At 46.0% G+C, this 137,875-nt stretch overlaps 17 protein-coding genes, 1 long non-coding RNA gene, 1 other non-coding gene and 1 pseudogene across 21 annotated transcripts; 11 read left to right on the top strand and 9 right to left on the bottom strand.

The window, feature by feature from the left end:
- Positions 1-10,481: 10,481 nt before the first annotated feature.
- On the top strand, positions 10,482-12,452 carry LOC117841636 (protein G1-like4). The gene is made up of 3 exons (XM_034722087.2): positions 10,482-10,970; positions 11,091-11,194; positions 11,483-12,452. Exon 3 carries the CDS (start codon positions 11,491-11,493, stop codon positions 12,088-12,090), a length of 600 nt encoding a protein of 199 aa, XP_034577978.1. The 5' UTR covers positions 10,482-10,970; positions 11,091-11,194; positions 11,483-11,490; the 3' UTR covers positions 12,091-12,452.
- A 7,388-nt stretch (positions 12,453-19,840) lies between these two features.
- On the bottom strand, positions 19,841-23,458 carry LOC117845062 (NAC domain-containing protein 100). The gene is made up of 3 exons (XM_034725947.2): positions 22,777-23,458; positions 22,434-22,693; positions 19,841-20,523 (listed from the first exon to the last, which is right to left on the bottom strand). Exons 1-3 carry the CDS (start codon positions 22,943-22,945, stop codon positions 20,083-20,085), a joined length of 870 nt encoding a protein of 289 aa, XP_034581838.1. The 5' UTR covers positions 22,946-23,458; the 3' UTR covers positions 19,841-20,082.
- Positions 23,459-31,402: 7,944 nt separating this feature from the next.
- Positions 31,403-34,787, top strand: LOC117862639 (uncharacterized). The gene is made up of 6 exons (XM_034746143.2): positions 31,403-31,812; positions 32,644-32,821; positions 33,930-34,027; positions 34,122-34,218; positions 34,300-34,385; positions 34,466-34,787. The coding sequence occupies exons 1-6, from the start codon at positions 31,615-31,617 to the stop codon at positions 34,517-34,519; spliced, it is 711 nt and encodes a 236-aa protein (XP_034602034.1). The 5' UTR covers positions 31,403-31,614; the 3' UTR covers positions 34,520-34,787.
- A 658-nt stretch (positions 34,788-35,445) lies between these two features.
- On the bottom strand, positions 35,446-38,236 carry LOC117862646 (glycolipid transfer protein 1). The gene is made up of 7 exons (XM_034746150.2): positions 38,056-38,236; positions 37,572-37,697; positions 37,058-37,113; positions 36,680-36,810; positions 36,449-36,584; positions 35,839-35,970; positions 35,446-35,754 (listed from the first exon to the last, which is right to left on the bottom strand). The coding sequence occupies exons 2-7, from the start codon at positions 37,687-37,689 to the stop codon at positions 35,719-35,721; spliced, it is 609 nt and encodes a 202-aa protein (XP_034602041.1). The 5' UTR covers positions 37,690-37,697; positions 38,056-38,236; the 3' UTR covers positions 35,446-35,718.
- A 205-nt stretch (positions 38,237-38,441) lies between these two features.
- On the top strand, positions 38,442-40,045 carry LOC117862652 (large ribosomal subunit protein eL14z). The gene is made up of 5 exons (XM_034746157.2): positions 38,442-38,587; positions 38,683-38,784; positions 39,339-39,468; positions 39,589-39,701; positions 39,783-40,045. The coding sequence occupies exons 1-5, from the start codon at positions 38,585-38,587 to the stop codon at positions 39,837-39,839; spliced, it is 405 nt and encodes a 134-aa protein (XP_034602048.1). The 5' UTR covers positions 38,442-38,584; the 3' UTR covers positions 39,840-40,045.
- A 1,476-nt stretch (positions 40,046-41,521) lies between these two features.
- LOC117862623 (phosphatidylinositol N-acetylglucosaminyltransferase subunit C) lies at positions 41,522-43,699 on the top strand. Of its 2 annotated transcripts, none has more exons than XM_034746133.2 (2): positions 41,522-41,917; positions 42,448-43,699. In XM_034746133.2, exon 2 carries the CDS (start codon positions 42,575-42,577, stop codon positions 43,481-43,483), a length of 909 nt encoding a protein of 302 aa, XP_034602024.1. In that variant the 5' UTR covers positions 41,522-41,917; positions 42,448-42,574; the 3' UTR covers positions 43,484-43,699. The 2 variants fall into 2 exon arrangements, with proteins under 2 accessions (XP_034602024.1, XP_034602018.1); XM_034746127.2 differs by having other exon boundaries at positions 41,523-41,917; positions 42,451-43,699.
- A 944-nt stretch (positions 43,700-44,643) lies between these two features.
- LOC117862613 (casein kinase 1) lies at positions 44,644-50,556 on the bottom strand. Its single transcript, XM_034746117.2, has 14 exons — positions 50,010-50,556; positions 49,854-49,894; positions 48,851-48,920; positions 48,621-48,769; positions 48,381-48,476; positions 47,707-47,777; positions 47,073-47,134; positions 46,566-46,629; positions 46,401-46,485; positions 46,170-46,296; positions 46,028-46,092; positions 45,893-45,941; positions 45,662-45,798; positions 44,644-45,278 (listed from the first exon to the last, which is right to left on the bottom strand). Exons 1-14 carry the CDS (start codon positions 50,083-50,085, stop codon positions 44,985-44,987), a joined length of 1,386 nt encoding a protein of 461 aa, XP_034602008.1. The 5' UTR covers positions 50,086-50,556; the 3' UTR covers positions 44,644-44,984.
- An 8,881-nt stretch (positions 50,557-59,437) lies between these two features.
- On the top strand, positions 59,438-61,120 carry LOC117839969 (pentatricopeptide repeat-containing protein At2g18520, mitochondrial). The gene has a single exon (XM_034720417.2). It carries the CDS (start codon positions 59,472-59,474, stop codon positions 60,873-60,875), a length of 1,404 nt encoding a protein of 467 aa, XP_034576308.1. The 5' UTR covers positions 59,438-59,471; the 3' UTR covers positions 60,876-61,120.
- A 2,067-nt stretch (positions 61,121-63,187) lies between these two features.
- LOC117862586 (long-chain-alcohol oxidase FAO2) lies at positions 63,188-66,549 on the top strand. Its single transcript, XM_034746085.2, has 2 exons — positions 63,188-63,854; positions 64,638-66,549. The coding sequence occupies exons 1-2, from the start codon at positions 63,315-63,317 to the stop codon at positions 66,417-66,419; spliced, it is 2,322 nt and encodes a 773-aa protein (XP_034601976.1). The 5' UTR covers positions 63,188-63,314; the 3' UTR covers positions 66,420-66,549.
- Positions 66,550-68,042: 1,493 nt separating this feature from the next.
- LOC117862595 (succinate--CoA ligase [ADP-forming] subunit beta, mitochondrial) lies at positions 68,043-74,202 on the bottom strand. The gene is made up of 12 exons (XM_034746096.2): positions 73,971-74,202; positions 73,733-73,843; positions 73,058-73,169; positions 72,482-72,546; positions 71,499-71,576; positions 71,207-71,281; positions 70,921-71,073; positions 70,696-70,830; positions 70,402-70,566; positions 70,090-70,212; positions 68,461-68,532; positions 68,043-68,357 (listed from the first exon to the last, which is right to left on the bottom strand). The coding sequence occupies exons 1-12, from the start codon at positions 74,070-74,072 to the stop codon at positions 68,280-68,282; spliced, it is 1,269 nt and encodes a 422-aa protein (XP_034601987.1). The 5' UTR covers positions 74,073-74,202; the 3' UTR covers positions 68,043-68,279.
- Positions 74,203-78,648: 4,446 nt separating this feature from the next.
- Positions 78,649-80,035, bottom strand: LOC140221679 (protein ANTAGONIST OF LIKE HETEROCHROMATIN PROTEIN 1-like; annotated as a pseudogene).
- A 5,467-nt stretch (positions 80,036-85,502) lies between these two features.
- Positions 85,503-86,678, top strand: LOC117862539 (uncharacterized). The gene has a single exon (XM_034746034.2). It carries the CDS (start codon positions 85,801-85,803, stop codon positions 86,299-86,301), a length of 501 nt encoding a protein of 166 aa, XP_034601925.1. The 5' UTR covers positions 85,503-85,800; the 3' UTR covers positions 86,302-86,678.
- Positions 86,679-89,958: 3,280 nt separating this feature from the next.
- LOC117862530 (E3 ubiquitin-protein ligase PRT1) lies at positions 89,959-95,495 on the top strand. The gene is made up of 8 exons (XM_034746023.2): positions 89,959-90,189; positions 91,720-91,748; positions 91,836-92,015; positions 92,426-92,491; positions 92,618-92,791; positions 92,864-93,067; positions 93,969-94,057; positions 94,825-95,495. Exons 1-8 carry the CDS (start codon positions 90,077-90,079, stop codon positions 95,209-95,211), a joined length of 1,242 nt encoding a protein of 413 aa, XP_034601914.1. The 5' UTR covers positions 89,959-90,076; the 3' UTR covers positions 95,212-95,495.
- Positions 95,496-96,174: 679 nt separating this feature from the next.
- Positions 96,175-96,856, bottom strand: LOC117845363 (auxin-responsive protein SAUR29). Its single transcript, XM_034726388.2, has one exon. The coding sequence runs from the start codon at positions 96,781-96,783 to the stop codon at positions 96,367-96,369; it is 417 nt and encodes a 138-aa protein (XP_034582279.1). The 5' UTR covers positions 96,784-96,856; the 3' UTR covers positions 96,175-96,366.
- Positions 96,857-97,613: 757 nt separating this feature from the next.
- Positions 97,614-98,659, bottom strand: LOC117845370 (uncharacterized). The gene is made up of 2 exons (XR_011897247.1): positions 98,360-98,659; positions 97,614-98,157 (listed from the first exon to the last, which is right to left on the bottom strand). It is a non-coding gene; the product is annotated as an uncharacterized lncRNA (long non-coding RNA).
- A 3,289-nt stretch (positions 98,660-101,948) lies between these two features.
- On the top strand, positions 101,949-108,728 carry LOC117863027 (very-long-chain aldehyde decarbonylase GL1-4). The gene is made up of 10 exons (XM_034746600.2): positions 101,949-102,128; positions 103,010-103,236; positions 103,343-103,575; positions 106,366-106,585; positions 106,689-107,070; positions 107,146-107,253; positions 107,345-107,545; positions 107,647-107,745; positions 108,013-108,183; positions 108,309-108,728. The coding sequence occupies exons 1-10, from the start codon at positions 102,069-102,071 to the stop codon at positions 108,468-108,470; spliced, it is 1,863 nt and encodes a 620-aa protein (XP_034602491.1). The 5' UTR covers positions 101,949-102,068; the 3' UTR covers positions 108,471-108,728.
- A 575-nt stretch (positions 108,729-109,303) lies between these two features.
- On the top strand, positions 109,304-109,374 carry TRNAG-GCC (transfer RNA glycine (anticodon GCC)). Its single transcript has one exon. It is a non-coding gene; the product is annotated as a tRNA-Gly (tRNA).
- Positions 109,375-109,848: 474 nt separating this feature from the next.
- On the bottom strand, positions 109,849-118,217 carry LOC117843712 (probable inactive histone-lysine N-methyltransferase SUVR2). Of its 2 annotated transcripts, XM_034724392.2 has the most exons (9): positions 117,678-118,217; positions 115,075-115,288; positions 114,513-114,882; positions 112,533-113,602; positions 111,872-112,137; positions 111,410-111,476; positions 111,273-111,323; positions 110,961-111,057; positions 109,849-110,231 (listed from the first exon to the last, which is right to left on the bottom strand). In XM_034724392.2, the coding sequence occupies exons 2-9, from the start codon at positions 115,285-115,287 to the stop codon at positions 110,200-110,202; spliced, it is 2,166 nt and encodes a 721-aa protein (XP_034580283.1). In that variant the 5' UTR covers position 115,288; positions 117,678-118,217; the 3' UTR covers positions 109,849-110,199. The 2 variants fall into 2 exon arrangements, with proteins under 2 accessions (XP_034580283.1, XP_072150209.1); XM_072294108.1 differs by having other exon boundaries at positions 115,075-118,217.
- Positions 118,218-123,026: 4,809 nt separating this feature from the next.
- Positions 123,027-125,972, top strand: LOC117841364 (pentatricopeptide repeat-containing protein At1g33350). The gene is made up of 2 exons (XM_034721723.2): positions 123,027-124,892; positions 125,655-125,972. The coding sequence occupies exon 1, from the start codon at positions 123,074-123,076 to the stop codon at positions 124,664-124,666; it is 1,593 nt and encodes a 530-aa protein (XP_034577614.1). The 5' UTR covers positions 123,027-123,073; the 3' UTR covers positions 124,667-124,892; positions 125,655-125,972.
- Positions 125,973-128,376: 2,404 nt separating this feature from the next.
- Positions 128,377-130,117, bottom strand: LOC117841373 (ammonium transporter 1 member 2). Its single transcript, XM_034721724.2, has one exon. The coding sequence runs from the start codon at positions 130,023-130,025 to the stop codon at positions 128,550-128,552; it is 1,476 nt and encodes a 491-aa protein (XP_034577615.1). The 5' UTR covers positions 130,026-130,117; the 3' UTR covers positions 128,377-128,549.
- Between the last annotated feature and the right edge of the window lie 7,758 nt (positions 130,118-137,875).

Here is a 137,875-nt window from a genome sequence, read left to right as displayed (position 1 = left end):
GGCAATCAATCGACCACCAAAGAGTTACCTCAAACCCTGCCCCGTCCATCGTCCTTACAATTGTAACAGAAAGGTAGACATCCAACTCCTACAACTCGCGAGTGACAGGAAATCACTCGGCTTTTACCGTTTCCTGTTTAAGCAAAGCATCTACTCGGTCCAACAGCTAGTGTTCAGATCATGGGAGCTAGTTCATGCATCTAGGGTTCCAACCAACTCCTATACGTAAATGCACAAGCATGTTTAAGGAAGGCATGCGCAAGTTTGGTAAAACAACATAGGGTTTTCATGCAACCGGGGCTTGCCTTCGAGCAAGGAGGAAGAGAACTGCTCGACTTCTGGGGCGGCTTCGGCTTCAGAGGGCAGGAGCTCAGCTGCACCGTTGTCTTCGGGTGCCGGGCGCAGCTCGTAGAAGCCGTCGGCGAGGCGCAGCTCTACACGAATGCAATGCATTAGTTAGCATAGACGGTTATTTCAACGGCAACACTTGCAAGTCTGAGCCTAGAAACTTGCGACAAAAAGCAGGAGGGTGGGAAGGTTTAAGGGAGTTGCTGGAGATCAAGAGGTAAGGGTCGGAGGAAAGGAACTTATGATCTGACCCTTAAACTAGAGGGTTTGGTGTGCTAGGGGTCCTCAGACTCAACGCTGAAAGTTCCCCAAGTTTTACACATACCCCCTCGGTTTGAAGAAAGGGATACAGCCGAGTCCTCGGGCGAGGCGGAGAAGGGTCGGCGGAACAGACAGGGTCGGGCGAGACGGAACCGGGGTCGGGCGGATAAGAGGGGTCGGGCGAAGCGGACAGGGGTCGGACGAGGCGGACCAGGGGTCGGCAGCTTACCTTCTTCTTACAAGGAACGCTTGGAGTCGGGAAGAAGCAGACTTGGGCGGAGGGGCTAAGGCTTTGAACAACGGCTAGGTTCGGCAGTGCTCCGGCGGCGGCGGTGCTTCTTGTGGATCACAAGTAAGCTCTTACGCAGCACGAAGGAGCAAGCGGCTGGCTGGCTTGGGGAAAACGGAGTGGAGCGGAGATGAGAGTTCCTCAGGAACTTAGTGTGGTGGCGGTGGAAGCTCGAACAGGGAGCAAGAGAAATGGCAGAAAGGCAGCGATGGCGAAGGGAACTCCGGCGGGGCTCGCGCATTCCCTTTTATAGTGGCGCGGGAGTGAGAAGGGGAGCGACGCGAAGGCCGGGGAAGAAGCAATGGAGTGCTCTGCCTGGGCGGCGATTGAGCGACGAGGGCGGTGGAGCAGGACTTCGGGGATGACGCCAGCGGTCATTGGGCTCTAGCGTCAGGACGGCGCAGGAGCGGGTATACCGGTGGTTGAGATTTGGCGGAGGCGGGCGTCGTCGTGCGGTAGAGTTGATGGAAGTGACCGGGATAACGATGCTAGAATCAAGGGCGCATAGGTGAGAAGACAGGCGGCCGCGGGCGTGCGGGCGAGCGCGAAGCAACAGATTGTCGGGCGGCTTCTGACAGGGCGGGGAAAAGAGCTGATGCTGCCGTGGTCAGGGTTGGCGGAGGAGGAATCGTCGGGTAGCGAAGACCAGGCGTCGCGACTGTGTCGAAGTGACGGAAAAGATGGGCGACATCGGGCTCTGCGGCCGGGATCTGGCGGTGTGATGATGGGCGCGGGTGGTGAGGTGCTGCAGAAAGGTTGCAGAGGGGCTTCCGCTGCGATTGGGGAAGGGGGCGCGAGAATCCATTCGGTCGCGGGCCAGAGACGAGGCGTAGCGGCGGGCGTCGGAGAAGTTGAGCCACGCGGCGGGGGAACTCTGAAGCGGGCATGCAACTCGAGTGCGCTTGTCGCGGAAGATCTGGGGAAAAAGATCTCGTGGTCCACCGGTCAGACTGAAGGGAGGTGTTGGGGATGACTCAGAAAGATCTGGCGGTGAGTTGGGGTCGGCGGGGTCGGAACTGGAGGCCAGCGGAGAGGGGTCAGGTCTCAGGGGTCGGGACCGGTCTGGAGGTTGATCACTTAGGCTTGGAAAGCTAAGACAGGTGATCAAGGGCTCGGATTAGGATTAACTCGGAAGATTTGGGGTCGGTCGTCACAGTGGTGCTACAGTAACCATTTGCTAATGATAGATTAATTAGGCTTAATAGATTCATCTCACGAATTAGTATAGGGGTTCTGCAGTTAGTTTTATAATTAGCTCATGTTTAGTCCTCCTAATTACCGTCCGAACATCCGATGTGACCCCTCCTAAAGTTTAGTACCTTGTATCCAAACACCCCCTAAACTGAGGTCTTGTTTGGGAGGAGGGGCTAAAATTTAGTCTTGGCTAAACTTTAGCCCTCTCAAATGTTGGGGTTAAAGTTTAGCCCCTTGGGGTGTTTGGGTGAGGGGCTAAAGTTTAGCACTTATGTTGACAAAAGACCTATTTACCCATGTTGGAGGAGTGAGAGGGAGGAGAGAGAGAGGGGCAAGGGGAGGAATTTTGGATAAGGGGGACCACTTTTAGCCCCTTTAGTCCATTTTAGCACCTCTTGAGGGGCTAATGGATTATGGGGGGCTAAAATTTAGCCCCTCCATTTTAGACTAGGTGTTTGGGAGCACTAGTGGCTAAAAGTGACTAAAATAGGGGTGCTAAAATTTAGCACCCCTCTCCCAAACACCCCCTGCGTGTTCCAAAGCTCCAAGCACATATAAAAATATATATAATAATTTCTATGTAGATGTGTACTAATTTTTTCTATGTGTTGCTATCTCTACCGTAAAAGAATTTTGTACACTAGGTTCTAATCATATAAACTACACGTGGTAATTCTAGGAAAGGTAAACGTGGAATTGTAAGTGCAATAAGAAATGCGGAAGATAAATGAGGTAGAGAAGACAAACTCCCAACGTGGCGACACAACAATTTTTACCAAGGTATCAGAAAGTAAAGCTTTCCACTAGTCCTCGTTGTTGGAACCCCTCTCAAAGGGAATACCCACGTGAGGGCATAAACTTCCCGGTCAAGTAACTTCGTAGGATAGCCGACAAGCCTTCCCCATGCGCAAGTGGGTTTCCGCCTAGCCTCTCTCGGATGCTTCTTGCCGCCCTCACTTGGTAGAGCTTCGACAAAACGCTGAGGACCTCTCCTCCCTCTCACAAGCATCGACAGCCACTCCACAAACGCAGTTGGAGGGTCTCGCAAGACTTACAAGCCTCGAATTTACAACTCTTGGTGCGTGCAAGCACCGATACAAAAAAGGTGTGCAAACCTCGCCTAACTCTAGACTAAACCCTAAAGCAATGCGCTAATAGGCCTAAACTAGCACTAACCAAGACCTAAGCTTTATGCTAATTGCCTTAATCTTCTCTTTAGCACTTTGGTGGATAGAGCATATGTGTGTATGTGAGAACCAAGCCTATAGTTTATCCAAGCTCTAACACACTTCAAATAATTAGGCAATGGGGTATATATAGTCCAAACTCCAAGAACTAGCCATTACATAGCCGTTGTAACTTTCTGCGTATCACCGACTCGTTCGCTGCCCTTGTCACTGTAGCCACCGTATGAATCGGTAAGGCCTAATTATACTCCAAAACTTTCGGAGCCGATTTTGAGCCGATCTGAGCCGAGCCAACGATCACTGATTGATTCGGTGATGGTTACTGTTACCAGAGTATGAATCAGTGGTAACAATGCACACTCCGGCCCTGCCTGTGGTCACCGACTGAATCGGTGACGGTTACTGCTACCAGAGTATGAATCGGTGGTAACAGTGCACGAGCCTATCTTGACCTTGCCTATAGTCACCGACTGAATCGGTGATGGTTACTGTTACCAAAGTATGAATCGGTGGAATATGTCGGTGCACAAATCTTCACGTGTCTTTGTCCTGTCTTCATTACCATCATCTGTAAGCCTTAGAATAAGACTATCTCTTTATTTTTTTTCTATCATTTGGATCCCATAAAATTCTTCTAAGCCTTTCTTTCTCTTCTCATTTTGATGGTTTTGTAATTTATCATTAGGACCTATAAAATACCTACAAAGGTACATCTTGCAAACACATTAGTCCTAATAATTATATTATCATTAATCACTAAAATTACGTCATACATTAGTCCTAATAATTATGTTGTCATTAATCACTAAAATTATTATGACGTAGGGCCATTTTCCTTACAAGCCTCACATATAACAATGCAGGCATTGCGAGCTTCATACATTAGTCCTAATAATTATGTTGTCATTAATCACTAAAATTATTATGACGTAGGTCATTTTCCTTACAAGCCTCACATATAACAATGCAGGCATTGCGAGCTTCATTCCGAGGGGTTCATGCTCATCACTTCATTGGGGCAGTTATTCTGTAATCCCTGCGTAGGAACTTGGAGTAGCACCTTAGGTGTCATTTTACCTCTTCGTTAGTTTGTCCGAAAATTCTTTGGGATGACTTTTTTTTTTTGAGGGAGTAGCCTCGTGGTCCACTCCACTATCATAAAAAGGGTCAATAACAAAAAAAATTTAACGAAAGGTCAATACCAATTAGACACCACAAAATGTTATCAAAATGCACCTCGAATATACACATATTGCAAATGGTTTTAAAGCCAACACTAAACTCCGTGCTGAAAAATCCATCAGTGGTAATCTAATATTACACACGGGGCTTTCTTAAAAAAGCTATTTGTTATACATCACAGAAGGTTTCCATATAAAACTTGTTTGAGATGGATCTGTTAATATAGTCATTGCAGACGGTTTTCAAAACTTTATGTTGATAATTCATAACATATATTAGTTTGTCTTTCTTCTGCCAGTATTTAATTTCTCCTCGTTGGCACCTCCATAAGTGTTTCACTGTCCAAATTGGAGTATTACGCAAGAATACCATTATGCTATTTTTTGATGCAGCTCCGTCTATATCTGATAATATAAGACATGTCTCAATCATACGCACAAGACACGATTTTACCAACATCTTATCCAGTGATGCGGTATGAATCATCATTCCACCTTTCCAGAGATAATGTTCTTCTCTACCTATCATGGCTCCTTGCATGCCATCTTTTGCTCACCCTATCCAATCAGCTCAAGGCCCTTTCCTATCAAATTCAAGAACTTTCATCCAGAAACTCAAAATTAAAGCTATAAGTTGAACATGTAACAATTTCAATTCAAACCTTTCTGAGTGAAGAATTGAGTTTAAATCAAGAAACATGAATTTTCCACTACAAACAAAACTTATGAAGAATTGAGTTTCTCTTTGTTGTATAGCAAGATATATACATATTCCCTACCATTTCCCTTTTTAAGAAAACACAAATATATCATACATACAGGCCCTATTTCCCTTTTACAAATATTTGCACAGCTAAATCAATGGTCAAATTAGTCGTGTCCTCTGTCCTCTCTGCAACTTTTGGTGAAGAATCTTTTATTAGTGATGTCATGAACAGGAGTGGCACATGGGGTGGCCCAACAATAGTGCCCCTGCTCTCGGAACCAATAATGAAGTTTGTCTCGCCTGCTTAAGTAGCAAACTCCCAAATGATGGAACAAGTCTTTGACCAACTATCTTTTATACATAATTTTTTTTGACACAAAGTTAACAAAAGGAATATGCCTTAGGGGGTGTTGGATACCCGTGCTAAACTTTAGCACCTGTCACATCGGATGTTTGATACTAATTAGGAGTATTAAACATAGTGTAATTATAAAACTAATTGCACAGATGGAGTCTAATTCGCGAGACCAATCTATTAAACCTAATTAGTTCATGATTTAACAATATGGTGCTACAGTAACCATTTGCTAATGATGGATTAATTAGCCTTAATAGATTCGTCTCACGAATTAGACTCCATCTGTGCAGTTAGTTTTGTAATTAAACTATATTTTCGAACATCCAATATGACAGGTGCTAAAGTTTAGCACGGGATATCCAAACACCCCCTTATAAAAGAACAGAATAGTAGCAAGCTCAGAGCATCTAGGTTTCATGATGATAATTGATAATATCAAGAGCCAAGTCTAGTGAACTGAGATACAAACTATATTTCTACATTTGTTCCTGGATTCCTTGGGAGATATATGTGGAAATAAATGGATTTAATTTGTTTGCAGTCAATGAGAAGAGAGGTATGCGTGGGTACGAGCACCTGAGAAAATCATAAGGTTTGTGTGCCTGCGCCCTGCGGTCCGCAGGGAGCGCCCAATTCTTGGCTCTGGACCAGTACAAGGCAACAGTGTGGTACTGTGTCGGGGTTGTACGACGAAGGTCGCGATAACAGGGACCAAGCTACAAAAGGATAACAACAATGTTATGTTCACTTCAGCTTAGTCGGTTTATCAGCTATTAAATAGTATTTTTCTCTCACAACAAATTGTCCATTTCAGCTTTTCAGCCGGCTTATAAGTCTAGCCGAACAGGCCAGAGTGCAGCATTAGATGCGACCTCATCCTTATGGAAAATCGCCGAGGGCACCCTTCTATACAAGAAAATTTACACCATGTCAAGCCATAGAAGAAGACAATTCATACGTGCATACGTGTACGATCCAACAAATCTGAGAAAAAAAAAGACAATTCTGCTATTATTCGAGAGCCTAGAAATGAAATTTGTCACACAAAAGACAGCTACTGACCGCGTACATTGGGTGTGCTTCATTGAAAGCACATATCTTGGTAGTTGTTCAAGTTAAAAGGTTCCAATAATCTGTGTTATTGAACATGCTGTCTTTTCTGGAGAATTACCATCTTACATGCATTCAGTCATTTCTCCAAGCCCCTACACATCCTAAGATGCATATTGATCAGTATTTTTTTTGCGAGTCATATTGATCAGTATTTACTACAACTAGACGTTGTAGTGTATTTGGAATATTATATATCCAAATTTCAATTGTATATTTTCCTTTTTGAACTCTAGCTATTTGATTAGACCTATTTGGAATTCGGATTGGATACGTACAGAATGAGGTGTTGATTGTCGTGCATACAACATCCTTGTATGCACGACAATCAAATACTTTCCTTTATTGGACCACCTCTGAATGAGAAACTGGTGACAGATTCGTGTGTGTCATCCTTGTAACAAAGAAGAACTTTTGAAAGCTTCAATTCTATGCTTCTCGTATGCAGGTGGTTGTTTTTTTTAACAAAGCATGGAGAGGGTGTGTTTGGTGTACGGTTCCTTGGAGTGTTGGACAGTCTCCACTTGAGAAAGCAACGTCATGTGTGAGCCTTCTCCCCACACGCCCCCCACCATCCTCTCTCGCGAAAGCGCAGAGCCGCTGACGCACAAGGATGATCGACACGTACGCGTATCACCGGAAATGGTAGGGCCCGATAAGCTAGCTTGAATTGAGCCCTGTGATGTGTTGTCAATGGATTGCTCTCGCCCACATCAAGTCACTGGCTCACTGCCGGCCGCCCGGCCGCCGCTAGCTTCTCTTACTTCCCACGATGACACTATCTGCATAAGTGCATTAACCACGATGAGATGACGATCAAATGAAATGCCAGAGGCAATTAATGACACGGACCCCCACTACGACACGACAGGTTCAACCGAAGCCTGTCTCGTACACTTAAACCTAATTTCACTACTCGGATTAGCCGTGCTTCTTCAAACGAACGAAATTTCACTGTCAGATTGTACTTGTGCATGCATGAATACGAGAAGAGGGAAACAATTGTCTGAGTAACAGGTCAGCATGTTGTGGTCCATGTATTCTGTTTCTTCGCATTTCATCACTTCGTAGTTCATGGTGTACGGATCTGCCGCCCATGCATGCTAAGCCAAAAATAAACAAGAAAACAACAGGAGAGCATGCCAGGTTAGAGAAAATTAGGAATAACGATGATCGGTGATGTTGAAATTGCATCTGAAGAAAAGACAATAATGAGACTATCTGATTGATTGCTGTTTCAGTCTGATTTTTTATGAAGACTGCATGCATGCATTAGAGTCCTCATATCTTAAAAAAAAACTTCTGGTCCAGCAAAAAAAATGAGCAAGCAATTAATAAGTATCTTTCGTAGAATCTATTGGTACAAGTGCTTACAGTGAAGAGTACATGAGTGCACACCCCATGGCAGCACTGCAACGCATGTGAGAAAAGATAGAACAGGACGAGGATCAAACCACGGGGGGAAATTTGTGATCTAAAAAAGAACAAAAAAACAAGGTGCATAACCTTATGAGCAGAACATAAGGTTGGCGTTATTTCCAGTACATTTCAGAGATACAGTATTGCGCAGTCCAGTACCAAGTACAGAACATAGACTGATCAAGATAGAGCCCGCTGGTCGGTGCTCTTTTTACCACGGCATCCTCAGAGACGCAGAGTCCCAACTCTCAGCTCTGAAAAACCGGAATCTGCACCGTGACATGAAAATCCTCCAGCAACTTGTCCAAGCCACCAGCTTTTTACCATTGAAAAACTCCCGGTAGTTCATGGAATTACGACAAAACTTTTATAGTGAGAAGTTCGAGTTTTGTACTATTATATGTGTATGGTCCTGCTTTTAGGTCACAGATAGTACGTGCTGGAGACTTTTGTTTCATTGTTTCTCTCTCTTTTTCCTCCCATTTCGACATGAAATGCCAAATACACACTGAGACTCCTGTATTAAACATTGGATCCTATTCTTTTGAAGCATCATGCATCGCAGATGCAATCAGCAATTGAGCAGATGCGTGCACGTTGCTAGCTCGTACTGGTTGCTGCTACTTCCCAACAAGCAATAACAGTGACAGCACTCCCGGGTGGGGCCCCCTTGCCCACATGCTGATAGAAAAACGCATAGCTCCGGAAAGCAACTAAAAGGTAAAAAATAATTCAAAACGCAGGAAAAGGACGACTTCTCAAAGGAAAGAATTAGCAACTAAATCCACTGATCCACCCAATCGTTGTACCCTAAACTCTCACGAGGCGTCCTGTGTGTCAGCCAATGGCAGGGTTTATTTGCATCCACGTATCATAGTACCGAGAATGGAAAAATTGAGGAAACCCTTTTTTTTCACAGATGCATGGTAGGCCATGATCATGGTCCCTTGAGAATAGATGTCTTTAGATCAATGGTCAAATCAACTCGACAGTGATCCCTTAAGAATAGATGTCTTTAGATCAATGGTCAAATCAACTCGACAAGATAGTCCAGATAAAATAGTTCAAATAGTAATATTCTTTTTGTGGTTGTATATATAGATACTTCCTAAAAGTCAAAATCTGTCTAGTTCGAAAGTGACGATTTATTGAATACTTCTTTGGGGAAAATATTACAAAAACCATTTTGATTATCGCAAGAAATTTCCAAACCATGCTATTGGCACTAGAAATTTGTTTGGTCATAACTACACCTCACTTTCAATGCCTTTATATGAAGGTGGTGCTAAGTTTGGCATTTTCTTATTTTAAAGCCACCCCACCCCAAATTGATTGTGGGCCTTTTACGTACCATACTACTTTCTTTTCTGTCATTTGATTGGCAAGAGTAGAAGAACCTCTTCTAATGAGATTTATTGGTACACTCTTAATTTATAGTTCTCTCCTACATAATAGGAATCTATCTAAACAATTCAGATATAGTTTTCAAACAAAGCTGGCGGTAAGATTACACTTTTAATGTTTGCTGAGAAGTCAATAGACAAGGAATGGCATGACTAGAAAGTGAAAATTTTGCTCTAAAAACTATGATATAAACACTTTACGTTTACTTATGCTTGGCAAATATACTTTTCATGCATATTACAATATACAACTATTATTAATATAGGAATTTCAGTTACTATGCTAGCTACTTAAAATGGTGCAGCCAGCGGATTAATACATCTAGTTGCGTCAAATTCCAAGTCAAACATGATACTTGAATTCTCCCTATTTAGCTTTACCCTTCCTTTTAGTGAAATCTTTGCTGCTATTTTCACCTAGTTGCACTTGAGAAATTAAGTTAAAAACAACCACTAGGCATATCATGCATGATCATGATCCTTTGCTTGGCCTCGAATCATTCATGCTTTTGCAGAATTACTCAATAACTTAATGCGGTTTCTCTGATGTATACTCGTGCGGCAGTACCAAAAACTAGAAAGTACGCCAGAGGAATCTGCACAAGAGAGAGCAAGAAATTTTTTTCCAAATTTTCCTTTACCGAATGATGGCCTCTGTAGACACCCATGGCCATGGGTTTTTATTCCCAAGCACATTTCAGTAGGAGTATTTCACACCTGGGTACGCTCTCGGGCATAGTTTTTCCATTTGTCGTTTCTTAAGCGCAAGTAAGCAGCCGCATTCATTACGGGCTGATCCGAGGGGCTGCCTGCCCCTCGCGGGTGGGCCCGGGCCGTCGCCCTTCGTACGGACACCACCGGCCCCCACCTTCTTTACGCTTCCTCCATTGGATGCTGGACGACTCAGATATGTCCTGTGCGCGCGTCATGGAGCGCGTCCCCGCCTTTGGACACATCTCCGGCGAGACGCCGGCCGTCCACGGGGGAAAGGACACCGGCCCGCACCGCTGGGCCTATACACAAACGGAGGCGAGGGCGGGCGGGGCCTGAGAGGCCGGAGAGCTGCCGCCATTGCTGCCGCTCGCTTTCACCCACCCCCACCACCTCTACCACTCGGGGAATAGAGAGAGATCGGAGAAAAAGAAAAAAATATTTTTACCTTTAGTCATGTCACCTCTCGCCTCACCGTGTCCCTGTCCTCCCTTTCACCTAAAAGCCCTAACAGTGCCGCCTCTGCCGCGCCACTTTCTCTCTCCGGCTGTTGCTGTTCCTTCCCTCTGTTCCATCTCCCAGTGGCTCCGCAGATCTCCCCTTTTTAGGCCAAACAATCCATCCACCACCGCCCCCCGGCCCTCCTAAAAATAGTAGCCGGCGGCATGCAGATGCGATTCCCCGCACCTTCTTCTTCCCGCTCCTGATCGATGAAGCTCCTCAGATCAATGGGCCTATGAGACGGCGAGCAACGGCAGCAGTCAGCAACCAACCCCCACTGCTACCACTCCAGCTGAGCAAGGGTAAGCGGCGAACAAGAGCACATGTCACTTGCTAGTCCCAGTTCCTTTTTTTTAATCTTTTTCCTTCTATTCTCTTTGCTCTCACTGTATTCAACCATCCTCTGCGGATTCTCGAGTCAGCTTCAGCTCCAACTTAAGATCCTGCTGCTGGAATCTTCCCCACCGCTCCGACGCGGCCTCCGCCACGGTCGCCGCCGCCGCCGCAAGAAGCATCGCCACGAAAGGTGACTGCTGGCTGTCCAGGAAAATAGAATCCATTCACCACATGTGTAATTTGACTGACCGCATAAGCAAATACTGCCTGTGTAATTTCTTTTTTTCTGAAAAAAGAATGTTTCTTGTAACTATCCTTTTATGCATATACATCGAAGATGCATCGCTTTCACACACGCACATGGACAAGCAAAGAAGAGAGCAGAGCACCCCAGATAGATCCCCGAAAAAAGTGCATGTAATCATCGGCTCCACCACTCATTCATGTGTTTAATTCATACCTGATTCTTGGGTGCCAGATTAATTGATGGACCTGTCCCCGAACCCCGAGAGCCCGGGCGGCGGTGATGGCGGCGGCGCCGGCGGATCGAGCAGTGGGGCGTCCTCGTCGGCGGGCGGCAGCGCGCCGCAGACGCCGAGCCGGTACGAGGCGCAGAAGCGGCGGGACTGGAACACGTTCGGGCAGTACCTGCGGAACCACCGGCCGCCGCTGAGCCTGGCGCAGTGCAGCGGCGCGCACGTGCTGGAGTTCCTGCGCTACCTGGACCAGTTCGGCAAGACCAAGGTGCACACGGCGGCGTGCCCCTTCTTCGGGCACCCGAACCCGCCGGCGCCGTGCCCCTGCCCGCTACGCCAGGCGTGGGGCAGCCTGGACGCGCTGGTGGGCCGCCTCCGCGCCGCCTTCGAGGAGAACGGCGGCCGGCCCGAGTCCAACCCCTTCGCGGCGCGCGCCGTCCGCCTCTACCTCCGCGAGGTCCGCGAGCACCAGGCCCGCGCGCGCGGCGTCAGCTACGAGAAGAAGAAGCGCAAGAAGCCGCCGCACCCGCCGGCCGATCACGCCGGCGGCAGCGGAGGCCACCCGCCGCCCCCGCCCCCGCCCCCGCCGGCCGCCGGCGCGGCGTGCTGAGGACCACCACACCCCCACCAGGCTCCAGTACGACGACGTACGTACGCGCCCATTTGGTATGCCGGACTGAGCATATTTTATGTAGGTTTCGATCGATTTGCTTGTGCATGCATGCATGGTTTACTAGCTAGCTAGCATTTTGCTCGCGATGCTTGCTATTCGCCTTCCTCGATCAGGCTCCGCCGATCGTGCGCCCCCGCTACATTGTTATTTGGCTCCTGCTCCTCCCTCAATCAACTACTAGCTTCAATTATATTCCTAGCTACCGCTTAATTTTCGTGTCAAGCAGTTCAATCTGCTGTGGGTGGAAGGAAATCAATGGATCATCAATGAATTAATGCCTTTGGCTTGGGTTACTTTCAGTACTGCTCATTGCAGATGGAGACTGAGTTGATGCATACTTGCTCAGTGTACCAATTCATTGTACTCACGTACTCGCCCTCAATTCAAAAGTGCAGAGAGAGGACGAGAGAGCGTGGCGACCATCTCTCTCTTTTAGCTGCAGTGTTCATCGAGGATCTCGATGGCACGCCATGTGTGTGAGAGCATTATGCCAAGTCCCATCGAGGACGTACAGAACTTGACACCTCTCATCCCTGGGCTTTCTTTCTTGTTCTGATTCCTGAGCCGCTTCCTTTTTCTGGTGCGCGCGCCGCGCCGCTCCATCCCCGCCGTCCGGCCGGCCCGCCGCGCCAGCTACAGCTACACCTCACTGCTGCACTGCACCAGCGAGCAGTGCGCGCCGGGCATGGCCGGGACCCCGATCGAACGAGCTGGGTCGTTCGTACGGGTGCGGCGCACTGTAGCCGACGCACGGAACGGAGGCAAGGACACGGGCCAGCCCGCTGCTCTCTCCCCTCCCCGGCCGGCCGGCCGGCGTCCCATTGGCTCGGCGAATATCTTGCGTGACGGCTGAACAGGATGCCACTGTTGTTCTTCTCTAGCGCGCGCGTGGCACTGGTCGGCCTGCCGGCGGGGCTCGCCACGCCGCGCCGCGCGCGCCGGCCGGCTCCAGCTGCAGTGCCGCCACCCAGGAGGTCAAATAGACGAATAGTAGGAGTAGCATGTGTTCTGTGCGCCGGCCCTCCTTCCCCTCCGGCTTGTAGTGCTTAAATTCGTGTACAAGGATGCGGCCAAATAGGGAGATGTTCATCGGTTCACTGTAGTTAGCAGCTGCATATCTACAGCTCTCTCATGTCAAGCTGTACTGATGGGTGTATTGTCATTTCAACACCAGATTTCATTGGCTCCGATTCCTGATTTCATGCAAGAAACTAGTGCTGGTATACATTGTCTCTTTATGTTAATTAACATGGTAGAGAGGGCTGTCAGGCAACCACAACAAGTTGCAACATGATGAAATTTTATGAGTCAGTTGATTAAACATATTAATGGTGATAAGCATTGTGGATCCCATGTTATTATTTATTATACGGCTCGGTAATTGTCGGTCAGAAACAACTACTGAACTAAATAATTGATAACTAGTCATATATAAGGTTGTGAAGTCACCATATCTAGCTGATGTCTTCATTCCATATCAAAATTTAACATTATTCATTCCTATCCTTGTACTCTTAATTTTATGTGCTCGTTTAATTTGTTAGTAACCAAATAATATTATTTAGTTACTTAATTGCATATGCGTATGTTGTTTGATGTGATTCAACGTCTCTCTAGTTATCTTGCAATGTTTTGATGAATCAATATTAAGCCATATTAATAGGAAGTTCAGTAGAAACCAAATATTAAGTGCATATATTGTAACTTACTCCCTCTTTACATGCTTACTTTATAGGATTGTGTGGGCTTTTATACTTTATACATTCATCAAAGCCATATATTACAACCTCCAAACAAACATTTTTAATCTTATAGAATTTATTAAAACTAAAGTATGCAAGTAGGTGCATTTTAGGAAAATGTGGCCATCTCTCTTATTGAAATCCAATAGCACCAATAAAAATGCGAGCACCTTTCAACCACATTATTATAAAACAGCATAGGGTATATTTCAAACACTTTTTTATTAGTATTGGTTATTATTAGAAGCAAAGAGAGAAGATTTAGAAAACTATTTTCTATTATCGTTTGACATGATTTTTCAATAAATTTGCAACCATATGTTACCGAGGCCACATACAATCTGTAAACATCGGCATAAAAATGTATCATGTTGGATACTCTTAAGGCAATTATTAGTTCCCTCAAAATTCAATAGGAAATTTTGATATCTATTTGCTACAACTAATAACAAAATCAATTATGTGGTGGTACTAGCTCTCGCATGATCTGATAGTATTGAAATTTGGACAGACAAATATTATCAATCAAACATGATAACATTTCTTTGTTTAAGAGAAAAGTTAAGCTATATGTTGATTCTTATACATGTGTTGATTAACGTCACTCAAATCCACAATATATATGCAGGCTGAAACATTTTTCCTAAGTAAAAATATGTGTAACTTTGTAAGGATGTGATATATATGACTTTATTATATACTCTCTTCTTTTTTCTCTCTAACTGATGCTATATATTGCCTTTGACCTACAAGTTTACTTCTTATATATTTGTTTGGCTAAATAAAGAGAAGCAACGACAACTAATCTATTCATAAATTCACTCTAGGTATCGTAAAATATTGGTATGAAATAATATTTTAATGGATACCTTTGTTAACTGAACTATAATTGAAAAAAAATAAAGTTCCAACTCGTTAGAAAATGGATACCACTCTGGAGAGCAAAATCAGGTCTAGTTGATACATGCCAACACATTTGTAGTTGTGTAATAAGTAACTACTCAAAATTTATTCATACAAGTAAATATTGATTTGAAAGTATGATCCTTCAGTTGTATTGAAAGAAAATATTTAATAATTTTATTCATACAAACAACTGGGCTAAGTATATGTGATTAATTGGGAGATAATTATACTTGTTACTGGGTAGAAGGTACGGAAATACTTGTATTTTGAATCAATAAATACAGCCTTACCAAGCATATATACCAAAGTAGGTGGTACCTAGTTTAATGTATTTAACTGCCAAAAAATTGGTTGTATTTATGACAGCATAGTCTATTGCTTTTGTATTGTATAGATGAAATGTTGTACTGATGGTTAGACAGCATATCCAAAAGTAGCTATCATGTAAAATATGGTTAAAAACTCTCATTTAAAATATTGTCAAAAGCCGCAGTAATAGAAAATATATTCTATCAACTATGAAACTTAAGATTCCATCTGTTTGCACCAACTCACTCTTGGACCAAATTATATTTTTATTAAATCATAGGAGAAATTGATTAGCTTGTTGATATAATGAAGCACTAAGTTATTAATATCGGACAGTGTTTGTGTTATAGCATATATATGTAGCATAATTGATCTTGTCCCTGTCCAAATATGGCACTAAGATTATTAATAAGAATTCAGTTTGTTATGTGCAGACAAAAATTTAGTTTGTAAGATAGAAACATAGCTACCAATGTTTTTAAAAACCTACAGGATGCAAAACATCTCTTCTAATTGATTGCAAGGTAGCTTTACTTTATCTAAGAAATAATAATTTTTATTTAACATCAAACACGTATCCATGAACCTGTTATAATACACCGAGTCGATAAAGTTGTACATCATATACCCAGTGCAAGATATGGGTCTTTCCTGAGTGCTTTTTTGGTATTTGTGTGTGTGGTCCTCCCTGAGAGCTCTACCTTCTTGCTGATGTTTCTCGACATAGTGAAAGCCTGGAAATAGTTCATGTAGAACAAGGCTGTGCAAAAGATACGAATAAAACCCATGGGCTGTTGGAGATTACCGTACATTAAAATCCAATATTGTTTTAAGGGAGAAATGAGGTTAGGCTTGGGCATAATTATTCCAATATGTTGAAATAATTACGAGTCAACATGAACATGCAGGTGTTCAGTTCACATCAAATGGCGGTCCTTGTTTATGTGGGAATATGCAAGAGAATTGCCTGTGATTAAATGGAGCAATTTTTTTTTAAAAAAGGCAAAGTTTATCTGAATACATGCAACATTGCTACCCAACTCGGAGCACATGTATTATCATCGGGGTGATCAGGTGGGTGACATATATTTTAAGCTATATATACCTCTTTTTATAAACATATATTTATAATCTCGCTATATCATCAAATTTACTTGTGAAATTTCCTAGGTGAAAAGCGTATAGTTTTCACAGAAATATAAATCTTACAGAACTTAAGAACTGAAGCTAAACTTTTTTTTTTTGGGGGGGGTGGGGGGGGGGGGGTGTTCTAGTGCTTAGAAGCATGAGCAAGCTAGCGAATAACCTAGAACTGACCAAAATAGGTTTGGCTTAAGCCTGACGGGCCAAGCCCTGTCCAAACTGATCTATTGCAGAGCTAGTTTGGTAGCCCAAAAAAGGTCAGCACCAGCCCAGCCTAACATAATAAATTATTTTAATTACATGAAAAAAAATGAGGGCCAGGCTGCTTGGTGGGTCCAATTTTGCATGTCTCATGGAGTTGATGACGGCCTAGGCACATATTTTAGGCCCGAAAGGCAGGGTTTTGTTTTGGCCTTGGCTGCAAAATGCTTAGTGGAACTTGCTCACCGGGAATCTCTGATTCAACAAAGATACTCGTATTTTCTGCTAATTATTCTTTTTGTGATAGGCGACATGTACAGTGAGGCACTGGTGCTTTCATCAATCTCAAGATATGTCAGCCTTGTCTCTCAAAACGGATGCTTATATGGATAGGGTTAAGCAGGCTTCGTTTATAAAGCTGAATGTACATGAGTGTCTAGCTACTTCTATTTCAAAAAAAAATGTAAATGAAAAGTGATAATATCTGAAAGGAACCGCCCTTTTGTTTCATAATTGATGCTGCTAGTTAGTAATTGAGAGTATTGTTTGCTAGGGAAAGGGAAACGGTTCATCACCAATTGTGACCGTGTAGAATGTCTTGTTCTACGGATCGGATGTTTCCTCTGTTGTGTCATATTGCTCTATGCTAAGGCCAATGTGTGCTTAGACATGAGTACTCAAAGAGAATAAAGAAGATTGCCATGGCATTAAGCACATTTAAAAAAGTCAATCTCCACCATGCAATTTTGCAACCAAAAAAATCTCTACAATGCAAGGGACTTAGGTATGCTCAACTTCTTTGTAGCAAACCTTAATCATCTAGGGTAGACTTAAGCATTTTATATATATATCCTCCTTATAAGCACCAGGTGCATATGACCTGAAGGGGAAAAACCTAGTTTAGCTAAGCATCTCCTCTAAGTTCCTCTATTGTCGAACATGCTCTAGAGAGACACTAGGGGTAACATATAGCACCAAAATTTAGGATATTCCATTCTAGTAAAAAATAATAATCTATTTGATTTCTTTATGATGCGCATCAGTCTTATTTATTATTGTATTCTACTTTTCCATTTGTAAGTTGATTTTTTTTACATTGATCCATCCAAAGTAACCGTAGGTGGGAAAGATAAGAAGTACCTAAACACGATGCAGCAATTATTTCAAGATATCATATATATAGAGAGAGAGTTGTAAAACATAATAGTTGCGCAACTCACCTAAAACTAACCCACATTTTGTCACATATATATGAGATCCATGATAGCGAGTTTGCTACCTAGTTATGTTTTTTCTCTATTTTTAGCATTTTTAATTCAATATACTAATATAATAGCATGTGCGGAACCATTTTTTTAAAAAAAAAGCATCCACGGCCCTTCAATTATCCCAAGCTTATTGACATGATCAAATGAGTTACTTCTTGAAAATTCAGTTTCACTTCAAAATGTTAGACAAAAATGCTACAAGAAGTCAAAAGACTGGACAATGGGCAATGGCCAACTTCAAGCAAGATGGATCACCAGGATGCAAAAGGTCACGCTGTGGCGCCCGCTGTCTCTCGCTGCCGTCCGCTCCTCGGCGCTCATCGACTGAGCGCGTTTGACCATCTGCGTGCTTGACCCAGGGCGCGGGCCTGCGCCGGCGGCAGGGACTCGTGGGTCGCCGTCCTTCGTGTCGGCCCTCGGTGGCGTGGAACGAGCGCCTTCCCGAGGCCCCACGTGCAGCCAGCAGCGGGGTGTGTGGGCTCCGGCTCCTCGTACGGTACGGACCACGGTGTTGTGTGTGGCTTCCCCGGCGACGAGGGGCCGCGCGGCGCCGGCACCGGCACGTGTGGACATGCTGCCCGAGGGCCGAGGGCCAAACTGGCCCGCCCTTTTCGGCTTTTGCGGTGGATACTGGCTTGCAATATGGCCCGTGATTTGTTGTCTCGTGTGGGTAGTGAGTCGTCTCAACTGCGCGAGAGCGAGCGGCGGCAACCGGCAGCGGCAAGGCTGCAGCTGCAACTGCGACCTAGCCGTACGTAGCAGGCTCCATACATCAGCACTGCATGCGCGAGGGAGTGAGGCCCAAGAAATTTTGGGCTTTCTGCCTGCGTCGGCAGTGCCGTACTTGTTGGGCTTTCTTCCGGGAATCTGGGTCTTGCAGCTCGGTTAAGACGCATGCAGCCGAAATTACAGGGATCAGAGCACACTGCGCAACTACGTGATTTCCCTTAGCCCATTTACTGCACGTGATAAAGGACCATGCCAATATGGTTACTGGCTTCCAATTGAATGGATCTGGCATTGGACTGATGCTTTGTTGCTGTGTTTTTGTCCGTGATGTTCACAAGGATTTATTATTTTGAAACACGAACACAAGGATTTATTATTGACACAACATATTTCGCAATAGATGCACTCGGTTTTCTTTTGACAGATCTGCTGGATCAATCGTATTGGCATTTGTAATGTTTCTGAAAAAGATTGTGGTTTCCCCACATTTGGATGGATCTTTTTGGGATGATTATTTTGATTCATCATGCTTATAGATGATCTCCTCGACAAACAGGGCCTAGAAATTGTTTTACCTTTCGCCAGTATATATTTGAGTTTTGCTAAATATATTTTGTTTCTTTTGAATTTTGAATGAAATGGTATATAGGTAGACGTACTCTCATAGACACGCATATATAACATCGCACGCACGCACATAGTTACCTCTCAATGGCTACATGAGGAGAAAATTCATGTGTGTAACCGGGAAATAGAACGATCGTGTAAAAAGCCGGTGAAAGAAAAATGCGTGGTGTGTTGGACCAAAAACTGAATCAACTGAACCAATACGAACTCATTCCTTCTGCTCTTTTCTTTATCATTTTGCATAAAAATAATTAGAAAAATCCCCATGCCTATTTTTTAAAAAAGAAAACAGTGCATGTCGGCATGTGGTCTACCTCTAGGTACGAGAAGCATCACGATGGTCTTGGGCTCCCTAAGCCTCTACCATATGGTGATTGCAAAGTAAATTTTGACGTGCTTCCTCCTTTACAAACCATTAGTCATTTTAAATTTTCGAGAAAGTACACATAGTGTATATTTAGATGCATCTATAAAAGTTTAAACAACGATGATAATCTAAGATGAAGAGAGTATATAATGGTAAGATAACTACACTGATGTACTCTAACAAAATAAACAACTCATGATTGTTCCAGTCGCCAGTGTCACATTCTTGATGTGTTGCTGTTGGATATATTCGCGGGGGAGGGGGGGGGGGGGGGCTATGTTGTATTTGTTTGTCTCATGAGAAATAAGAAGTGAGAACTTGTGGAGATCATTCATTGACCATGATTCGTGATTGCAAGAACACGTGCCCCCCCCCCCCCTCCCAAACTGGTTGCATAATTTGACATGAGTGTGTGAGTATACATAATTAATGCACTAATTTACAAAAGGAAATCCAATTTTCCAATTAATTTACATTTGGTTCACATGTTCGCAATGAACCTTCTCAATCTCTCAGCATTTCCAAACCCAACTTAATCTATCTTCCAATCCCCATCTGTATATAAACAATTAATAAATTTAATTAACCCAGTAAATAATGTATTCGATCTCTCTCAAGTGGAGACGATGTTGCACAATCAGCTCCACGCTTGCGGAAACTCCATGCCGCCTCCAACTCCAAGGCTCGCCACGTCCTCAAAGCCGCCGCCCATGTCAAAGTAGCCAGCTGCAAACCCGTACTCATCGCCACCAGCTACGACTTCCCTCGCGCCAAACCCAAACCCGGGCAGCGCGCCGGCGCCGCCCGCGTCGTCTCGCTGGAAACCGTGGTGGTGGTCAGCGGCCGTGCCGCCGCCGCCGTAGTAATACTGTGGCAGCACGGCCACGGCCTCCTGCTGCGGCGCCAACGCCGTGTGTCCGTAGTAGCAGTAGCCGCCTGACGCGGAGTAGTGGTCCGACTCCGTCATGACGCGTGACGACGAGCCGGCGAAGGCGGGGGGCGACGACGAGGAGTCGCCGTCCTGGCCGTCGCCGTCGCCTCTCGTCTTCTGAAACACCCTGCACAGCACCCAGTCCTCCTGCACGTACACCACCGGAGCAAATCGCGCCATTGTTCAGACTTCAGAGTTTCAGACTTGGCACGAAGTGAGAAATAATGCTGACTTGCTGAGCACAAATAATTGGCCAAAACTTTGTTTGTACATGCAACGTACACCTCCTAGTAGTATTCGAAGTTCGAACCTATCCGCCAATCAATGCACGCTGGCCGTAGCAAGGACTACTAGCTAGGGTGATCGAGCTGCGTCTAGGCCACGAGGAGAAATGATCGGTGAAGAAGTGTGCGCGCCAATTATTGTGCAACGCGGCAGTGGATCTCGGCCAGTCAAATAATGGGTACACGTACATGGTCCAGTCCCTGCACGTACTAGGCATTCAGTGTCCTCGTGCGTATGCCTGCACCTGTGCATGATGACCAATTTTATCTGCACGTTTGTGCCGAGGTCTGAGGACAGTCCTTGCGCTGATGCTTTCGCAGTCGGCACACAAGGAGAAACGCTGCAATTATGCAGGCACGCTGCACGTACTAGGACCGGGACCGGACCACCGGTGCCTTCGTGTTCGTTTGGATGTCGTCCCTGGCCGGACCTCGGACCACCTTATCCTTGTGGTGCAGGCATGCGTATGATGGTTGCTAATTGTGACAGTACTTTTAGTGCAGCGAGTGGCAGTTGTAAACCAACTTGTAATACAGGAGAACCAAAGCTTTGGTTCACCTGCGGCAGGAGATAAATATTTAGAGTCTTTCATTTACGCGGCGTGTTGTAGTTTTTTTAGAGTCCTATTGGATTTTTTTTCTCCATAAGGATGTAAAGCGCGTACATTTTTTTTTTGTACTTGGCTCGTCGAGCCTTCCTCTTTTTCAATATAGCAGCCGCTCTCCTGTTGGCTTGTTCAAAAAAAAAAAGATTTGGTTCACTAGGCTTGAACTCGGGCCTTCTCTTGTGGAGGCTAAATTTCTAGCCCATTAAGACCATTGGGGTGGAGTTGTATAGAATTTGGCTTAACTAGGCTAGCAAGCTAAAGGAAATAAAACTAAGAGCAAGCACATTGCTACATATTATCAGTCTCATAGGTCGTCTCATGCAGTGCACGTAGGATTTTTGATGATGTGGAGGAGAGAGAGCGAGGTGAGAGAAAGATGTCGTTGTTTCGCGAAACAACCGCCTCATGAGCAAAATTGTAGGATTATTGGAGGATTACGAGACAACTCAACAACCATTATACGAGTTGTTGCCATGTAATTCATAATAGTTCCCTTTTCATATGCACAAATTAAGGAGTTATAAGACAACAACGTTAATGCCATGTAATTCATAATAGTTCCCTTTTCATATGCACAAATTATAAGTTACCAGACAACTTATAAGACAACCTATTATACGGTTATCTCAAGATTACGTGTTAATGCATGAGACCGCTATTGGATGACACCAATGTACTTGTCCTAAGATGGAGACAACTGCGGACGTTCCTTCACGTGTTAGTGTTTTGCATGCCATAATAATTAAGTCGATGACGCAACTCTTGAATGATTGTGAGTTATCAGAAAGAAGCTGATGTCACTGTCTCCCTTGTGTACTTCCAGCATCTAGTGAGACCGAGGCGTGCTTGTGTATTGGCCACCCAGCTGCCTAGTTGCAGTAGGTTCACCACCCGTGGTTCACGGGGCCGATCGGCTAGCGATATGATAAAATCATCAGACGGCTCGCTTGCTCAATTAGCCAATTGTTCTGGAGTAGTATTCTTTTTATAGATATAGGAACAAGATCATTAAGCTATGGAACTCAGTCTGCCGCTTATCCCAGACAAACATGCTCGAGATTTTTCAGAAGGATCATCGGCAGTCAGTATGCTAGCTGGACTACTACTGATGAGAAATTATGGTAGCAATGCACGTGTGTTACGTGTAGCGAGCAAGGTAACGTACCCTGGGTGGCGAGTGCGGGGTGTCGAGGCGGAACTCGTGCATGACCCAGCCCGACTTGACGCCGTTGGGGGCCCTGCCGCGGTAGAAGACGAGCGTCTTGCGCATGCCCACGACGGCGCCGCCGCTGCGGACCTCGCGGTCCTTGCCGGTGGCCTTCCAGTAGCCCGACCTGGTGGCGCGGTTGGTGCGCGACCCCGTCGCGTACTTGCGGTCGCGGAAGCTGAAGAAGTACCACTCTCTGGCCGTCAGCTTCGCCACCTCTGCAATTCAGATAGATGCAGATCAGCATGCTGGTTATAGATAGATGCAGGATAAGGGAGCAAGAAATGAAGAAGGGAGTGACCTGGGAGCTCCCATGGCTCGCGCGCGTGGAGGTCGACCTCGACGAGCGTCCCCTGCGCGATGCGCTCGTTGGCCACCTTCTTTAGGAGGTAGTGGCACACTAGCTCCTCGTCGCTCGGGTAGAACCGGAACCCCGGTGGCAGCGTCGACTCGATCTCCCTCAATGCCATCGTCGGTCCCAACGAACTGCTAGTTGGATATAACAGTAGTCTGGGCTGTATCTCTCTTGCTCAATTCGATTCTCTGGAGGTTCTAGCTACTAACTATGGCTGGAGTTCATTGCCAGATCGACCTCCGCTTTATATAGGGAGAGGCCGAGGCGACGAGGCCCGGCGGAAGCCGAAGCATCGAAGCCACGTCGCTGAACTCGTTGACACGTCGCGTGTGCCATGTACGTTACCAACTGTATTATCTAGCTGATGATCGAAGCTAGAGCTGCGTCCCTATCTGCTGAGGCGACAACGGCTGAAACGAACCGATCCGGCTAGCGCTAGCCCTAGCTAAGCCAGGTGGGAAGATTCCAACATCCTGCCATGCCCGGGCCCCGCGGCCGCGAGAGACTAAAGAGGGATCGATCGGAGCACCGTGTACTACTGTACTGCCACTGCTCCTTGATCTGGCTACCAACGACGACCGAGCGAGCGACACACCGTACCCAGCCATCACCCCTATCACCCACCCCGGCAAGTTACCTGCCCGTGCCCGCGTCCATCCGATCGATGACCCGATCCGATCCATCCCAACTTCGGGACCATGATCATGAGTTTGCTCTCGCCGCGAAGTGCCGGCAGCAAAGAGCAAAGAGATCGAGTGGTCCGGCGCGACACGCGAGAGCCAGGCCGATCGACATGTAAAAGGCATCGGGTTTTCAGCTCGCATTGGTGTGCGGTCGTTTTACGTGCGTGTGCGCGTGCGACTGCGTGCATGCTTCCGGGAGGAGGCAAACCGGGCTGCGAATCAATGGTGCGGGGAAAAACATGGGATCGGCATCAGCTTGATTGAGCTCTCTCGCTAATTAGCTAGGTACACTAGCTAGCAGCTATAGCTAGGTCTCGCGTACGCGGCGATCGTGACGCGAGAGGCCGTACCCGCCGATGGAGACGTGCAACTAGAGCTACTAGCTCGATCTATCGCCCTATAGCTTAATTCGTGTTCGTTCGTTCGTGTGTGTACGTGAGCGTCGAGAGGGGGCGTTTCGGGGTTTAATTCAGGCTTCAGCGATCAACGTCATGCAGGAATTAATAGTACCGTGATGGCCCAAGGAATTGAAAACGAGTCATATGGCGTCGGCTGATGCGTGCGCCGGTGTGTTTGATGCTACTACTACGACGCGGCTTAGCTAACATGTGGTTCTGAGAGGTTTTAAGTACCGTGCACTCATCTATATTACCCTCACTAGCTAGGTTATATGCAAATAGCGAAGGCTCCTTCTCGGCTTGTGGAAAAGAAACGCATAAGCTAGGTATTAATTAGTTTCACGGTAAGGCCAAATCCCAATATATTTTTTTATTTCCAATAATGGGACACGATAAGCAAGGGAGTAGTAATAAAATGGTGATTGAAACTATACTCTGTCCAAATGTATTATCCGATTCTGGGGTATGTGTTTCAAGAGTGATTTTCAAGAATTGAAAAGAGTGCATAGTTTGTTCCATCTGCTTTGTTCTCTTTGTTTTCTTCATTGAATCTTTGCCATATCATCATCCATGCTTATGTGGCAGGACATGAAACACCAACTGAGTGGCCTAAACTGCGGGTGCAAGAAATTCCCACATTTCAAATAAGGCCTTGTTAATTAAAGATGCAAAACTATTAATTCTACTGATGTTTTTTCAGCGTGTGTGTATATGCACATTTTTTTTTCTTTTGGCCAAGCAGGAACTAAATTTCATTATGTGTAGGCAAGATTAGCATTTGTATGCACATATTCTATGATTTGTGTATCAACATTTAACTCAGTTGGCTACTATTCTCCCTGATCACAAATGTAAATTATTTTTAGATGTGTTGTTCAAACTTTTGCATTTTACTACAAATATTTATATTGGTGACGGCATAAAGGAACGTTGACCATCTACTTGCCGACGGTCCACCATCGGTAATGTAGTTGGCCACTGGTATACCGACCATCCTTCAGCAAAAAAGGGAAATCCCCGACCAAGAGTGGTCGACGGGAGATTGCCAATGGTATATGGTCCGCTATTTGACGATGATACAAGTATGCCCATCACTCCATCAGTTAAAAAATCATTGTCTATTCTTAGGATCCTAGTAGTACAATTTTACTATTACTAATCGGAAGCTCCTTTTGAAGCCTCCAGGTGAAGCCACCTAGGATTCCTAGGTGGACACTCTAGAAAAAAAGAGAAATTCTTAAAAAAAGCAAAACATCCGACCATCAATCGATAGATTCAAATCATCATAGCCATTGGATCTATTATGTTTTCTAAAAAATTACCCACATTTGCCATTATGAAAATAGCATAAAGTAACCCCCTAAATTTATATATAAATTACCCACCCCTGCCATTATATAAAATAAACTAAAGTTACCCCCTAATATTCATCAAAATTACCCACTTATACTATTATAAATAATATTTAAAATAACCTCCTAATTTGCAACCGAATTGCCCACCACTATTACTTAAAAACTTAAAGTAACCTGTTAAATTTGCATCTATATTACCCACACATGCCATTATTAAAAATAACATGATAACCCTACGTTTGAATCAAATTACCTTAATTAAAAATATATAGCAATATAGGATTCTAAATCGTCTCGATCTTGCACTATTGGTATATGATATAATAATTAAGGTCTATACGCATGACGTGTGTCACCATTTATAAAGATACAGAGGAAGTGATGAGAATACAGATTTCTATGTTAAAATTGTATCACAAACTTAGAGTTCATTAAACAAATTCAAGCGCATACCTGTGATGCAAAGTGAAAAGTTAAAGATTATAAATGTGGATGAAAATATTATAGAGTAATTACTAACTAAAATCTATCACAATTGGATGAAGATAATAAGTATATATCTATATAAGTATTGTGTTCGAATATTTAACAAACGAGAGGTAGATTATGGTAATATTTTTTAGCAATGTAGTCTCATTTTTTTCCATTGGAGACTCCGCATTAGTTCCCACGAGACAAGCTAGAAAAAAGAGACAAATTCTCATAAAAATAAAAAATATCAAACACCAATCCTGTAAACTCTAATAATCATAGCCACTCATTTATTATATTCTCTAAAAAGTTACCCACCACTATCATTGTGAAAATATTCAAAAATGAGCTCTAAACCTATATCTAAATTACCGAGCTCAGCTATTATAAAAAATAATCTAAAGTAACCCCATAATCTTCATACAATTTACTAATAGATATCATTATAAAGCATAACTTAAAATGTCATTCTAAAATTTTATCTATATTACCCACGTATGTTGTTATTAAAAATAACTTAAATTAAACATCTAAATCTTAATCTAATTATCTTCATGTGCATCATACAGAAATGTCAAAAAGTATACTAATATATGATTCTAAATTACCTTTATGTCATTATTAATATAGAAATTTTAAGTTAAAGTATATACACATGATGAATGTCACCATTTAGACCATTTATACATGTATGTGAGGAATCGATGAAAAATATTGATTTGTATGCTAAACATAATGTATGTATGGAGGATTGGAGGTGCGATACAAAATAGAAAAAGTATGAATATGGATGAAAAAGTGCATAGAGTAATTATTAATTAAAAATTAATCACAATTGGATAAAGATACATACATATTTATATAAGTATTATGTTGACGTATTGAAAAAATAAGAAAGTAGTAGGTAATCAATTTTGATTACTAGCTAGGAGTTTAATTTCTAAATAATTTTTAAATACAATAGCTTCTAAAAACATTAGCCTGTGCGGGAGCACGGGTTGATGGACTAGTATGGATTTAATTTTGGACTGGTAGGACCTATCAACTTTCTAGTGATGCATAATTGGGATTGTGGATACAGTGTGGTATATATGACCCGGTTCTTGAAGGCATGAAAAGTAGTACAGCCCCCTGCTGCTATCCACCTGTAGGGATCAATGATGTATCGATGTAGGTCAACTTCCTCATTAGAATGAGCAGAAAGAAAACCATATGGATAAGCTCAATTATAGTGATTTGTCTACGACAAGAAATCCTGAATCAGGAATCTGGACATGCATATAATGTTCAATCATGGAGTTTTCCATAATTACGAGTGCATATGTATGCTGAGTACATTTGAATTTCACACTGAATATTTGGACGGTCACACAGTCACGCATGCTTCTCTTCGTAGTTATGCGTGAGCCTCAAGATAAGTATTCCATGCATCCAGTCACAAATAATAAGTACCTCTAATTTTCGTTAATGTATTTACAAAACATATATAAATGGTGATGCTGCTTTTCGAGGCACTATCCCTTCTAAATATCCAAACTTATAACTAACACATAAAAAGTTATTTACAATCAAAGTTAAAATTAATGCTGACTACACAACGCTCTACTAAAAAGGACAGATTATTTAGCAGTTCATTTTTTTTTGGCGCACACGCAATGCGTGTACGCTTTGAAGATCTTCTAGAATCGATTTACGTATATAGCTATAGAAATTGTATACCGGTAGTATTTATTAGTTAGGAGAACCTATCTAATCATACATTCTCATTTCTCGATCGACATTGTGACACGTACATATGACACTACTCCTAACAACCAACCATTCCTCGAGCATGCATATGCTCCCATCAATTTCCTTAAACACAACATATTCCTCCGTTGATTAGCTCCCTACATGAACCCTAAATTACGCCACCGTGATAGCCGCTCATGCATAGCCCATGGACCCCGTCGCCACCCCCTGGCCGGTTCTCGGGGCGCTCTTGTTGCCTGACAGTCATGCGTCGACAACGATCGATCAGGTCCACCGCCGCGATCCCTGCAGCGCAACAAGTGTGGCACACAGCACAGGTGACGCGCTGCCAATGCAGCCACGCACAAGTCTCGTCTCACGTCACAGTGCTCTCGACCGTCACAGGGCGCAGGCAGCTGCAGTGCCCCCCCGGCCGGCCGATAGCGGCCTCCCATCTCGCCAAATATTCTCCTCATTGTGTAATGCCAATCGACCACACCTACTTCCACATCACGATACGCTCTATCTGCTCTCTCTCCTGGAAATGGCCAGGGCATCTGCCTGGGCTCGAGTGCCCGTGGCTTGCGCCCTGTTTGGCTCCTCGGCCACTGTTTCTGGATCTGGACGAGTGGACACGCCCGGCGTTGTTTCTTTTCCTTCTTGATGAAAGTTGAAAACTCGGCTTGAATTTGCACCAGTACCTGATGTTTCTTCTCGATCATAATATCATATGCCATATGCCATATGCCATAGTGGTGTAACAAGGGAACAATACGCCGTATGTTTCGGTTGTTCAGGAGCACGATCAAAGCACCTGAATCATAAGCTTGGGCCAAACAGCATTAACTATATGTTCTGGCAGCTCACTCTCACTGAAAAGGAGCAGACTGGCTACAAAAGCATATCGAATCTGCAAACAAAAAAGCACCTGCTGACTGTGGTAGGGCTACGTACCAATCGGCGACGATGCGCGACACATGGACTCGGAATTGTTGTTGCCGGTTGCTGCAGCTAGTTGCATGCTTGCGAATCGTCTCGTCTAATCATGGCACGTAACTGAGGGTGTGTTTGGTTGGTTGTATCATTTGATTCATGTATGAAATGATTTAAAATAATAATGATCCTTTTGTTTGGTTGGGTGAATTGGATCAACTCATCCAGGATGAGGCCATCCCACTTAATACATTATTCTACTAATTAGAGTGAACCATATGATACAAGTAAATTGGTTGAACCATCCCATCCAGGATCATCCATGCATGCATCATATGGTGCATGCAACCAAACACACCCTGAATCTCTCACGGCGAATTAACCGGTTAATTAGCTAGCCATTTCTTATCGAATCGAGGAAGTTCTCCGCCAGCCATAGCCATGCGTGCCGTGCGCGCTCCTTCTAGCAACGGGACGCGCGCGTGACCCAGCCGGGGGCCAGGTCACCGATCGATGCCATCTCAGCCAGCTGATGAAGCAACGCGCTTTGTCAGCCGTCGCCGAGGAGGATGGTGAGCGGCGCGAGCAGCTAGCACGCGTACATGTCGTGATCGGTTAGGAGTTAGGACAGAGAGGTCGCTATGCTGAGATCGTCATCAGATGCAATGCGTGCGTGCGTGATGCATGTGGATGCGGACGAGAAGAAGGGCTGCACATACATTAAAATTTTACTCGCGCTAAGATCCGAGCCGGTTTGCGCGACAAATTAAAGTAGGCGATCCTGTGACAGGGCAGCACGGATTCGCGTCTTGCGTCTAGCTATACTAGCTACTAGCCAGCGTCGTGCCAAACAAGGCCGGTCCACTGCCACGGTTGCTCTCTTCTAATCTGTAACTAATTTTGTATAACAACGTACGTTGGTGTAGACTCAGGTATGCGAATCTCCGAGTATGAAGTGAACTTTTTTGTCCCCACATGCTCTCAAGGGCAAGTGCATGTATCTTTGGAACGAAAGTGCACTTGTTTTTGGACGGGCATGTACTTCGCTGCGATCGACCAAGTTGCGCGATCGATTATATTGGCATCATGTACCATATATGCATCGCAGGGGGATCATATTCACGGGTCGCAGGATCTTCTGTGGTGCTGGTGCCCGGGAATTTGATTTCTTCCCACAACTTGCATGATCCTAGCAATAATCTTTGCTGAAAGCACGTCCACATGCAGAGCATACTACTGATACACATACCTGCCACTGATCAACTATGATCGAACAGTCAGCTTGTGACACCAGTGCTGCCCCCATATGTCTTGGCAGATCTATGCAACCCATGCATGGCCCAGCTTTGGGTGCGCGTAACTTTTGGAGAACAAGGACCTGGAGTGAAAGCGGAAGCTTGGACAGTTGCTAATCTAGATGCATGCATCTTTGTTTCATAAATCCTAACGACAAAAGTTAAGCGTGGGGAGCTAGAAACACGCATAATGTATACTTGTATGTTAACTTTGTCTCTTTCAATAAACATTATTGGTCTCAACTTCAAGCTTCAAACCTAGGCGATGCGTTCATCATGTGAGCTGCAAATAATGCATGCTCCGGCCCCCGCCTATCACGAGTCGCTACACGAGCTACACATACACTGATAAACAAAAAAGGTAGGCCCCCGCCTATCACGAGTCGCTACACGAGCTACACATACACTGATAAACAAAAAAAGGTTTTATACTAGAACTCTGGAGATCATCCGTGGGACGATTTGAGCGAACCGCACAACATAGTGCGAGTTTCTATTGGTGTAGCAGAGAAAATACAAGACTTACAACTTAGGAGGTCATAGTCAGGAAAAAGAAAAGAAAATTAAGGGTGTGTTTGGTAGAGCTCCAGAAGCTGGTTCTCTGCTGAATCCGAAAAGAGCTCTGCCAAACAATTTTTCAGATAGAAGTGATTCTCTGCTGATTCCGTAAAGTGATTCTCTGAAATGAACTAAGAGACTGAGAGCTGAAAAAAGTTCTCCTAATTCTGTGAAGTGATTCTCCATCCTGATTTTAAGAGTTTATGCTAGATAATCAAAGAGAATCACCTTTTTTTTAAGAAAAAAGAGAATCACCTTCAGTCATAGAATCACTTCTCCGAGAGAATTAGCTACCATAGAGAATAAGAATAAGATGGAGCTCTACCAAACAAACTCTAAAGCTCAACCGGTTGGATAGGAACATCAACACGACTTCAGCACTCCATTTTGACGCAACATACAGCCGGTTGTATTGGAACATCAACATAACAGCAGCACTCAACTCAACAGAAAACATCTGACCGATTAATTGGGGCATCAGCACGGCTGTATTGTCGGATCAATTCATGCTAACGTGAGCAGCTTGCCAAATTGTTCGATCGCTCGATTGCGATTTGGCGGCCAGCTGGCACACCTTCGAGGTTTTCTGATGCCGGGGTTGGATGACGGCCGGGTTGATTTGCGCACGGGTGGCTAGGATGGATTGCCTTGGACACGACGCGGCGAGCCTAGACTGCCAGGTGCCGACGGCCATCCGTGCCGTGATGGGTAACCGGGGGAAGTCGAGGCTGCTGCTAGCCCTGATGGCCGATCCGATGAGCCAACACGCCTGGATTTGCACGGATCTAGCGTTCTTTGGCGTGGATCTCTGGCACACCTTGGAGAGTTCGAGGCTTGCAGGAGATTGATAATGACGTAACCGATTTGCCACATGCTCCGTGCTTCCGTTCTACGCGGATGCTCCTCGAACGAAAGCGGGCGATGGCGCGGCAGGAGGACGCCGAAACGCACGGAGGAGGAGAAACGCCGAAAACGCGGCGAACGGGCCGGCCAGCTACAGACTGCGGCCCGCCACGGCCTGCCGCCTCCAGAGTTAGGCCCGGCGGCGGTGGACTTCGCACCAAACCACGTCTCCTTAGGGCCACAAGCCCACATCCCCTTCGTCCACAACGCACCAGACGCTTCCAGAGCGTTCCACACCCTTCCTTCCGGTCCTCACGTTACTTCTTCCCGAGACTCCACACGAACACGAATCCACGATCACACACACAACCAGAAGACGCACAGGCAGGAGGCAGCCGAATCGGCGAATCCCTCGACCTCACGCCACCTTCCAGGCTTTCCAGCCCAGCGCTCCGGCGATCCGGCCTCTCCCGGCGCGACTCCGCCCCTCTCGACCGCCGCCCCCCCGGCGATCGTGATGTCGACGCAGTCCATTTCGCCGGCCTCCGCGTCCGCGCAGTTCACCTACCATGCCGCGGCGGCGGCCGCGGCCACGACCCCGTCCTACTTCCCCGTGCCCTTCCACCTCCAGAACCCGCAGTACGCCGCGTGGCATGCGGCCACCGCTGCGGCGCCTGCGTACAACGCCGTCTACCCCATGCCCCAGGTCCAGCAGGTAATGCAGGAATCCCGCCGCCTTTCCGCTGTTGGCTAGCCTCGGTCGGGGATGGTCGGCATCCTCGTCTATGATTTGTCATTTGTTTACTGTCCTGGTGCAGTGATGCTACGCTTGTAGAGCTTAAGATTGGTTGGAGACTTAGATTGTTTGATTCAGTAAATGATCCGATGACTGATGCTCATGCGACCCTGAAGGCATTTTTGTTGTCTTATGCTGTTGGCTGTGAATGATTTTGACTAGATGTTGCAGGATTAGTCTTAACACAAACATTTCTCTCAAGTTCATTGCAGACATTACACGAGAATTTATCTTCTGTCTTGCAAGATCTAATTGCAAAAGTTTGATAAGATTCTATTTGCGTGTATCGTGCTGCTGATAGTGAATGATTCAGACTAAACAATACATGATTAATCTTAATACAGGCATTTCATTTGAGGTTTTTATGCCCTGGTAATATCTAATTACTAATTTAACTGGAATCTGAATAATCAATTGCCTAATAATAATTCTGCGTAGCAGTACTGGAACTTATAGGTGTGAATAGCAAAATCTGTGGGAATGGTTACAATTATTATTATTATTTATTTAAAAGAGAAGATCTTCTTGTGTCCAATTGGGGGAGGCAGAAATGTGCCTCTTAAGTTTCAACTCACTATTTTCAAGGTTCAAGCTAGCGAGATGAAACTATATGTTTGACGATGCATACTGCCAATTTGTAACTTAATGAATCTCAGATCTAACATCTATGTATTATTCTGTGTCACTATTAATTCGGTGCAATTTTTAGTAACCTGTTAACCTGTCTCACTGTCACATGGTGTCTTGCAGGCACAACACTTGTTCCAGAAGGACTCAAAGATAATCAGTCCTGAGGCTCTAGCCACAGTTAAGGCTGCTATTGCAAATAGTGAGAAAGACAAGAAGGTTGAAGCAGCAAAGAAGGCTGTGCCTCGAAAGGCAGCTGGGCAAAGTTGGGAGGACCCAACCTTGGCTGATTGGCCTGAAAGTAAGATCTCTAATTCTCTGTTGTCATAATTTTCATAATGTTTCTCAAATACTCCAATTATGTGGTTTATGGTATCTTGTGGCAATGTGACAGTTTTTTTAGCTTTTTTTATCTGTTACCTTGAAGGCAACAAACCATGGGATAATTGTCATTCTCACAGGCAAGATCTGATGCTCTATTTATCATGATTTGATCTGAAACAAGCTGCTCTTTTTTCCTTTCTATAAAGGTGCTCGAGGATGTGATGTGTAACCCAACATGTTGCCACACGGGATTTAGGTGGGCTTACAGATATAGTAAACAGTTTTCCCCCAAATTTTCCATCTTACCTGATTTGTTTCACATGCATTGCAACACTGTTTCATATGCCATTACCGATCCTGGGCATGCTTTTGTTGTTGAATGAAATATTATTTTCGTATTGTTTGATGTGAACATATGTGTAGGCTTCTGGTTCTTGTGTGCCTTAACAAGCACACGTCCCAACTGCTATGTTCCCTTCATTTCTTATTTCATCATATTGGTCAGTGAAGACTAAAGAACTATAGCTCAGAGTTGGGCATTCTTCTTATGGATCGATCTACATGTGCACTATGTGCATTTCATATTACCTATAATGCTGTGTAGGACTCTGGTTTTTCAACCATAGAAGTATTGTCTTTTGCTTGCTTTCTTCATTGCCCCTTCCTTAGCATAAATGGTTTAAGCTGTTCAGGAGAGTGATGCTTGACTATCTCTTATCTGTTGGGGTCAGGTTTAGCGAGCTTTGGCAGCTAATTAATTTGTAAACTAGTGTATCACACTTTGCGGTATGCATGAATGATTTTCATTCACCTATCAATATTCATCTAATGTTCGCAACTTCTAAATGTGCCATGGATGTGTTTTTCATGAAAAAGAATGTTACAGTATTATTAAATTTACAGCATTTGGATCATTGGATCTTTGCTGTTGGCCACAAATTCATGTTCTGACTTGCATAATGTTTCTCATTTGTGCATTAGTAATGGGATTCTACCTGGTAGACTTCCTGATGACAATTTAGTTAGTTTCTTTAGAGATACTGTTATGTACTTCTATTGACAATTGCTTGATCTCTCATCTACAGATGACTTCCGTTTGTTTTGTGGTGATCTTGGAAATGAAGTGAACGATGATATTCTTACAAAGGCATTCTCAAAGTATCCGTCCTTCAACATGGCCAGGGTGAGTTAGACCCTTCCATTTTTTATACGGCCTTGCAGTTTAAAATCTTTCGCTTTATTTAAGCGATCATGATTGGGTGTCTCTTCTGCACCAGGTTATACGGGACAAGTGGACTGGTAAAACTAAAGGATATGGTTTTGTTAGTTTTGCTAATGCATCAGATCTTGCTGCTGCCTTGAAAGAAATGAACGGTATGAGTGCTCTTGCTCCTGATGCATCCTTTTCTGTCGCTACCTTAAGTTCTACAACTTACAAAACTAAATGTCATGCAGGTAAATACGTTGGAAACCGGCCAATCAAATTACGGAAGAGCACATGGAAGAGCAGGATAGACTTTGAAGCTTTGGAGAAGGGGAAGGTTAGTTCTCATTTCTTTGGCTACATCAAATGTTCCTTTTGTATGTACCATATACTCATTCGTTGTGCTATTTTTTCCAGACTCGACCACAGAAGAAAATCAAACTGCAGAAAAGAAGTGTTCTTCACAAGTAAAACTGAAATTCTGCATGTTCATCTCAGTATCAACATCTGAGAAGGTTGCCTGAAACTTTGAACAGTTCCTTAACATCCGGTGTCCATTCTGCTTCCATATGCCGTGGTGGTGGATGGGAAGTCTAGCGAAATATTAGCATGCAATAACTTGTACCTGGAGCGTAATGCGATCAGCGCATCATTTCAATTGTTTATGCCTTTATGGAGCTGTAGTTGTAAATACTCTAATGACTAGTGCTCTTAACGTTCGAAAGATTTGTAGACGTTATGGGTGGCTCGCTGATTGTTTTCCTCTGCATGATTGACTAGCTAGAAGAACAGCGACCTGCTAAGCCAGAGTAATAGGAATAGGAACTGCTACCGGAACGCGTCCTCGTAAAAGATTAACCTCGAGATATCTGAGCTTACTGATGTCTACCACTCAGCACTTCAGCAGCGATCTTTGGGTGCCCATTAGCACCCTGGGACGGATTTTCTAAGTTAGCATAAAGATCGTGCTTGCAAGTTTACAAAATTATGACTGATTGGCAGAACATGTGCTTTGATACGGGGTTCACATGTTTCCCAATTCTAGCATGTATCCTCCATAAGCTGCTAACCGCCGAATTGTTTTTTTATTTGGTTGGCGAGTAACCTCCGAATTGTCAATGGGCATTTTATATCAAAATTGCTTTGAGGAACGGCTTATTTGGCAAATTATCCAGAAAGCGCAATTATATAAAAGAAAAATATAACACACCAGCATCAGGCGCCACTAGCACATTTCTGACAGAATGAGCAGATGAGAAGTCTAATTTATCCCTCCATAGTTGTACACACTGCTGCAGAGTGGTGTAATTGTCCGTAGCTGTATTGTGGACGAATTTCAAACCAATATTTCAGGACGGCGTAATAGTTATAATTAATGTAGGAATCTGCCTATAAGATTGTTGCAAAATTCTTGTAAAATTTCAGCCTAGACAGGAAACTTTTAAGAGTACATGAGTTCCACATCATCATGTATGTAACAGGGTATGAATTCCGAAGGTAAATTTTTTGAGTACTGTCGTTTCACTGTGTAAGCAGCCATGGCAATCATGCTCACAGACTTATTATTACCCTGTATAATTTTTTGGGGGGAGGAGAAGATGACCACGGGAGGCAACATTTGAGTTTTCACAAGACATGTTTATTTTGCTGTAACTGCTGCAGAGATTGCTCTATGAAGCCTTCATATCGTCAAGACCAACACTCGCCTGCAAAAACAGCAGTTGGTTCACAAGAGCGGACAACATAAAAAAGTACCAAGCCATTTAATCTTGAATTGGGAGTATACATACCAGAAAGTCATGATTTTCTTTGAGAAATGGTGAAAAGGTTGTGCAAAATTTCTCAATATCTGCATTGATGTCACCCGTTCCGCTGATGACCTCCATAAATTTATCTCTGTTAGGAGCAAGCTTCATGGCCACCTGTCATCAACTCATGAAATCACCAAAATGAGAGCAGATAGAAGAGATACCAAAAGTATACAATCTATCTTAAAAGACGATAATATCGACCACTTGACCTATCTCCATACAGAAATGAGCAACAATGTATTAAGAGATTGGGATTTTAGTAGACATTTGGATTGGCAAAGTTCAAATTAATTGACTATCAGGTGTTTGTCCTGTAGCTGGCAAGTCCAACAACACCTATTTTAATTTTTTAGTTTCTCCTTTTGTTTTCTTCTTTGTAAGACCTTTGGCTTTTATTATCCATCTAAATATAAAGGTATGCTGCTCTCCTGAATATTGATTATAATCCATGTGAAAACTAAGCCTCATATTTCCACAATCCATCCATATGTTGATTATAATTTCTTGAGCAAGGGACATTAAATTACAGTTTGCCTTATGTGGATAGAATTCTATTGATTGCATGGATCATCAGAGTGAAAGATTCTACCGTAAAACTAGAACTGGCAAGCCAGCCATGAAATTTCTTCAGAGTTTTGGTGTATGAATCAGTGCATGCTTGACTCATAGTCCAGTCTGGATGCTCAAGCAGGTTACGGAACAACTCAACAAGGAAATCCATGGCCCTGAGATGCAAAATTTTGTGTAAACGGAAGTCAGATACTTGGCTTGCTGATCAAGTTGCAACAAAAAACCGACAAAATAAAAGAAATTTAAGCACCTCGTGAGCCATAGAAGCCCATTTGTGCAGCTTGAGGAACCTTTTGCAGTCTTGTTTTGAACTTCTTCCTGAACCATGGTGTACAAGTGCTCATACTTTGATGGGTCTGAAGAATACTTGTTTTCTAGTCTCTGAAAGATGAGGATCAGGTCAATTGAAATTAAAAAGGAAAAACAACTTAGAACTTTGAGGGCTACATAAGAGGCAATCACACTAAACAGGAGCCAGATCTGTCTAAACTAAATATGGATTATCACAACATCAGTAGTTGAAAGACAACATCAACACCACTACCAGCTATTTACGAGCAAAAAAGAATGGAAGATAAACTTTGACTAATATTTGTATAATAGTAATCTTGCAAAAAGATTTTCTTACTGTGATATTGCCACCAATGTCACTCTTTACAATTGCCATAGCAGCTCCAAATTTATCTGGTGTGCAACAGCGGGAATAAAGGGAAAATTAATGAAAAGATGATTTATTGTGTAAGCAATACAATTAAGGCTCAACGTAGAGAAAAGCATAACTACGAGTATAGAACTCAATGGCATTCTTTTCCATGGTTTAAGGCAACACAGTAGCACAATTTAAGGACTAACACAAGTATCGTGCAGATGGGTGCACAAAATCTTGAATGATTCAAGACTCCAAAGCTCATAATAAGATAGGAGGCCTTTACTAAATCAATGAGGGTTTGTCTCAATCTATCACGTGTGAGAAATAACTCAAACCCATTCACCGTGCCACTGAACTAAGCATGGTACCAAATCACAGATTTAATTAAAGTAACACAGCTGGACTACTGGATTAAATCTCAAAACCTCATGCCACAAACAATGCAGCAGTCAAGAGAAGTGAATTAAGGGAAGACATAAGGAAAGCAAGTTACCCAGGACAGGCAAGATTTGCTTGCAGACTTCAAGGAAAGGCTTGGTGAGAATGACTCCGTTTTCTGCCTTGACATGCTTCATCCCTTCCAAAGAGGGAGTGAACACCGTCTCAGCCATCTCTGAACCTGAAAGAATCAACAAGTACATCAACCCATCATAACAGCAAATAGAATATGCTCACTGAGAGGAAGTAATTGCCAGCATCCCATACATATCTAAGTGACTAAGTCTTAATCACCCAGACGTTCAGCCCCAACATGCACAAGATCACACTAACATCTGATCTCCCACTGAATATTATTATAACCACGAAATCCATGGATCAGATCTTCACGGACTACACATAGAACCACCAAGAAAGCACCACAAAACCCCGCCAATCCAGGTTGCCCGGATTCTGAACTCCATAAAATCCACAAGAGATGTACGCGCTACTATTCCGCCATGATCTGAAATCATACATAGAGCTGATTGCAAACTAACCGTTCACGGATCCGGCAATGGAAGCTCCCTTCTTTCACCCCGGCGTTCCCTGTCGGCGAGGAGACTGCAGGAGGGAGGCCCGATCGGGGAGGAAACGAATATATCCCGCAGCTGCTTTTACTGACGCAGCGAGAGCAGAAGAAGATGCGCGGCGAGACCAGGCCAGCACCGACGCCGTACTGATTTTTTTACTGCGGAGGACAGGAGGAATCTCTGTGACCCGATCCGTGAGAGGCGAACAAGTCGCTACGGGCCTATAAGGCCCAACATGTAAAACATTCGTGGCCCATTTATGTATTCATAGCCCAAAAGGCCCGGCAAACCCCTTGCGAGCACTCTGACCTGGATCGGACGGCCAGGGTGCCCCATCTCCTGATCCAGCGGCGGTCCCGAACCTGCACGCCGCTTTATAGGCCGCTCCCACTGCCGAACCCTAGCTTCTCTTTGCACTTCCGCCCCGCCTCGCCGTCTCCCTCGCTCCCGCTTCCCGCCGCTGCAGCCGCCGCTCGCCTCTCCGACCGCCGCGAGGATGGTACGTGGATCGAGCTGAAAGGTGTTGTTTCCGGGAGGATTCTGTAACGGCGCGGGGTCTGACTAGGGTTTTGTGTTCTTGTGCTATGCGTGCAGCCGTTCAAGAGGTTCGTGGAGATCGGGCGCGTGGCCCTGGTGAACTACGGCAAGGACTATGGCCGCCTCGTCGTTATCGTCGACGTGGTCGACCAGAACAGGGTAAAGGCCTAGCTCCCTCCTAATCCCTGCCTTTGTGTTCGCCGTTGTGATGTCGATCTATAGCTTTAGAAGCATGCTTTGTAACTGTGGTAATAATTGTTGATTTGTGCTGCTTCTCGTGAGAAATGCAAAACGTTCTGACTGTTTTGTCGCACCAAACAATATTCATTTGAATTTGCGGGGTAGCTTAGCTTCATCTAGCTGTTGATCTTTCTATGTTCCCATTTGCTGTACCGTTTTTGCTATTTGCCAGATGGCGGATTTAGTACCTTAGCAACAATATTACGAGGCTAGGATTGCTTGGCAAACTTATTTCCTGTAATGAACCCAGGGGACGGTGTAATTAATCAATGCCATTGTTCCGTTAGATTCCTTTATTGGAAAGCAACAGATGTTTTGTTATCAACAATTTGTGTTTGTGGTGATATTGCTTTAGCTAGAGAACTTCACCTATCAAATTACAAGTTTTAGTGCCTTTTTTTTCCTAATTGTACTTGGTCATGCTTTGATTAAACATTCAAGATCTCATTGCCTCGATCTTTTATGTGAACCAGGCACTTGTGGATGCCCCTGATATGGTCAGGTGCCAGATGAACTTCAAGCGGCTCTCACTTACCGACATCAAGATTGACATCAAACGTGTACCTAAGAAGACAACTCTGATCAAGGCGATGGAGGAAGCTGGTAATTATAAAGCTTGCGCTGCTGGCCTCTTCAGCATTAGTGTGCTCTATGCAGCTTCTAGATGATTGTGTACAGAAGAGGAGAGGGGGCACTTAATTGATTTCCTGTATCCTTTTGCAGATGTGAAGACCAAGTGGGAGAACAGCTCATGGGGTAAGAAGCTGATTGTCCAGAAGAGGAGAGCAGCGCTCAATGACTTCGACAGGTTCAAGGTCATGCTGGCGAAGATCAAGGTCAGGAAGCTCCCTGTGTTTTTAGTTTTCTGTTGGTGCTGTCTGCATTGCTTTCTAACACTTTGTTCCTTCTGTAAACAGAGGGGTGGTGCTATCAGGCAAGAGCTTGCCAAGCTCAAGAAGGCGTCCACGGCTTAGAGTATCTTTCAGTGGATGGCATGTTTAGTTTTTGGTTTCATGTTGGATCAGCAATTCGTTCGAGTGTTGTTAAAGCCAGAATTAAATCTACTGTTTCCTATGAACCCTTTTCAAACCTTTATCAAGCATGGCTGTGCTCTGGGGATTTTGCATGAATGATATGGAGTATCTAATTTTAGATATGGATCAGCAAGGTCTTCGATGAATGTGCAATGTGCCTTTGTTTCCATTTGCTTTTGTTGCTGGTGATTCGTAGCTGTGATGCATCTATATCCACCTAGTTTGCGACGAATGTGCAATGTGCATTTGTTTCCATTTGCTTTTTTGTTGCTGGTGATTCGTAACTGACATGCACCTATATCCACCGTTGGCTGCGTTTGCATTTTCCTTTGCAACCACTACTTATTCTGGAGTGTATGATCTGCCTAAGAATGCACTTGTTTGTGCTGGAAGCCTTATGTGATCTGCGAATGAGTTTTTACGGGGCAACCGATCGCATGGACAGGCCCAGTTTCGGACTCTAATATTTTTGGCAGCACAAAAGGTCAAGAGCCCTCCCAAAAGGGGACGAAGTCTTATTTTCAATGTCCAGGTTGGGATTAAGTCTGATTTTCAACCACTGGGTATTTTCCGACTTTTACCTCTTAAGACCAGATACTAGAGGCAACATCCAAATATTTAATTCAGAAAAAAAGGCACAATTCCACCCTAGTTTCGAAGTTGGATGCTTTTGACATCTCATCTGTTGGTTTCGAAGTTGAAGGTTGAAAACTGAACTTATAAGGTATGGGTTGAAAAATGGACTTCACCTTTAAAAGAAATTGGGTCAAATATGAAAATGTTTTTATGTAGAACAATTTTTTTGGAATCCATCTGGATTTTGTCCAAGTCTTTTAATGCGGACATCTAAAATTTTACAAAGACAGGCATTATTAGATTTATTAAAAATCATCATATATAACTTTTTATTCATAATAGATTATATGAGTATGTTTTTAGTCAAAATGTCACCGTGTAGACTGCGGCATTATCCTATATATGAATCTTTATACACAGCAGAATATATATGTATATATTTTTACAAAGCATATTTCATTTTATCAGGGCAAACAAGCTTATGATCGAACCATGGATTTCTTTATCAAGACAGGGTTTTTTAATACAAAATTGATGTTATCATATTTACTTAGTTATGACTTATGATTTCACATCACATAGATGAAATATTAATGAAGTAATCGTTAGTTGAGGTCTTGATCCAATAAAATAAAATACACCTTTAATTTTAAAAGAGGGAGTAAACATACATTTAGAAACCAATAGCCAAATATACATGGGGGGGATATTTCCAAGAAAAAAAGTTCTGAAGTGTGAAATTCATCGGTCTTTAATTCTCGCAAAAGTTTGATTTCAATTTTAACTTTGAAACTGGTAGCTCACTTGCCATTTCATATATGGCCCATGTGGGATGAAAACAAGAGCGCAACACTTGCGATGGTGTCTTTTTATCCTGCTTGAGTAGTGGAAGGTTGTACGGTGTCTAGTTTTAAAGTTGTGAGATTCAAAACCTGATTTTTTATGATAGCTGACGGTTGAAAAACGTTTTTCATTTTTGTACTGGCGCCCTGGCGGTGAGTGTGTTCAAAGGCCCAAACCGGAGGAAAGCCTCGAGCTCAACAGGCCGGCGCACGCGGCTCGCCTCAACCCCTAGGCCCTTGCACGCACGCCCAGTCACCCTCTTCTCACCGCGACTCCGACTCTCCCTACCTCCGCGCCCGCCGGCCGCCCCTCGCGCCGGTGACGCACGCCGTCGGGTCGCACGGCGCTCGTCCCCTTGTCAGGATCCTCTAGGATCTGACACCCCATCCGTTTCCTAACTCCGAGTCGGCCTGCCGCCTGCATTCCTGCCGCCCGACGCCCTGAGGCCCGACGCGTCCTGCGCGGCCTGCGGCCGCACGGGCTCCCGCGGTTCAGCGCCGACGCGCACCGGCGGCGCCGCCCGGGCGTGCAGGAGACGCCAAAGGCGCTCTCCGACCTGGTCGCCTACTCACCTGGAGGAGGGCAGCAGCAACGTCCAGGTTCGGCCGCCCTGCATCCCCTTCCCTTTCTCCTCCAATGTCCAATCTCCATCCACGGTCCAGTCCAATGTCCACCGCACGCAGCCACGCACAGCACAAGCCAGTCCAATTAGAACGTCGTGTGTACCTTGACATCTTGACATGTGATTGCTGATTGGAAATTGCTTAGCTCTGATTAAGATTTCTTAGCCTGAAATCAGGACCTGAATCCTAATATGTCAACCAGGACCTTATCTTATGTTTGAACTATTTATATTGTAAAACTATACAAGTTTCGAACTTATGTATTGAATTTAAGGTATTAAAGGACCTTTTAAATATATTATGGTAATTTTGGTTATTTTATATTTGCATACCAAATTGTTTCGGGAACTTTATAGTTGTGTTACCGGATTGCGTATTGAACTGTGCCGAATTGCATATTGGAGCTTTGGCTAGGCATACCCTGGGTTAAAATCCTTTGATACTTGGCTACGAATTATTGTTAACTCCCTGAAATTGGAGGTGATTAACTCTGCCTTCTCTTTTAGCAGTGGGCAGCTGATGCTGGACAAATGCAAGTTTGAGCACTGAAGACATCTTGATGGCTACCAATTTGTGTCCTTTGACGTGGATCTGAGCCTGTTTCTTCTGGAGCGGAAATCATTGCAATACATTATGAAGAGCAGCGATGGAAACCGGATCAGGTTACAGCCAATGTGGAGAAAAGTTGCCTATGGGGGAAGGCAACCAGGATACGATGATAACCACACCGATGAGTCGTTCCTCGAGGAGATGGTTATGAACGCCAATGTTGTCAAGAGAGACCTTCTGAAAGTGATGATTGACTCCGTCTCCATTTCGCAATATCTCTGCATTGTCGCTCTTGTGGTTTCAACATGGACCCTCACATTGAACTTGGACATTAATGAGACCACTCTTCTCAAGCTAGATGTTGGTCTCCTGCTGGTTGGTTTCTCTGTCCTCTTGCTCACGACTTGTCCATTCTCTCTGAAGCTTCTGGCAAAGTATGTCCTCAACATATCTTTCTTCATCAGTGGTCTTTATGTTCTTGCGCCAATTTACCATACCCTCACTAGGTCCATCAGTTCAGACTCAATATGGGCCCTTGCTGTATCTCTTCTGCTGGTTCATCTCTTTCTGCATGATTATTCTGGTTCAACTATAAGGCCTCCAGGAGCACTCAACAATCCAAAGTTAACCAGCAATATTTCCTTGAATGCGTCAATAGTAGCATCTGTGCTTGTGGCTTCACGTTTGCCATCAAGGCTGCATGTCTTTGCGATCATGCTCTTCTCCTTGCAAGTCTTCCTGTTTGCACCCCTCATTACATTCTGTGTCAAGAAGTACCACTTTAGGCTTCATCTCCTGTTCTCCTTCGCATTGATGGTTGTCACCCTGAGCGTCACATACCAGTTGCACCGAATGTTCTTCATTCTCCTGTTGGCACTTCTTGTTTTTATTTCGATCGTTTGCCCTTACTGGCTTATTAGGATTCAAGAATACAAGTTTGAGATCAATGGCCCCTGGGATGAAGCAAAACTCTGCTTTGATATAACTGAATGAATAGCTGTGATAAGCCTTTTTTTTTAAGAAATGACGTGCAGAGAATTGGTTTGATTGTATCGATCTATAGCTGATGTGCTGCTAGTCGTCTCTTAAGTGTTTTCATGTGAATGTATATACTCATAACATATTTGCACTGTCACCATGATTCTAACACATGATAGGCTTTTTTTTCCTGGAACTGGAATCTCGAATGATGTCTAACTATTTCTGGTATCAGACTGATTTATATTTTTAATGTGCTGCTTTCTAAGCAAGAACCTCATCCTTACTCTCTTTTGCTCTGGTTGTTTTCGCATGTGTGTATCTCAGCATGGTAATGCCAATAACGAAAGAATGTGGTACTGACTACAAATATATAGTAAAAGGCTGTCTTCAAAAAAATGTTTTGTCGTAAGAATCCACCGCATTAGAATTCTTGGAAGATTGTGGTACTCATTCTGGATTTTTTTTTTTTGTGTGTTGTCCCCGAAGATGGAAATGCAGCTCAACATATATTCATGAGTTGCTGGATTATACTGCGCCTCCTGCAAATTGCGTTTAGGCATACATGCAAATAGAGGTATTTGTCTGGTTCAATAGATCTCTGAACACCGTCACTGGAATGGAATATTTGAGATTTAAAAGCATATGTTGTTTGACGGGTGGAGTAATCCTTTTTGCGTGGTATTTAAATCTCAGTGTTTAGCCCACACGCGTAGATACGAAATTGAGAAAGCTCTGCTAAAAATTTCTGAATTCAAACCAACGCAATCGTTCTAATCGTTCTAAAGTGGGTGAAAGAAGTGGGAGTAGATAGCTGCTGCTACTCTTACGGTGATTGTTGTTAGGTTGGGGAGAACGCTATATTATTTCCTGGTTTAAGAGCTTACAATCTAATCTCTATTACCAGGATAAAGTTAATTTTCTGGCCATACCACTTTCATGTATTCACGTTCCCACTGTTCTGACAGTCCTGCCTCTGGGTTCTCAAAATTGTTGAACGACGACTTGTCCGAACGGAGGATCCTATAAGCTTATTGTACTAATACAAAATAACAATACGAGTTCAGTTTTATTAAGAAAAAATATATAAATGTAAACAGAACAAGTTTTCTGAAAACTCATTTTGAATCCCCTTTGCATAGACAAAAATTCAACTTTCACAGAAATATTTAAGGTAACGCAAGTCTACCGAAATGTTTTATTCCATTGACATTTTACAAATATCAGAGTCAACATCAACATCATTTTGACCCGCACGGCTAAACACTGCCGCCAATACCGGGTTCTAACGGTGTGAGTATGCTTCTGTGGCCATTTGAAAGAACAGTTCACTGAATTAAAAGAACCCAAATCATCTGTGCCAAGATTCGACGAGCATCATTATGTGCAGATTGCAGCTTCATGTATAGCACAGAATCATTTAACTTGCTCATGAGTAAGCATCACCTGGAACCAAATGAATACTCAGCGCTCTTGCAAGTGAGAGCAGCTCAGATCTTTTGCTCTAGTAAAAATTTCATTTCCTCCTGTCTGCACTGATAGTAAGGCGTTCAAAGTTCCTCATAGTGGTATCATCATGGACGATTCTTCCTGGTTTCGAGAATGATGAGGTCCTGCCCTCAAGTCCTGTTGACTGGTGAAGCCTTTGATTAGTTGATGGGCGGCTGCTGCCACTGCTGGTTGGGAGTAGGTGGCTACTGCGATTCGGGTCACTGGGATCTCCAGAGCCTCTGCTGCTTGACAGAAGGGCCTTCCTTGATGTACTCCCATTCCGCGATGATGAAGGCCTTCTTCTATCCGAATCAACAGTCTGGTATACATAGTGAAAATTGATGTAAGTATAAAAGTTATCACCATGGAGAATACGTCATCTCATAGCAACAAAAATAAAGGCCTGAACTGACAGCGGAACCGAGGAATTCAATTATTTAAAAACACTATCGCATTATTGCGATGACAGCTACAGCAATATAGTTAAGGCACAAAAGAAACTATTAGCCAGCTACCAGGAAAAAAAATCGTATTGGTTCATTCTGTTCTACCAACATTTGTAAGTATCAATGTCCCGATGTTCTCACAACACACAAAAAGAAAAACAGCATCCCATTTATCACCTAAGCATGAGGTATTTCATACACGACAACCAAGTATCCAGACTAAAATATCAATAGAATTGAGTCAAGAGTTTCTCACCGTCTTGGGTGCTAAAAGTGTATCCAATAGAGTTCTGTGCTTTGTGTGTTGTTCTCCATAATGGCCAGAACCAGAGTCGATTCTTCTACCAAATGCATCAACCGGACCGGGAAATCTATCCGGAACAGCCTGTCTCGCTGTAAAAGCAAATACGTAAATTTGAGCATCCTGGTTTCCACCATGCTTATTTCCTAAATGTAACATTCCAAAATGAGGATGCAACTGACAAACCTGCAGCCCGGTCTGCAGATGGTCCCACCAACCCACCTCTCCCACTCAGCTGGTAGCGAGGAAAAAAATGGTACACATTCAGCACGGCAAAACTTGCACTACTAGCAATTTCAGAAAAGGGAGTTGCAGACATACTCTCAATCTGTCATTGTCTGCAGCTTGCCTTGCTGTCCAATCAAATACATAATCATGCTGGTACCCTGCAAGTCCAAAAGAAAGCATGTAAGCGAATATGTAGATGAGCAAGAAACTTTAGAAGTATTATACTTGTGGATACCTTCACGGATGAATAAATCTCGGAAGAGTCTCTTCAAATAGGTATAGTCTGGCTTATCTTCAAATCGCAAAGATCGGCAATAATGGAAGTATGTACCGAATTCTGATGGATAAGATTTACAGAGGGCCTGTGCAAATTGTGAAAAAACATGGTTAACAAGATTACATTACATTTCCAACATAACGGTAAATGAAGATTGTTATAACAAATGTGTCGAAATAAATCAATTACCTCAATTGAAGTTAGCATTTTCTTCTCACTGATTTTGTCATACTTCTGTTTTTTCGTGCCAGCTTTCAAGCCTTGCCAAGGAAGGCTGAGAAGACAAGTATTTCAGTAATATATAGTCATAGACAAAAGGTGATGTGAACTTTAGAAAGCAATTGATTCTCCAACCTTCCTCTCAGGAAGTACATCAGCACGTAACCAAGAGACTCTAGGTCGTCTCTCCTGCTCTGTTCTGAAGAGAAAAGCAGCAATAACACACATGAGAATTCAGAATAACACGAAGCCATCATATAGTTAGCCAAAGCTTACAAGACAAAAATTCTTATGGGGCTTCTGAGAGAATTTTCTCTGGACAAACGATATTTTTTGTTGATTGGCAATGCATACAATTTAGGTTCCAGAAGAGCCGTACTTGTAGATAACAATTGCAGAATTGATGTCCAAAACTAGACATTTAGACGCCTCCTAGCATATTACTATCATTACTGTCTTTTTTATTTTATATGAGTTTTCCTTTGTTGTTGGTGACTCATGTTGGGTTTCATCTCAAGCCTACCCTAGCTTGCTTGGGTGCGGTTGTACTTGTCCCCCATTAAAACCTAAAACCTGCTGGTTTCTATTATAACTATATTTTCACCTCTTAGTACCACACCTCTTAACACCAGCAAGACTCACCTACTCCAAGATGGGTGTTTACACTAGCATATCGTGCCGTTCCTGTGAGATTTTTGTTCTCCCTACAAAGGAAAACATGTAAGCTTTAAATGTGTATCCCAAATGAATACAAATCATAACTTAAGTAACAGAAGAAAAAAAATCTCATCAAAGAACTTATTTATAGTAGGATGCAGAACCGCATTTAACTTCTTCATCGTGTAGGATTGCAGAAAATTCAGCTTAAAAATCATTCATTGTTATAGAACAGCTAACCAATTAAGATTTCATATAGATTGCATAAAATAGCAGTAGAAATATAGATTTTTAAAAATACATTCACTAGCACTCTAGCATATACCATTTGCATGTAAAGTACCAAGCACAGCTATGAAAATTCTAAATCAAGGTTCAGTAAATTAGAAAACTATACAACCAAGATGTTAGCAGAAATAAGCAAAACAAGAAGGGTCTACCAGAACAATAAGTGACTATACTATATCGCAAACATTGCTTCTACAGAGCACACAAATACGTGTCATAAATGAATGATACTAAGCACAGAGATCATCACAAGTAACATACAAGAACAAACATCCAGGTGCAAAGAGAATTTATTTATTTCATAGCATCCATAAGAACCGTTTCTGATTACCTGTATGGTATGTGTTTATGAGTTTGGAGGTCCCGATACTTTTTTGCTAGGCCATAGTCAATGACATAAACCTGTTAAGAGTACACTCAGTTTTCTTTAGCAGCTATAAAACAGTAAAGAACTAAAGATAAATTATATCGATTACTTAAAAGGCATGCTTATGACAGTAGTTTAGATGCAGGTATCTACTCATAAAAGTTAGCATCACTAGAATAATCTTCAATGCACAAGAACTTTTAGCACTTCCAAAAGACTTGACATGTTTATAAATATCATATATGAATTACAGCAAATGTTTGCATTCAAAACCAATTCCCAGTTTTTCAGCAATCATACACAAGGATTACTCACAGGAGAATTGCCAAACATTTGTTTTATAATATGAACTGGTGTGGTACAAATTCAAGCTACAGCCACTCAAATGCTTACATCAACTGAAGAAATTTGTCAATCACATTGCATCTTGTAACAAAAGACAAAGGAATTTTATTTTATTCAGTCATAATGTGCTGAAGCAAAATGGTCCATGAGTGCGATAGCAGCTATGCAGAGAAACAGTCTGGGCACAGTGTCAGGATTTTATCCTCTTGTGAGCTATCAGCTATGATTGGGAGACTTAATACAGCCACTACCAATCCAGTTTTATAAGTAAATACTCATGTGTAGCACCCAACCTGGCTTGCTTTACGGCCTAAGCCCATAAGGAAGTTGTCTGGCTTGATATCACGATGAAGAAACCCCCTCGTGTGCATGTACTCTACCCTGGCTATCTGTATGAAAACAATGGGAAGAAATTAACTTGGTGGTGAAAATCCACCATATAAGGACTGAAGATTCATTGAGATCTTTTTCATACGTACATTACAGATAACAAAAATTAACAGAAAATGCATGACACCATAAGAGAAACTTACCATCTGATCAGCTAGCATAAGTACTGTTTTAAGAGAGAATCTTCTGCTGCAGAAGTTGAATAAGTCCTCCAGGCTTGGACCAAGAAGATCAATGACCATGACATTGTACTCCCCCTCCACTCCGAACCATTTCAAATGAGGAATCCCAGCTGAAGTTTGGAATAAAGAAATATATAAGACCTGTGAAAATATATGAAACAAAGGAACCATGTCCCCATATAGGTACTTACTTCCCCCTTGGAGAAGCATGTATAGCTTTGACTCATAATGAAGCTGAGGATGTCTTGATTTGACAGATTCCTGGTAAAACATGAGACCAAGAAAAACAATCAGGTGGCATGTCCTGATGCTGAAAGGGGCACTGCCCAGACTAAGACTGAAAAATCATATTGCTCCAAAAATGGTTAACCACATGCTGTCACAAAGGTTATGGTATACGTTCAAGCTAGAAAAGCATTAGCTATATGCTATAGCAATCTAAATTGCATTTCTCCATAGCACAATTTTTGCTTCAGTCAAGCCAGTCATTCACGGAATAGAGTAAAAAATCGAAATCACATGTCTCTTGTCACAGACCACAATTGATAAACTTTCAGCAAGTACTTTTCAAGATTTTATTGTTTCATTTGCTCAAAATGGCACTATCAAAATATGAGTTGTCACTTTCTTAAAAAAACAAAATATGAGTTGTTATACAGCCTAAATAACGAACGAGTAACAAAACCAATGCTCCATGCTTGGAACTGGATGCACTAGAAATCTTCAATCTTTTTTCTTCCTTCCCTAATTACTGGTCCATACAATAGGTCAATTTGCTTGCAGAACCAAAAATAAATTTGGAGGTCTTGTTATTATTCATGATAAAAAAAAAACAGGACGATTCGCCTTGACATCCAAGGAAATGTTTAGGAGTACAGTTATTATTCAATGAAAAGGAAACCCAAGTCAATTCGCATGGACAACCAAGGAAATGCTTGGAAGTCTTCTTATTTGTCGTAACAAAATAATGACATCAAGCGAGAAGCCATGTCAATCTTTTCGCAGGCAATTACGGAACAGCATTAACATTTACAATTAGGTTGTGCTACAACATCTACACAAGAGTTCCTCGTGAAACCGTTTCTAGCAACAGTAGACCAACGATATGATTGCATCTGGGACTAACTATATTGGCTAATGTCACGCATGCTTCCACGAGAATAGGTCTACAAACAGGATCAGATTATCACATACCAACTTGATAGCCACCTCCTCGCCGCTCTGTATGTTCACGCCTGCAACCAAAAGCAACCGGCATCAGAAACAAACGCAGAACCGCGACGGAAACGAAAAACGGCGGCAGAAACGCGTGAAAGATTTTCAATCGGAAGAACCCGGCGAGGCGCGTACCGAGGTAGAGCTCCCCAAAAGATCCGCTCCCAATCTTCTTCCCCAGCTTAAACTTCCCTCCGATCACGTGCTCCATCCCCGCCAACCGCGCCGCCCCGCCGCCGCAAGATTCACCCACGAACCGCGCCGCAGATCGTCCCCCTCCGACGGAGACCGCTCACATTGCCCGCCCGCCGCAAGATTCGAGTCCCGGACGCCCAGGATAAAGGGGTTCCCCCGGATCTCCCAACGCAAAAGGTAGATTCCGCGCCGGGAACCGCCGCCGGCAACGGGGCAAGTGAGGCGGCCGGCGGATCGGATTGGCGAGCGAGCTCGGGGATTTCGGGTGGGATTCGGGGCCAGGGCTAGGGATTCGCCGCTCGCGTCTTTAATTTTTCGGTTGCGGAATCGTGGGGCGCGTTAATAGAGAAGCGTGGAGGGGATGGGTGGGACGCGGAAATCGTGGGAAACGGACGGGGGCCGGACAACGGATAGCAGGAGGGAGCCGAATAGGGATAGGGGAGGGGAGCACGGCGATGCGTCCCCGTTTCTTTCTGCCTGCGGTCTCCGATTTCCTGCTCCTTGTCCTTGGTATACGTGTGTTGCGTTTGGCTTCCTTTTCGCCCTTTTGCCCCGGTTTTTGTTGCCCGTGTTTTTTTGTGTTTTCTCGTGGTATTTCTTGTGCTTATTGCCTGGCATATAGTTTTGCAGGATGCGGAAAATCGTGAATGTTTATTATCATGGAAAGGGAAAACGAATATAAGCATACTTCTCAATTGAGGTGGCATGTCATCGTCAAGTTGTAAGGCCATGTATGTATTTTAAGTTAATATATTGTACCGACAGGCTAAAGAATCAACTACGATAAATGTTCAATTCTGTTCAATGCGAATACAGAGGGATAAAAAATACAAAAGGTTAAAGGAAGTCTGCACGCTCACAAAGTAACATTCGAAGTCAAGTATTTAGGACTGCCGTCTGCCGACCCCAGAAGGAAGATTGAAAGTGGATAAATTCCAAACTTTAACCGAGAAATTATTGAAAAGGTGCAACGCATGGGATGAGAAAGTGATGTCTTCTGCAGCAAAGGAAATTTTGATTAAATCAGTTGCTCGGGCTTTTACCGGTCCATGTGATGGGAGTTTTTCAATTGCCTACAACTGTGTGTGACCCCTAACTAAGGTTCTGGTGGGGGAGAAGGCTGGACAAAGGAAAAGACATTGGATTAGATGGGACAGATTTACAAAGTCAAAGAATTTTGGTGGTACGAGTATCAGAGATTTCAAATTGTTAAACCAAGCATTACTGTCAAGGTATGCATGGAGATTGATTGATCAACCAGACAGTTTGTGTGCACGGTTGCTCAAGGCACGATATTACCCAAATGGCAATTTGCTTGATACTGCTTTTTCAATAAACCAATCTATTACTTGGAAAGCAATTGTTCATGGACTAGAATTATTAAAGAAAGGGTCATATGGAGAATTGGTTTATGCGAAAAAGTGCGTATTTGGAGGGACCCTTCGATTCCCAGGGCCTGGTCAACTTATCAATCAGGACCGCATGGAATGGCAAAAGGAGAATATTAAACATTTTTTCGGAAGACATGACACTGATGAAATTCTAAATATCAAATTACCTACAAAGCCTGGTAGAAGATTTCCTGGGTTGGGCTTATGAGAAAAATGGAGCTTTTACTGTCTGTAGTGCCTATTGCCTGGCAAAGATGTTACAAGAAGAGGAGAATGGGGACCAGCAATCAAGTTCAAGAGAGGGAGAAGTACGACAAATTTGGAAGTGCCACATAAAGTTCTGGATTTTGGGTGGAAGCTGTTCAATGATGGCCTTGCAACAAGAAGTAATAAGAAAAAAAAGATCAATTGAACACATAGATACTTGTGACATATGTAGATTGAGTGGGGAGATGGCAATCCACGCTCTGATAAACTGCCCACATGCGAGATCACTCAAAAGTGCTATGCGAAAATTCTGAACTATGCTGGGAGAGAAATAGTTGCACGGTGTAACACCCCTAGTGTTAATTAGGGTCATTAACATTTTTATTAAATAAACAAATGTATCTAATAATTTTTGTGAGCATGAGAGCACATGTGGCTATGAACTTTCTTTTAAAATGTAATTTCACTAAATGCTCCATTTTTGCGCAACATGAATATTGTACTCTAAGGTATATATTTTAACTTGGATGTGATGCGCAGCTGGGAAAATAATGTTTAAATGCTCAAATATCCGGTCGAATCTGGTCAAACCCATGTTTTCTACCTCACCCTGAAAATGGCCAAGTCTTCGATTAAATGGCTGACAGTCTAGGTTCGGGCCTTTTAACTTTTGTTTTTGCCTAAATACATGACCCAAACTTAGATCAAAATGGGTTTTCCTACTTGTGAACTTTACATGCTCGGGTTGTTGCCCAATTTGGACCATGTTTAGACCTTCGAAAACTAAATCGATGTCGACTAAGTGGAATGAAATCCTAACAAACCAACACCTGTGAACATTCAGTTAGAGGGCCAGATTTTTGGCCAAACTTCAGGCCACTGTAGCCTTCAAACTATTGTGAACCTCGTCAAAGTATGAATTAGCTGTTCCGCCGTTGTCATCACCGGCCCGTCCTGGCGTGCCGTGCGTCAGCCATTCGCCGTTGGGGAGCATAGGCCACAGTCCACCGGCGTCATGTCACCAACCACTCCTCCAGGCGCCACCTCATCTACCTAGGGACGGTAAAGGTTCTTTAAAATATCTTAGCAATGGAACTCAATAGGGATCGCACCATATAATAATATGATTTTAAATTAAAAATAGATAGAGCTGAGTTGGATAGTGAAGGAGACAAGAGGGTTATGATCCGTTACCACCCCTACCTCTACCTCGCCACACCATTGCCCACCATTCACTGTACCGTGACCAATGTCGTGACCGTGCACGCTCAAGGCACTACTGTGCACCGGCCGTGTGAGCGCACGACCCCAACGCCGCCTTGCCCCGAGCTCCTCACTGCCGCATCATCCTTGTGCTATCCTCGCACCACTGCTCGCCATCCTCGCTCTCTGCTCCTTAGAGCACGGACGAAGACTTCCACGGCCTGATCACCTTCCTAGGACGGCTGGCTCTAGCCCCTCCTCTCACTCTCCCTTTCTTGCTTCTTCTTCCTCCGGACGTGCACGAACCGAGTCAAGCTGGGCAGCTGCGCCGACCAAATTCGTCGCCGGCACAACACCGATTCCAAATCGCCCTTACCCGAAACTCCGCCTCCTCCTAGGCTCCCCCCTCCACCGCTCCTTATTGAGCTCCGGCCACAGCTCTGCCGGAAAATCGCAGGTTCCCGATAATAATCAATTTTCCAAAATGCTTTCCCGTTAGTTAACAAAATTTTCAGGTATAATGTAATTATGAACACTATTTGAAATTGATTGGTAGCCAATTATACTTTGCTTCTACAATATATGCTCCCAACCTGAACAATTTTGAACCAAATAACAATGATTTGCTCATAAGGTTCAATTTAAACTCACGAATGGATGCCCCATCCCACCAATTTGTGAAATCACCAGCGCATTGTTTTATGTTATAGTTAAAACAATTGCTTCCTATCCCTTCTCATACATTTGCCTATTTTCCATTGGCAGGACAGATCATGGTAGGTTAAAAACTCTAAGGCTTCGTTTGCATGTCGATATTGGAGGGTATGGAATTGAATTGGGGTTAATACCAAATCAGCCATGGTATTGAAATGAGATGCAATTCCAATTCTATTGTTTGGATGTCATTGTATTGGCGTTTGGAATCTTAGGAAAGAATTCAATTCAATTTTCAATTTGGATGTACAAAAGTAGAATTGGTATTTGTTCGGATTCTTCCACCATAGCCGACGACCCCTACTCCGGCAACCCCTTGCCACAGTCGCCGTACAAAGGGTTCTCCGACCCATGAAGAGGAGAGGGGCGGCGGCCTCCTGGATCCACGCACCCCTCCCGGATCCATAGCACTGGAGGAGGCCAGGCGAGAGGCGACGCGGCTTGCCCGCAGAGGGAGGCAGGGGACTGGGGAGGAGCCGCGTGGCTCACCGGCGGAGGGGCGTGGGGCTCGTCGCGGCGGGAGGCAAGGGAGGGGTGGCGCAACTCCTCGCTCGCCCCGCAGTCTTCACCTCCTCCCGCTCCGGCGCATCGACAGAGGGAGGGAAGACGGGGGTGGCCTGCCGATGGAGGGAGGAGAGGTAGGGGTGGCCCGTCGGTGGAGGGGAGGCAGGGGTGGCCCACCGGGAGGGTGGTAGGGGATTGGGGAGGAGCCGCGCGACTTGTCGGTGGAGGGGTGCGGGGCTCATCGCGGAGGGAGGCAAGGGAGGGGTGGGGCGGCTCCTTGCTCGCCCCACGGCCTTCGCCTCCTCCTGCTCCGGCGCGGCAGTAGAGGGAGGGGAGACGGGGACGGCCCGCCGGTGGAGGGAGGGGAGGCAGGGGCGGCACGCTGGGAGGGCGGCGCGCGCCGCTAGATGACGGGCGGAGGGAGGGAGCTGTGGTGCGAGGGAGACGAAGGGGCGGGTGAAAGACGATTCCAACAAATACCGAATGGGTTGGGTCGGTATCGAGGGTGAAGCGGTGAGGGTGGGATGAATACTAGGTGGTATTGAGTTTGATTTCCAATTCTGAATTCCAGGACATCCAAACAGTCAGCATTCGAAGCTACCAATTCCAATTCCCAATTCTGAGCTCCAATACTGACATCCAAACGGGGCCTAAGATCATGCAGAATTTATCAATAGTCTCATAATTCTTTCAGATTTCAGTTCTTCTTCTGCCCTGTTCATGTCATCCCATGTCTTTGGACTCCAAAAATCACCAGTGGCCAACTCCAAGATGGTGCGGCAACGCCGCACCCTGCGATTTTCTAGTTAGAGATATAAACTCAACATTTTGGAATATTAGATTCAATAATTTCAAAGAAATAGATTAGCATTTTCAAACACTAGATTCAACATTTTCGAAAAAAAAATATCAACATTTCAAAAAATACTACGTTCAACATTGTTCACACCTTATTTCAACATTTTGGAAGAATGGATTCAACATTTATCAATACATACACCAACATTTTGAAGAAAAAAAATCCATGGTTCTTCTCCAGCGCTGGCACAGGCGCGCGGCATGGCCAGCAGGCCAGGAGGAGGAGGCGTGCGTGGCAGGTTGGCGGGCGTGGTCAGCAAGAGAGCACGACAGTGGGGTTGCCGGAGGGCGTGGATGCGCCGAGGGGCGCGCGGGACATGATGGCGGGGCCGGTTTTGCTATTTTTTCTTGGTTAATGCAAACTAAGCTATTGCAGTTAAAATTATTTTTTTCACCATGAAAGTGCCTTCCTGCCCTATTAGATGTGGTGTTACCTTTACCTTTTGTTTATTGTTGTTGAAAAGAAGAGAGAGTTTCAAGTTTAGCATTGATGTGAGGATAACTGGGTGTTGTGCAATTCAGGAGCCTATGCATATATCTAAGAAAATGGACTGAATTGCTTTTAATAATACAAAATTTCCTTTTCCAAATTCACGTGACATGAGCTTAAAAGAATATACCATATGACAATTATGTTTGTTTCATATCCTTAAAAACTTTGAGCGGTCCATAAGTTGGATTTCTGTCATACAATTCCTATCCTTAATAAGGTTGACTTGTCCATAAGTTGGTTTTCTATCTTATGTTAATCCATGACTTTGTCTTTGAAAGAGGTTTATCTTCTGGCTTGAATTTTTCTTGCAACAATGGGCAGATAAAAGTAGTTCAAGCGTGTCAAATATTAGGCAATGGTTGTTAGGTTATTGTTATTGGTTACACTTCCAGGAACTGCTCAAGTGTGTCAAATATTAGGCAGGAAGTTACAGTGATTACACTTTATAGCTTTATGTTACCGGGATTCAAACTGATTCCGCAGAATTTGGCTGCTATTGTTTACTGTTAAAACAGCCTATCTTCAAATAAGCACAGAAACCTGTTAATTGTTTAACCATTATTCTGATTTTTCCCCCTTTTTGTCTGATTTGATCCTCCACCGCAGATGATAGAAAAATGCGGGAGGTGATTTAACAGGGACGAGCGAGGAGAAACATGCAACGAAGATGAACGGGTCGAGGAGTTTTTGGATATAGTGAAGGAGATCTTGTCACCACCCCCTCCGAAGGCAATGCAGGAGTGAATAATGTGTAGATTAACGTGTTGGAGAGTCAGATTTCATGAAATCCTGGTGCTAAATTTTGCATGTAGGTTATATGCACGTACACTTTCTTTACTATTCCTTCCATCTCTCAAATTATAGGTCGTTTTGACTTTTGTAGATTAGATATCTCTATGTCCATATACTAATAATAACTATGAATATAGAAAACTAAAACGAGACGGAGGGAGTAATATCGTAGGCAGCTACTGTATTCGGACTTGCCCTTCGACTTGTCGGTTTTCTGCTTGGTGAAACATGATGCAGATCATGTCTGAACGCTAAGTGAAGGAAATGTGACGTGCTAGACTGCTAGTGGCGAGTGAAGGATGAGAAGGAAAGATGCCCTATGCAACATTGGCGGTGCTTTGCTACCGAGAGTCCCAAATTTTTCGTTTGCTATCGTGGCTGTGTCAAAAAAAAAAACCAACTCGATTCCGCACCGCCGTTACCGTTGCACAGCGGTGGTCGTTGGCACTGGCGCACTGCGTGCTCCCCTCTGCCTCCATCTACAGGAACCCTAAATTTTAACCCTTTGGCTAGCATACCATCCTTTAACTACCCCGAGCAATTCTCGCTGTCTCTCCTCGACTTACTTCACTAAATTATTTTGGTTACTCTAATCTATCGTCTAATCATGATTGTCGTTTTTCTATGTGTACATGCCAAGTTTTAAAATTCATATTTGATGCGATGACAAAAGATAATAATATACGCATACGCTCATGAAATATATTAAGAAGTTTTCATTGTTATTTTCATATAGATTAGTAGCATCTGCTACCAGATTAACCCTAGGGATATAAATTGCATAAAACAATGATGAAAATTTTTTAAACTAATTTCCTAACTTATGATATCATGTCCTCAAAAGATTTGGATTTAATCTCAACTTATACATAGTGAAATAATAAAAAAAGACAAATCCCATTAGGAGTAAAATAGTTCTGACTACGGACAAGTAAATCGAGCCGGATTTTTCTAGGAGGTCAAACGAGCAGTGTGGATTTTAAGTAGTAAAATATAATAAAACTTGCCCGCTTTCCAATTTTTTGTGTCCTAGCACTGCATCCAACCTCGTCTCTCCTACTTTTCGTACATGTTACGTCCCTATGCTCATTGACACCCTTTTGAATGCACCCACACTCATTATACAGCAGCCTTACCGTGCCACTCCATGGTGGATTTCACAATTTGACACTTAATATGCATGACTCACTAAAATTTGCCATTCAATTAAATAGCCCAGCTACAGCATTCCCAATAAGGCACGGTGCGGAAGTGAAACACAACACATTTAATAGACATTTTACTTAAGTATTGCAGATTTAAACCAGTGAAATTTTGCACGGTTCCATGTTCCGAATAACCAAAATAAAATAATCTACACCAAATACATTAGCATCAGTTGAGTTTACACTAACCACAGAGTTTTATGAGTTATGGTTTTTCTTAGAGATTCTATTGCTGCAAAAGCCCAAAAATGTGAGCTACTTGTGGGAATTCCGTAGACACTTAATGTACAAATCCTCAAGTAAAATGTTTGTGAACCCAGCATAGTCGATGTCGCAACTCGTTCGGCTGGCTGCTGCGTTCGGCTGGCTGGCTGCTGTGGCAGAGAGCTGCTGCGTGCTGCAGCTGTTGCGGCAGAGAACCGAGCAGCAGCAGCCAGCTGCAAAGCAGCCAGCCGAACGAGCTGAATGATGCGAATAGGAAAGTCCCACACACACAGGACCCACCTAGCAGCAACTGTCACCCATACGTGGGCCATAGGTAGCTATTTGTCTCACGGGTGACAAAATAGTTGTTCTAGGACTTGGGGCCAAAGCCGCAGGAGGGCAGGAGGCAACACACAAAAACACATAAGGGGGAGCAAAGGCCACTACTGCAGGCACTACGATCTCATCTAGTAAACGTGATACGCCGATTACTACCTCAGCATCTGTTCATGGCTCCAACCTCTGCGTAGCAGGCTACCAGGTAGGGCAAGTCACCCCCTCGCAGTCGCGATGAAAAGAGAGAAAAGAATACATAGATGGCAAATGCTTGAAACCACCAACAATCTCCCCTTTTTAAGAAATGATTTGCCACAAAATATTTGGTTATTCACCTGCTGTGTCACGGTTCTCATAGATTTCAGAGTCTCTCGCCTAAAGAACATCACCGGGAAAAATACTCTTGTCAGGTTCTTAGATGAAAATGTTGGAACAACTCTTTGGAGAAAATATATTGGATCAATATTTTAGATAAAATGCTGGATCATTTTAACAAAATAATGTTGGACCAACATTATTTTCAAAAACAATATTGAGGTTAGAAATGTTGGATAAAGTCTTATAAAAACTATTGATCTAATAGTTTAGAAGTATTGCCCCTAGCCGCTTCGCTTATACTCGTTAGCATGATCATAAATCACAAATGTTAAGAAAAGTTGGTGAATGTAAAAGAAAAATGTTGGTGAATGTCAAAAGGTGTTGTGTTGAGCCAACACTTTAATGATAAAATTTTGGTGAATGTCAAGATATGTTGGGAAATGAGCAACGAAAAGTAAATGAAAACTGTTGGTGCATGTAAGGAATGTTCAAAGAAAAATGTTAAATAAAAATGTTGGTCAATGGCGTTAATGTTGCACCAACACTTTAAAAAATGTTGGTGAATCAAAAAATGTTAAGAAATGCTAAGTAAATGTTGGTGAGTGTAAAAATTTTAGTGAATATTAAAATATGGAGCAAAAATTTTGGTGAATGCCTAAAAAGTAGAGAAATGTTGATGTATGTAGAAAATAATATTGGCTCATGTCAATAATGTTGTTTGTGGCAATAAGCACGTTAATGATAAATGTTGGTGAATGTAAAAAAGATGTTAAGAAATGTTAAATAAACATTGGTGAATGTGAAACAAAACTCCATTCAACGGTTCAACAAAATGAAGCGTGCATGAGTATGTGCTCAACAACGAAATAGAGAATAAGAATAAAAAAGAACTCCATTTTAGGAAAAATGAAATAAAGAAAGTATAGTCTAGCAAAGAAGAGAAGTCTGGCGTCGAGTAGCATCACTATTGGGCATTGGCTACCGTTGAAAACGTTGAACAGATTCATCGGCGACAAAAAAAAAAACTTGGAAAACTTGGGTGGTACACGGGCCAACGAAACAAATATGGGCCGGAGATGATCGGGCCGCGCACATAGGAAAAACAAAAGCCGTAAGCCCCCCGGAGGAAAACCCTCTTCCACTCGCCGCCGCCCGCCGCCCGCCGCCGCCCACGAAAATGGCTGCGCTCGCGATCCTCCTCCGCCACAGCCGCCGCGCCTGCGCCCGCGCCCACGGCACCACCCTCTCCCGTGCGCTCTCCACCACCTCAGCTGGCACCGAGCCCGGCGCCCTCTCGGTGTCCGACGCCACGCGGCGCCTCCGCCGCGAGCACGATCCGGACCGCGCGGTCTCCATCCTGGAGGCTATCGACAAGGCCTCCATCTCCGCCGCCTCCACACGCCACGCGCTCTCCCTGGCCGCGCGCCGCCTCTCCCGCTCCGGCCGCTCCGCCGACGTGGAGGCGCTCCTCTACTCCCATCTCCCCGCGTCCACCACCGAGCCCCACCTCGCCGCCGTCCTGTGCTCCTACGCCTCCGCCAACCTCCCCGAGAAGGCCCTAGAGGCCTTCCGCTCCGCTGCGCCGTCCCTCCCGACCCCCATCTCCCCGCTCCCCTTCAACGCCCTCCTTTCCACCTTCATACGATGCCGCTGCCACCGCCGCGTCCCTGTCCTCTTCTCCGAGCTCTCCAAGGAGTTCTCCATCACCCCCAACGCCACATCCTATGGCATCCTTGTCAAGGCCTACTGCATGACCCGCGACGATGTTAAGGCGAAACAAGCCTTGGATCAACTGCGTGAGCAAGGTATCTCGCCGACCACCAATATCTACACCTCACTGATCGATTCAATGTATAAGCAGAAGAAGACTGAGGAAGCTGAGCACTTGTGGAAGGAGATGGTCGAGAGTGGATGCAAGCCCGATGTGGCAGCTTACAATGTGAAGGCCATGAACTATGGACTGAATGGGAAGCCGGAAGAGGTACTGGAGGTGATGATGGAGATGGAGGCAGATGGAGTGAAGCCAGACACCATCACCTACAATTTCCTTATGACTAGCTATTGCAGGAGTGGAAAATTGGAGGATGCCAAGGTTCTGTACCATTCACTAGCTGAGAAGGGGTGCTCCGCGAATGCTGCTACGTACAAGCACATGTTGGCAGCGCTGTGTGCCCATGGTGACTTTGATGCTGGGTTGGGCATTGCCAAGGAAAGCTTGAAGAGGCACAAGGTGCCAGATTTTAAGACAATGAAAGGGTTGGTTGAGGGATTGGCAAAGGGAGGTAGGGTGGCTGAGGCCAAGGAGATTATTGCCGAGGTGAAGAAGAGGTTCCCAGAGAATTCGATGTCTGGGTGGAAGAAGCTTGAGAAGGAACTTGGGTTGGACTCGGATAGCAGAGACACTCAGTCAAAAGGTACATCTGGAGAAACTGCTGTGGAGTCAAAGTCTGTTGCTGCAGACGCACATGAGCTGGAAGGATCTGTCATTGAGGAAACTGCTGTATCAGAAGAATCCAGTGATGATGAAGTGCCTGTGCCTGAGGTATCCTCTAGTAAGGAAGTGCCACAAGGTCCCGCTTAAGTGGGTATTATCATGTTTGTCGAGTTTAATGTGTTTAGGATGTTTGCATTGGGCACATTCTCTACGTTGAGTAATTGTGATGCTGCTCTGTGGATGTAAACATAGGCCTTTCAGATACAGACTCGTGAACTGCTAACATGAATAATAAGTTATTGGACGTGCTGGCTTTTGGGATGAAAAGATGCCTGTTAAGGTGGTCTGTAATGATGTTTTTTTATAAGGGCTTGAATGATGTTAAGAGGCTATTGTTCTGGTGATGCTTATCTGACATTATGAGCACATATATTTCACGGTTTTCTTAACACTGCAGTTTGTGTATCACTGTTTAGTTTGTGTTGTTAGAAACATATAGTCAGAATTGTAGTATGATGTTAGGAATTGCTGAATCATTTGGCGACAAAGACAAACCTGAATCACCGCATTGATTTGGAATTGTTGTTGCCTTCCTCTGGGCCTTCATACAAGCAGCAAAAGGATAAGGCTTGTTCATTTGTCATTGTGAGTGCTCTGATGGTGAGAGGTAAATCTGCTGGAACTGTATTGCTTGGTAGCTTTGGCACGTTGCATTGAGTTCGCCATAGTCCATTTCCAGACTCGTGCAGCTTGGAATCTCTCGTATCCAACTTATCCAAGAAATTTTGGCATCCATCTTCTGTTATACGCTATGTTTTGTCTGAATGTCTGGAGCTTTTCCAGTAAATGGGCATAGATTGTGAGAAATTTTTGCATCTATCTTTCTGTTAGATTACTGAAATCTCCGTTCGAATTGTTTCACAGGAAAGAACTAAAACCTATATATCTGGAGTTTTTCAGTACATGGAACCAATTAACTAGTGCGTGCATATTTTTATCAAGTGCTAACAAAAACACTTCCTCATAACACATGCATTTCAGCATCCATTTTCCAAATTTATCTTAGACTTTTAACAGAACCGTGGTACCTCAAAATTAAGAGAACACTCGATAATTATTTCATCGTCAACTACGGCATTTAGGATGAACTGCAATGCGCAGCAGGCTCAACAAAAAAGAAGGTGTAACGTTACCACATCCACATATGCAGCATCCAGGCTGATTAGTCCATGATTTAACAATGTGGTGCTACAGTAACCATTTGCTAATGATGGATTAATTACCCTTAATAGATTCGTCTCACGAATTAGACTCCATCTGTGCAATTAGTTTTGTAATTAAACTATATTTAGTCCTCCTAATTAGCATCCGAACATCTGATGTGACAGGTGCTAAAGTTTAGCACGCCAAACACCCGCTAGGTTTTGTCACAGTCTCACAGACGGCTCGAATGAATCCTTCTCGCAGTAGCAGGGTCAAGACCACTCAAGTGTCAGGTACCGTAGAGTCCTTTTCAGGTCCAAGTACGTCAGTACCGGACATGCGTGTCATCAGCGGCAAAGCATCATTTACATGCCGCCTTAAACACAGGTCAACGAGCTAGTAGCGCCTAGCAAGAGCTACACTCAGGATCAGCTCGGCAGGACTCAGGATCAGGACTCTCGGTTTCTCCGTTGCCGTCCCCGCCGCGCATCTTGTCCAGACCTCGGCACACCGCACACTCTCCCGAAACCGGCGGCGACGGCCGGATGGCATGGCACGCGCAGGCCCGCCATAAACTCCTCGTTGCAACATCCAGGCCGGATCGTTACTGAACCGGTGAGCGCCAGCCGCGGCAGCTTGCCGTGCCGGGGCACGTATCCCAAGTCCCAACGGCAGCCGCGCCGGCCGGCCGTGCCGGATGGGGTAGTAACCTTCAGGCTGGCAAGAGGCAGGGCTGGCTTCCGCTGTTCTAGAATTAGTTGGGCCGGCAACGGAATGGTTAGCTGCCGTCTGACGACGAGTGTTTCGACTAAGCCCCTTTTGGCATGGCTCATCCCAAAACGGCTTCACCGGTGAAGTCAAAGCCGGTGAAGCTAAAAAAACTGGCTTCACCCGGCTTTTAGTTCATTTTAATCCCAGCTTACAAAACGGCTTCCCACCACCGTGCCTCGATTTGCGTAAAATAGACGAAGTTAAAGTCGAAATAAGCCGTGCTAAAGAGGGCCTAATTGGGGATTTGGGGTACTCTGGAAGACTGAACGTCTCAACCCATTCAGTTAATCAAGCCACCATTGTTTAATCCGGGCTACTAACAAACTGACATACCCACAGATAACAACAGATAATAAAAATGTAAGAAATTCTATCCAAAAGTCACGGCTCGGTAAATCTCGCTGTCGCCGAGCCGTGGCGGCAGCGGCAGCCGCACTGTTTATAAGCCTCGGCGCCTCCAGTCATCCACTGTGCTTGTCCACTTTCTCAAGCTCAGCACCTCAGCCCTCGGCAGACGGCAGCTGCCCAGGCTCCATTATAGAGGGAACTTTGTCCGCACCGCGCGGACCAGCCGGACACCACACCACACACACGCCACCCGGAGAGGCTGCCATGGTCGCGGGCGAGAAGCGGGGGCACCCTCTCCTGAGGGGCGGGGGCGCGAGGAGGGAGCGCTACACCCACGGTTTCTCGTCGTCCCAGATGGCCGCGCTCACCGCGCTGTGCGGCGCGCTGGTGCCGTCCCTGCCGCCGCCGGTCAGCCGGAACGGACACCATCCGGAGGAGGACGGCGGCCGCGGCGGGGGCGAGCGCGGCGGCAACAAGGTCGTGGAGGAGTTCCTCCTCGCCTCGGCCGCAGACCCGCCCGTGCCGGACGAGGTGGCGGAGCTCATGTCGCGGAGGTGCCTCCCGGAGGCGCTGGCGCTGGTGCGCGCGGTGCTGTGGCTGCTGGGCACGCGGCTGGGGGCGCTGGCGCTGTGCGGGGCCCGGTGCCTGTCGTGGCGGTTCCCGTTCGTGCGCCGGTTCGCCGAGCTGCCGCCGGAAGAAAGGGAAGGCGCGATGCAGCGGTGGAGCCGGCAGACGCTGCTCCCGCCGCTGCGCATCTTCTTCCTCATCACCAAGGTCTTCTGCCTCTACGTCTTCTACTCCTGGGTAAGCCTCCGATTCAACCTCAAGTCTGGTGGTCCTCCGCGCGCGGTAGAAAACAACACGGGTGGGTTCCGCGTCGTCGATTAGCCTCCGCTGTCCGCTAGCTAGCTGCACGGTAGCATCGAGCACGGGGCGACGCCGATCGATGAGGCATGTGATGTGCGTGGGTGCCTGAGCGGCGGCCGCCAGTGGCTATGCCGTGATGAGTGGCCGCTGGGCATGTGCACCGGCAAGGACCACAGGCAGGCCTGCGCCGCGCCTGTGTCAGCCAGATCGTCGCGGCGGATTTGTCCAACCGGCGCCGTCCTGAGAACGTTGACGTTGATGATGAGGCTCCCTGGCCAGTGGCCCATCCAATTGCTTCTGCCGCCGCGCGTCCTGCGCTGGACGGGATGCACGGCGGGCTGCTATGTCTAGTTCCCATAGATGGAGGAAGACACTGTTCAGTACTCCACGTCGTTGCTAAGATAGAGGAAGGGGAATTTAGACTTGACGCCGAAAGCACGCTTTCTGGGTCTGTCTGTATTCAATGTGCCTCAAGCCCGCCTCAACTTTACTAGTATTAAATCTTGATAATGCCAACATGGAAAGGAACGTGCAATAATTCTGTCTGAAGATCACTGGCTGTGATTAGTGAACGTAAGCAGAAATTCTAAGAGTAATGATGATATCAACTGACCAACGAACCCTGACAAGGACGCGTACGCTCAATCGCTCATGTTGTCAGTGCGGTGGATGTGTGCGTCAATTTCTTTCTGAAACCCCATGTGTGTCGTTGCTCTGCAGACCGACGAGAACTCGGAGAACCCGCACTGGCGCGCCACCGGGTACAGCCCGCCGCTGGCCGACGAGGAGCATGCGGCGGCGGCGGAAGAAGGGCGTCCCGAGAAGCGGCCCCTCGACGACGGCGTCGTGGAGACGACCAACGAGACCGACGCGTCCCTGGCGGCGTCGCTCGCGGCGAAGGGGCTCGCGGTGACCGAGGACGCGGCGCGGAACGTGTGCAGGGTCGAGTGCGACGTCGTCATCGTCGGGTCCGGCTGCGGCGGGGGCGTGTCGGCGGCGGTGCTCGCGGGGGCAGGATACAAGGTGGTCGTCATCGAGAAAGGGAGCTACTTCACGGCGCGAGACTACACGGCCGTGGAGGCGCCGTCGATGGAGCAGCTCTACGAGGGCGGCGGGTTCGTCAGCACGCTCAGCGGCGGCGCGCTGATCCTGGCGGGGTCGGCGGTCGGCGGCGGCACGGCCGTGAACTGGTCGGCCTGCATCAAGACCCCCGACGAGGTGCGCGCGGAGTGGGCGCGCGACCAGGGGATCCCGCTGTTCGCCACCGACGAGTACGCCGCCGCCATGGACAGGGTGTTCGAGAGGCTCGGCGTGACGCAGGGGTGCAACGAGGAGGGGCTCCAGAACAAGGTCCTCCGCAAGGGGTGCGAGAAGCTCGGGTACAAGGTGGAGTCCGTGTCGAGGAACTCGTCGGAGGGCCACTACTGCGGCAGCTGCGGGTTCGGCTGCCGCACGGGCGACAAGCGCGGCACGGACACGACGTGGCTGGTCGACGCGGTGAGCCACGGCGCGGTGATCCTGACGGGGTGCAAGGCTGAGAAGCTGCTGCTGATGGAGCGCGCCGGCACCGGCGGCGCGGACGGCAGGGCGAAGCGGTGCGCCGGCGTGGTGGCGAGGAGCACCAACCCGGCGGTCACGAGGACGCTGGAGGTGCGCGCCAGGGCGACCGTCTCGGCGTGCGGGTCGCTCCTGACGCCGGTGCTGCTGCGCGGGAGCGGGCTCAGCAACCGGCACATCGGCAAGAACCTCCACCTCCACCCGACGGCGCTGGTGTGGGGCTACTTCCCGGAAAGCACCACGGCGGAGCCGGACCTCAAGGGCAAGATGTACGAGGGCGGCATCATCACGTCCCTGCACAAGGTGGAAGGCCCTCCCGGCGCGCCGGCCCGCGCCATCCTGGAGACGCCGGCGATGGGGCTGGCCGCGGCGGGGACGCAGTTCCCCTGGGTGTCAGGGCGGGACATGAAGGAGCGGATGCTCAGGTACGGCCGCACGGTGCACCTCTTCTCCCTGGTCAGGGACCGCGGCTCCGGCACCGTGCACGGCGAGCGCCGGGTCGCGTACCACCTCGACGCCGCGGACCGGGAGGACATGCGCGAGGGCCTGCGCCGCGCGCTGCGGGTCCTGGCGGCGGCGGGCGCGGCGGAGATCGGGACCCACCGCAGCGACGGGCAGCGGTTCGTGTGCCGGGGCGCCACGGAGGCCGCGCTGGAGGAGTTCCTTGACGGCGTGGACGTGGTGCGCGGGCCCAAGTCGAAGGCCGAGGCGTGGAGCCTCTTCTGCACGGCGCACCAGATGGGCAGCTGCCGGATGGGCGCCACGGCCGCAGACGGCGCCGTGGACGCGCGTGGTGAGAGCTGGGAGGCCCAGCGCCTGTACGTGTGCGACGGCAGCATCCTGCCGAGCGCCGTAGGTGTCAACCCCATGGTCACCATCCAGTCCGTAGCCTACTGCCTCGCCACCGGCATCGCCGAGTCGCTCAGGCGCGACCCGGCTTTCTGAGAAGAGCTACTGATGTTAGCACGCCCGTGAAAGCACGTTTACCTCTTGAAATGTCCCTGTGTATTGCGAAATAACTCCATAGTGATTCATGATCCGCGTGATGGATAATAAGAAATTCAAATGAAGCAAATCATCCTCTTCCGTGTCCTGCGTACGTTGCCATTGTACGCTCACATCAGGGTCATACCATGCTCTCGTTTGACACTGCTGTGGCTAAAACAGCTTCAGTTGTCGCTTCTTTGGCGGAGCAGGTTTTTTCTCCTATGTGTCTGATTGAAAAAATATTTGATAAGACAGCTTCTTTTATACTTGTTTAAAATAGTTCAAAATATGAAATGTCCATACTACCCTTTTCTTTTTTCCTTTTCCCTCTCCCATTCTTTTTCTTCTCTTATTTCCCATTCTCACCCGCGCCTTATCCATTCTCTCCACTATTCCCCATCATCTTTCCGTCACCTCCCCTATTCTGTGCGCCCGTCGGCCTCCCTACGTCCGCTGGCCGCCTTGCGCGTGCCTCCCCTAGGTGGGTTGTGCCCACCGGCCGCCAAGCTCGCTCTCCCGCATCCCCTGCATCCATTGACCGCACGCCGTGCGCCGAGCCCAGCCTCCTGTCTCCCCTGTGTCCATTGGCCTCGCCGGCGCCTCTCCTCTCTAGCCCCGCTTCCCGCCTCTCCTCTTCAGCTTCGCGCCAGCGCTGATGGCATCCTCCGACCTCCCCGCACCCGCGCCATTCTCCGACCCTGCACGCCTGCCCATGGGCAAGATGGGGACTTTGGCCCCACGAAGGGGATTAAGTCTCGAGAAGCTAGGTTTTTTAGCTTCTCCCTCTCTCAGCTCCTCTTAGCGGAAATCACGAGGCTTCTTGAGCGGAGCCGTTTCCTTTCTGCCCATTTGGCAGGACTTCGTTAGAGGATGGTGGAGGAACCACTCAAGATGTGGTGGAGGAACCACTCAAGATGCCTTGTCAAAGGGAGCCTTACACACGAAAGCTGCACATACAACCCCGCTCCAATGGAAATGATTCAAAATCGAGCATGTGAAGCGCTCATAGGAGGGCTCCTAGATGATGGCAACTATTCAGTGCGAGATTTTAAAACATGATGCTGAAACTTCGTCAACCGATCCGCTGTCCACCAAGTGTACATACAGAACAGTGCATTGTTTAAGCACAAGGCGACAGCAGACGCCAAGCATCAGGCAAGGCCTCGTTTAAGCACAGGCTCGCAGCTGCGCACTACAGCCAGAAATTAAAGAATGGAACAGAACACAACCCATGCAAAACATATGTTAGTGTTATACGGTTACACTAACACCTCAGTGGCATAAGCTTTACTTTGCCAAGCAACTGATGCTCTACAGTTATGATAAATTGACATTGCGCTCTACAGTTATGATAAAATTGACATTGTATACTAGCAAACCATGACGATTTCAGGGGTCATGTCAATCAAACTCCCCTCCGGTCATGGTCCATCAGACCATCAGTTAAGCATCCATAAACAATGAACTAAGCAAAATTGCAGCAGAAATTAAGAAAAATGATCACATCAATTTATACGATTGAGCCTTTGCTAACCAAGTTGCAAACCTGCATAGCAGCATATAAAGCGAGAAATGTACTCATTAGGGTAAAATGTAATGCATTTGAAAAGTAGTTGCCCAATCGCACCGATAAATGTTTATTAACATGAGACAACAGCGTTTCATTCCGTTTTGGCACTGGCAACGTTTAACAGGAAAACTCAAGCCAAAATAACCCCTCTTCAAAAAAGATGAGTTCACAACTTCAGCCCTGATCCGAAATCCGTAAAAGAGCATTGCTCATCTTGTAAAAAGAAATTTCAGACTGATACACTACAGTTATTTGACGGATGCCTTTACAGCTTTTTCTGCTGCATCATCAAGATCTTCTGCTGTGATTAGTGTCATTCCACTTTCCTGCAAAACAAACATAAAGACCACCAATGAAGCACGGGTGTTTTTCAGACAACAATGCACAGCTTTTGCACGCACACAATACACTATTATCAGCAGTTCTAACCTTAAGAATCCTCTTTCCTTGGTCGACGTTAGTGCCTTCTAGCCGAACAACAACAGGAACCTTCAGGTCAACCTGATAAGGGATAGGAAAATGAATAGTGGTGCTTGATACAAGAGGTATATATAGCGCAGAGCACTAATTAACAAGACCCTTAAACTCAAGGAACACGCTGAAAATGTGAAGAAAATGAATTGGTGAACTCAAGGACCATGTTGGTGAAAAATACTTCCAAATTCCAATTATGCATCATACAATAAAAAGGATAAAATATTTATCATCACATTTCCATTTAAGAAGAACCACTACAAGGAAATCCTCTCCGGCAACCATACTTAACAATACGCAAGATTGTAAAAACACAGAACCAAACTAATTAAGAAAAACAATTGATGAGGTATCACAAATACTTGAAGAGATAAACAGCTTCAAAACAAACACTTTTGTTGGGTTCCCTATAGTTGTAGAGTCAATGATCCTTCCCCACTGCCACCCTACCACTGATGCTCCGCGCCCATGGCCCATGCGTGCTCCTTTCCTCAGGCGCCTGCCTGCGAGTTGCCTCCCACGCTCAGCTGCAGCTATACTTGTGCGCCCGCCCATGGCCATCCTGGCACTCCGCATCGCCCAACTGACCGCGGCGTGCCTGCTCGTGTCACCTGCCACTGGCCGCCACGAGTCGCAGAGTCGATGCCTCACCGTGCTGCGCCTGTGCCTGCACTTTGCCAGTTCGCTGCCACTCGCTCGCAGCTTAGGTGGCCTTGATTTCCAAGGGGAGAGCGCGGCAGGGTAGCCCGGCACCCAGATTTCCGTAGCCACCGCCCTCAATTTGGCCCGCCGCCGTTGCTCAGGTTCCTCCCATCGTGTGGAACGGTCAGTAAGGAGGCTCACGGGATTGATTGGATAAGGAAGGGGTAGTCAGGTCCTTTCCCTATCCTGTAAATGTGTTTTCCTTTTCTTTTTTTAATTTATCTAATCTAGATCTATCTAACGGACATCCAAACTAGGGGTGAACGGCAGCTTCAAACCAAAAAAGTAGGGGTAAAATCACAAAGTTAAAAAACAGGGGTAAAATCACCATTAGCCTCCAATGTAGGGGCAGAATCACTAATGTCTCAATAGTTGTATGGAGTTTTGGGCCTAATTGGTTGGGTTCCAATTTTTGCCCAACCAAAACCATGGCATGCCTAGAAATTTTGGCTATCAATTGGTTCATTACCAAAAATTGGCATGCCATTGTTTATAGCCAGAACTAATTAAAGTCACTAGAAACTTCTTGAAGGTTGCCATATATTGGCACTAAACCGAGTACCTAAATTTCTTACCCTAGCTTTGGAATGTCCATATTTTAGCATGCCATGGTTTTGACTGCACAAAAATTGGCACTAAACCAAGCAGGCCTTTTTTTCCCAGGGCAAGGGAACCACCACAATGAATTAATGACAATTTTATCATTAAATATTAAGAGTTAGAGGAACAAGATTGAAATAAAGATTCACTTGTACTGTATGCACAGTGGTAAATTTATGAAAAATAAAGAAGCTCCTGGGGAAGACAATCGTTGCATGAGTACATTGATACTTAGAAAAGAATATGCCAAAATTGACAGGACTAGGGACCGACAAAATGTACCTGTTTAGCAGCATTTACAATTCCACTTGCTATCACATCACATTTCATGATGCCCCCAAAAATGTTCACTAGAATTGCCTTCACTCTATCATCTGAAGTCAGTATCTTAAATGCTTCCACAACCTGGATAGAAAATTTTTATAAGATATGCAGTGTTGAAACATGTGCGGCAAGCAAACTCAAAATTGACACCTAAGTATTAAGATGGATATCAATGAATTCCCAGTCTCTATCAGGTAATAATATAACTTTTTAATCTACTCAGGATAAAAGAAGGATCAATAAAAGTTTAACATGATATTCACTTTATACCTGACCCTCTGATGCACTTCCACCAACATCAAGGAAATTGGCAGGTGTTCCACCATGCAACTTGATAATGTCCATGGTAGCCATGGCCAATCCTGCTCCATTCACCATGCAACCAATCTCTCCATCAAGACCAATGTAGTTCAAATCTGCTTTGGCAGCAGCAACCTGTACAGGTAGCGATGCCAATCCTCAGAAAAATGGTTTAAAGGCAGAAACAAGCACAAAGATGTCTTCAAAGAGAACTCAACACAAGAGAGAGAAAATGAAGGATGAAAATGACAAGCAACTCTATACCTCCCTGGGGTCTTCCTGTGTTGTATCGCGCAGTGCAAATATTTCTTTCTGTCTAAATGCCGCATTATCATCAAAGTTCAACTTTGCATCAGCAGCAACAAGCTTGTTGTCAGCTGTCTCCGCAAGAGGATTTATCTACCCACATTAAGCATACAAATTAGAATAAATGCATATCTTAAGATATTAAGATAAGCCATAGAAAGAGAACCATTTCTCACTGCATACCTCTAGCAGTGTGCAATCACACTTGCAGAAAAGTTCATATAGCTTCTTAATCTGTTCTATAGAAGACTGCCTGTCTGCTGCCTTTAGCGCTAGCCCATCAACAACTTTAGCAGCATCCTCATCTGTGATTCCCTTGAATACATCAATAGGAACCTGAAATTCCAATTGATTGAATTTCCACATACAAAAATATCAGCATGTCAGTTACGAACATAATTTCAAGAAATAACATGTAAATATGATATAAAAGGCATACTGATCCCACAATCAAATTAGGGAACTTAACCTTGATAATCATGTCAGGATACTTCTCTGCTAGATCTTCAATACTGGTTCCTCCCTTGCTGCAGGCAATAATGAGCTGAAATGGACGATAAGCAATGAGCATTAGGGAAAAAAGAACTTGACAAAACACATCATCTCATTTCAGAAAAGAGACTGACAATATGCATTACTTTTGATTTGGTTGATTTGGTCACCAAAATGCACCGACATATTTAAAGAACATTAGAAAAAAGCTCGCTAATGGAAATATAAAATGAAATGCAATATAAAGTGTTATGTGATAAACAGCATACCGGACCAGCAGATTTCCTGTCAAGGGTGATGGCGAAGTACATTTCATTAGTAAGTGACAGTTTCTCACACAAATAGACCTGTCCAAGAGGATGAAAAAGTATTAGGATCCACAAATTTTTATCCTCAAAAGGTATTGCCCGCGAAAAATACAAGGTAGTGATTTTAATACATGACAGCACAATTAAGTTAAGCTCTTTCACATTGAAATGCACGTATATATTGTCTTGCATTTAAAAAAATAATTATAAAATCCATGAAAAAGTCAAGGGAGAGCTAAAAATCAGATGTCATGTACACGGCAAGACCTCAACAGGTACTCCCTCCCTAATAAATACAAGTCATTTCATACATTCCCACTGCGTAAAGGTCTGACTACAAAAATCTATGGAAATATGACCTTTATGTAACAAAAAGGATTACACATAAAAGTACTTCCCATGATGAAACTAGTATTATCAATCTTGTATTCTCAATCTACCTAGCTCTTTATGTATTGATTGGCAATACTGAAAAAGTTTGAACAGTAAGAATCATAAAACGACTTATATTTACAAGTGGAGGGAGTGCTTCGTATGATAATGTGCCACGGTTCTGTTGTCACTATTTCACATGAATGTATGAAGATTCGAGAATAAAGAGCAACTGGATATATGCTCCTTTGTGTTTTCACAGGAACTGAATATGTTTTTACAGGAAACTGAATAACGAAGTCTGAACCTCTTATTATCAACATAACAGAATTGTGGAAGGGTCAAAGTCAAACTTGCTAAATGAAAAGATGGTTTGCAAAGGATCTGGCAAAGTCAAGATCAGAAAATAATGGTAAACATGCCAACGGACCGAAAATTAGTTTTCTAAGAGTTTTATACAAAGAGTAACTGAAATTAATGGGTAAAAAGGCAGTGGGAAACATAGCATGAAGCCAATCAAAGTTCAAACAGAATATATATGAAAAAGACAGCTTAAGTTAGTAAGTCATTACCTTGCTCACAATCTTCCCCTCTGGACCAGTTTGCTTTGTGACAAGAATCTGGCCTAGCATTTTACCTGCAGAAAAATATCAGTACAACTCACTCAGTGATGCCCATATATGACTTGACTTGCCCCAAACATAGCAGACACTAAAGTCAACGGAACACACACAAAATCGAAATACAGGAATCCTTATATTTTGCAATAAAGGTATGAATACAGTTATCTATACAGGTCGCAATATTCCTAATACAGATGTGTTAGGTTAAATGTGAAGGTATCAAGGTAATGCTGCCCACTTCATATAAGCACCAAACAATTAAAAGTAAACATTAAGTGTATTAGATCAGAAATCTCTTCATGTGCATAGGAGTGCAAAAAAAAAGATCATAAAACAAGGGACTCAAATTGTAATGACAAAACACATAAGCTACTAGCATGCATAGCAACAACAAAAGCATAAGATATCTCAAGAATTCCAGGAATAACTGTTATATATAGAGATACACAAATTTATGCCTGTTCAAGTCGCAGCAAAGCCAGCAATCCATAGTGAATCCAAGTACATGCTTTGCACAACACTTACTCGCAATTCCTTCAGCTTCCTCAGCCTTAACGATATGGACACCACCTTTCAGCCCACTTTTGAAAGTGCCCAGCCCTCGGCCACCAGCAAGGATTTGACTCTTAACAACTATCTGCAATAAAAAATATGTTGAGTAAGAAACGGTGACTAAACTGCATACTATGAAATGCCTAATCTTCTCTTAGATTATAACAAGATAGGTGCTGCTGAGGTTTATATATTTGTACTTCAACTCCTTAATTAAAAATATATCCTAACTACTTTTTTCATAAGAAGCATGCATGCTTAAGAAACGTCAGAAGGATAGCACATAGTAATGAACACAAACATATGTTTCGATTACTCAAGGGATCTTAAGGCTGTTTCATAACTCCATTTGCACAAATGTACTGAGATAACTGTACTGAGCTCCGCCGGATGTAAACTAATAATTACCCCTACCAACTATGAAATCCTCTTTAAAAACAATAGCCCTTAATCATCTGAAAATTCCATAAATTACAGCATCAGTAAAAAAAACACCAATCTTAGATTGGTATCATTGACATCCACGAGTAAGCAGAAATTCAAAGTAAACTACATTCTAGTCTAGCATCACCAGGGAGCCTGGCATTTTGCATCCACGGAGTGAATAAGATGAAATAACATAAGATAAGGAAGCCATGGCATCGTCACCTCTTTCTCTTCGGGGAATGCGTTCTTCAAGGCGTCCTTGAGCTCCTGCACGGACCCGACCGCCGCGCCCCTGGGCACGTTGATCCCATACTTCCCCATCAACTCCGCGCCCTACAGAACCACACAATCCACAATCCCTAATCCGTCAGCCCCAACTCCAAAATAGCACCAACAAATCCCACAAAACTGGAAGAAAAATGGGAGGGCAAACTGCGGGATCTGGGGGGGCGCGGGGCACCTGGTACTCGTGGATGTTGAGGCGGCGGAGCTGCTGGTGCTGCCATCTCCCGGCGACGGAGAGGGCGCGGGACGCAAGCTTCCCGAGCGATCCGCGAACCATGGCTGCGGCGACCTGGGCGGGGCTGGCTCCTCCGATCCGGAAACCCTACAAGCGTGGAAGGAAGACGCTTCCTCTGCGGTTTCCTCTTTTCCCCCTTCCTTTTCACTCGATTTTCTCTTCCGTTTTCTTTCTTGCGCAAGGGTGCGGCGGCGGGGCTGCGGGCCGGGGGCATTAGACTAGTCCACGTGGAAAGAAAGAATCGTCTTTTTCAGAGACCGACATGTGGGGATCGGTAAACGGTGGGGTGCAGGTGTCATAGATTGATGCAGGGCTGGAAGCGAGCTAAAGTTTGACTCGATTAAGTATAAAAAAAAAGTTTGACTCGATACGTTAATGGGTCGGCCCATACGTTTCACGTACGCAGTATAGTACGGGCCGGCGCATAATAGCACGAGCTATGCGATGCGGCCTGCGGGCCGCGGGCGCAAACAGACGCATTGGTTTCTCAGGAGACAAGCTCGCCATCGATCTCGCCGGTGGCCGGAATTGACGGCGATCCAAACCTCACCGGCGTTCGCCGTGGCGCAGCAACAAGCTTCCCACTCAGCATAATAGCGGGTTAGATTACCTAGGGTGTTTGTCAGCACTTAACACCATAAAATACAGCTTCACTCCACCAACTCCATCATCTTATAGCTCCATTCCACCACCTTAAAAGAATATTAAAAAAATTTGAAGTTGTTGTACATGTTTAGCTGATTGCAGTGCTCCGGCTCCAGAAACATGAGGACTCATTGTTGTACGTGTTTGGCTGATTGCAGTGCTCCGGCTTCAGAAATACGAGGACAAATATTGTGAATAGTGTATTTCACCCTTTCCGAACGGGTGTAAGTGTTCTCGTTTCTCCCCTCCTCTTTCTCTCTCTTCTCTTTTCAGTTTTGGACGAGAAATCAGTTTTCCAGCAGCCCCAGCATCCCGCGGCCCACCAGCAACCTCAGCGTCACCACGGCCGGCTAGCGGCTACGTCACAGCCCGGCATCCGCGCGGCCAGCTCGTAGCATCCTGCAGCCTCGGCGCCCTGTGACCGGCCAATAACCTCAGCGTCCTCATGGCCGGCCAGCAGTTGCGGCACAGCCCGGCGCCCGTGCGCGAGGCTGAGCAGCAGCGCGGGGCGCTACCCCAGCGCCCCCGCGGTGTGGCCCGGCCACCGGCAGCGGTGCAGCGAGGACCCGCGGGCAGCCATGGGGCGCGAGGGCACCGCGGCCCGGCGCTGCCGGGGATAGGGACAACGCGGACCGACGCCGCCGCAGGGGGCTGCGATGGCGCGGACCTGCAGGGCAGGGGCGGCGCGGACCGGCACCACCGCAGGGAGCAGAGGCAGCGCGGCGACGTGCCCACGGCGCGCGGAGGGAAGGGGCATCACATCTCAACCTCAGCGGGTGGAAAAAGTTGCAAGGGAGTGGATCAAAAGAAGTGGAAAACGTAACCGGTGGAGGAGATTGAAGCTTGTTTTTAGCACTAGATCCACGTTTTTTCTCAAGTTGGACGTGTTTAGTAGGAAGTTTTATGTAGTTGGTGGAGTGAAATTGTTTTTTCTCGAGTGAAAACGCCTAAGGCTGTCCTCACCGCATAGCTCCAAACCGCCCTTAACGGCAAATATACAATCCAGAGTCCTACACCGCACAACTCTATCTGCTCCCCAATCCTTCCGTTCGCTACAGGGGATCTACAAACCTAGCGCCCATCCTCTCCACTGCTATCCTCTCCACCGCAGCAGCCGCTCCTCTCGCGGCAGCCCTGCGAAGTGTCCACGTCATCCCCGACGGCATCCTGGAGAAGCCGGCGGTCTCCCTCAAATCCGAGGGCATTGGGGATGGAGTGGAGGAGGAGAGGTAGTGCCTGCCGGAGAGTGCAAAGGCAGGTTAGCGAAGGGGCCGGGAAGCGTCACTCACCCTGTCGGCAGTGGCGGAGAGAGTTGAGGCGGGCACGGACGAACTCGGAGGAGAGCTCTACAGCGCGGTTGCCCATTCGCCATCGACGGAGAAGGTAATCCCTGTCCCTACAGTCTGTGCAGCCTCTAGATCCGGAGGAGCTCGCCCGCCGCGGCCGCTGCGACCTGCCGTTGTGGCCCCGCCATGGTCGGCCCGTCGTCCCTGCTGCAAGCCGCCGCGGTCACCCCCCAGCCCACCCCTGCTCTCGCCCCCGGCACCGCCGCGGCACTCGGCCCCCCTCCCCCTCCTCCGCACCGCCACCTCGCTCGCCCTCGGCACGCCTGTGTGATACTTTCTCCATGTATTCAGCCTCAGAACAAGAGAGTTCGGATTCTTGGGGGATTAAATTGGCCATGTTATGATGAGCAGCAAACCGGTAATTTAGATATTTCACCACACGGGAGTTCTAATCCCAAGTCGAATTTTAAACGGTTTGTCGTCAATTCGGTTGATTCTGGTCTAGTGCTAAGTAATTCTTCTTCTAGTAATTTGAAACATCAGAACCTGTGAGTGAATTAGTCTTTGTTTATCAGGGAGATGAGATTTGTAACTATCACAATCACTCGTGGGTTGGGTCTTTCTGTAGCCGTCTCACTACCATTTGTTTTGTTCCACTATGTCCGTAATAGTTGGAGGCCTGGAGGACTCCCCAAGAATGCTATCAATTGACCTCTTTGGTTTTAATTTTGTTCCTTCTCTATGTATTATGTGATATCAGCATCTAACTTTGATTGATTTTGTTTTTTTCTTGTAACATTTATTTGTATGAAATTGTTCCATGATATGCTTATAGATTTAGAATCTTGCAGTCTTTTCTTCATGTTTTAAAATAGAGCAAGAGTTCTGCCATTCATTAAGATAAAGGGAGCAAAGATGCTATGCTAATTTAGAAATGCTAGGACCAGCAGACCCGCTGCTTAAAGAATTCGGATGTTCTTCTGCTATACTCATTGTACCATTTACTTCATAATAATTTTGATGAAGCTGGTGACGACATTACCGGCTTCGGCCGGGGTCTTCCAATGCCAGGCTTCTATGGAGGGTGGAACCTAGGGTTGCAACCATCTGTTCAGCAGTACCCATTTTTCCAGGGAGGATGGACCGCAGCTCTGAACCAAGTGTCATGCCACTCCCAACTCCAGCATCATCTCATGCTCCCCATACTCAAAATCAGCCTGTCGCTGCAACGGTCGAGAGTGTTGAAGCAGCAGTAATGAAAGAGAGTCAGGGTGATGGGGAAGGAGCATCGGTGGCAGCTGGTCGACGACGCAAGGTTGTACCTAGTCGCAGCAAGTTATTCAACTTCTCCCCAAAAGAAGATGTGTTCCTTGTGAAGTCATGGTTGGAAATTAGCTGTGACCCAATTATAAACACAGGGTAGAAGAAGGAGGGGTTCTGGGCTAGAATTACAAGCTAGTACAATAAGAAGAGAGGTTCCTTTCCTTAGAGAAGTTTCAGATCACTGCAGAGTCGTTGGGAAACTATCAAGGCTGAAGCGAGTAAATTTGCAGGGCACATGGCAAATGTTCTTCGAGTCAATCCAAGCAGGATGAGTGATGCAGGTAAGGTGAGAGAGACAATATGTTATTGGTATTTGGTTTCAACTATAGTTTGCTTCATAATTCTAACATTGTGTACCCTTTTTGCAGACCTCTTTAGCTCTAGCTAATTTTGCAGACATCGAACAATACATGTTTATTTACATGCATTGCTGGGATTTGCTAAATGACGAGTCTAAGTGGATGGAGCTCAACATCAGAGGGGCACGACCTGGAGACGACGATGCAATAGCCGATCACATTCCTACAGTCACCACCAACACTGATCATGACCCGGAGACACCGTCTTCTTAGTACTCAGGGAGCAAGAAGCCTATGGAGAGGGATGCAGCTAAAAGAGAAGCTAAGAAATTAGCCTCTTCCTCCCCGTTAGATTCATCTCAGTATGTTTCAAAGTTGCACGACTTGTCGATACAAAAGATTTCAATATGGCAAGAAGAAAATGCGAAGAAAGGCTCTCGCTATGAGCAAATGGTAGCCATCGAGTCACAGAGGTACGATGAGGTGCGCCAACACAATCAGCACATGGCAGCAATTAAGGAAGAGAAACTGCGGATCATGCGTAACAAAGCTGACAAACTATAAACACACGAGGAAGAGCGCATCCTCGGGATTGATCTGGACAAGTGTGAACCGCGCCTCCGCAAGTACTATGAAAAGAAACAACAAGAGATACTGAAGAACATTGGTGCCGACGTAGACGACCGTGTACACCCTTAAACTAATGTTGTAATGTGTTGCATTGAGGATTGTCCTAATTGAGGCTACCTTGCAGTGGCCGTGTTGTACTACTAATAATTGTGAACCCATGTTGCTGTGATGTATCCAGTTGCTCTTTGCTAATTGAACTCATGTTTTAGTACTGTGTTGCATTAAGGATTGTTGTAGTTAAGGCCAGCTTGTGGCTGTGTTGTATGGACTTGTTGTCGTGATAATAAGCTCCATACATAACAGGATTACAATATTTATGACTCCATACATAACAGGATTACAATGTTCATGACTCCAGATTACAATATTTATGACTCCAAAAGAACCATATGCAGGCAGAGCAGCCACTTGTGCTGGACCATCTTAAAACCTAGATTAGGATAAACCATGCAACATCCATTGGTGTTCGATAAGATCCATCTGCAACTGGCTATGGATGGCAGTATTCTTCAACTTATGATGTTTATTAATATACTCCACTCTCTCTTGGGTTATGATCTGGTATGGAGTAGCAGGAACCCCAACATTGTTGTAGTTCGTGCACTCCGCAAGTTTCCCTTCATCCTCGATAATCATATTATGCATAATTATGCACGCTGTCATAATGTTCCTAATCTGTTCACGATTCCAACCATATGCAGGACCTCGAACAATAGCCCACCTGGACTGAAGGACACCAAAAGTGCGCTCAATATCTTTACGAACTTTTTCCTGCTCCTTAGCAAAGTATGCTGCCTTCATATCCAGGGGATGGAAAACGGTCTTCACAAAAGTCGGCCAATTGGGGTATATACCATCAGCAAGATAATAACCCATGTCATACATGTGACCATTAACGGTGAATGATACCGAAGCTGCTTGGCCTTTCAAACATGCGGAGAAGACGAGCGACTTTCAAAGGACATTAATTTTATTGCAGTTGCCTGGCATGCCGAAATAGGCATGCCATATCCAAAGGTCATGTGAAGCTACCCGCCTCAAGTATCATGGATGGATGCTTCCCACGCCCTGTGAACATGCCTTTATATGCCGAGGGGCAATTGCGCCACTCCCAGTGCATACAATCAATACTTCCCAACATTCCCGGAAATCCACGATGCTCTCCAATTTTGAGAAGCCATGCTACATCTTCCACGTTCGGAGCATGTAGGTAGTACTCCCCGAATACATAAATGATAGCCCGACAAAAATGGTGGAGAGCCTTACGAGCAGTTGACTCACCAATATGGACATACTCATCTACAGCATCAGCAGGTAGACCATATGCAAAAATGCGAATAGCAGCAACTGCCTTTTGCAAACCACTGAGCCCAAGACGGCCAATGGCATCCTCCTTTTGCTTGAAGTAGGAGTCTGCACCTTCAATCGCTTCGACAAGATACTCAAACACATGGACGCGCATTCAAAACCTGCATACAAAGATAAGATATGTCAATGTACTGCAAAGTAGCACATGAAGCAATCCATGACTATCAGATTATAGAAACACACCGTCGACGGAACTGGAACGCCAAGTAAATAGGATTGGGACCAAAGTAGTCATCATGGATCCTCGCATCCCCGACCGCATGATCCCTTTGTCGTATCTGCTTTGGGGACCATCGAAACGACGTCTACGACGAGAGGGTCTAGCATTCTCGAGCTTGAACGACTCCAGTACCTCCAAGTCGTCATCATCAACAATCAAATGAAAATCATCTTCGTCCTCCTCTTCCTCTATCACCCACATTCTACACATGGAAGAACCAAAGCAGCCTGCCATGGCCGTGGAGGGAACAAGTGATGGGGGTGGACAGAATAGGATCTCGATGGAGTGGAGGGAACAGGCGACGAACCCTAGCAACCAGCCATGCCGAGATCAAATCCGGCTATTTGGGCTGTCAGATGGGGCATATGATAGCTCAAATGGATGCTTCTAGGCCATGGCTACTCGTAGCTACAAGGAATCGACGAGGAGCTCACTGGACAGGAAGAAGATGGTGGCGCAGTCCACGCTCGGTGGCGGCAGCGGCAGGTTCGTTTGTTCATTGAGTTGGGGATCGAAATACAGGCGGCTGGTGGCAGCGTTCCAAGGTGAGCCACCTGTACAGGCTGATGGGCCATGTGGGCCATGCCCTGCTTTTAGGCTGCTTTAGCGGAGGAGCGGTGTGCTTAGCCTGAACCTGTCTGAAGTCGATTTGACTATTTAGCTATCCAAGCTTTTTTTTACGGGGCAAATCTCTTTAGTGATAGCATGATGCTAGGTTGTCAATCGTCATAGTCTGATTCTGATACTAGGTAGATTCAGCACCGAACATTATATGTAGTCGAGACACAGTACGATGCCGCTTAACTTTTATTCTCTTTGATTATGCCTAAACTCCCCTTACACACGAGCACTGTGGCTCGTCACAGCCTGCGCACGCGACGGCAAACCCACCCACTACTCCTTGACGTTGAGGCACGCGTTCTTGTAGCCCTTGGGGCAGCAGCAGCAAGTGGACTGGGACCCCGTGGCCGTGTTGGCCAGGGTGAAGTCGTAGCGGCTGAACCCGCTAGCCCCGCACACGTCCTTGCAGAGGTGGCCGCTCCACCCGTTGTTGCTGTGGCACGGCCTCGTCGTCAGTGTGTCCGGGTCCATCATGGCAGTGTCCGGCACGATCCGCGCCGCACCTGCATGAACACGCACGCACACGACCGGGGTCAGTCTCCGACGAGTACGAAATCACAAGGCCGGGTGGGCACGCTCGTAGGCGTGGCGCCGGGATGAGATCAGTCGAGACCGTACCTGCGGCGACGACGAGGGCCACGAGGCAGGCGGCGACGAAGGGGTTCAGAGCGGATGCTGCCATCTCAATGGGTTGGTTGGGTTCTCTGCTCTGCGATGAGCTTTGTGCTTGTGGTTTTGTGAGGGGTGCTGGGAGCCGTGGAGGGTGCTGGGTTTTATAGGCCTGTCCCTGTAATATTTAATGCAAAGGATATCCAATGCAGTCCAGAGCTCAGGGAAAAGCGTATCCGATGGATGGATTCTCATATCCTGTGGCCTTGGGATGTTTGTTTGTGCTCGAGAGTGAATAGTGATCAGTGATCCGGTGGTGCCACACTGCCACTGTTCCATGGGTTGGATTCATTTTAGTCCGTTTCTTCGACCATAAGTCATTGCATTCTGGCTTCTGCGTAATAACTGGACTGATAGAGTGAACCAGGAGCGTGTGTAAAAAGACCGAGGGCTGCGCGTGCCAGAGGTATAGGCGTGCATAACTTCTGACAAACAAGCAACAAATGCATAATATGGAATATGGCTCGCGCCTGCTCGCGGGCTATGCGATAGTCATTTTCCTTTTCGGTGAACAAATCGAGAAGTAGATTAACACGTCGAATTTTGAACCAAACTACTGTACTAATCTTCAATTCAGGCCATAGAATCTGTCTTGAGTTCCGACAGTTGATGGTAAAAACTTGATATCTACTAAACCACTCAACCAAAATTTATGAAACTTCACCAAAACATGCACAATTATATTGTCCATAAGTTTTGTTATATCTCTTTTTTATAAAATTCACTAGGATTAACTAATCATTGTGTAAACCTCAAAAACTAAAGCTGACAACACAAAACTAACAGTCCACTTTAAAATTTCATACCCGGAGTTCTATCCAACCCAAAATTATGTGTTGTACCAATCTGGAAAGCTTAATAAAAATCCTAAAACTTAATAGAAATTTTACTAAATTATAAAAAAATGTTAGAAGTTTGCACAACGTAACAAAATCTCCGGATTTATATTTTACCAAAAATTGTAACAAATATTATGTCACAAGTAATAAAAAGAAAATGAGAAATAGTGCAGAAATATATACTACTCCCTCCATCCCAAATTACTATTTGTTTTGACTTTTCTAGATTCATAACTTTTGCTATGCATCTAGATATATGTTATACCTAGATACGTAGCAAAATCTATATATATCTAGAAAAACCGAAACGAATAGTAATTTGGGATGGAGGGAGTAGGTGACAAATGGTGCTATCTTTCCAGGCAGCCATTAGGCCATTGCTGAGGGCATTGTGCTTTTTTCACTCCTCTAGTCTTCCTCCCAAAATTAGAGATAGTTAGTAGATAGATAAAGATAGAAAGATGGGCAATCAGATAGATGAACAATACAGAAAGATATATGGACAAGAAACATATATTAGATAGATATAGAGATAGAAAGATGGACAACATATAGTAGATAGAGATGGAAAGATAGAAAAACTTATAGATAGAAGAATAATAGAGATAGACATAATAAAATAAAGATAGATCAATAGATAAACTGATAGATAGATAGATAGATAGATAGAAGAATAATAGAAACATGTAGACATATATGGTGTGAGGTTGGAGTGTGGAAGTGAATAGAGCACACATAGAGAATGGACCATGTACCGAAGTCGGTATACAAAATCATGTGCGGAGGACGCCTACACAGGAATATCCGCTTTAAACAAGACGTTTAAAATTTCAGCATTTCTTAGTTTGGTCTAGAGTGGTCCACAATGAGGTTTTATGGATTAAGTATGGTGTTTCCAAAACCTTAATAGATGTCCTCTCGAACTGACAATACATTATTTACATAGCCTTTATCATCATGGAATACTCATGGATCTAATAAACAGTCGTTAATCTTTTCAGTTTCCGTTGTGATATTAGTTAAGGTTTGCTTTTAACTGGTGGATAACGCTTTGTATATATCAATATAGAGAATTCCTCATGTGGATATGAGAGGCCAGAGGAATCAGTGATGCACGATGCTTGATCCGTGAAAGGATTGCTGCGTCTGCACGGTGATATTGATATAGCATGGTGATCTGACCAACCCAAGCTGGATACGATGGTGGTACAGGCTTTTATGCAGAGCATGGATTCGACGACAAGAGTGAATTAGCTTCGATTGTGTCTTATGAGGGTGGTGATCGAGGCTGATCTGTTGCCTTTACAGAACTACAGCGGTTCTTTAAGGGTGTGTTTGGTTTGCCGGTTGATGCGGGTTGAGTTGGGTCAGACCCAGTTAGCATGGTGTTTGATTCAAAATGTGGTGGGTTGGGTTCATTCCTAATAGAAATATTCCCCGTAGATGCGGGTTGGAATGATATGCCCAAAACGAGCAAACCACGCCAACCCATATCGTGCCCCCGTCATGCCGTCTCGCTCTGTCGGTTGGGGCAGGCGAGCGGGGATGAGCCGGCGGCATAGGGAAGCGGACCGGCGCGGCGGGGAGCAGGCTGGCGGGGAGGCGTAGGAATGGTGGGGGTGGCGGGCAGAGGTCGGCGCAGGGGAGGGAGAAGCAAGGCGGCGGCCAGCGCAGGAGAGGGGGAGGGAGGGGTGGCAGCGGAGGCCGGCGCTGGGGAGGGAGAAGCAGGGCCGCGGCCGGCAGCCGACGCAGAGGACATGGAGGGGCGGCGCTCGGTTGGAGCTTGAGCTCCTCCAGGGTGACCTCGTGAGGAAGAAGATAAGGTGCATAGGGAAAAAATAAAAAAGAGGAGGAGGATGACAGGTGGATCCGCGATGACATATGGGGTCCACGTACAACTGTTCCTAACGGTGTTAAAATGACATCCATTCTACCCCTCTCAACCCATACAACCAAACAAAAAATTGGGACGGAATCCATCACTTTTAAACAAGCATGAAATGGGTCCAACCCAACCTGAAAAATAGGGATGGAACCAACCCATTTCATTTTATCTCAAAACCAAACCCATGCTTAGCGCTCTCGGTTCTTGCTGTCGTTGTTAAAAACAATAGCTTGTGCCTTAGACCATTGCGCCCCCAAAGTGTTAGCTAATTAAGTTTGAGGCAATGCTTTGCATAGAGCGATTCACATGCAACTCAAGTACGACTATATGTAAAATTACCTTGTGCATTTATAAGCCACGTAGAAGTGCTTTGAATTATTTGGTCATTGTTTACTTGTACTTGAGTTATTATAAGAAAATAGTTGCAAGTGCAACGGTGCCATGTTTGTTTTTAGGCAAAATCAGAAGCTTCGGTGATGCAAAGGTTATTCGACTTGGTATGAGCCGTTCAACAGTTGTCTGTACGCTAGATTAAAAAAAAAAACTGGATACGCTAACTTTTATTTGCTCATTGGTTATTTCCCTTCCATTACATGCACTTTTTTTTTGGTCTTTTCAGCCTGAGAAACCGCTACTCCCGGTCCCGGCAGGCCGCGAGGGCAGCACTTGGCATTCGGCAACTCTGCTACGCGTCGACCTGGACGCAGGCGTGATCCTTGGGGCAGCAGCAGCAGCGCGCCAGGTCCCCGTTGGCCGCGTTCGGCAGGGCGAAGTCGTAGCCGGCGAACCCGCTGGCCTGGCACACGTACCTGCAGAGGCGGCCGCTCCACCCCTTGTCGCTGTGGCAGCGCCTCAGCATGTCCGCCGCCTTAGCATCCGGCTCCGTCCTAGCCGCACCTGCACGGTTCGGTTGGTTAGTCGGTCGCGATCGGTCAGTTAACACTCAAACAGCAGCGTGTGCGGAGAAGAAGATCGCAAGAGAGCCGTGCTCGTCGGCGCGAGATCACCGGTTCTTCACCTGCGGCGACGACGAGAACCAGGAGGCAGGCGACGGCGAGCGGGTTCGGAGCTGATGCTGCTGCCATCTCGGTCGGCTGGGTTCTCTTCCTTCCGGACTCTGGACTTCGGAAGGAAATGTTTTGCTTGTGATGGGCACTGGAGAAAGGAGCAGTAGAGCATGCCCTTTTATAGGCGGCCGTGTGCCTGTTGCGAGCGTATCCGGAGTTGGATTTCCAATATCCTGCTGCTGTATCGATTGGATTTTCGACTATTTTTTTAGTGGGATTCTTCGAGGAAAATGATAATTTTTGCTTGTTCTGGCTTCTGCGACAACTGGGCCGCCGACCCAGCAGCGACGACAAGAAAACGAATGCGTCGGTGTGTTTGAGTTTTGGGGTTGGGCCTAAACTTGCGAGTCAGAAAATTCTTGATAGCCTTTTGGGCCCTATGGTGGTGGGTGGACATGGAAAGAAACGTCAGTCAGTCAGTCCAAGCCCTTTATCCTGGGACAGGAGCCCAGCCCAAATGCTTCGACCGCAATTACTATTCTACCCTAACATCTTATCCGCAACCATCAAACGCTGCCGCGCTGCTTCCCAGCACAACCCACGCGATGGCAGATTCGTTATTTCTAGCAATCCCAATGGCCGAAGCCAACCATCCCGCGTATAAATATGACCACCCCGCACCCCTCTTCCGACCCCTGCCCCATTTTCCCGTCCCCGCGCGCAGCCGCCCTCTCCCTCCTTTTCTCCTTTCGTCGTCCCCTCCCACCAGATCCCCTTTCGTTTGAATTCCGAGCGCGAATTTACGAAACTGCCCCTCGGCGGGACCCACGCTCTCTCCCTCCTCTGTCTCCGGCTCAACCGCATCCCTTTTCCTCTTTCATTTTGGAGTGCCCCACCAATCGCCATCGTGCGATTCCGTCCTTGGCTGGCGTGGCGGTGGGGCGCATCCGGGCCGTCGAGCTGTCGATCCGCGCGGCGATGCAGGCGCCACGTGGCGAGGGAGGCTTCCTCGGGAAGCGGAAGGAGCGCGAGTACTACCTCCCGTACCCCTCGGCCTCGTCGTCGCAGGCGCAGCAGGCGGTGCTGCTCCAGCGGCCGCCGCAGCCGTTCGCTAGGCCCGACCCTCGCGTCGCCATCAAGCCGGATCGCGCGGCGGCGTTGAGGCTCGGCGCCAAGCCGCCGCTCCCTCGCCCAGGGGCTGCGGGGCCCCATGCCGTCGGCGTCGGCGTCGGCGTCGGCGGCAACAAGCTGCTGGCCGGGTACCTGGCGCACGAGTTCCTGCGGTGCGGCACGCTCCTCGGCGAGCGGAGGCTCGAGCCGCTGGGCCGGAAGGAGAAGGAGCCCGCCCTCGCCGCCCCCGCGCCCGAGCCGAGCAGGCGGTACGCGGAGGTTTCGCGGCTGCTCATGGCGGGCGGGGCACGCATCCCCGGCATCGTCAACCCCTCGCAGCTCGGCCGCTGGCTCCGGATCAAGGAGTGACCGGTCGGCCATGCCGTGAGGCCGCCCGCGGGCGGCATTGCCTGCTGGCTCGTCTCGCCTCGGCGGCCGATCAACCCGAAGAACAGCGGATGCTCTTGAACACAGCAAGCGGGTTTGTTACTTCGTCCTGTCTTTTCCCTTCGAATTTTTCGTGTGGTAATTAGCAAATCATCTCCCGTTGTGGAAAATCTAGTGTAGTTGTTGGATGAGAAACTGTGGAGGCGCTACTGCTAGCTGTTGCCTCATCGGTTAGCAGCATGCATGTTTTCCCCTGCTGAAATTTCTCAGCATCGGCAAAAGTCTGTGATGATATGCGTGGATGAATCAACCGTCGATGTAAATACAATGTTAATGCTTTGGAGGTAGCTTGTGAAGTACTCTACATGTTTCTATTACTACTAGCGATTTGGTTGGTACCTTCAGTGCTTTCTCTTCTGGCTAAGATCCAACTGCAGGCTTCCATATCTGGAGGAAGGAACGCTGCCAACGGCAATTACTGCAATTAGCCCTGCAAATGGACCTTTGCTTGCGCGCGCCTCCCATCTTGATCTGTGCTTCTTCCGTGTTTCGTTAAGCAATATAAAAGCCCCAAGGCGGTGCGTTTGTTGCCATTTTGGGTTCTCAAAACTTTTCAAACCTTTGTGTGGTACGGTTCCGGCCATTTTGATCCATCCATTAACCCAAGCATGAACATGCTACTCGATCGACATCTCGCTCGTTCCAGAATTCTGCTCTGCCTTCATCGATCCGGTTCAGTATAATATCCTTCTCGAAATAAGAGCTACTAGTATTTCTCCTGCCATTTTGGGCAGTTCATGAACTTGACTTGTTTCCCCAAAACAAAAACATGGAGCAATCCATGGCTCCGGTCTTCTCGGTTCTCATTCTTCTTCTACGTGTCCCCTGAAGAGAAAGTCGCTGTTCCCGTTCATATAAGCTGTAAAGAATTCTGTTCAATGGTCCGCTCTGCGCGTCGACAATGCCATGGCTGCGACGAGATTAAACTATGCCTCGTCAACCGAAGAACTTTTCGTAGTTTGATTTATACTACATCAGCTCTATAGAAAGCATATATGTGCACGGTTCCAGGTTACCGATTTACTCTGTTGATTCTGGTTTGCCGCACTGCGGTAAATTCAGAACAGAGGACGGCCTTTAAGCATCCGCATCTCCCTAGACCACTAGTAGTACCATCTCTTCGGTCTTTACCAAAAGCTCTTTCACCTCGGATGCAAGCTGAGCAATCTAATCCATTCGACTTTTTTGTGGTCGGTTCATTCTCATCCGAGGTGACCGTGACTCAAAGTTCCCCTTTTGCCGAGACGGATTTGCTCGAGCGTCGCGTCATGGCCTTCCAATCTGAGCGTCCAGCTCCAGCCCAACCTTTTCATTTCCATCGAGTGATCGAGTCGAGCGAGTCTGCTGATCAGCTCACACGGCAAGATCACCGGGCCGTATCCATGGTCAGCAGGAGTGGTTGGGCCTTGCCGTTCTCCTCTCCGACAGCGACGTGAGAGGCGGGAGGAGGAGAGCTAGAGGACGACGCGTAGGACCGAGACTGACAACTGGTGGCAACAAGAAAGGGTGTCGATGGATTGACGGAGCAAGCAGAGTTGACGTGAAAAGAACCGTGCCGAATAATGGACGATGATAATTGATAAGCACGGAGCAATGGCCCTGTAGCGTTCGTGTAGGGTCTTGCACGACGTGCAAACGAGTGTCTATGCAGATGGATCACTAGCGTTTTCTTGGTAAGTTCTGAGTCCCTGATTCGAGGAGAACATGTGCACGGGCAGGGGCAGATCGACATCACAACGCATGCATGGGGTTTTCTTTCTTTCTTTCTTTTTTTGTGAAAGGCCTCGGCAGCATTCCGCTATGATTTCGTCGGTCCGGGTCGTTGGGTGACTGTTGGATAGGGCTCAGCCCGTCATGTGGTACTCGCCTGTCACCTACTGCTCAGCTAGGTGGGAGCGACTGAGCGAGGCAGCTGGTCGAGATTTAAGTATGGTTCGAAGCACTTTCGCTTGTCACGTTAAAAGGAAAAGAAATCCTTTTTTTGGGTCCGGCGCTAAGTATATCTTGGACGCGTCAAGTTGCGGTTCCATACTTCCATGCACAATTCCCTTTCCACGAAACATCTTAGATCTTGATGGACGATGCAGAGATCGTAGTATTGATAAGTGCTTTGTGCAAGCCATCAACGTCCGTCGTGATGCAGAGAGTGGCTGTCCCACCGGCCGGTTCCAACGCTCGAATTTTTGGCAGGTGTCAGTTGGGTCGTTTTTATTTGTTTCAATTCTGCACTTATATTTTCGAAAGCTTTGCCGGCCTTATTACATCTGTCTGTACTTCATCGGAGACAGTTTTATAGGAAGCATCTAGTGGTGTACAAACACGGTTAGGTATGAACGGTCATGAATGGGAGCGACAAATACACGGCAGCCAGCATTTTGTTTCGAGCTTAGCAGCCACGTGGAGAGGCTGCTGGAGTTCAGTAGTAAATACTAAGCACTTATAGTTCCAACGGTAATAGTAGAATGGTTTTCTTTAAGGCCAAGTAACGATGTGCGGGGAGCACACTACAGCCGCATGGGCGTGGGTACTGTGCAGCATGAAATGAAACTCAGCTAAAGCCTCGTCTCTCGTGCGATGGTCCACTCTGCGTCATGGGCTCGAGACTTGGCAGTCCATGCTACACTACGAGGAAGTGTGCCACTGCCCACTGGCAGGGCAGCAAATAATGGAGAGAAGAAGTTGGCCGGCGGCCGCTGCCACCGTCAACCAAGCTAGACTTTCGTTTAGTGCGAGTCGTCGTTGGTGCCATGCCACGATGGAGCTCGACGTGATCGGTGCCTGCATGGCAGCATGGCACTCGACGCTTCGACAGGTCGGGTCGCTATCCGTATCGGGAAAATTTCCTCTAATCCAATGATACCCACTATATAAACCTTTACCTAAGTCGAGCGAGGAAACCCGAGCGTCGGTTCGTTCCGTTCGCATACCAAAAAACCAAATCACCAATGTCATTTCCACGTACGCGCGGAGTAGCTAGCAAACAGGTCCTTTTGGCAAACTTCAAAAGTGACAGTCTCGCATTTTCTTTTTCTTTTTTTTTTTGAAAAACTACATTGACAGTCTCACTAGTGGTTGGGTTATAAAGAGCTCGTAGAGTAGGGGATGAAGGGATGCACAAAGGCACGATGCTGCGCTAGTCAAGTTGTAAAACAAGTAGTGGTGAAAGGTGGTGCCGATGAAACAATAACAGCGAGGCATTATGATATTTGGTCATATATCAAAGGAAGGTTCTCAATAGCCATCTCCCGAGAAGAATCGGAAACTCTTCATAATAGCTTTTTAAGTTCAACAAAACGTACCCTAACACGATATGGACACCAATTAAATGACGAATAATAAAGAGAGAAAAATTAAGGGAAAAAAAACTCAGGTCCTATTATACCGCAGGAAGGAGCCAAGGACAGTCAATTTCGGCCCAGCGATGAATAAAAAAAGTCCTTTTGTTGTGCGGCGGCCACCAACGACGCGAATGGATCCGGCCGGACCCAGATCCAAACACCATCAAACACCTGGCCCTTTTCAGCCCACAGCTTCGACGCCGCCATCCTCACGACGCGGTGGGCTGGGCTGCTTCCTTCCAAAGTCTCCTCCCGACGCTTCCGGCTCTCCGTGCCTTTCTTCCTCCTCTCGCGCAGGCGCAGCAGATTCCTTCCACCCGTTCCTTCGGGCGGCCAGACGAATCGAGGAGGGAGGGAGGATGGCCTCCGACGGCCACCCGCCGGAGCCGGGGAAGGAGGAGGTCGCCACCACCGCCTCCGGGCCTGGGGCCCGCGATCTAGATGATCCGCAGTTCATGTGCTGCGTCTGCCTGTGAGTTTGTTGCCTATACGGCGTTCCCTTTCCCCTCTCCCTCCCACGCCTCCCCTGATGTCTGATGGCTGTAGATTGCCTCGACCCTATGTGTGTTGGTGATTGCTCGCGCTCTTAATCTTCCCCTAAATTTTCTGTACCGGCAGTACGCTGGTTGCATTGTTTGTGAGCTTTTGTGTCGATAGTACACCAGAAGGCCATGTTCCACAAAAAATTGTGCACACTAGGCTAGAGCGCGCTGCATTATGTTAAATCATTGTGGGGTTTGATCGTGACATGGCCCAGGGGGCACATTTGCCTCCCCATGCTCTAATCAAATCGGTGAAACGGTTCATATGCAGTGCAGATGTTTACATCTATGCATAACAAATGTGTGTGCAGCTGGCCCGACCAATACCTGTCGCATAATTGTGCATCTGGGAATATCATCCCATTATGCCTGGGTATTTTGAGGAAGGCAGGCGCCTGAATTTTTAGCCAACAGATCAGTGTCACAATTCTCACTCTGGAGCTTTTTCCCCGGCTCAGGTGGCTCTTCGGCACGATTAGGGTTTGAGGTGGGGGTTCGCCGGAGTCTGGTTGGACCTAGAGGGAAGCTAGCTGGCCCGGTTGTGGTGGTGGATGGTGCGTGGGGTAGAGAGGTGGTGGGGGCACTCCCGACCATGGTAACGGAGGACCGGCAATGGGCAGAGTCGGGGCAGGGTGTTGTAGGATCCGACCGCAGGAGCTGCCTGCAATGCGTAAGCATGTGTTTAGTTTAGGGACAAGGTGGGAAGGGTTGGGGACATCCCTGTTAATAGGGATGGTCCCACCTGCCTGTTTAGAATGAGGGATAGGGCAGTGTGGCCCACATGTTATTGAGGGAGAGGAAGTGGGATGGAGCGATCTGCCATTTTAGCCGGATCAGCTTGTCGTGGATCTTGGAGTATATAAGTGTTACCCCGAACACCCGTGTCCTTTTTTTTTTTTGTGCTGAGTAAGACGCCCCGCACCCATGTCGGATTCCAAGTGGTATTTGGTGTGTCCCCCAAAAAAATCTGCTGAATCATATACTCGCATCTGAGTCAGACGCGGACACCCAGTGTCCATGCAACATTCTACATTCCCCTTGGGGACTGTCCTATTCCTCATTGATTGAGCATGCATTGGAGGTGAAGCGAGTCAGCGACCTCACTGAGTCTAATGCCTTGTGGAACAACAGATTTATTCCTGAACCGATCATATCACAAATGCAACTAATCAAATAGTGGCTTATGCAAACATAATTAGAATATCTGATGACTCAGCTGTCTGTCTGTTGGGTCATGTGGTGCCAGTGCTGTTTGGGCATCACAACAATATCAATCCCCCACATTGCAAATTTCATATATCTCTAAACAACATGGTAACACTGAATTATGTGTATGCGTATAAGATACAATCTTTTTTTCTTTTTATTTGTTTTTCTATTCGATTTTGTATTTTGTTTTGGGGCTTCAGTTCTACACAAATGTACAAATGGTCTCATCTTTTTACTCCATCTGTTTGCAGGGATATTCTGTACAAACCAGTTGTTATTTGTAAGATTTCTATTTTGTAAACTTTCACATTAGAACAGCTTCACTATGCCATACATGTCAGAACTCATTTATCATCTACCTTTGCAGCATGTGGCCATATGTCATGTTTCTGGTGTGTCCACAAAGCTATGCATATCTTCCAGGAATCCCATTGTGCTGTGTGTAGGCAGCCCTTTAAACATTTTCCAAGTATCTGCCAGCTCATGCATCACTTGCTTCGAAAGCTTGATCCTGCAGATTACAAAAGAAGGGAAGAAGAAGTACTAGGTGGGCATTCTAAGCCCCAAAACTATTAAACTAATCTATTGTGATATGACATGTAAAATGTGGTTCTACTCTGACTGGAAACTGCATACGTTGTGGTTCTATTTTCATGTAAAATCTTCCAGAATGGATGTTCTCACATATTTATGTCTCCTTATTTCACCTCCTCTTTCCTCCCCGTATAGAGTACACTGTTTTTACTTAGCAAACATTGCATTAACTTTTTAGGAGGTAGTATTAACTTTTTAGGTGCGGGTGGACATGTTGGGTTAGGTTGTTTCATTGCTTTACAGTGATAGGTTTGGAGTCTTGCAGCTTTACCCAGCACATTTTTCCCAGATTTTACTAGTTAGCGCTATCTACACTTTATTTTTAGGAATTAACTCTATGTTCATTTTGGTCTTATGTTTCAGAGGAAGAGAAGCGTATAGAAATGTACTCTCCCCAAATTATCGAGTTTTTAAACTCAAAGAACAATGGTAAGAATTGTGCTTTATAATTACTTATATCTATTTCCATGATATTTGATAAGTTTTAAATATTTATCTCCATTTCCATTACATCTCGTAATCTTAAATATGATTTACCACTTTTTTGGTGAGCAGTTGGAAATGATGCGGACAACAGAAATGAAGACAGTAAAACTAGGCCTCCACAAGAAGTTTCCTTGAATGGCAGCGTTGTGGATGATCATTCAAAGAAAATTAAGTTGGAGGATGTTTCATGCCCTCTATGCAAGGAGATGCTGTATCAACCTGCTGTTCTTAATTGTGGTCATGGTAAATTATAATTTCAGAATAATTTTTTTAAACTTGTTTTGAGGATATGAACTTATTTTGGTTTTGCGATAGTGTATTGTGTATCCTGTTTGCCCTCCTTAACTGAGGAAGCACTCAAATGCGATGTTTGCGGAAGTCTTCACCCTGGATGTTTTCCTAATGTTTGCCTGGACCTTGATCATTTCCTGGAAGAATATTTTCCAGCGGAATATGAATCGAGAGGGCAAAAAGTTCAGTCTAAGAAGGGTCAATGCAATCGTGAAGGATCATCTTCAGGTAAGATTTTTTCGCCAAGCTCTATCTCGCTTTGCATATTATCTCATATAACATGGTAAGATGGCTTATTTGAATCAAATGCCCATCTTTGATGGGCACTGGCTTGCTGTTGGGTATCTCCACTTACAGTAACTTATATGGAGAGAATCGGGAATCCATACCGTGCATGAAATTGAATGATTCCTTCTATCAACTTGATCACAGTTTTAAGCTATTCCTTTGCTAGTCCAACCAACGCCGTGCCATTGGTTAGCCATTATATTCCATATAAGTTGTTTGCCCTTGATTACCCATGCTAATGGATGCCCACCAGTAGTTTTCTTATAATTTTCTCATTTTACTTAAGATGAGTGCCAACGGTCATGCTTAGACCTCAATAGTCTTAAAAAATACGCTTCAGGTTGTAGTTTGTGTAAGGAACTGTTCGTAGCATTGTGGAACCACATGTGGTTCTTAGTCTTAGTTTATGGTGCAATTTCACTTAGTGCTCCTGCAAATTAGTTTATTGTTTCAGTTTTGGTTGGCTTCTAGCAATAATGTGATACAGATACCTGATATGGAAATTTTATATGATATCTTTGGGATGGTTTTCTTGTAGAAAGTTGTTTACAGACCACAGCTAGTCAGTTGCAGTTGCAGGGTCCACTACTACAGGAGGGTGCGGAAGCACCTTCTTCTGATTATAGTAGTGTTGTAGTCAGTGTCTAGGATAACTCTTTCAAGGGGCTGGGTTATTTGAATCACTTTCAAATAGTCTAGATACACGTACGAGATTGGTTAGCATTTTCTTTTTGTTTTTTTTAAAGTAATAGTTTTTAAAATTAAGGAATGAAGCCCATATTTACTATTTTAATATTTTTCCCTTTTTGGTTGCTAACTTGAGTGTTTTTGTGCTGTTTAGGTACTTCAAGTGCAAAAGGAAGCAGCAGGGCACAACATGATGATGACCTATTAAATATTCACATTGGAGTTGGGTGCGACTCATGTGGGGTATGTATAAGTTGTAAACCTTTTCAAGTAAAACATTAACTCAGAAAACCTGTACCGATAGAGTAGATAGACTGGTTTCTTTCACTTCACAACTGTTCATCTTTTTTAAGAGCTTTAAGTGTATAGCATTCATGCTAGCTATATTGATGTTACTCAGCCAATTAAAAGGACTGTTTGGGTAGATCACTTATTTCTGTGGGAAGGATTGATTCAAATCCTCCAGTTCCGTGACTGTGAGACCAACATTTATTATTCAATGCTGGTAATAAGTTGTACAAGTATAGTTAACATGCTATGTGTGTCCACCAGTAATGTAGTTAGCTTTCAGTTTTCACACCTTCAGCTTAAATATCTGAGTAGCTTCATAACACTTGTTTTGCTACAGAGATAACTAGTTTGTGTCTCCTTGCTTTTTTAGAAGTTTATCAATATTTGTACTTTTTCAGCTGCCAAAAAAAAACAAGCACCTTTACTTTAGCTCCGTAGACTTCTTAGAGGAACCTAGGCATACCACATCAAGTTGGTACTGTAATATCCATCTTCTAGCATTTGACCTTTCCTTGGGCAGAAATCAGAATGCAGTTATAGCTTACATTGATAATATTTTTGTTTCAGTAAGTTGTTCCGTGATGAACCTTATTATCCTCTGCAGTTGTATAACATTGTAGCCTTAATATCGAAGCAGACGACACTGATTCGTAATTTCGTATAATCCATTGAATTATCCTCATCATTTTGCTAAGATGAAACTGCTGAACACCATGCAGGAATATCCGATACATGGTAAGAGGTACAAATGCAAGGACTGCACCGAGTTAATTGGCTTTGACCTTTGCGGAGCGTGCTACGAATCCAGTTTAAAGCTCCCAGGACGCTTCAATCAGCAGCATACCCCTGACCACAGAATGGAACTCGACAATTCAGCACTCTTGGGAAGGGTCCACCAGGACCTGCTGATGATGGAAGGAGGGGTCATTGCCCCTGGGGCGATGGTGCAGATAGTCTTCGAGAACCAAGGAATGGGGGACAATGGTGAAGGTCCGGGAGAGGCGGCCATCCAAGAACTGGTTGATGTTCCTGGTGCGATGCTGCATATAGCCGTCGATGGTCAAGAGATGGAGGACAACGGCCAGGAGGACGATCAGGAGGCCTAGACGCAGAGCAGTTGCGGTGAAAGCTGCTTCTGAGCGTGAAGCCTTTGTTTTTTTTTCTTTGCGAATGTGAAACCTCCGTTTTATGTTGCTGGGGGCAGGCTGCATGTATGTAATGTGAAATGGAGGGATGGCACAAGCTCAACAATTTCCTGGCTCTCGGGTTACTGCCATCGAATGGCCATATGATTTTATTTTTACTTTTTGCCCCACACCTTCTGTAAATCCGTGCGAGTCTTTGTTTCAAAGGAAACTGGAATAAGGATATGCATAACTACATTGGTAAACCTGTACCGACTTGTTTCTTGTGGAACGAACTGCTTGAACGAAAATAAACTGAATGCAGCGTGTGCCTGCGGTAATATCGTTTTAAAAAGAACTGCGCATCGTGCGGTGATCCTTTCTTTCTCTGCAGCGCGTGCCTTGCGGTAACACGCTTCAGAGTTCGTGAGCCTTACCAGCGGCCGGCGTGGGGAGGCCGGTTGCGGCCGGAGACCACGAGAATTCTGCGGGCGCGGTGCGGTTGGCCTTACCAGCGGCAGCCGGCACCCAGCGGGGCATGCAGGAGGATCGGGCGGGGTGATTTGGCTGGAGGAGGGTTGGCAATGGCAGCTCGCGAGCGGCTGGACATCTTGCGTCTGCTGTGACCGACAACGTGGTGCAGGCAAGTTGGCCGGCCAGGTGGTCAGCCGTGCCATCCGTGGAGGCAACATACCGACATACACATGACACGAGTAATGGCCCTTTTTATGACCGGTGTTCTGCATGCATACGGACACAATTTGAAATAACCTGAAACACAATGGGGATCATGGTGTGGTTTTGTGATCAGGATCTGTTGGCAGCTCAATCATGAGCAGTCATGGCTCATGACAGCAGGACGAATGATCTGAAACAGAGCAGTGGGATCTTTATTTCACTTCACACTCCGTACAAAATCAATCAACGACCTATCCTGGAGGCACAACAAGATCAGTGTACAACAACAACAACAAAAAATGATCTGCAGCTGCAATCTACTACACCGGCCGCAACGTTCATGCTAGCTCTGGCGGTTCTCACCTCGTGATCTTTGGGCGAACACATTCACCACAGACCGATCACGAAAAAAAAAATGCTTACTTCCGTACAAAAAGAAGAAGAGATCATGCGTGAATCCTACGCGACGACGTGCGACGGCCGGAAGCAGCGGGCGATGTGGATGTGAGGCAGGCGGAAGTGGTGGTGGTGCCCGTGCCCGTGCCGGTGCCCCGCCGACGCGGACGCCGAGGCCTCGACCGCCTGCATGAACCGCTCGACGCCGCACGGGACGACGACGGCGCCCTCGTGCTCGAACCCGTACTCCTCCCGGGCCTCCCCGAGCAGCTCACGCATCCGCGGGTGGCCCAGCCGCGCCACGGGCACCGCCACCCGGCGTGGCTCCTCTCCCTCGTCCCCCTCCACCAAGAACGTCGCGCATCCCTTGGTGGCCGCCGCCGTCCGCGCCGGCGAGTCGTGCCGCGACGGGGTACCCGCAAGGAGGTGCCCGCGGGAGCCTTCCTCCGGTTGCTGCCGCTGCCTCTGCGTGGTCCTCATCGTCCTTCTGCCCGGACGCGCGCGCGCTCTCCTTCCGCCGATTCGATCACGAACCCGATCGCTGTTGTCTCGATCTCCGGCGAAGCTGTGGATTGGCGCCGATGACGCTGCTGAATGCTGATGGTTTTATCACTTTGTGCGGAGAGGAGTTGAAGGCGGTGGCCGCGCTGCAGGAGCCGGCGGTTGCGGGCGTACGTGCGCGCTTTCCGTTTGTTTCGTGTCCTTGTCGGTGTCGACTCGCGATCTCTCGCACGGGAGGGAGTGGCCGGTCCGTCGGACTCAGGTTTTCTTTTATTTGTCTATAAAAAAAAATGAATTCTGTTCTGCCACGTTTCGGTTTCCCCGGATGACATGCGAGGGAAAAAAAATCCTGATACGGTCGATCGTCGGCCTAGCAAAGGCCCATTGACCTTGGGCCCGTTGCCCTGTTTAGGGTGTGTTTGGTTGGGCTGTGGTTTTTGGAAAAGCTATTGTGAGCTGTGGGTCGTGGAAAAACAGCTGTGAGAAAGCAGCTGTGGGAAAAGCAGAAGACCTTTGGTGGTTAGAGTAGCTGTGAAACGGTAGGCTGTGTAAGAAATACATGTAATATCCCTAAAGGTCTGTGGGTGTGTTTATATGCAAACTGCTTGTAATAAAGAAATGTGTTCACTAATTCGCGTGTAAATGACTATTTTACAAAGAAAAAAATAATTTGTAATAATTTGTATCACCGGAAGTTCAAGATTTATAACTTGGTCTATATTTGTAGCTAAATATGTTGCAATTTTCTTCTTTATTTTCTTATGGCAAATATCATCATCCAATTATCAGAGTTATAGAATGGATTGGTGTAGTTATAAGTCGGGTTACAGCCCAATTATCAGGGTTACTAGGATCCTATCAGGCTATCAGCTATCAGTCCAATTACTATACATCACTGTACAACTCCTCCGTTGCAAATGCTGAAGCTTACAGCTATTCAGGCAACACTGCTAGATCAATAGTACAAGTATTTTAACGTATCATCTCATAGTATGATGTCTCCACCGATCCACATGACATGAGAACAACACTGCAACTACCGGAACAGCTTCAGAAGATTGGACGCTCCTTCCCACCAAGATGTCTCACAATATATTCTAAGACTCACTGAATTATAAGTATTAATATCATAGGAATGCAAATTTACACAATTCCAAATTGTGAGTTCATTGAAGAAAAACAATTAAACAGAACATGCTTTCAGAAAAGAAAGCTTCCATGAATGTTGGACTTGCATATCACAGTCGCCAAGATGGGCGTGACATAAGGATGCTGATCACGTAACCGAAGACCATTATTGTCTGATAGCAAATGATTCCCTGTGCAAAGAAAGAAAACAGTACCGGAAATTTCCTGTGCAAAGAAAGAAAACAGTATCAGGTGTGATGAGAAATTATCTATCTTGAATTAAGATTTACAACCTGATTAGTTCGGATAAGTGGCTGGAACAATCGGATTGGTCTTGTTTCCCTGAACTGTGCGCGGTCAGCTAATTCACCAGAAGCTAATTCGGGAAAAACAGAGCAAGTTCGTCTCGACGGAATCTGGACTGTACCTGGTGACTTGACGCAAGAATGGCAGCGGCCTGCGACGGGCGGGCGCGGCGGACGCTGGCCGGAGGTGGACGGCGGGGTGCGGCGGCCGGGGGCGGGGTGTGGTGAGGCACGGGGGCGCAGAGCGGATTCGGCAGGAGCTGGACCGGCGAAGGGGGCGGCGGGCCGGCAACCGGCGTGGGCGGGAGGAGGACCGGTGTGGGCAGGAGGAGGACCGGCGGCTGGGGCCGGAAGGCCGGCGACTGGGAGCGGAGACGGTCCGCCGGGCGGTGCTAGACTGCGGGAGGCGACAGGTTGTGACAGACAGGAGAAATAGATCGATAAAAAACGAATCGTTACTTTTGGCAGTGGGTAATTTTTTACCCTAAAGAAAGTTGGGGAGATAGTGCTTTTGCATTTGAACTAGGCCCTTGTTCTCTTTACTCCAAACTCCCAACTTTAACACTATGCAAAAAGAAGATTCCTCATCACATCAAACTTACGGTACATGCATAGAGTACTAAATGTAGACGAAATCAAAAACTATTTGCACAGTTTTGTTGTACTTTGCGAGACGAATCTTTTGAGCCTAATTAGTCAATATTTGGACAATAATTCACAAATACAAACGAAACGCTACAGTGTTGCTACAGTAATTTGGCACCTCCCAAATTCGCGAAGTAAACAAGGGCTAGATTAAAAGTAGCTTTTGGGTAAAAGCACACAGAGCTTTTTAGCCTTTTGATTGGCTTTTGGCTTTTGCAAAAGCAACAGCAGGTTCAAAAGCCCAACCAAACGCACGTAGAGCTGGCTGGCCATCATCTTCTTTCGTCATCTTCTCTATCGCGGCTCCGCGCCAAAATCAAACCCAGGCTCCGCAACTCGAGTGTAGCGCCGCTAGCTCCGTCCGGCACCGTCGACTTGTAGGAAATATCTTCCAAATTATAGGTTATTTTAACTTTTTCTAGATTCATAGAGTTTGCTATGCACTTAGATGTGCCTCATGTCTAGATGTATAATAATATCTAGAAAAAGGTCCAAATTACTACCCTCAAATATAGCCAAAGTTCAAATAACCCCTTAAAGTATTCTTTGGTTCAATATACCCCTAAACTATGCTATTTAGTTCAATTTACCCCTTCAGATAATTTATCTTTTTTTCACTCCATATGTAAGTTGAATTTCAATTTAAAATTTTGCAACGTGGCAGTGGACACCACAATATATATAAAAAATATATTATAAATTTTTCATTATTATTTTTTATAATTTTGTATCCTAAGAATTTATTTATTATTAAATATCATGCCCTATCAAAAATAATAATAAAAATTCATGATAAATTTTTCTAACATGTTATAATGTCTTCTATCATCTCCCAAAATTTTAACTTAAAACACCATCTGTGTGCATGAAGAAAAAAACAAATTATGTTAGGAGATAAATTGAAGCAAATGGTATAGTTTAGAGGTGGGGTGAACCAAGAAACAGTTTAATAGGTTATTCGGACTTTGTGGGGAGTAATTTGGACAAAAAATCAAAACTGTTCCAATTAGCAGTACGGCACTTCCTTGGGTATCGGGGAGGGGAAAAAAAAGAGAAAGCGAGGAGCTTTCCAGTACGGCACTAGTACGTGCAAGAACTCGAGAGACGGTCAGGCGTTGAACAGTGTATACCATACGGTACAGTGCCGCCTCGCGCGTTTAAAAGAAGGCACGATTGAACTGGACACATGTATTTTGTGCCCGCGCATTTTCTCCGATACCAGGAAGGATGCAAACTGCCAACCAACCACACACCATCTGTTTTATATTCCTTGGGAGAGAAGAATACGAAAGGAGGTTCAGCGGTTCCGGGCCTCGGTCAGACCCATATACGGCCAGCCATACCCATACCTTGTCGTCTCAGTCTCAGCTGACACGCTTCCCTCTCCAGCAGCCATCATCCCCGTGACATCACGGATCAGGTGACGCCGCCACCACCCGCTTTGCCGTTGCAGCCGCCCGCGCGGTTCGTTCGTTCGTTCCCGCGAGACGCGGCAGCTAGCCCCGGCCGCATGCACGCATGCAAACCACGCCCGCTCACGCCCCCCGGCACGCCGGAATGCGTGAACGCAATCGGGGCCTCGGGAGCGGAACGTTTTTGTTGTGGCTACGCACTTGCTTGCTACGGAGTACCTGCTAGCGGCCTGCCGCTACGTTACTCCGCAGGCCGCAGCTAGCCGTGCGTCACCACACGGGGCGGCGCGGACGGACGGGACGTGGACGAAGACGATCCAAAACTCCGTCACCGTCGCCGGCCGGCCGGCCGGCTCGACAGCGCAGCTTTGGTTGCAACGTCGGTGCCCTCTAGGGTCGACGCCTGCATGTTTATACAGGGCAGCAATAGCCGCTGCCGTGGCTCGTACAGGAAGATGATGATCGGATTCAGGTTGTTGAGATAACACAGGTAGCTCTAGCGTGTTCGGCTGCCCTTTTCAGCCAACCTATCAGCCGTATTTGCAGCTTATTCTCTCTCCCAAAATACTATTGAATCAGCAGCAAAACATCACAGTAGAACTTGAGATTTACAAATAGCCTGATACTTATCTACTTAACAACCCAACTACCTAAATCCAGTCATCACTGTGCTACGTTACAATTGTTTGTTTCACACACCGGATCGAGGGGGCCGTGGCCTGGCCAGCAGCCGCTGCATTAATTGACCGCTGCGCCCGCCCGCGTGCCGCGTGAGCGCGCCGCGCCGCGCGTCGTCTCGCCTCTCGTATCGTACGCGCTACACGCCGTCGTACACACATGGGGCGGCCGTGAGCACTGCCGGGCTGCCGGGTGCCGGCCGGGGCCTGGGCGCCTGGCTGTGCCGGTGTGGCTGCTGCCTGCTAGCTGTAGGGTAGGGCCGTCGATGACCGGCCGCTGTGCTCGCCAGTCGCCACAGGCGCGCATCAATGCGCGGCGCGCCAGCAGGCCGGCCGGCCTGCGACGGATCGGACGGAATGTGTGGCCTGGGCAGCGCCCGACGGTGGGGCCGCACGTGCCGTGTGCCCGTGTCACGATTCGTCGAGCCAGCCGCTGCCGGAGGGTCCCCCGCCCCCGACGGTGCAGGCTGCGGAGGTCAGCCTCTGGACGCGCGGGGCCACGCGAGCAGGCTGACAACTCACGGCGAGCGAGCGGGACATCTGGGGGTGTTTGAGTCCCTCGTAAAATTTCTATCACGTCGAATATTTAGATCCTAATTAAAAATCAATCGCACATATGGAGACTAATTACAAAATCAATTGCACAGATGGAGATTAATTTGTGAGACGAATCTATTAAGCCTAATTAGTTCATGATTTGACAATGTGATGCTACAATAAACATGTGCTAATGATGGATTAATTAGGCTTAATAGATTTATCTCATGAATTAGTCTCCATCTGTGTAATTAGTTTTATAATTAGCTTATATTTAATCCTCCTAATTAGCCTTCAAATATTCGATGTGATATGAATTTTAGGAGGGTCTAGAAATCAAACACCCCCAGACGTGCGCCACGCCACGTCGCCACGATATGTCTCATGTCTGCCTGGTGCCTGCTCTGAGCGCTGTTATAAAACGCGAGGAGAGGGGGTAGACGGTAGAGAGAGCGCTTGGCGAGGGACGACGCGCAGTACCTGGGCAGCTGGGCTACGTTGGGGGCGGGGTACCTTTGGCTTTGGGTGGCCACAGGAGCAAGAGCAAGGGGCGACTAGCCATGGCCACCAGGCCGGGCCCTTTGACCGAGTGGCCATGGCAAAGGCTCGGCAACTTCAAGGTGCGTACGGCTTCGTCATGCTCCGTTGTTCATACTCTCCGTCGTCTTTGTCTCCTTCCTTGGTTTTGCTTCCTTGAGATCCGTTAAAGCGCGGAGGAGCGTGGCCGTGCTCCGGCTTTGCTTGTTCTTCGAGGATTCCATTGTGTAGTGTAGTTGGTTTTGGTAGCTCCCATCAAAAATTAAAGTTTGTTTTGGTAGAGAGAGAAAAAGGACCGGATCGGAGCCGGGGGGAGAAAGAATCGAAGCTTACGACCCTTTGCGCGTGATAGTCGTAAAGCCTTAGAGCTTCGGCGAGGAGGATATGATGCGTGTGACTTTGTGATCGATACGAGATTCTAGCTACTGATGTTCATCGTCTAAACAATTTTTCGTCCTTTTTTCTATAGAAAATTAAACAAGTACTGTTTTTTTTCTCCCTAGAAGGTGTTGATGTTGTTATTAGCTAGGACGCTGTTGCGATCTACTCCTTGGCATGTTTTGTCACATGCCTGAACAGCAGGTGACATAAAATAAATGTGCATATATACTCCGCATGGTTTTTCTGTATCCATTTTCGTCTAAGCAACATGCCAACTTGCATGAGCTAGCAGATACGCACTGTGCCGTGCCACTAGATAGTTAATTAAATAATGGGAAATTCAACAAGAAAATAAAATAAAAAGACCTTCTCATCATGATCATTATATTTCCCTCCCAAATCCAATGGCACGCGCGGTGGTCCTCCGTCCTCACGGATCCTCTCGCCATCAAAGCCAAAGCTAGCGATCTCGAGCTGTTCTGAATCCGACGACAGCAGCAATAACACCAGCTGCTGTTTGATGGTCGTTGTCTTATTGATGTAACGATGCCGCCGCCGTGGCGCCCGCGCTCATGCCATGCAGTACGTGGTGATGGCCCCCGTGGTGGTCCACGGCGCGCGGCGGGTGGCCGGCGCCGGCGGCTGGGGCGAGCTCGACCTCGCCTTCGCGCTCATCCTGCCGTCGCTGCTGCTCCGGATGCTCCACAACCAGATCTGGATCAGCGCCGCCCGCTACCAGACGGCGCGCAGCAAGCACCGCATCGTCGACCGCGGCATCGACTTCGACCAGGTCGACCGCGAGCGCGGCTGGTGAGTACACTACCACTAGCTCGGTTCGTCTTCGTCAATCACCATGGCTAGCTAGCTTTTCGATGGATCGGCGTATATATAATTACATATATACATATATGCGCAGGGACGACCAGATCATCCTGAACGGGCTGCTGTTCTACGTGGCGTACCTGCTGATCCCGAGCGCGAGGCACATGCCGGCGTGGAGGACCGACGGCGCCGTGGCGATGGCGCTGCTGCACGCCGGGCCCGTGGAGTTCCTCTACTACTGGTTCCACCGCGCGCTGCACCACCACTTCCTCTACTCGCGCTACCACTCGCACCACCACTCCTCCATCGTCACCGAGCCCATCACCTGTAAGTGCATCGTCCACATTGTTGTCTACTTTCACACCGTTTACTAAGAATTCGGGGGGTGTTTGGGAGACATGAGCTAAACTTTAGTTCTATCACATCGGATGTTCGGATCCTAATTAGAAGGACTAAATATGAGCTAATTACAAAACTAATAGCAGAACCCCTAGGATAAATCACGAGACGAATCTATTGAGCCTAATTACACATCGGATGTTCGGATCCTAATTAGAAGGACTAAATATGAGCTAATTACAAAACTAATAGCAGAACCTCTAGGATAAATCACGAGACGAATCTATAGAGCCTAATTAATCCATCATTAGCGAATGGTTACTGTAGCACCACATTGTCAAATTATGGACTAATTAGGCTTAATAGATTCGTCTCGTGATCTAGCCTAGGAGTTGTGTGATTAGTTTTATAATTAATCTAGGTTTAATACTTCTAATTAGTGTCAAACATTCAATGTGACGGGACGAAACCTCCCAGACACCTCCGAAATGTCCACTGCGTAGGCGATGTAGCTAGGGTACGTGAAATGCAAGATTTACCATGGGAGAAAAAGGAAAGGTGAACTGTAGTAGGTGTAAATGCAGATCTGGCCTCTGCTGGGTACGGTTCACTGCTACAGATTTACGGAGTACTCAAGAAAAATCTTGGCCTCTCCATGTCTAGTAGTTCACATGTACAAAGAAAAAAAAATGACCACACGAAATAAAGAGCCTTGCATCCGGAGCATGCATGCACGGAGCGTTTCAGCCATTATTAGGTTTCAGACCGAAAGCCAGAAACGTCCGGTGCCCTGTCACCGTGTCATTCAAAGCTACCTGATCCATGAACAGTGCGATCCCAACCCCCCTACCATGTAGTCTGAAACGGTACGTGTGGTCTCTGAAGAAGTGCAGGCTCTTTCGAGACTCTGACGCGGCTGCCTGCTCTGCTGCACGCGAGCAGCGCCGTGATGCAGTGGGTCGGACTGGGCCCGCGCCCTGCCCGGCCCGGTCCACCCCTGTTCGTGCACCTGCGCGCAATAAAAACGGCGCATGTGATTGCTGCTGCAGTGGCGTATGTGTATGTTTTCGGCTAGGATTTAAGGCACCCCTTCGGAATATGGACCCAATAATTGGGCCCGAAAAAACACTGGCTCAGGGAAAGCGACCTCTCATGCAGTGTGCAGTGTTTCAGATGTCACTGACGAGACTTGCTCCGGATCACTAGTGCTAAACTTTGGGGATGCTAGGGAGACGGATAAACTTCAGCCTGTCACATTCGGATGTTGGATCCAAACTAGGAGGATTAAATATGAGTTAATTATAAAACTAATAGCAGAACCTCTAGGATAAATCATGAGACGAATCTATTGAGTCTAATTAATCCATCATTAGCGAATGGTTACTGTAGCACCACATTATCAAATTATGGACTAATTAGGCTTAATAGATTCGTCTCGCAATTTAGCCTAGGGATTGTGTAATTAATTTTGTAATTAGTTTATGTTTAATACTCAATATCCAACATTTAATATGATAGGAGCTAAAATTTAGCCCCCTCCTCCCAAACACTTGGATGTTCCGATTCATCAGGGGTGTTTGGAGGAGGGGCTAAACTTTAGTCCTATCACATCGGATGTTCGGATACTGATTAGGAGGACTAAATATAAGTTAATTACAAAATTAATTGCACTAGGCTAAATCGCGAGACGAATCTATTAAGGCTAAGTAATCCATCATTAACGAATGGTTACTGTAGCACCACATTGTCAAATCATGGACTAATTAGGCTTAATAGATTCGTCTCGCGATTTAGCCTAGGGGTTGTGTAATTAGTTTTGTAATTAGTCTATGTTTAATACTCCTAATTAGTGTCCAAGCATTCGATGTGACAGGGGCTAAAATTTAGCCCCCTCCTCCCAAACACCCCCTAATATGAGTTAATTATACAACTAATTACAGAACCATGGATTAATTTACGATATGAATCTATTAAAGTTAATTAATCCATTATTAATAAATGATTACTATAGCACCATCAAATCATGGACTAATTAGGCTTAATAGATTCATCTCACGAATTAGACTCCATCTATGTAATTAGTTTTGTAATTAGACTATGTTTAATACTCCTAAGAGCAACTCCAAAAGGCTGCTAATCTTACCCCAATATCCTTTTTAGGGAGAAAAACATAAAAAACGAAATCCAACAGTCCACCCAAATCTTCCCCAATTTTTTAGCGACGCTAAAAAACAACCTTCCACCGCGTATATTTTAGCGTTGACATTCCTCCCCCAATCCTCATTCCCGCACGCCCGCGCGTCCCTTCTGATGGGTCCAATACAATGACGTGACCTGTTTTGAAATATTGGGGCCAATTTATTAGCAGATTGATATGTTTTTAGGGGAAATTTTTTTAGGAGCACCCCCAATAAATAATTTTGGGAAAGAATTTTTTAGGGTACTCCTGGAGTTGCTTTAATTAGTATTAAATATCCGCCGTGGGAGCTAAACATCCACTGGAACCGGCCATATTGGATCTTACCATTCACCGGTAAATTTGAAACATGTAGAAATTTCAAATATAAAGGTACAGGATAAAAGTTAATCGTCAATACAGACTGACAAGGTATGGTCAATACGAGAGGGAAAGGGAGAGGGAGAGAGGGAGATTATTTTACAGATAACCAAAGTATGTCTGCGTAAGTTGTTTGTTCATACTTACTCCTCCTGTAGTTGTAGCATGCATGTAGGTGGGAAGTTGCTCTTGATCCGCACTAATGCACATACACAATACAGCGGTGATCCATCCCTTTGCTGAACACATCGTCTACTACATCCTGTTCGCCATCCCCATGCTGACGACGATTTACATGGGGAACGGCTCCGTTCTGGGAATCGTGCTCTACATCGCCTACATCGACTTCATGAACAACATGGGTCACTGCAACTTCGAGCTGGTGCCCAAGTGGATGTTCCAAGTCTTCCCTCCTCTCAAGTACCTCATGTACACGCCGTCGTAAGTGCAATTAATCCGGCGACACAAATCAAACAAAACATTAGCAAAACCTGATCTCCTGCATGAAGAAACTAAACCACAACAATAACGATTTTTCTTGCAGGTTCCATTCCCTGCACCACACGCAGTTCCGCACGAACTACTCCCTGTTCATGCCGTTCTACGACTACATCTACAACACTATGGACAAGTCATCTGACCAGCTGTACGAGAGCTCGCTCAAGGGGACAGAGGAAACACCTGACCTCGTTCATCTCACGCACATGACCAACTTGCAATCGGCCTATCATTTGCGGATTGGGTTCGCCTCCATAGCATCCAAACCATCTGACAGCTCTATGTGGTATATGTGGACGCTGTGGCCCTTGGCATGGCTGTCAATGGTGCTTGCATGGGTTTATGGGTCATCTGCGTTTGTGGTTGAGAGAATCAAGCTAAACAAGCTGAAGATGCAAACATGGGCAGTACCAAGATACAACTTCCAGGTAATCCACTTCTCTTCTGCACACGCCTCTTATCTGACGGTTTGCAACCAGCTAATTGTTTTCGTTTATTTGCAGTATGGACTTAACTGGGAGAGAGAATCGATCAACGACTTAATTGAAAAGGCAATACTAGATGCTGATGCAAGAGGTGTTAAAGTTCTCAGTCTAGGATTATTAAACCAGGCAAGCAATTCTTACTTTTAAAACTTTGGTCTAAACTATATGAGTACAAGCTAACCACGGTACTGCATTTTCTTTTACTTTCTGGGTACAGGCGAAACAGCTCAATGGTGGTGGTGAATTATTTAGACAAAAGTATCCGAAATTAAGAGTTCGCCTTGTCGATGGAAGTGGCTTAGCAACCGCCGTGGTGCTCAAAAGCATTCCTCACGATGCAAAGCAAGTTTTTCTTCACGCAGGCCCTTCTAAGATAGCCTATGCCACAGCTTTTGCATTATGTGAGAAGGGCGTCAAGGTATGTTTATATCATCCTGCAAATCTTGTTGTCCTGTATCTACTTCATTATAGTTTCGCTGAAAAATTCTCTGAAACGGTCGCTACATTTGTTTGGACCAGGTGATCATGAATCCAAATAACAAATATGATATGCTTAAGTCACAGATTGCAGATAGCAGAGCAAGCTATTTGAAACACTCCAGCAACCACATGCCTCAGGTAAAAGTTTCGTTAAAAAAATGTGACTTCCTTAGAATTAACACATGCAACCATCCAATTAAAAAAGGAAAGCATTTAACTTAGCCTTTGGCACGAAATGTTAATACAGAATTATAGACTTAAATCATAGTAGAAATAACTTGGTTGGAGCCTATCAAGTAGGACAGGAGCACAATACCTATGTGGATTCTTCTAGTACTAAACAAAGAAAATACTTTTGTCATGGAAATCAATTTATACTGATGGTAATTACTTAAACTGCTGCAGATTTGGCTAGTGGACAACATTGATGACAAAGAACAGAAGATGGCACCAGAAGGAGCTATATTCATTCCTATTTCACAGTTCCCCATCAAGAAAATTCGCAAGGATTGCACTTACTTGAGCACCCCAGCAATGAAGATCCCGGAAACTATGCAGAATGTCCATGCCTGCGAGGTAAGAAAGATAAGTAGTCCTCAAAGAGTTAAAGACTACGGCTATCAGCTTTATCAAATTTGAGCAAATAAAAAATAAATATAATGAATTTCTTCTAAGTATTCCCTGGTTGCTTCATGTTACAGAATTGGCTGCCAAGAAAGGTGATGAGTGCTTGGCGCATTGCTGGAATACTTCACGCTCTCGAAGGATGGACCAAGCACGAGTGTGGGGATGCCATGATGGACGCTGAGAAAGCATGGTCAGCTGCTATAAGGCACGGATTCGTTCCTCTGAATAAAGCTTGAGAGATTTCGAAGCCTGGATTATGTAGCTGGGGGATGTATGCAGCTCTATATGGCACTTGACGATGCTGGGAAACTATGTTTCAGCGTTTAGTAGTTCAAATTCTACCTGATATAAAGACCAACTACGATCTTGTAGAAGATAAGGGAGGGCACAATATGAATGCCAACATTGATTCGGATAGCTTTACTAGTAACTACATATTTGTTATTTGTATGATGCCAGTGTGCGAAGTTAAGAAAAATATCGGTTTGGGTTTTTATGCTTGAGTTTAAAATTATCTGGACGAAGACTTCAGAATTCTCTTGCTGAAAAATGGCTGGGAGTTTTGATACGCAGTCTTGAATCTCTGATGAAAAAGCCGATGTTTCAGGTCAACTTCCAAATGGGTCATCCTCACCCATCCATATCAATTTTGGTGCCCTTTCGTGGCACAGGAAAAATCTGTAAGAAAGCTCCAGTGATCCGCCAAAAGAGGCCATTTCGATGCATCAGCGGAGTAATTTGCCCTGCATGGCTGCATGTGGCGCTTGGAGACGAGTTCCTATTCTTCGCAATTGGGGACTGGGAGAACTAGGGCACGACGCAATCCAGGGAGATTGCCGCGAAGGCCTCGAAACTCGAAAGAGATGCATGGAGGTGGAGGGAGAGGGAATTGCAACGGGTTTGTCGGTTTGATCATGGGAGGCGGGCGCCAGAGATCGCCGGAGATTATCAACTGCCGCCAGACGCTGGAACAGCCGAACAGGCAAAACCCGCAAAAGGGACACGGCCACAAAGGTTGTTCTCGTTATTATAACGAACAAATAATTTGTTTGTTGCAATTTACCGTCGAGCACCAGTGGTCTAGTGGTAGAATAGTACCCTGCCACGGTACAGACCCGGGTTCGATTCCCGGCTGGTGCACATTTTCTTTTTTGGCCTTCTTGTTGGAGCTGTTCCGAGTTCCTTCGCCGTCGCCGGCTTGACGATTTTTTGCGAACAGACGCCGTCGCCGACCATGGGCGCCACGTTCCGCACGCTGCTCCAGTCAGGTCGCTAATGCCTGCTGATGAAGACGGGATCCGTTCAGAAAGAGAACGAGCCGACGTCTGAGGCCGAGACGCCGAGTTCGCGTCGCCTCAGGATTCACAGGAGCGGCGAGGGTGGTGGCTTATACAGACTACAGAGACGATCGAAACAGCAAGATTCGACTGGCTTCGCGGGGAGGGCGAACGGGAGAAGATACGAGTTGCTCTGCTTGACTGCATCGTTTGCATGACGCGAGTTGCTTTTTCCCTCTCTCAAGCCTACCTCCGCAGTTTCCAACCAAACTTCCCAAGAACGTAGACCAGGTTCCCAATCATGCAAGTAAGGAACTCAGCCAGGGAACTTCGCATGAGCATTCCGCAATAAGCAGATAAATATTGTACCAAGCAGGGATGCTCCAAAGGGCTAGAGTTCAGAGGAATATATGACGCTATCTAATCAGATCCGTCAGAGTACACAATCCACATTCCAGAATTGCTTACATCTACCTCCTTGCCGAGAAAAAGAATCAAAGAACTAACCACCAAAGAAACACTTCTATGGAGTAAGCTTGGTCGGTCAGCATGCCATTTCCTGAACGATTGCTGGATCAGTAACCTAGACTAGTAGAGCTAGTAGACCCTAATTCTTTTTGTTGGTACGGAGAGCAACGACGTCATCTGGCATAATCCTGTACTGCCTTCGGTCTCTTGAATACTCTGCTCACCGCAAAACCAGGGCTCTAGCTTTAGATCCTGTGGCAGCATAGCAACCTTTACGGTCAGATCGAATATAATTTAAGTAACAAATTATCAACAGTAAATCGCATATTTAACCTAATGAATCGATGTAGCAAGCTAAGTCTAATTTGAACGCTTTACTGACCTAACCAAATCAGACACAAACGTGATTGGGTATTCGCTTTACTGAGCAGTCATTCCGTCCCATGAAAAGTGCAATCCTAACTTTTGAAAAAAAATCCCACAAAAGAGTGCAATCCTAAAGGATAGATCTAACTACCTGACTAATTAAGTGGTCATATTTGATTTGCATGCCAAAACTTACTGCATGTGGCCAAGAAATGAAGGTATTAAGAGTCTTTTCACGCCACCACTAATCTGTCCTAGAAAACCTAGAATTGCCCTCTTCATGGGACGGAGGGAGTATATGTTAAACCTAACCTGAACAACTGTAATAATCATATTGAAGGTTCAAATTATATTCTCTTTTCTCTAAAAAAGCATGTGAAGAGGAAAAATGTATAATAGCATAATACCAAGACAGTAAATGAGATACAATGAAGGGTCCCGATACTGATGTGTGCAGCCATACTAATTCTGTAATTTGCCTGCAGAGAAATATGTTTGCACACATAGGCAGAGTGGCAGACAATGTGTTTGTGCTAACTACACCTTCTTTTGGTACTGTCCTAAACTCCTAACGGACTGTTAAATGCATCATAATAGCAACCTTCAGATACTTACTTGAGGAGCGACTTTTGTCCCGACAAAACTCACTTCCACAGTGGCATTTGAATGCCTTGACAGGATGGTCGACATCATCAAAATCAATTCCATAGTCCTGCGGTTGGAATGTGCTCAGATTATTGCATAGGTAGATGACTGAAAGTAGGCCATGATGTAGGCAACAAGATTCTACCCCGCCCCCCCCCCCCCACCCCACCCCCCACCCCTCTGGAAAGATGGCACTTCCGTATCCCATGCTTAACTCACTAGTTAAATCTGTTACAATTCAATGGAGGTTCGATAAAGATAATGGCAGGAAACACCACCTACCCATGTCAGTTCTTCGAAAGCATCTACTTCCCTAGTTGTGAAGAATGCCACCTGAGTAAACAGGTTGCAAGAAAAATAAGGTTACAACGATTCAGATTTAAGTTACAATGTCTGTAATAATGTCCAATTGCACATACATGGTAGTAGTGGTGATCGGGCGTCTCAATCTCAACAGGAATATCAATGATGTTACCATCAAAGCACCTGCAGCATAAAATATTATGCCAATTCAGCATCTAGATAGCACTGGTTCAACAGATCATGATGGCAGCTCTGTTTCCAAACAACTTCTATATTAGCTAGCTTCCAGATTAGAGCAGGCCATCACTAGCATGTTTTGTTTTTAAGTGCTAGCATCAGGAAATAATACAAGCAACAACCAAATAAGCATTCATCTACTATATACTTTACATGCATGTGTATACAGAATGATCATACAAAGGTAACACAAGCACAAACAAAAATGAAAAAGACAAGCACAAACAGAGTCTTATCAGAACATAGAACCAACCAATTCATGAAACATAGAGAACTTCACAAGAATCGTATGTGTTTCAGATTAAACAGACACTTAATTATGAATCAAAAATAAATATTACCTATGGTTTATAAACCTCGCCACGTTCCCATAAAAGGTACCATCTAGACAGAGGGCTTCCTCATCCTTCAACACACCTTCAGTGCCCCAGTCAGCATTCAGTAGCACAGGATATGTATGTTTTGCTTTACCAGCCAGTTGGTTATTTCGCTCATATAGCTCAATGTTTGTCAATATTTCACCAACATACTCACAAACAAAAGCACCTCGAGGAAGTTTTTCAGCAGGGCGCAGCCCCCACCCCTTTTTTCCAGGGGTTAAGAACACCTGAAATGATGATAAAGAACACGAAAGATTATAAAGATGTGTATGTGATTTGTAGTTAGCTGCTTAGTGAATGAGTAAACATAGAAAGCATGTCATTTCAAGGCAAAAGGTGTTAGCAAAATTTGTTATTACATGTCACCTCAGTTTAATTTACATGGTTCCTCTGTATATTTGTTATTAAAGGCATTTGATGCTCAGGACTCAGGTAACAAAAAGATGCTACAAAATAGCTTCCTGCAAGGACCATGTATGTCCATCATATTTGTCAGTTACACTAATTAATGTTAATTTTATCCATCATATTTGTCAGTTGCACTAATTAATGTTAATTTTATCTTTGCTGGCAGAAAATAGAAATATCATGAGCTTGATTGGTACTAAATTACTTCACTTGCCTGCAGATTCCAACTTATGCCTCGCTGCACAACACGGTTTCCGCAGTATCTGGTGCAGCCACATTTTCTCCAGCATTCCTTGATAAATTTCTTAATAGGGTGCCCTTTACAAGGATCAGGTTTCTCTGAGTTTATATCCATCTTCATTCTTTCAATAGGACAACTCGTGCAGTAGAAGTGGGGATGCTTAAGTGGTTCTCGGCGCGCTGAGATACAAGCATCTAGAAATTCTTCCTTAAGCAGGCCATCTCTTGTATAAGCAAACTCTCCTCCAGTTTCTGTTGCACACGCACAAGGAAGTGGCTCTGCTAAACAATCCCCAAAACAATCAGAACAGCAGTTTTCATCTCCAATTCTAGCAAGTGAGAGGTTGATATGGGCATTCTCTAAGGTGGTATTGTGCGGTATATAGTGAAATGGAGGAGGAAGAACCCCCTCTTCAACTCCGTTGACTATTGGAATGCACACACGTTCTTCACCTTTTGTTATATCATTGACATCATGGTATTGTCTCTTGACACTAGTAGGTAACTGATTCCAAATAACATGCATATTACTAGAATTATTCTGGCGACCTCCAGAAAAAGCAGCACTACCACCAAGCCTCATGAGTCTACTAAGAGGCATGCAAGAGGAACTATTTTGATTTGACTGCAATGAAGGCTTAGGAAATATTTGAACAATGCTTCTCTCTCTAGCCTCATTGGATCCAGAACCCAAATCAAGAATACACTGGCAAGTATCATCCAAAAGTTTCATGAAAGAGAAATTGGGTTCTAGAATCTTGTATGTCGTGAGGCATCTAGCCTCCATTGCCTTGCATACTGACTCGATGTCAGGCATACGAAAATCAGAACCATTTGCCAAGGAAGAGTTGAACGAGAATAATAGTTGCCCTTGTGCAGAGCTGGACAATGGTACCTCAAAGTTGGTGGGAAAATCTCTGCTTCTTACAATTGCTTGGCTGCTACTGGCATTAGCCATCTGCCCTTCATGCGCAACCAGAACACCTTTTAGCTTCTTATCAGCAGCACGCTCAACACCAGAAATCAAGTGAGCATCTTCATGTCCTGCATAATATTGTAGCAACATAGGAAAAAGACATTAGTAACAGCTTAAAAGGTATCGAGATTGACTAGTCAGGAAAATCATATGGAAAGGAGAGCACAAAAAGGTGATGCAAATTCTCAAGACAAAACAGAATGTGAAACACATATCAACATCATTATAATAGTTAGACCAGTGTTCAAACAAAATTTTCAAATTTGCAACACGTGATACTGTAGTTTATACCACTATATAAGCATGGAGGTATGCCTGGGCTTTTTGTCAAATTGTCTAGCTTTAAACCAAGGTCAGTAATATATGAAAATAACAGCACTGAAGTTAGCAAAAATAATACCCTAAGATCCCTAAACTTTATTCCATGTATTCTTAAGCCATTAATGGTTTTTCAGCCTACAAACAAAAAGGAAAAGATGCTAATTTCTATCACCATAAACAGATAGTGCTATAAAAGTAATTCAAAGATGCATCTGTCAATACCATTTCATGTGATCAATGTAGATGCTAGATGGTACCCCAAGCACACAGAAAAAAAGGTGACGATCAGTTCCTCTTTCTATCGCCTATTTACCTCTCCACCCACTCAGTCAATCCTAATTCCAATTCCTAAAAGTTTTGAATAGGGGTTCATTGGGGAAATACTGTTTAGACAAAACAGAAAACAACATCTGTTTGGGAACAAAAAACATGTTCCTAAAGCGATATCTAAGAAAGATGGAGGGAGTAGTGAGGTTCAAAAAACTCTGTATTTGAGAAAGCGAAACATCAAAGTCCATACATCCAGATAGACCATGGTGATCCAATGCCATCTGTGGGAGTCCACAAATGAAAGCACTAAAATCTGAAAGTTGGATGCTCTAGTGTACTGTTTGTTAATAAAGCAGATGTGGAATAATTCTTTAAAGATAGACTTACCATTATGACGGCTAGGCTCTAAAACTTTAGGACACATAACTGGGAGTGGGGTCTCAAAGGTGTGATATTCTTGACTTTTAAGTACAAAAGCAGAGCTGCTTTCACCAATTGTTGTAGTCTCTGCAATACTCATTTCCACTTTTGGTTCCTTCATAACAATTTGTGAAGACTGCTTCTGTAATTGGGTTCCAATGATTTTCCCCTCGATGGCTTCTGCTTTTAGCTGACGTGGAATTTCAGCCGACTCTCTCTTGCTACTGCCATCAATACTGGGTTTAGGCTTCTGACCGTGCTCTTTAATCTTAAGCTTCTTGTTGCGATGGTCCAAATCCAGATTCTTCTTCTCAGATCGCTTTTTCTGCCCTTCCTTCTATAACGATGAATTTGGCATAAACATGGTAAAGTAATGAGCCAATTAGAGGAATAATGGATCATATGTGCAATAATTGCATTTCGATAGAAGTGAAAATACTATTTTGTCAAAAAAAAAACACTATATACCTAACTAGTGAAACAGAACAAAGCCACTCAAGAAAACAAAGAATAAAAATACCGAACATACTTTGGCATCTGGATCATCAGCACCACTTATAACATCAGCTATAACATCAGCTAGAGCATTGTAGTTATCAGCTTCTATATGCTCCCAGTTGCCATCATACGTTTTCAGTAGCTTTTTCAGCACTCGCACAACAGTTTCCTTTTGGAAACCAATACGGGTCATGGATCTGACCGCATCATTAAATCTTTCCGCCAAAGCGTTTGGAGCTGCCATCCTACTAGCAATGAAATAAGCATCACACATGATATAAAACATATTGGAAAGGGTATGGTTCGCGACATGAAAATTGTTTGCAATGCAAGATAGGCTGCAGTGGTTAACAAAAAGCAGGCAAGATATAAGCTATAATCAACTTATATTATCTTGGACCAAGCATGCTTCATTTGGTAAATGAACCATAGTTTGAGCATTAGATATTTATAGAGGGGTTAGAACAAGATTTTAAGATGGAAGAGACAACTCAGTCTTGCTGAATTTGATGCTTGCAATACTCATTTGTTACCTATGGAAGCTAATTGGTATGTCCCATATAAATCATTATCCAAGGGAACTAACCAAATGTTCAAGAATGGAACAAAATAATTGACTGACAAGATGAAGCCTTCCAAAACCTGGCTGCGGGGAAGTTTTAGATATGTACAGATCGTAGTACCACATGCACAATATTGTAAGGTAATATTCTGGTGTAAATGTTGCCTCCAAATGCCATGTGCAGTAAAATTTAAATTACTCTTTTAGTATGTTTATACTATCTATGGTGACTTCTCAATTTTAATCACACTGCAGTTCTTGTTCCTACTAAACATTAATGTTATGCCAAAAAACGCTTTCCAAAATTATGTATACCATCTTGTATCAGATTAAACTTCATCCCTCAGCTATCAGCCTATTTATGCATCATGGTTACGAGGTATAACAAAGAATCCTATCATATACGATGGAGCAACACAAGTATGTAGAATCCTTTTCTTTTAATTCACAAAAACATGACAAATTTGTTGTCATGGGGTTCATGGCTACAACAATAAACAGACCAGGACACCCACTAGTCATTGCATGCACAAGCCCAACAAACTCAAAATGATCCCAACAAAGCATATGCACCACAGAAAGATGTAAAAACATGGTTGTGCTCTATTGCAGCACAACCCACACACAATAAGCCGTACAACAATCTCTAGATAAAATTCTGCAAATTATAAATATCCCGATGTATAATTTTAAGCTTTGCATAAGAAATCGCTAGTAAACTAGAGAGCAATTGACTACAGGACTTTTTGAACTGTATGGCTATTGAATGCAGGTTTGATAAAGATTTGGTGTTATTTCCACTTTCCACTAAATATACATATCCTAGATGTCTTTCTTCCTATCCAACAAGAGGAATGATGCCATATCTCATTGGATCAATCCGATTGCTTCAAATCAATTTGAACTCAAATGAAAGAAACGGCATGGCACATATTACGCTCAATTGCACATTAACCTTAGATGTCACCACAACGAATAAACCCAAATGGCCGCATAAAGAAGCTTTCTGAAAACAGTATATATCCATAATATTTTCATAATGGAAGGAGATCTATGTACTTATATAGTACATAAGAAGAGGACGGTGTAAACATGATTGTGTTATAAAATTTTAAGAAATCATGAAAATCCTTCCAAAAGCATATCAAGAGGTTTTTAAAATGACTTTTAAAAAACTAAGCCTTTGGTTGGAAGCCTCCTGATCGTTAGCTAGCGCTGCGACTTTTATGTCTTAAATTCTGCTAGTAGACGCCCCTTTTAACAGATGTAATCTCTGTCTATTTCCACTACCGTGTGTGAGTGCCCGGTTAACAGCCCGCGTTGTACAAACATCGTATTTACCTCCCTCTTAATTGAATGATGCGCAGCTCTCCTGCGTATTCTAGAAAAAAAACATATAGAATAAGTGATCTTACATAAGCTTGCAAAATTTTAGAATCAAACTCAACCCCTGAGATAATAGGTAATTGACAAATAGCTATGTGTATCTATTTCATCACAACTCACATAGCTATCTGACAATTTTCCATATCTCAAAAATGAGATTAAGTTTGATCTTGAAATTTTGCAAGCTTGTGTAAAGCCACCTATTGTACATGTCTGATTTTCTCGAGAAATTTTCAAACCTTGGACATGCCCCTGGAGAGTTTTCAAGGTTCCACTCTCAAAGATACTCACCACGAACCAAATCCACGAACAAACTCAGCAAAAACGTAACTCATCACAACAAAGCAACAGGTCACTCGTAAAACCAGAGGAAACAGCCCAGAAAAGCCGCGAATAGAACTCAGCATTACTAGCCACAAGGCAACGCACACGGCACACGTACTTCCCTCGCGAAAGCACCTCAGGGGAGAAGCTCGAGGCGAGGGATCCGGATCACCGCGCCGCCTCTCCCCCGCTTTCCCCGACGGGCGAAACGGATCGGAAAACCCGGGCTAGCCGTAGCCGAAGCAACAGAACGCGTCCGAATTCCCCGGAAAAACCCCACCGAGAAAACCCGGCCCGTTCCGCACCGCAAACAGCACGCGACAAAAATGCAGACGCACACAAAGCACGCACGAGCCCCGCACCTTCCTAAGCGAGCCGCCGGAGGCGACGAAGGCGAGGCGGCAGTGACGGTCGGCGCTCCTCCCGCGCGCGGTCCAGCGGCGCCGATCACGCCGCCGGCGCCGCGCGCCTCCTTCGCGAGCCCCCCCGGAAACGGACGGCCCCCCACTCCCTCCCCGCGACGAGGGACGCCCCGCGGCGCGATCGCGGCCGCCGTAGGGTTTGGGGGGCTCTGCGATTCCGGGACGGAGAGACGTTGGAGGCGGGTGGGGAGGCTTTGGCAGGAGCCGCGGCGTGGGAGAGCAGGTTCGCGTGTGAAATGGGGAGAAAAAGGGTAGGCGCTGTGGCCGGTGCCCGGTGGCCAGATGGCAAACAGACGGGAGGTGGCATCACGGAAGGCCAGGCGACGCGAAACAGAGGAACAGGGGCCGAAAGAGGCAACGCCGTTCTGCTGGAGCGCTGATCCCGCGGGGACCGCGATATCAGCCGCTGTGGATGGTTGTCTCTGTCTTCCGCATTCCCGGGGATAGAGATTTTGCGGCTAGGTCCCTGAAGTTGGACCGTTGTTTTGACTTTTTGCTAAAGCTAATCTATTTCATGGGAGGTTTCATGTCATTAAATCCTATGCCATATTAGCAGTTTTGTTGACTTGGCAATCTAATTATAAGGAGATAGGGAAGGGGAGTTTCATCCTATGAAACCCAGCGGTTACCAAGTCCATAAAATCCAATGAAACTTGCACTGAGTATGTTATAATTTTGCCCATGTTTAGTTGCCCAACTTTGGAGTGCCTAAATTACTGTAGCAACACTATAGCGTTTCGTTTATATTTGTGAATTATTGTCTAAATATTGACTAATTAGGCTCAAAAGATTCGTCTCGCAAAGTACAACAAAACTGTGCAATTAGTTTTTGATTTCGTCTACATTCAGTACTCCATGCATGTACCGCAAGTTTGATGTGATGGGGAATCTTCTTTTTGCATAGTGCTAAAGTTGGGATTTGGGGGTGAACTAAACAAGGCCTTTATCGCAAGACACATTTGATCATAACTCCGTACGAACATTAAATGCTCCAAGCTATTTATGAAATTGTGCATTGAGAGTGACAGTTTCATTTCATTAAAAAGATGATATGGCAACATTGGTAGCAGTACGATGAAATCTTGCATCGAAACTAGCCTAGGTAGGAGTATGCGTATCCATCGGTTAGCAGTTAAGTTAGCATGGATTTTGATACATTTTTTGCTGTTTTTCTGAAAAAATCCGCGCATCTTACTTTTATAAGAACTTTTAAGAGTTGAATCGGCAAATTTTGAGATTGATGAATTCAATTAGCTGACATGTCTCCTCCCACTAAAAATCAGTGCCATTACCTTATATTATAATGCATTTAGAAAAATATAATGAGATTTATGTCATATACTAGTTGAGAATGTAGTAGTACGATAAAGAGTATACTTACTCGGTCACAAATCTTCAAAGCTGCCAATTTGTTCCATGTGTCATGTCAATGACGGTATACCAGATGTCGTACCACGAAACAAAACCTGATACGACGGTGCACCAAATCTCGCAGAAAACAAAACCAACTCGGTGTAGTATAGTCTGGCTTTCAAGGATTAGTTATCATGCTCAAGCTGTCGTATATCATATAAAATACAGCAGTATTCTCTATATTATGTAATTATTACCATGCATATCAACAATGCATCTTTTATGGCACCATATTTAATGTGTAGGATTCCCACCTCCAGTTGTGTATTGTATCATACACTTAAATGAATGCCATAGAGAAACTTTTTTGTGGTGCCAAAAGGTTAGTAAAGAGGTATACAGCTTGGGCATGGAATCCTACTCATTGAAATCTAAGGCATACAATAATTAGTTATCCTATGGGACCCAGTAGATCTGAGCAAAACTACTCATTAAGGCATACAACAATTAGTTATCATATGGGACTCAGTAGATGTGAGCAAAACTCAAGCCGGGCCTAGGAAAAGCCGAGTTTGTTTCGAGCTGAAAATCATGCCCACACCCGCTCATGAGAGACATCAAGTCGGAATTTTTAGGCACTTATCAGGCTAGGTTTGGGCCAAACCATTCACTATTTTTACATGTAAAAATAATTGAAATAAATAATCAGGTCGGTTCAAGTCTGCCCATTTTTATTTTATGTCGACAAAATCAATACACGAGATTGTGGTTGTATGCGATTCTATTTTTCTTAAAATGTGTTAGCCCTTCAAGAACAGTAAATTTGTTAGCTAATATGGATCATGAAAAGCACTGACATCTCTATTCCAACTCGGCTTACATTTTTGAAAGCTAACAAGCATAAAAAGTTCTTATCGACTGGTCTAAAATATTTTATCGCAAACTACCCGGAGGCTCAGACGCCAAACGCAGCACAATCATGTTGTTGTAGAAATCGCCAATCCTTGACGTACTAAACTGCAAAAGTGAGGTCTGTAGGCAGTGCCGCAGGCCCGCAGTCAGTGGGACGTACCGCCAGAAGGAATCGAATAACGACGAGGTCACGAAGGCATCTTTTGGCCTTTTTTGATTTGATCACGTTCAGACGTGCAGTAAATGATGCGCCTGCCAGTCAGTACTGGAGCCGGAGTTCGCGTGGAACCCCGAGCCATAAAGTGGAATTGGAAGGGAGCCCGTCTGGTACAGTGCACGACGCCTCGTCTTGAACTCGCGATGATGCTTCTTGCTTCATGCGTGGCAGGCTGGATCCCTTGCGGTGGCTTCCGGGTGCGTTTGGCAGCCTGCTCTGCGTGGCCAGGCTCATGGGTGAGGCTCTAGCCAGTCCAGCCAGGTCGTAGGATGCAAAGATGATGGTTGGTAAATTTACACCTTATAGACCAGGTCGAGTTGGGATTTTATTTGGTATTAAACGTGTTCATTGTGTATTTGACCTATGGTAGAGTAACCACCCACCTCTCCTTCCTCTCTATGCCAGCACTTATCTACCGCTGATCTGGCCGTCGCGACCGCCGTCCCAGCCTACCGCATGCCGCTCGCTGTGGTCCCAGCCTGCGTTGTGCCATCGCGTCCGCCGCCCGCTCGCCGTTTGCCTGGCCATCACAGCTGTCGCCCTCCGCGTGTCGCCACATGCTCCACCGCTCGTAGCCCCGCCGCGCCGCTTGCTGCTCCAGCTGTCGCGGCCGTCATCCTAGACTACTGCGCCGCTTGCTTCCCCGCCGACCAATTTGTCTACTGAATCGAATTTCTTCCTTACCCAAGTTGAGTTACCTTGAATTGAATTTTCCATCATTCAATTTGAGCTTATCATTGTCCGATTTGTTCCCCCGCTGAGGAGTTCTGGCTCCACGGCCACGACTGGATTGAGCCGCGGAGCAGTGCTAGTGGCGGTCACGCTTGTGAGGTTGGAGGTTAGGGACCCTGACGAGGGCTTCTTCGAGATGACGGCGAGCCTCGGGTTGACTGGCTGCCAACCGTGGCGACGAGGCTGAGCTGCAGATGCTGGCAAGCTCATCGCGTCACCCTCACCCGAAGTCCGTCGTTTCATCGACCGCGGTATCACCTCCGCCGTCCGGTCCCCGCTCTCTGCCGCAGGCTCCGCTCGGAATCCTACACGCGCCATCGCGGCTTGCATCCACCACTCGCCCAGCTGATGCTTGCATCCGCCGCGTGTGCCGTCGTGGCACTCGCCACCGGCCGCCCGTTGACCTACCGCTACATTGCCCCCTTGGGTGGTTGAGAAAAGGAAGCATCGGAGGTCACGGTAACCCCCTCAGTTGCATTGCCTCAACCTGCACTGCATGGAACGATCGATTTCCGCGTTTCATGCGATGCAACTTACTCCACCCGTTTTGCATCTCGCAGGCCTGGTCCAAAGCTCCAACCAGACTACCGAACATGGCTACTTGCAACCCATTGGCCTGGCTAGAGGTCCATACAAGCTACCACTTTGTTCATGCGTGAGTACGGAGTAGGCTCGATTTGACGGGTACCAAAGTGATCGCGAGTTGGATTGGGTAGATCAGGGTTTAGGGGGTGTTTGGTTCCCTTTGCTTATTTTTAGCACCTCTCACATCAAATATTTAGACACTAATTAGAAGTATTAAATGTAGACTATTTACAAAACCCATTACATAGATGGAGGCTAAACGGCGAGACGAATCTATTAAACCTAATTAGGACCTGTTTGGTAGAGCTCCAGCATTGAAAAAACAGCTCCAAATTCATAGATCCAGCTAGCTCCACCATAGAGCTGCTCCACCGTGGATCTAATATCTCAAAAAGTGTTTGGTGCAGCTCCATTCTTATCTTTATCTCACTAGCAATTTGGGCCCATGCATCAAAATAAAAAAACATCTCCTTCCTAGCGCTGTTGCACGCATGGTTGAGGTGCTGGCGGGCACGGCCTCGCCGGCGGCCAGGCGGCCTCGCGCGCGCTGGCGGGCGCGGCCTCGCCGACGGCCGGGTGCGGGGCGGGGCTCCTGTCGGTGTTTTAGACCGGCAACCCGCCTAGGGGTACCCTAGGTGGTCTTTTATATGGTAAGGGTCGTCGAGAATCAAGGAATCAATGGTGACGCAAGGAACACGATTTAGACAGGTTCGGGCCGCTAGATCGCGTAATACCCTACGTCCTGTGTGTTAGTTTGTATTGATCTTGGGGATTGATCCTCTAGAGTTGTTGTTGTGTGTCCTGGGCTTGGGTGTTGAGGTATGACCTGCCGAGCTAGATACCCCTGCCCTCCTTTATATACTCCAGGGGGCAGAGTACTAGTCGGATTACAAGGAGGAGTCCTAGTAGGAGTACACGGGACTAGTCCTAGTCGGATTACAGGGGAATCCTAGTAGGAGTCTGACTTCTTCCTTCCTTGCGGGTACTGGGGATGTATCCCCGACAGCTCCGGCGGGCGGGACGGCGCTCCGGCAGGCGGGGCAGGGCGTGTTGGCAGGCGTGGCGGGGCTGCGGCGAGCGGGGCGCGGCCATGACGGCGTGAGCAAAGAAGGAAATTATGAGGAAATAGAACGAACAGGTCATTTTCCACTAATGAGTGACAGTGGTGGGTAATTTTCTCCAACTCCACTAAATTTGATTTCGTGGAGCACCCCCTGAGATGCTCCACCAAATCTATGGATCTGGGGGTAGATCCACCGTTTTCGTGGAGCAGATTTGTAGTGGAGTTGCTGAATCTAAAACCGTTTGGCTGAAAAAAAAATCTAGAGCAAAGTTGTTTTTAAGCATACGGAGCTGTCCTTAGTTCATGAAAAATCCCCGTGCGGTGTTGGAATCTGCCCGGGGCAATCTGTCATATGCTTCCAAACAAAGCCTGGCACGCGGCCCAGCCCACAAAAATAAAACCCCTCCAAACCCCACGCGAACCAACTCCCCCGCCCGCGCCCGCGCGGCGCCGGCGCCACCACCACACGGCACGATGCGGTGCTCGTCTCAGCTCTCCCACCGCGACTTCGTCGCCGTGCTCTCCCGCTGCTCCACCCGCGCGCACCTCGAGCAGCTCCACGCCCACGCCTTCGTCGCGGGGCGCGCCGCCGCGCAGCCCACCACCTTCCACCTCCTCCGCTTCGCCGTCCTCCGCCTCTCCTGCCTCCCCTACGCGCGCCGCCTCTTCGACGCCACGCCCCACCCCAATGTCTTCCTCTACTCCGCCATACTCTCCGCCTACGTCTCCTCCTCCGCAGCCGCCGCCTCGTCCCCTGCCTCCCACGCGCACGCCCGCGACGCGCTCGAGCTCTTCCTCCGCATGCTCCGCCGGGGCCGCCCGGCCCCCAACCAGTTCGTGTACCCGCTCGCGCTCCGCGCCGCCTGCGCCGTCGGCGTCCACCTCGTCAGGTCGATCCACTCCCACGCCTGCAAGAGCGGTTTCTGCGAATACGATGTCATAAGGACCTCGCTCCTCGATGGTTACTCGAGGTACGGGATGATGGCCGACGCGCGCAAGCTGTTCGATGGTTTGACCGAGAGGAACGTGGTCTCCTGGACCGCGCTGATGTCCGGGTACGCAAGGGCCGGGAAGGTTGGGGATGCGATCGTGCTCTTCGAGCGGATGCCCGAGAGGGACGTGGCTGCATGGAACGCAATCATCGCGGGCTGTACTCAGAACGGGCTGTTTGTGGAGGCTGTTGGGATTTTGGGGAGGATGGTGGGCGAGGGGTTCCGGCCAAATGCAACCACAGTTTCTTGTGTGCTATCTGCATGTGGGCATCTTGGGATGCTGAAGATTGGGAAGTTGATCCACTGCTATGCGTGGCGGACCTGTGTTGGTTTTGGCTCATCCGTTCTGAATGGGTTGATTGATATGTACGGTAAATGTGGGAACCTAAAGGGGGCAAGATGGATCTTTAATGAGCTTTCAGATAGAAGCCTGACCACGTGGAATTCTCTGATCAATTGTCTTGCATTACATGGGCGCAGCGAGTGTGCAATCGCTGTGTTTAATGCGATGAGGGATGAAGGGGTCGAACCTGATGTGGTTACTTTTGTTGGACTGTTGAATGCATGCACTCATGGAGGGTTCGTTGATGAAGGACTTAGATACTTTGAATTAATGCAACATGAGCATGGAATTGAGCCAGAGATTGAGCATTATGGGTGCATTGTCGACCTTCTTGGTCGGGCAGGCCGGTTTCAGGATGCACTGAATGTTATCAGCAATATGAGGATCGAATCAGATGAAGTCATATGGGGATCATTGCTAAATGCATGTAGAGTACACAGACAACTAGAACTGGCTGAACTTGCAATCGGGAAGTTACTAGAGTTGGATCCAAATAATGCTAACTATGTAGTGATGCTGGCAAATGTTTACAGTGAAGGTGGCTTGTGGGAAGAGGTGAGGAAAGTAAGGAAGTTTGTGAAGGAGGAGAATATAGGCAAGAAGCTGCCTGGTTGTAGCTGGATCGAGGTGGACCGCAAGATACACCGGTTTTACTCTGGTGATGATGCACATCCTCAGTCAGAGGATATATATGATACTCTTGATGATTTAGCAGCCTCAATGGAACTGTGACAAAATATACTGCCAGTTAAAAATGTTTCCAGAAGCTTACATAGCTGCATAACTTTCATAAATTCGCTTCATTATTGGAAAGTCATGAGCTTAACATCTGTGCAGTAAACAAAGTGGGCTCCCCTAGTTAAGCATCTGACCTACCTCTAACATATTTATCGGAGGTACACAAGAAGGCGTTCCATCAAAGCCTTTTATCAATCTACTTCATGGCAAGAAGCAAGAGGTATAATGTCTGAACCGGACTGAACTTACATTCAGGATTTGCGCTTTTCTGTTTCAAAATCCCATTATCAATACATGAAGGTTTGCATATATTTTCATGTGATTCATATTGCTTATTCAAATTATCTATTTGCAAAGATACTTTATTTATCTTGTTTATTTGATGCTAGAATAGGAGTGCTCCTATCAGCCCTATATCCCATTTTCACTTTCTTCATTGGAATGGCCATTGACCTAATGTTTGATGTCGCCAATCATGCTGCCAGTTTGGGTTCTCTTGCGGTGCATTTTCTACCTTATGACCGTTTTAATTGTTAAATTGCCCACCTTGCTAAAAAATGGAGGTGGCAGCTAGCCTGTTATATTCTACTTATCAATTGTCATATTTTACATGCCAACTAGAAATGATAGGTGTCCACTTCCATATGCATGAAACAAACAGATGGTAATGACGACAAGAGGCCAGGATTGGTTGATTCTAACTGTATAATGTGTGCCAATAATCATCTTTGAATAAAAAGAACTGATTTTAGTTCTTATCTGTTCCAAATGTTCCGGTGTGTTCTCAGTTCCATGCCAAAGTGGTGTGGGATATAATTACCTATTTAGTGCAATATTGATATATTTTGTGTGAAACAACTGAAACAAACTAAAAGGTACTATGAAAATACCAGTAGTATTTGTCTTATTCTTTCTACTGTCAGCATAACAAAATACCATGCTTGGAACTGTCTTTTTGCTGATAGTTAATGTCTCTCCACAGTTTTGCAGATCTAGATGAGGATGGAACATGGGATGGATAGATACTAGATCAAGAAAAGTGAAACATTCAGAATCTGGAGGCTGGAGAAGAGCCTTGCAATTGCTGATAGTTAAAATACATCTTTTTACCATTTGTCGCACCAGTTAGTGATTACCGTTTTGAGCCTGACATTTCGCAACCAGTATACATAGTGGAAATGACTGAAACAAACTTGAAAGGTGTTGTCAGATTACTTGAACTAGGTAGTATATTTTTAATATTCATTGTACTGACAGTATAACAAATTACTATTCTAGTCTTTTGTCGGTACTCGTTGTATGTCCGCATTGTTTGGATCAGATGAGAATAGAACATGGGAATGGTAGATCAAGAAAAATGCAGAATTCAGAATCTGAAAACTAGAGAAGATCCTTGCAATTGCTGATGGCTGAAAGGCATCGGTTGCCACATGTTACACCAGTTGGTGATTACTTATTTGAGCCGGTCATTTCACAACAGCGCTGTTGCTCAATGGCAGTGTTTAGAGTTTAGACGAATGCGTCTAACCTAGAAACCTGTTTCATTTAGGGGTGTTTGGTTTGAGTAGTGGGAGGGTGATGGTTCATTGATCCTAGCTCCGAACCTAACCTGCCTTTTGGAATGGGTTGACCTACCACCAATTCACCACCTCACTTATCACAAGCATATTGTTGGTATGATTTGAGGAATTGTGTTATTGCACCAAAATTTATGTATTGACCCCTCAAACAAAGTACATAACACCTTATTAGGTTAATTAGCAATTTGCGATTTGGAAGGTATATTGCATGCATATACGGAAGGCTCATGTCTTAATGTATTCGATGATGTGATCATGAGGCCCAAGACCAGTAAACTGTGCAACCCACAGTTGAGCACTCAAGTTTACCCTCATCTCTTTTTGGTACTTTCTCAACTTGGTATTATCTCATTTTTGGTCCTTAATTATGTTGCTGTTTTGTAGTATGGTTTTAACAAAACCTATTATGCTCAGTGCTAATTAATGAATGCTGTTATTTAGAGTGACTGATAACCTTGTCCTTACACTATTTGATTACTTATGCCTCGTTATCTTGTACAGTACAATGGACTAAAAAAATGAGATGGGAGAAGCTAAAGATGAACCAGAAACTGCCATGTATTCCATTTACTGGCACAGAAGGTAACCAGATCTTTAGCCTACTCAATTTGTGGAATTTCATTGCTGATGCATTAGTATCAACCATGATGTACCCAACAAGAAGCTTTGAACTCGCAGCTGTGATAGCTGTTTGGGACGACCAGTACCCCTAATTCAATTGAATATAAGATGGAAGTTGGAATCGGATGTACAGCTTCTGTTTTTTAGTAACATTGGAAGTGTTGATACATTTTCTTGGAACTTGGATGAACTGTGGTGCCATTGTCCTAAGTATATTTTCTGTGCCCATGTTGTACCTACTGCCAAACTCTTTCTCTGTTTTAGTAGCTGGGTTCTCTTTGGATTTATCCTGCTCGTCCCCATTCTTTCCCTCCAGTTCAGAACTTTTCCTGGTGTTAACTAATTTATCAATTCATTGTTTTTTTTCTTGAAGGGTATTGATTCATGTTGGTTCATGTGTTCCCATCCATGGATCTTGTCTCCACCACTTGGTAAAAAGTTGATTCTTTTGACCGAAGAGATCAAGATTCAAGGTTATGGAGGGAGTTACGAGATGCTCGTGAGTTCCATACCATCCAGCTCGTATATATTGTCACATGGCTGGATCATGGTAGAAAGAACATGGGCAAATGGCCGCCGTACGTTGCCACTGCAACCCTGCCAGCAAAGATGGAGGTAGAAAAGGATGGTGCAGGTTGTGCAACAAGCATACAGGGTACAGTGACAGGGACCGACGATTTGGAAAGGTGAGAATAAAAGTACTCTATCGTCTTGGTCTGGAATAATTCCAATGCATTCCAATACCTCGCCATGTAAATGGCGAACGGTACATGCCACCCTGACCACCCAAAACCAGCCAAAAAATTTGGTCAATCCAACATCTGAGCTCGTCCAAATAAAGGCGGGATATAAGTGACTGGAGTGATAGGCAGTCATGTCATATACTCTTATCCCAACAACTTTTTTAGGGTTTCTGATTTACTCCATCCATTCTCTTTCAATAGATTTATTTTCAAAACTGAAATATTCTCTTTTGATAGTCCTATTTGATAGTAAGGGTAGTAAGGGGTTTGCGCGGAAAATCATTTCCACTGACAAGTACATAATAATATGATTAATTGGATGATACGGAGGGTCTTTCTCCTTGATCATTGTGGTAAAATGAAATAGATCGATCAAAAGATAACGGAGGGAGTACGAGTTGTTTTCGGTGATATCCGTTCAAAGGGGCGGTAGGATGAATCCCGTGTTTCCGGTTCACAGTAGCATGACTGAGACCTGTGCGGAGCAGGGATGCCGTGAAGATTCTGCACAGAGGGTCTGGGGGCCATGGCTTCCATCGAACACGGCGACAATGATGGTGGATCAGAAACTTCGAAGGTGGCGGGACATGCTTTTCCTGGAGCAATTCCAGAATGCAAAGATCACGTATGTTGGCAGTCTTTCCTAGAACAAAAGGGCAAACAAAAAAAAACAGAGAGAAGAGGGATCAACCTGCATCGATGAATGGATGAACCATCCGTGCAAACAATACCAATCTCCACATAATTGAGGTCAAAGGAAAGATGGAATCTTAGAGGAGAGTATAATATATCTCGTCGTCGTCGTTGTTGTTATACAATCTTATGTAGCAATAGCATAATACGGTGCGATCCAACAAAACAGACGGGTGGCCTGCGTGCATTCTGCACGGTGCGCATATGTATATGCATTACTAGTATAGCGGCACTGAGTCGCTAGAACTCGCCGCTGGACGCGTTGGCGATCTGCGTGCTCATCACCGCCTTGGGCCTGACGCTGGGGTCCTCGTCGTCGTGGTACGCGTACGCGAACCCGCCGTGCCGCGTCTGGTCCATGCCGGCCATCTCGTCCTCGGCGGAGACGCGGAGGAGGCCCATCTTGCTGAGCGCCAGGAACAGCGGCGCCATGGTGACGCTCACCCACGCCGCGATCACCAGGACCATCACCACGTTCGCCGCCAGCAGCCGGCCGCCGCCGCCCATGAAGAGCCCGTACGGCCGCCCCGGCGCGCCGCCGCCGTAGATCTGCTCCACGTACTCCCGGCGCGCGAAGAGCCCCGTGAAGATGACCCCCCACGCGCCGCACCCGCCGTGGAGCTGCGCGGCCTCCAGCGGGTCGTCGAACCGGAGCCTTGCTGCCAGCGCGTTGAGCCCGATGAGCACCCACGCCGACACGAACCCGCAGATGACGGCCGCCCAGGGGTCCACCACCGAGCAGCCGGCGGTGATGGCGGCGAACCCGCCGAGCAGGCCGTTGCAGACGTCGAGCACGTTCCAGTGCCCCGTCTGGAGGCGCTTCCCGAAGAGCGTGGTGAGCGCCGCCGTGCTGCCGGCGAGGGTGGTGGTCACGGCGGTGCGGCCCACGGCGGACCACTGCCCGTGGATGCTCCCGGCGGGGCCGTAGCTCTTGAGGATGGTGAGGAAGGACCCCGGGTTGAAGCCGAACCACCCGAACCACAGCAGGAAGGTGCCGAGCACGACGAGCGACGCGCTGTGCCCGCGCAGCGCCACCGAGCGGCCGGCGTGGTCGAACCGGCCAATGCGGGGGCCCTCGATCAGCGCACCCCAGAGGCCGGCGATGCCGCCGACCATGTGGACGACGCTGGACCCGGCGAAGTCGATGATGCCGGAGCCGAAGAGGAGCTTCCCCGACGTCCGGGACGCCGAGGCCCAGCCGTCGGCGGACCAGACCCAGTGGGAGACCACCGGGTACACGAAGCCGGTGAGGAAGGCGGAGTAGATGAGGTACGCCACGAACTGCGTCCGCTCGGCGATGGAGCCCGACGTGATCCCGGCCGCGGCGATGGCGAAGGCCCACTGGAAGAGGAAGAAGTCGTAGTCGAAGCCGGCCTGGGGGAGCCGCTTGAGGCCGAAGAAGTGCCTGCCGATGAAGCCGTTGGAGGGGGTCCCGTACGCGAAGGCGAAGCCGAAGAGGTAGTAGAAGAGCGCGCCGGCGGCGGCGTCGAGCACGTTGGTGAGCATGATGTTCATGGTGTTCTTGGCGCGGACGGAGCCCGCGCAGAGCATGGCGAACCCGAGCTGCATGGCGAAGACGAGGTACGCCGAGAAGAGCAGGTACGTCGAGTCCACCGCCGACGTCGTGTCCGCGAACCGGTCGCACAGGTAGCCCGTCGCGTTCGCCGCCGCCGGGCCCAGCAGCGGCGCGAGGCTCGCGGCGCACGTCGCCGCCATCGAAACCGACCTGCCGGCTCGCCGCTTCCTCTTCTCCTTTCTTTTAGGAGCAATGGGAAGCAGGAGATGTTGCGGCGCGCGAGGAGAGGAGGAACGGTGGCGTCGGATTTATAGGGAGCCTCGGCGGCGACGGGAGGACTGAGCAGCTCTCGAATCAGGAGGCGCCTGCTGGCGGCAAGTGGTCGTTTTCTCTTTCAAAAGTTCGCGGGGCCCACCTGCCATAAGTGGGCCCGCTTTTTATGCTGATGGCTGATGGGTTTCTTTCATTAGGCGTTTTTGTTGAATATTGATGGGATCTAAACTTGTAATGTACTGTGAAGCATTGTGGTGGGATAATGGCCAGCACACTGTACCCGCTGTTGCGTACAGGGACACTACATTACTGTGTCTTGCAGTGTTCAGATGTTGTCCATGCGCGAATCCACAAGTCAAGGCAACGTTGTGTCGTTGTGTTGAGTCCAACCTCTGCTCACGTCATATTTGAATCGGAGGCAATTAAAGTGCAGATCATTTTTCCAGGACTCCCTCCGTATAACTTCGCACGATCTTTCAAATAATAGTTTGACCATTCATTTATATTATATTATAATTTTTATGGTTTGTAATCGTTATAGAGTATATTTGATTACGAATCCAATCATATAGAATTTACATTATAAAAATAAAAAATTAATAGTTAAATTGTTGGTCAAAGATCGTAAAGTTTAAATCTTGGTATGTATGTGCGCCTTATAAATAAAAATGTAAAAATGGAGGGAGTATGGATGTGGACATGGGAAGATTATGTAAAGCTATTGTGCACTGATGTATCCCCCAAAGAGGCAAGGAAATTGGTCTGTCAAGGGAGCGTGTATATAATGTGATGTCCGGCTGACCATCATAAATTTCCACTTTTAAAAATTGTAGCAGTCTTGCTATATTCAAAGTCTTACAAACTTTCAGACCCAATATATTCCCAATCAAATAAGTCGTCACGACTATCAGGCGTTTGCATCGAATTTTGCCACCTGATCCACTTATCTAATTCAGCAGCTCATCAGAACTGTGATGCAACGCTACAGATCGTCAGCCGTCAGGCCCACGGTTAGTGCCCGCAGGGACCACGGAACAGTAAGAGAAAACAAACGAGCCATCCCAGATGACCCAAGCGAAGCGACGTGGACCTGTGGAGATCCGAGACAGCCGGGGAGGTCGTCGTTGCCATCGGCATCGGTATCGCCGCGCAAAGTCCACGGCCATGAAAGCGCCCGATTTGACAGTCTGCGCGCAGCAGAAATGCAGAAAATTTCCACTTGCGGCATCGTCGCCAAGCCAATTCCTCCTCTTGCATGTTGGATGATTCGACCACCGGTTCTTCGATTTTCGCTGTCCGGAGAGGAGCCTGCGAGTTGCTTGTGCTTGTGCCGTGTGTCCAGACGCCGGAGACACGGATGTTCTTGGATCCATGTTTGACTTTGGATTAACGAAAGGCGCTTTTGTCTTTCCAAGGAAACATGATCCAACACAAGTCGATCACCCGACCACTGCGGATCATTTAGACTATTGAGTTTTCAGTGCAACTGGCCTCTGCTGTCTTTTTGCTGAACCTGTGCTTACATATTTTATGTTATGATGATGAACTGATCGGTTTCAACTGTATATATCTTCTCTGCACTTTATAAATAAAGTTCAGTTTAACTCCATACCTGAAGTTAATTGGTGTATCTTTTGGTACAAGACTATACAAGTGCGGGTGTGGACTTTGGATGTTCTTGGCCACCGCTGATCATCTTATCCATACCTCACTCACTGCTGTCGATCAGCTCATCAGCAGCTCAGCCCGTGATGGGCAGATGCAGATGCAACACCCATCGTGCCTGCCCGACCCCGGACCACGGGACGATCAGAAAACAAACGATTCCCAGACGACACAGGCGACGTGGATCGTCGCCGGGATCCCGACGCAGCCGGAGACGCCGCCGCGCGCCGCGCAAAGTACACGGCCCCCTCCGTTAAAAAATCTCGGACGTCGACGCCATCCGGCCATCCGGGAAGACTAGCCGGCGCCACGAAAGCGTCCGATCGATTTGACGGCCTGCCGCGCAGCAAAGATGGCAAATAATTTTCCACTTGCGGTAGCCAAGTTCCCCTTTGCAAGCGCGATGATTTGAGTAATTTTATGGTGTGTCCAGACTCCGGAGACACGGATGTTCTTGGATCCATCCGCGTTTGACTTTGGATTAAGAAAAGCGTTTTATTCTTCTTAAAGAAGCACGATCTGCTTTCATCAGTACATCACCATCCAACAGCTGCGGGTTGTTAGACTATTGAGTTCTCAGCGCAATTGGCCTCTGCTCCCATTTGCTGAACCTGCTATAAAAGTTTCGTCGTTGCCAGAACAGTTGATCCGTGAGACGACTATTTTTTTTGGAGAGGAAAAAAAAAGGTCAAGACGTACGAGCAGCCATAAACACGATTAAAGGAAATTGAAGACCGTAGCACGGTTTTCTGAAGAGTCCTGATCCATCGATCGATCTATCAGTCGATGCGGAATACGACGGCCTGTAAGCAGCGCAGGCCATCGAAGGGCGCGTCGGCGGGCGTCCCGCTGCCTCCGTCACTGGCGGCGCCGCCAGTCTTAGCCTGACCACGTCCTCGCGGTTCTTTCTGGCGTTGCGCATCGCAGAAGATCATTGCGGCGAGGAACGCCTCCATGGGAACAACCTCGGCAGCGGGTCACTGGTCGGTGTGGTCGCGCTCGGCGTCAGCGAGAGCCCGTTCGGAGGCAGTGCTGGCTCGATTGTGATCGCCGCGTCGTCACGCTGGTTTTATAGACTGGCATAGTGGCGTGGCAGCGAGCCAGCGACACGGCTTGGTTCGTTTCCGTTTCGGACGCGGAAGGCGAAGGCGCGTGCGCTGCCGGGGAGGAGTTCGTTGCGCGTGTTGGATCACGACGCTGGGATCTCCTCACGGGATAAAGGTCAATCGATCACTCGATTGGAAAATTCGAGTTCGGAGACATTTCAGCCATCGTTCTTCTTCTTCTTCTTCCTCTTATGAGCAGCAACATTTTTCAGACATGGCTAAGAGCCCACGACCAGGTGTTGTTTAGACTTCGGCCCACCGCTCACATAGCCCAACAAAAATGGTTCTCGTGTTTGCATTTTCTTTCAGTGGCCGAAGAATCCTGGTTTATGATTCGTGCTCCAATTTACCTTCTTTTATTTCTTTGTTGTTGTGGACTGAATTTTGCTGTGCTGTATGTTTCGTTGTCACTTTGGGCCCAGTACGATAGAAGTAGAACAATGGCATGTAGAAAAACTGGATTCGTGATTATCACTACTGAGTTCATGAGTTAGGTAGTATGCTGCTGAGTTCAGGATAGCACTATGGCATTCCGAAGTTTAGGTGTCCGACGAAGAACAGGAGCAAGGGATACCTGCGAGGCACTAGGTGATGTGGGAGTGTGGGCGAACTATTGGTGAATAACATAGCCCTTAACCTTCCTTTTGTAGTAGTGGCATTGCTGAGTCGCTTGTAGCTTGCTGCTGCATTTACCGTCACCGCTCATCAGGTTATCAGCGTTCTCGCATCCGTACTGAAGTGACCAGATGAAACGCGCCAGACAAATTGAGTTGTGCCACGCTACTGCAAAAACTGGTTGATCGCCCAGACAAATACAGTGCGTTTAGTTTACAAGCTCAACATAGTGGCCACTGGGAGAACCCTTGCACCAAGGAAACATGACTGCACTGCCTGCTCCGATCCAGCGTCTCGCGAGGCTACACATTGACCATTTCGACTGCCGGCTCGGCACCGTCCTGTTCCTCCAAGACCTACGCGTGCGGGTTCAACTTATTGCAACAAAATGGGAGCCAAACTGCGCCGGGTGCGGACAGTGGACAGGAATCCACGTGCGACCAGCACATACCCCGCACCGAATTGTGACAGCAGAACTGCAATCCGGTTGGCGCGTAGTATGATCCGATCCTGCAGCTCCAGCGCGAAGGATTCTTCCCGAGCAGACGAGTCGTCGCCGCCATTGGCCATTGGTGGAGACCGAATTTATCTCTGAATCCTCGTCAGTTGTCAGGCACGATCGAACTCGTCTAGTTTGGACTTTGGATGAAAATTTCATTTCCCCCACTCCCTGTGCTACGGAGCCTAGACATGCGGAAGCACAGGAGTTTTTTTTTAATAATATGTATATATATGATAGAACAATTCTATTCATTCTCTTAATACAAAGATACGCAACTCTCCTGCGTATTTTCGAAAAAATATATATATACGAGGAGACATGGAGGTCGTCACTCGTCAGCTAGCTGAGGCACACCGGCATGCGCGAACAAGAACCGAGCCGTGACCTGCAGGGTGAGCTAGTGAGGTAGCCCGGCAAGTCGACATGCAGTTATCACTCCGGCGGAGGGCGGTTGCTGGTTGTCTCCCTCGGCCGCAATGGTCGCTGCGGTCAGGTAGGCTGCTTGCCTGACTGCCAAGGAGCGCCGTTATTGGACTGTAAATGCAGGCGAATTTTGGTCGGCCACGGGTCCTGTCTGTTGGGACGGTAGGTGCAGGCCTTCCGGCATGCTCGAGCTTGCCGAAAATCCTTATCCTTTCGTCAGTTGTCTGTCCACAGCAATACCAGTAGTATACTCAAAGAAAACTCGCGTCTATTAAATAACGTGGTGCAGTTTTTTTTTGTTTTGATTCAAAGCCCTTCAGTCTGGAAATACTGTAAATATATTCTAGTATTCTTAATGGATAAAATATTTTGAAACATTCTCGTGGACATAAGAGTTTCATAAAATGATATAAAATACTATTTTCCGAAGCTGCAAATGAGAATGCACACAAGCAAACATACGAATACGGTGCGTGACGAATGCACGTCACAATAAAATGCCGGCACCAAGTTCAGTCACCAAGCAAAATTCTCGACTTCACATAATATTTATTATACTACTTTTTCCATTCCAAAAAAAGTGCCATTCTAATTTATTCTATGTCAAACATCGTAGGTTTGATTATATTCATTCAAAAGAATAAGTATCTATAATACTAAATAAGTATTATTTTATCAAGAGATATATTTCAGAATATATCTATTTGAATGTATAATAATTATTGATATTCTTCCACGTAAAGCTTGGTTAAATATAAGATAGCTTGACTTTAAACAAATATTTTAGATACTTTTCGTAGTCCGGTGGCTACTTTCCCCTAATTTTAGTCTAAATTAGATATCTTTTGTGGATTAACAAATTAAACTTTAATCGGGTGCAACTACTCCATAAGGCGTGATATGATATGGCACGATCTCTAAATTAAATTTTGACCACTCTTTATTTTATATTATATTATTTATGATTATAAAAATTAGTTCAATTTTTAATCCATCCGTTTGGAGCTTGTAGAGCTAATTTTTAGTCAACAAAAAATTAATTGGGCTCTTGAATTTCCCAAACCCGCCGCATGCTTACATGATAGTTGTCGATGTGCCTAATCTGCTTTTCAGCCCTGTCGCCGATGGTTGTCGATGTGCAGCTTATCCAGTCAAAAGACGCACGGCGACAAAAGGCGTAAGCAGACGGGGTAGGAGTCAAAGCGATCGATCCCCAAAGCGCCTTCACTCACATGCTACAGCATAACAGGAGCGCTTTCGGTGGCCGGATCGAGAGTCATCGAGCACACCAGCTGCGAGTGCACAGGACCACCCCCACCTTCCAGCCAGGCCATGCAATGCAAGGCGAGCGGCCGGCCATGACCGCTCGGAACCACACGAATCAAGGCTGGGAATGGGGAAGCTAGCTGCTGCAGTCCAGGCCCAGGCACCACCGGTCCGCCACTGGCCGGCGGGCAGCGTCCACTGCCACCAGAAACCCAAATGCAGGCTCAAGAGTCAGAAGGTCACTCTACTCGCCCAGCCATGGACAGTGCCCGGAGCCACGGACGCATCTGGCCATCAATTCCGAGCCGCACTACCGGCCAAGGATCCGCAATATGCTCTCTCGTACGGTCACATTATCCTCTCTGCATTTCCACCCCTCTAGCCGTGACAAATACTGCGAATTCTACTATCTGTAGTTCTGTACCAACAAACTAAGAAGCCTATATCAACGAGATCCATCTATTATAATAGTGATTGCTTGCAAGCATTTCACGACACATCCATTTTCGTGCATAAAAAGAAATACTAGTGCAGGATGTGCGAGGAAAAATTAATATACATGCCAGAATGAGTTCTTTTTTCACAACAAAAAATTGTTTTAGCAAATTTCTATGGAACTTCTGTGTTACAAAATAATTTTTAACTCCAAAGCACACTAAAAAGTCAGAAAAGCACCTCTCAATTAGATTTTTAGATTTTAGTTCATTTCCTCGTAAACTACCTTTTCAAAAGCCGGCTCAACAATTAGGTTGCATGCGTTTGGTTTCAGATTCAAGTTGGTTGGATCCGCTCCAATCTATTTTTTTGGTTGGATTCAACTCACCTCGTGTTTGGTTGATGAGGGTAGATTCAACCTAGTTTCTTGTTTGGTTGTAATGGTTAGGTGGGATAGAATGGATGCCATCTTAGCACCATTAGATACAATAGATTGTGGAGCCCACATGTCAGCAGTGGGGTCCACTTATCATTCTTTTGTATTATTTTTTTTCTTCTTCCTCATCCTCCAGATCTCCACCCGCCTCTGCTCCATCCACCTCAACTCCCCGCCAGCTGTCGCCACCGCCCCCCGGCTTCGTCGCGGCTTCCCCGCCGGTCGTCGCCACCGCTCCCCACCGGCCCTGCCTCGTCTTCCCCGTCGGCCCCACCACAGCTTCCGCGTTGATCGTCGCCACCGCCCCCCGTCGACGTCGCCACTACTCCCCACCAACCCCACCTCATCTTCCCTTGCCGCACTCACGTGGCCCTGCTCCATGGCCGCAGCGACCCCGCGGGGCCTTCTTCACCCCGTCCAGTCTGGAGCTGCCTCGTGCCGTCCTCCCTCGCGCGCAGGAGATAACGGAGGAAGACGTCGTTCATCTAGGTTAGATGGATTTCTTCATTTTGAGCGGACCGAACGAACCCGGACATTGGGGGAATATTCCTTTAGTGGGATGAACCCAACTCACTACCTTTTCAAACAAATACCTGCTTAACTGTATTGGACCCATCCCAACCCACTCCAACCCTCAAACCAAACACATACTTAGCTTTCATGCATGGCTTCTTACGCAAAATCCACCAAGTTGAAACAAACGGGGCCTATTTGCTTCCAAAAAAGAAAGAGAGAAACAAGGGGGGCTAAGTCATACTAGGAGAATAGGAGATAGAAGTGGAACTACAACACCAGTATGGACGAGACAAGCTAGTTAAGGTCACTTAAGTGTTTATAAATTTATTATTTATTTGCAGCTCCTTTTGAGACCTCGTGCTTCATCTTACTTGAATGGGCACTGAATGGTGGCTCATTTTCATGCTTTACAGAAAGTAACATAAAATAAGACTTCAAATTACCAACTTGTTTATCTACGGCAAAGGTTTGTAGAAAAATACTACCTCCATTCTAAATTATAGGTCGTTTTGGTATTTCTAAATTCATAGTATTTCCTATGTATTTGGATATAATCTATATCTAAGTGTATAGCAAAATTTATCACTCTAGAAAAGTTAAAACGACCAATAATTTGGGATGGATGGAGTGGTATTTAAAAGTTACTATGAATCTAGAAAAGTTAAAACGAATAATAATTTGGGACGGAGAGGGCGGTACTAAAAAGGTATTTCTCGAGTGAAAGTACTTCGAAGAGCGGGATGGATTTCCAAATTTCCTGTTATACACACCTGTCACAAGAAAACATTTGACCCATCCGCAATGCACATACCC

Source organism: Setaria viridis, chromosome 1, assembly GCF_005286985.2.
Source record: "Setaria viridis chromosome 1, Setaria_viridis_v4.0, whole genome shotgun sequence".
In the NCBI taxonomy this organism is placed as follows: domain Eukaryota; kingdom Viridiplantae; phylum Streptophyta; class Magnoliopsida; order Poales; family Poaceae; genus Setaria; species Setaria viridis.
This window is presented reverse-complemented; position numbering and strand designations above follow the sequence as displayed.

Coding starts and splice junctions, on each gene's coding strand:
- LOC117841636 (XM_034722087.2), top strand. CDS start 11,491: ATGGACCTGTCCCCGAACCCCGAGAGCCCGGGCGGCGGTGATGGCGGC.
- LOC117845062 (XM_034725947.2), bottom strand. CDS start 22,945: ATGGCATTGAGGGAGATCGAGTCGACGCTGCCACCGGGGTTCCGGTTC. Junction 22,694..22,776: donor CGAGCCATGGGAGCTCCCAG/GTCACTCCCTTC, acceptor TCTGAATTGCAG/AGGTGGCGAAGCTGACGGCC. Junction 20,524..22,433: donor CCCCGCACTCGCCACCCAGG/GTACGTTACCTT, acceptor GTGTACGTGCAG/GAGGACTGGGTGCTGTGCAG.
- LOC117862639 (XM_034746143.2), top strand. CDS start 31,615: ATGTCGACGCAGTCCATTTCGCCGGCCTCCGCGTCCGCGCAGTTCACC. Junction 31,813..32,643: donor CCATGCCCCAGGTCCAGCAG/GTAATGCAGGAA, acceptor GGTGTCTTGCAG/GCACAACACTTGTTCCAGAA. Junction 34,386..34,465: donor AAGCTTTGGAGAAGGGGAAG/GTTAGTTCTCAT, acceptor TATTTTTTCCAG/ACTCGACCACAGAAGAAAAT.
- LOC117862646 (XM_034746150.2), bottom strand. CDS start 37,689: ATGGCTGAGACGGTGTTCACTCCCTCTTTGGAAGGGATGAAGCATGTC. Junction 37,114..37,571: donor GCAAATCTTGCCTGTCCTGG/GTAACTTGCTTT, acceptor GTTGCACACCAG/ATAAATTTGGAGCTGCTATG. Junction 35,971..36,448: donor TTGCCAGTTCTAGTTTTACG/GTAGAATCTTTC, acceptor AGTTGATGACAG/GTGGCCATGAAGCTTGCTCC.
- LOC117862652 (XM_034746157.2), top strand. Junction 39,469..39,588: donor CAAGGCGATGGAGGAAGCTG/GTAATTATAAAG, acceptor ATCCTTTTGCAG/ATGTGAAGACCAAGTGGGAG. Junction 39,702..39,782: donor TCATGCTGGCGAAGATCAAG/GTCAGGAAGCTC, acceptor TTCTGTAAACAG/AGGGGTGGTGCTATCAGGCA.
- LOC117862623 (XM_034746133.2), top strand. CDS start 42,575: ATGAAGAGCAGCGATGGAAACCGGATCAGGTTACAGCCAATGTGGAGA.
- LOC117862613 (XM_034746117.2), bottom strand. CDS start 50,085: ATGGAGCACGTGATCGGAGGGAAGTTTAAGCTGGGGAAGAAGATTGGG. Junction 46,297..46,400: donor AAATGCTAACTTCAATTGAG/GTAATTGATTTA, acceptor CAATTTGCACAG/GCCCTCTGTAAATCTTATCC. Junction 46,093..46,169: donor AGATTTATTCATCCGTGAAG/GTATCCACAAGT, acceptor TTGGACTTGCAG/GGTACCAGCATGATTATGTA.
- LOC117839969 (XM_034720417.2), top strand. CDS start 59,472: ATGGCTGCGCTCGCGATCCTCCTCCGCCACAGCCGCCGCGCCTGCGCC.
- LOC117862586 (XM_034746085.2), top strand. CDS start 63,315: ATGGTCGCGGGCGAGAAGCGGGGGCACCCTCTCCTGAGGGGCGGGGGC. Junction 63,855..64,637: donor TCTACGTCTTCTACTCCTGG/GTAAGCCTCCGA, acceptor GTTGCTCTGCAG/ACCGACGAGAACTCGGAGAA.
- LOC117862595 (XM_034746096.2), bottom strand. CDS start 74,072: ATGGTTCGCGGATCGCTCGGGAAGCTTGCGTCCCGCGCCCTCTCCGTC. Junction 72,547..73,057: donor GGAAGCTGAAGGAATTGCGA/GTAAGTGTTGTG, acceptor ATTTTTCTGCAG/GTAAAATGCTAGGCCAGATT. Junction 71,282..71,498: donor ACAGGAAATCTGCTGGTCCG/GTATGCTGTTTA, acceptor CGTCCATTTCAG/CTCATTATTGCCTGCAGCAA.
- LOC117862539 (XM_034746034.2), top strand. CDS start 85,801: ATGCAGGCGCCACGTGGCGAGGGAGGCTTCCTCGGGAAGCGGAAGGAG.
- LOC117862530 (XM_034746023.2), top strand. CDS start 90,077: ATGGCCTCCGACGGCCACCCGCCGGAGCCGGGGAAGGAGGAGGTCGCC. Junction 90,190..91,719: donor TTCATGTGCTGCGTCTGCCT/GTGAGTTTGTTG, acceptor ATCTGTTTGCAG/GGATATTCTGTACAAACCAG. Junction 93,068..93,968: donor TCGTGAAGGATCATCTTCAG/GTAAGATTTTTT, acceptor TGTGCTGTTTAG/GTACTTCAAGTGCAAAAGGA.
- LOC117845363 (XM_034726388.2), bottom strand. CDS start 96,783: ATGAGGACCACGCAGAGGCAGCGGCAGCAACCGGAGGAAGGCTCCCGC.
- LOC117863027 (XM_034746600.2), top strand. CDS start 102,069: ATGGCCACCAGGCCGGGCCCTTTGACCGAGTGGCCATGGCAAAGGCTC. Junction 107,071..107,145: donor TACCAAGATACAACTTCCAG/GTAATCCACTTC, acceptor GTTTATTTGCAG/TATGGACTTAACTGGGAGAG. Junction 107,546..107,646: donor TATGTGAGAAGGGCGTCAAG/GTATGTTTATAT, acceptor TGTTTGGACCAG/GTGATCATGAATCCAAATAA.
- LOC117843712 (XM_072294108.1), bottom strand. CDS start 115,329: ATGTTTTATATCATGTGTGATGCTTATTTCATTGCTAGTAGGATGGCA. Junction 111,477..111,871: donor GCGAGGTTTATAAACCATAG/GTAATATTTATT, acceptor TTTATGCTGCAG/GTGCTTTGATGGTAACATCA. Junction 110,232..110,960: donor GGACAAAAGTCGCTCCTCAA/GTAAGTATCTGA, acceptor ATGCTGCCACAG/GATCTAAAGCTAGAGCCCTG.
- LOC117841364 (XM_034721723.2), top strand. CDS start 123,074: ATGCGGTGCTCGTCTCAGCTCTCCCACCGCGACTTCGTCGCCGTGCTC.
- LOC117841373 (XM_034721724.2), bottom strand. CDS start 130,025: ATGGCGGCGACGTGCGCCGCGAGCCTCGCGCCGCTGCTGGGCCCGGCG.